The 130,805-nt window shown below is 37.8% G+C and overlaps 5 protein-coding genes across 10 annotated transcripts; 2 read left to right on the forward strand and 3 right to left on the reverse strand.

Annotated features, from left to right (window-relative positions):
• Positions 1-59,379: 59,379 nt before the first annotated feature.
• On the forward strand, positions 59,380-60,504 carry LOC142180147 (uncharacterized). The gene has a single exon (XM_075251081.1). The coding sequence runs from the start codon at positions 59,380-59,382 to the stop codon at positions 60,502-60,504; it is 1,125 nt and encodes a 374-aa protein (XP_075107182.1).
• Positions 60,505-60,691: 187 nt separating this feature from the next.
• On the forward strand, positions 60,692-62,773 carry LOC142180148 (uncharacterized). Its single transcript, XM_075251082.1, has 3 exons — positions 60,692-61,380; positions 61,697-61,843; positions 62,011-62,773. The coding sequence occupies exons 1-3, from the start codon at positions 60,692-60,694 to the stop codon at positions 62,771-62,773; spliced, it is 1,599 nt and encodes a 532-aa protein (XP_075107183.1).
• A 9,037-nt stretch (positions 62,774-71,810) lies between these two features.
• LOC142180375 (NAC domain-containing protein 41-like) lies at positions 71,811-93,362 on the reverse strand. 4 transcript variants are annotated; one of them, XR_012708975.1, is made up of 3 exons: positions 92,395-93,362; positions 89,958-90,149; positions 71,856-72,379 (listed from the first exon to the last, which is right to left on the reverse strand). XR_012708975.1 is itself a non-coding variant. In XM_075252542.1 (1 exon), the coding sequence occupies exon 1, from the start codon at positions 93,230-93,232 to the stop codon at positions 92,432-92,434; it is 801 nt and encodes a 266-aa protein (XP_075108643.1). In that variant the 5' UTR covers positions 93,233-93,361; the 3' UTR covers positions 92,108-92,431. The 4 variants fall into 4 exon arrangements, 1 of the variants encoding a protein (XP_075108643.1); XR_012708974.1 differs by having other exon boundaries at positions 89,958-90,153; XR_012708976.1 differs by lacking the exons at positions 89,958-90,149; positions 92,395-93,362 and adding an exon at positions 73,712-81,276 and having other exon boundaries at positions 71,811-72,379.
• Positions 93,363-98,165: 4,803 nt separating this feature from the next.
• Positions 98,166-107,849, reverse strand: LOC107785283 (nuclear cap-binding protein subunit 2). Of its 3 annotated transcripts, none has more exons than XM_016606552.2 (9): positions 107,829-107,849; positions 107,444-107,516; positions 106,182-106,405; positions 101,941-102,079; positions 101,829-101,862; positions 99,954-100,067; positions 98,942-98,995; positions 98,721-98,827; positions 98,166-98,427 (listed from the first exon to the last, which is right to left on the reverse strand). In XM_016606552.2, the coding sequence occupies exons 2-9, from the start codon at positions 107,459-107,461 to the stop codon at positions 98,353-98,355; spliced, it is 765 nt and encodes a 254-aa protein (XP_016462038.1). In that variant the 5' UTR covers positions 107,462-107,516; positions 107,829-107,849; the 3' UTR covers positions 98,166-98,352. The 3 variants fall into 3 exon arrangements, with proteins under 3 accessions (XP_016462038.1, XP_016462035.1, XP_016462036.1); XM_016606549.2 differs by having other exon boundaries at positions 107,665-107,842; XM_016606550.2 differs by lacking the exon at positions 107,829-107,849 and adding an exon at positions 107,684-107,824.
• Positions 107,850-111,761: 3,912 nt separating this feature from the next.
• On the reverse strand, positions 111,762-115,956 carry LOC107785282 (uncharacterized). The gene is made up of 6 exons (XM_016606548.2): positions 115,574-115,956; positions 115,369-115,486; positions 114,425-114,636; positions 113,371-113,398; positions 112,632-112,740; positions 111,762-112,014 (listed from the first exon to the last, which is right to left on the reverse strand). Exons 1-6 carry the CDS (start codon positions 115,829-115,831, stop codon positions 111,933-111,935), a joined length of 807 nt encoding a protein of 268 aa, XP_016462034.1. The 5' UTR covers positions 115,832-115,956; the 3' UTR covers positions 111,762-111,932.
• Between the last annotated feature and the right edge of the window lie 14,849 nt (positions 115,957-130,805).

Consider the following 130,805-nt stretch of genomic DNA (forward strand, 5'->3'; position numbering starts at 1 on the left):
ATACCGAGTAATCTTGATGAACCAGATTCTTCACTGAGAATTCTCTTGTGTAAGTCTAAATTTGCCAAAATAGAGAAAATATCATTAGAGATTAATGAGTCATTTTAGCACATGGCACAAGAGTATACTATTGAAAGTATGATACTAAGAAAAATTAAATCTAATTATATACACAATTTACAGATTTTCTAACCAAAATTTTTTTTAATTTTTTTTTAATTTTTTTTTAATTGTGAATTTTTAATTGGTCCTTTTAGGTGATCTTAATCATCCCTAATTCTAACATGTTCCTTTCAAAGTGATCTCTACTTAGGGCTTTTGTGAAGATGTCAGCTAATTGCTTGTCAGTAGCACAAAATTCCACAGTTATCAAACCCTTTTCATAGTTATCCCTCAAAAAGTGATGCCTAACATCCATATGCTTAGTTCTCTTGTGATGAACCGGGTTCTTGGTCATACTAATTGCACTCGTGTTATCACAAAAAATGGGGATACAACCAACATCAATTCCAAAGTCCATTAATTATTATTTGATCCATAACAATTGAGCACAACATGAAACAGCAGCAACATACTCAGCTTCAGCAGTAGATAATGCCACTGAATTTTGCTTTTTGGTAGCCCAAGACACAAGACATGAGCCAAGAAAGTGTGCCATACCTGAGATGCTCTTTCTATCCACAAGAAAACCTTCATAATCAGTATCAACATATCCCAGTAGAATGAAATTACTACCTTTTGGATACCATAGACAAAGATTAGTAGTGCCTTTTAGATATCTCAAAATTCTCTTGACAGCAGTCAAGTGAGACTCCTTTGGATTTGCCTGAAATCTTGCATAAAGGCCTACACTGAAAACAATGTCTGGTCTACTAGCAGTGAGATACAACAATGAGCCAATCATTCCCCTATACAACTTTTGATCAATAGATGAACCAGGTTCATCTATATCCAACTTTGTAGCTGTTGCAACATGAGTGTCAATTTCTTTGGACTCTTCCATTTTAAACCTTTTAAGCAACTCTTTTACATACTTCTGTTAATGGATCATAGTTCCATTTGAATTTTGTTTAATTTGTAAGCCTAAAAAGAAATTAAGCTCACCCATCATGCTCATTTCAAATTCACTCCCCATTAGTTTAGCAAATTCTTTACTTAACTAATCAGTAGTTGCTCCAAAGATTATATCATCAATATATATCTGAACTACCAAGAGATCTTTACTTTTTTCTTTCAAGAATAAAGTATTGACAATTTTACCTCTCTTGTAGTCATGCTCAAGCAAAAACTTTGATAATCTTTCATACCATGCTCTTGGAGCCTGCTTGAGCCCATAAAGTGCTTTGTCAAGTTTGTACACATGATCAGGACTCTCCTTGCTTTCAAACCCCGGATGTTGCTTGACAAACACTTCTTCCTTTAGATAGCCATTGAGGAAGGCACTCTTGACACCCATCTGGTGAAGGGTGAATTCCATGTAAGCAGCAAAGGCTATGAGGAGTCTTATTGCTTCCAACCTTGCAACTGAAGCAAAGGTTTCACCATAGTCTATGCCTTCCTCTTGGCTATATCCTTGAACCACCAATCTTGCCTTATTCCTTGTAACTGTTCCATCTTCATCAAGTTTGTTTCTGAAGACCCATTTTGTGCCAATTACTGATCTGTCCTTGGGTCTTGGTACGAGATACAAAACTTGACTCCTTTCAAATTGGTTGAGTTCATCTTGCATTGTATTTACCCAGTCTGCATCCCGCAAAGCCTCAACAATATTTTTAGGTTCAATAAGAGATAAGAAGGCATCAAAAGCACAAAGATTTTTTAATGAAGATCTGGTTTTGATTCCAGAGGTTGGATAAGTGATTATGTTCTCAATGGGATGAGAACTTTGATACTTGTAAGATTATACAACCAACTGGTTTCCCCTTGATGTTCCTCCAATGCTTTGTTGTTATGGAACAGGTTCATGGACAGGTTCCCATGAGGTTTGAGAATCGTTTCCTCTTTGTTCTATTCCCCCTGTCATGTTGCCCTGGGTGGAATAACCTGTTCCATCACCTGTTCCTTCCTCTAGTGCAGCTTCAGTCTGGGTTGTGGTTTCATTTGAGTTTCTTACCAGCCCAATTGCATCATTATCATGTTCCTGCCTCTCAGAAAGAATGTTAGTTTCATCAAAAACCACATGAACACTTTCTTCTACACACATAGTTCTTTTGTTATAGACCTTATAAGCTTTGCTATGTGAAGAATATCCCAAGAATACTCCCTCATAACTTCTGGGATCAAACTTACCTAGGGAGTCTTTACCATTATTATGCACAAAGCACTTGCATCCAAATGCCCTAAGATGGGCTATGTTTGGGTTTCTCCCTTTACGTAACTCATAGGGAGTCTTCTCTACAAGAGATCTAGTCATGCACCTATTTATGATATAGTATACAGTATTTACAGCTTCTGCCCAGAAGTTATGGGAGAGTTTACTAGAAAGAAGCATAGTCCTAGCCATATCTTCAAGTGTCCTATTCTTTCTTTCAACTACTCCATTTTGTTGTGGAGTCCTAGGAGCAGAAAAATTATGATCTATGCCATCCTCATCACAAAATTCAGCAAATTTAGCATTTTCAAATTCAGTGCCATGATCAGACCTAATTGATGCAAGTTGATTACCTAGTTATTTCTGAGTTTTTCTAACAAAAGAAGTGAACATGTCAAATGCTTCATCTTTAGATGTTAAAAACAATGTTCAAGTAAACCTAGAGTAATCATCAACAAGCACCATCACATATCTTTTACCACCTCTGCTTAATGTTCTCATTGCACCACAGAGATCCATATGGACCAGTTCCATCATCCTGGTGGTGCTTACCACTTTCTTGCATTTAAAAGAGGATCTTACCTGCTTCCCCCTTGAACAAGCCTCACAAACTTTGTCTTCCTTGAACTTGATGTTAGGCAACCCTATCCCCAGGTCCTAATAGACTAATTTGTTGAGTTGACTCAGACTTGCATGTCCAAGTCTCTTGTGCTAAAGGAGGGGATCATTGTCCAACACACTTAAGCAAGTGAGTTCATTTTCTGAAAGTGTGGACAAATCAACAATGTATGTATCGTTTATATATATTGTTCACTCTTTTTCCCTGCAAAATAATCTTGTTAGTGGTAAGATTAATCACAAAACATTTGGTAGAGGTGAATGCTACCAAGTTGCCTCAATCACACAGTTGTGATACACTGATTAGACTGTATTTTAGGCCATCTATCAAGTAGACATTCTCAATAGAGTGAGAATCAGTCTTACCTACCTTTCCAACCCCAATGATCTCACCTTTTTTCCCATTTCCAAAGGAGACATTACCTCCTTTGAGGTCCTCAAGTGAAAGGAACTGGTTCTTGCTTCCTGTCATGTGCTTTGAGCAGCCACTATCCATGTACCATATTTGGCTGCTCCCCTTCACTTGGACCTACAAAAGAAAATCAGGGGTTAGTCTTAGGAACCCAAACTAGTTTTGGTCCCTTTCTATAGGTAAAAGGATGAATCAGATTCTTTTTAGCCCAACTTGGTAGCCTATTCTTCCCTTGAATAAATTCTTTGTTCTTTTGGCTTGCCTTTTCTTTTGCATTGCATTCACTTTTTTAGTGACCTTATTTACCACTGTGAGTACAAATCTTGTTCTCAGGAAGTGTAAGGTATGTGCTTTTGGGATCCCATTTAGGTGGCACATTCCCAAAGCCAGGTCCTCTTCTATTGCTACCATGATATTCCTGTAGCCATGAAAGTGCATCGGAGGACCTGTTCCATTTACAAGTTTTGTCTAGTTCATGCTTGACCTTGCCTAGATCCTCCTTCAAAATTCTAACCTGCTCATCCTTCTTATACAACTCATCTTTTAGTTTACCTACATTTTCTTCTAGAGTGAGTTGTGTACAATCAACTGTCTTCTTACTTGTTCCTAATTTCAGTTTTAGGTTTTCAGATCTAAGATCTAGGACATTTGATTCAAATGCATGAACATGGTTCTTTAATGCAGTATTTTCACTTATAGTCTCACTAACCCTAAGTTCCAGGTTCTTACACTTTACTTTCAAAATCACACATTCCTTAGACAGTTGTACCTTTTCATTGTTTACATCCTCAGATTCATCAATGAAATCTAGAGGTAATTCAGATAGCCTTTCTTTGGACAAAAATTTAATATTGTCTTTGAGATGAATTACACTTACCTCAGATTCCTCATCAGATTCTCCAATGGCCATAAGTGCTTGTTCATCTCCATCTTCATCATCTGAACTTTCATCTGAGCTTTCTCCCCAAGCAGCAACCATAGCCTTTGTTGATCCTTTGTTCTTATTGGGTTGAACCTATTCCTTCTTCCTGTTTCTTCGTTCAACTCTTTCCTTCTTCCATTCAATTTCCCATTGAGGGCAGTTCTTGATGTGGTGATCAGTCTTACCACACTTGTAGCATCCCTCATTGGTTTGCCTTTCAGGAACCTTTGGTTTGTTGTTGCTTCCACTTCTTGAAGGACCATTTCCTCTCTTTAGGTACTTCTTGAAGTCCTTTGTGATCATAGCCATTTCATCATCTTCTAGATCAGAACCTTCAGTGATTCTGAGTGCCAGGCTCCTTTCCTTCTTGGGTACATCCATCTTCATGGTTTTCCTTCTAAGTTCATAAGCAGTGAGATTTCCAATTAGCTCATCCAACTTAAGAGTGGCAATGTTCTTTGATTCTTGAATGGCAGTGATTATTCTCTCCCATGTAACTGGCAGAACCCTTGTCAAAATCTTCTTAACTCTGTCTTCTTCAGGAATAATCCTTCCAAGAGACTTAAGTTCATTTATCAGTGTGGTGAACCTTGTATACATCTCTTGGATGGTTTCCCCTTCCTTCATGGTGAAATTCTCATATTGAGAATATAGTAGTGTTTCTCTGGACCTCTTCACTTGAGGTGTTCCTTCATGGGCCACTTGCAAAGTGTCTCAAATTTCCTTAGCAGTGGTACAACTTTAAATTCTGTTGTACTCGTCTGGACCAAGTCCACACACAAGCCATTTCTTGGCCATAGCATTCTTCTCCCATTTCCTCAAGTCCTCAGCAGTGCAGTTAGCTCTTGTTTTTGACACATCTACTCCTTCAGCATTTTTCTTCATGGTAGCTAGGGGACCATCAGTGACAATATCCCATAACTCATAGTCCTCTCCTAGGATGTGGTCTCTCATTCTATTTTTCCACCAAGAGAAGTACTGGCCGTTGAAGAGTGGTGGCCTAACAGTGGATTGTCCTTCCCAGTTTCCAGGTGGTGCACTCATCTTGATCTTTTCCTAAGGTGTTAGCCTCTTCAAGGATAACCAGCTCTGATACCAATTGATGTTTTAACTTCAATACCACACAAGAGGGGGGTGATTTGTGTGGTACCCAATTTTTAGCTTAAACTGATTATAGAAGAAACAGGTTCTTCTATGTGTTCCTTAACTACTATTGCTTAAATAGTAAATGAGAAAAGTAAAGAACACAAATATTTTACGTCAAAAAACACCTGGCTCAAAAGGTAAAAAAACCACGACCTACTTCTCAGTAGGATTTTCCCAAACTCTCCACTAAATCACTGAGCCAAAAACTACATTTACAAAACACTTTTGTAAACCTAGGGTTAACTCTAATCCTGTTGTGGCAACCAGCCTCTAACTGTTGCGACACCTTCAAATTAACTCTAACTTGAATACTCTGAGTACCTATTACAATTGCCTCTAGATAAAGCTGAAAGGTACAATATGAAAACACCTACTACAATTGAACTAGAATAAAAGACAGACACTTGGAACTGGTTCTTCTATCTGGTTCATGTAGTTTCAGGTTTGCACACTTTAATCACATACGAATTGCTTGCAAAATGCCTTGCTAATTTGCTCTCAATTCACGTTTAACTTTCGCTTTTGTGCATACCTGTAGAATGAGAACATCCTGCAATATATAGAGTTAGTAGATGAAGAAATAACTAGAGTTCTAATGCTACTCTTCCTTGGTGGAAGAGTTCTAGTTGATCTCAACTTCTAACTCCTCCCTTATCTTGGATAGTGTTCTCTTTGATTAAGGAGTCCTTCTCCTTATCAATTATGCAACCTTTTCAATCAGGAGATATCAATTATACCAAGTTAAGCTTATCTCCTTCACGTGCATCCCACATGCTCGAATCTGCCCGTGTCTATGCACACAAGGGATGGACCTGGTTCATGCCTGAGCTTCCTTTGTCAATCTTCAAAACAAACCTTCACTTGGGCCAACAACCACTACTTGTAATGGTTCAACAACACTGTTATTCATCACCATTGATTCTTGAAAAGCCATTATTTCAGAGTGTTCCAAATTCTTGCACATATTATAATAATTCTTGCAATTGTTAGTAGCCAACAAGCCATTAACAGAACTCGTTACCTCATCAGTTCCATCGGAAACATTATTCAACGTCGTGATTGTGGAAGTTACCTCCCAGTCACTCAGCACTCGGCACTCGGCACTCGCACTCAGTAGGTACATGCGCTCACTGGGGGTGTGTACAGACTCCGGAGGGGCTCCTTAAGCCCAAGCGCCATAATCTGCACGGACAACTCACGTGCGATAATAATAAAGTATGCTGCAGGCAGGCAGTCCCGATCCACACTCATCCTCACCAATCAGGCCCTCGGCCTCACTCAGTCACAAGTATGTTGCAGGCGGGCAGCCCCGATCCACACTCATCCTCACAAATCAAGCCCTCGGGCATTCCAGTAAAATAGGGCATTCGGCCCAAAATATTTATATGCATCAAAATAGAGTCATAAAACTGAGTTATCCGGTAAACAAATATAAACATGACTGAGTTTTGTTGACCAAGTCACAAATCCCCAACAATTCATGCCCACACGCCCATCACCTAGTATGTGCGTCACCTTAAAATAATAGAATGATACGAAATTCGGGGTTTCATACCCTCAGGACTAGATTTACAATCGTTACTTACCTCAAACCGGTCAAATCTCTACCCCGCAATGCTCTTACCTCTGGACTCTGCCTCCAAATGCTCCAAATCTATTCACAATCAGTATAATACCATCAATATACGCTAATAGAAATGAATTCCACAAGAAAAGCTTCAAAATTAGACCAAAACCCGAAATTGGCTAAAATATTGCCTGTGGGGCCCATGTTTTGGAACCCGACAAAAGTTAAAAAATCCGAAATCCCATTCAACCACGAGTCTACCCATACCAATTTTATCAAAATTCGACCTCAACTCGACCCTCAAATCTACAAATCTAATTTCCAAATTTCTAAGTTTCAATCTCTGATTTACACCTCAAAATCATGTAATCTAGTCGGATTACTCGATGATAATTCAATATTATGGAGTAGAAATGATCACAAGGGACTTACCTCAAGTTTTCCTTGAAAATATATCAAAAATCGCCTCTCCCCAAGCTCCAATTTGTCAAAAATGGCAAATGGGACGAAGTCCCTGTTTTTATAATTCTACCCAGACATCCTCGGTTCTGCCTCGATCTTAGCCTTCGATCGAGGTCCTCGATCCTGGTCCTCGGTCTTGTCCCTCGATCCTGGTTCTCGATCCTGGGCTCGATCATGGCTTCGATTGTGCCCCTCGACCATGAGCTCGATCTGGGCTTCGATCGTGGCCCTCGGCCCTGAGCTCGATCATGCCTTCGATCGTGGCCCTCGACTCTGGGCTCAATCATGGCTTCGATCGTGGCCCTCGACCCTGTGCTTGATCTAGGCTTCGATCGTGGCCCTCGACCCTGAGCTCGATCTGGGCTCGATTTCTGGGCAGAAGCAATTTCCAACAGAAGGAAATTGCAGCAGCTGTTCTAGTTTAATTTTTGATCTGTTAACCATCCGAGACTCACCCGAGGCCCTCGGGACCTCAACCAAATATACCAACAAGTCCTAAAATATCATACAAACTTATTCACATCCTGTTGTGGCAACCGGCCTCTAACTGTTGCGACACCTTCAAATTAACTCTAACTTGAATACTCTGAGTACCTATTACAATTGCCTCTAGATAAAGCTGAAAGGTACAATATGAAAACACCTACTACAATTGAACTAGAATAAAAGACAGACACTTGGAACTGGTTCTTCTATCTGGTTCATGTAGCTTCAGGTTTGCACATTTTAATCACATACGAATTGCTTGCAAAATGCCTTGCTATTTTGGTCTCAATTCACGTTTAACTTCCGCTTTGTGCATATCTGTAGAATGAGAACATCCTGCAATATATAGAGTTAGTAGATGAAGAAATAACTAGAGTTCTAATGCTACTCTTCCTTGGTGGAAGAGTTCTAGTTGATCTCAACTTCTAACTCCTCCCTTATCTTGGATAGTGTTCTCTTTGATTAAGGAGTCCTTCTCCTTATCAATTATGCAACATTTTCAATCAGGAGATATCAATTATACCAAGTTAAGCTTATCTCCTTCACGTGCATCCCACATGCTCGAATATGCCCGTGTCTATGCACACAAGGGATGGACCTGGTTCATGCCTGAGCTTCCTTTGTCAATCTTCAAAACAAACCTTCACTTGGGCCAACAACCACTACTTGTAATGGTTCAACAACACTGTTATTCATCACCATTGATTCTTGAAAAGCCATCATTTCAGAGTGTTCCAAATTCTTGCACATATTATAATAATTCTTGCAATTGTTAGTAGCCAACAAGCCATCAACAGAACTCGTTACCTCATCAGTTCCATCGGAAACATTATTCAACGTCGTGATTGTGGAAGTTTCGGATGAACTGTTAACGTGCTTCAGCTTCTTGATGGCACAGAGAACATAATCTCTACAGTCTTGGTCGAACTTGTGAAGAATAACCTTAGAAAGCTCGTACTCCTTCATGAGCCAATGTCCATCTTTCTGATCTTCAGGGTAAAACTCTTTATTCTTGTAAGACAAATTTGTCTTGGATCCAATATTAACCATTGGTTTGCCCTTGGCGTCCTGTTTCCAACTTCCCTTGTTTCCTACAGCACGATGATACCTCGCGTTGCTTTTCTTCTTCAGCTTTGTGATAAAGTGGGGATAACTACTGCTGTCCTCATCATCACCACAGGGTACTCCATGTTCATATATTTCCCAGGGTTCTTGTTTGCCATAGACATCAACGTTAGTGGTAATAAATCCAGCATCATACATCTCTTGTCCAACAACGAATCTCAACAAGAACGTAAGTCCTTCTGAATCTTTTGGGCGGAAACGGAAACCCTCTTCTAGCTCTAAGTGCCCCATGAATAACAATGAATATCTCAACAAGAACGCAACCTTTGAATGACAATGAAACAGAACTAGAAAGAACAAGAATAGTACTATGAAAGAAGCAGAGAGCGAAGGAGGGTTGAGAGTAGTCCAGTGAATTTATAGATATCTACCTCCGTTTAGGAAATTATTACTTAGGCAATAATTAAGTAGGGCTTAAGTTGGTTAATTATTTCTTCTACCCAAAGTAAGAACTTAAGGAAACTTTTCTTTTCCCAATCATATATGGACAACTTTTGTTTTTCATATTCATATTCGTATCCCCTATTTGGCCATAGTTCTTTTCTATGATTTAAGGAAGTTATTACTATAATTTTCAACATTTAAATGTACTTACTTTTGTAATATAAAGAGACAATGCTAAATCATCGATCATGCGCTAATTGGATTAATTTTTTGAATGTTGAGAAATTTAAAGCTTTAATAAGGAAATAGTGGAAAAGAAAATTCCACTTAATTCCAATTTTATTTTTTTATACTATAAGCTAACTTTAAGTATTTGGTGTTTGTGACTTTTTTCCCACCCAAATAAGCTATCCCTAGCCCCCGGCGCGTATGCAAGATTTTTATGCAAACGGTGTCGATATTTAAAGAAGTGAACAAATGAATCAATGTAGAAGATCATATTAAAAAAAATACACAATTCAAATCATATTAATAAATTCAAATTCAAGTTACTGTAACTCTAATGGACGAGTTTTTAATTTTTCAAAAATATATTATATATATAAGGAACCAAACAACCTTTTAAAAACTCATCATTCCACTTAATTCCGACTCTATCTTTCCCAAGTTTGATGGGTTAAGGTGGAATATTAAGGATTAAATCTGGGATTAAATCTATACTATATTTGGTTGACACTATAAATTTATCCCAGGATAAATTATACCGTCAACCAAATACAGTATAAATTTAATCTCACACATTATCCCCGTACCAAACAACCCCTAATAAGTTAATTTTAAGTAATTGGTGTTTATGACTCTTTTTAACCCAAATAAACTATCCATGGCCCTATCCGACCCTATTTAATTTTTAATAATTGGTTACAGGAGAAAAAAGAGTTAAGCTAAGCACCTGCTTTCTTTTCTTGCGTTCTATCTGGGTATTTTCGCATATGGAGAAAGCTCTGGCTCTTTCTATGACTCGGTGAGGAAAATAATCACATATACTTCTTGATGTAAATTTTGCGCTGCACTTTTATAAAGGATTTCAATGTCTCCACCAAGAGTTATGGGCATGACAGAGTAACCACAACGACCGGAACATATACCAATAACACCGTCTAAAACAAACTATAGGTAAGATATTAATATATCACAGATTTACACCTGAGAACATCAAACTTTAACTCATTATAAATTTTACCTACCTAACTAAAATTATTAGTTCAATTGCAGGTTCACATGCTATGCTATCTAATCATATGTCATTTGACAATCAAACCACTCGAATAGGCCAACCGTTCATCAATTTCAGCCAGTGTTTTAAAAGGTTTTCGGGGCGAGGCGCACCAAAAATGCCCCGAGGCGATGGTGTGAGGCGAAAGTCTCAAGAGGCATACGTCCGGGCGTTTGAGGCACATTTTTGTAGTGAGGCGTAAGCCCTAGAGAATGTTTTAAATTAAAACAAAATTTGTTGAATAAGTCATTCATATAATACCCAAATTCTCAAAAGTCAGCTTGTAATTACTCAAAAAATTTAAAAAGGAACTGAAATGTATTAAATTTAAAAGTCAAGACCTTTTTTATTGATTGAAACCCTAATATTTATGGTCTTTTCTAATTCTTTATCTTGTCCGCTAGTATGCTAATATCTCCCAAAAGCAATAAATATTCAATTTTTTTTACAAATACAAAGAGAACTCCATTCTCCTTCATAGCAGCAAGATCAAAGTTCAAATTGCAGGTTAGTCATCCTTTTAGTTCCTCCATATAGAAAACATTATTCTTTCGACTCAAGTTATTTGTGCTTGTAAGTAGCGTATAATATATATATATATATATATATATATATATATATATATATATATATAGTTTTCTTTAATTTTTATGTGATTTTACTTGTTTATAAATATTTAATGTAATTATATTATTTTATAAAATATTATGGGGATTACGCCCCGTGCCTCGGGGCTTACGTCTCGCGAAGGCATGTGTAAAACACCTCGCCTTATGCCCATACATTTTAAAACATTGATTTCAGCTTGTACTTTTTCCTTCAAATTTACTTTTACTCCTTACATTATTGTTTTCATATAATTTATACTGTTTGTACTACTTAACATGGGACACATGTGCAACGCACGTAATCAGAGACTAAGCTAGCTATTAATATATGTCTCAAAACTCTTTGTATAGTTAAATGAATGTAAAAGGTTAAAGTTTGCGAATGCACGAAATAAAATTATAAATAGAATTGTGTTAGTGTTTTGAAGGAATCTTAAAAGTTGAAACATGTTATATTTGATGGAAAAACACCTATGAACAGCGGAAACAAATAGTCAGGTTTACTTGCATTTAATATAGACAACACACAATCACAGATTTAATCAAACGTAAAATCGATATTAATTGGTGAAGGATTATAATAAGCAGGGGAAGTAATCCCAGTATCAAAATCACATGTAATCTAGACAACTAGCATAAACGGAATTTCACGGGTTACCTCTTGAAGCGTGAACAAAGCTCCTCTATCACGTGAGCCTCCAATTCCACAACAACTCAATGAATTCTCCATCATCAGCATGATAAATATTCGCGAACGTTCCACGGCCTTCTGCTGTGTTACCCAAATAATATTCGGTAATAGTAATTTCGTGTGGGCGAAATTTTCTAGGAAAAAGGCTAAACAATTTCGGCCACCTTGTTCTACCTCCTCTAGGTGGAAAACCTTATGTATTTATAGCATAAGTTTTAAGGGTTAAAACCCTTTTCCAAAACCTGTTGGGTTTTCTTTTCCACCAGAAAAAGGATTTCTTTATTTCATATTATTTAGGCACAGCAGGGACCACAGAATTTAATTAACAAGGCTTCCAATTATGGAATTAATTTCTAATTTTTGAAATTAATATCCACCATAATTAATTACGAATTATTCCACTAAAAATTCGTAATTGCACTCCTTATTCAATTTCGAAATCCATCCATTAAATCTTATTTAACTCCCCATGTTAAGATTCAGATACGAATCAATTAAATTAAATTACTGACGATTTAATTTATTGATTATTTCCTTTAGATTTTCGCTTAACTTATTTCATGTGTCGGATACAAAATCCACCGGCCGGGTTTACACATGAAAACTTATAAGCTTTCATAAAGGTGTATCATCAATCTCTAAACCGAGACATGGATTCCATCAACTAACTGTTACTTCGCCAATGTACATTATTATTATCCAATTTACCAGTCATATTGACCCGCGAAAGAATCTCGCCTTTTAATAAATTAAAACAATAATAAATATACATAACTAATAATAATTATATCAAGATTAAGAGTATAAGTACATCTAATGGCTAGAGAGTTTATTTAATTAAGTGAGTATAAAATACTTATTTCTACTTGGTCCGTTCAATACATACAAAATGTACTAGCACAAGAAGTTGGAATTAAACCATTCCCACAATCAAGATAAATTATATTTAATCTTGTGCTACAATCATCCATGATGGTTTGTCCAATTCCATTATTAGATTGTGAACTCAAACTTTATACTTATAAGAACCGATGATCTAATCTTCCGTGTATAAGCTAAACTCTATACAATAAATCATCTACTATATAAGCAAAGGACACATACTAATAAATGATCTATTTAAAACTTTATTAAAATTGAATAAATAATTATTCCATAATAAATATTATATCCAAACCAAACCCATGGTTAATAGTATATATCCCAACAATCTCCCACTTAGACTTTTAACCATGACAATTATTAGAATATACTATATCTAAACGCATGGTTGATAGTATATGCCCCAATAATCTTCCACTTAGACTTGTAACCATGCATCTACAACTTTCTCAAGCATTCTTTTTACATGAATATTAAAAGTCTCCACAAAATAAGATTTTGTTAAAGAATCTTGCCAAGTTATTTTTAATGCAATCTTTGTCTAGTAGTGCTTTGTCGTAACTATCTAGTTTGGTATTAAACTCTTCAGGGATCTGTTACCGAAACTATCCCAAGAGTGTACACCAAACTATGATTTTTCTTTGTATTCTCAAACTACGACGAAGTACTACTAATATTACCTTTATTATCTTATGGCATTGAAATATTAGCGACTTCTTACTATAGTGTTCACTGTTCAAACATCACTTCCACTCGATAAAGGCATGTCTATTAACGTTCTCCCACTACTTAAATACAATGGAACATCAATTCGAACATGTGGGTTTTGATGTTCTTGAACATCTAGTTATTTCTTTGCCCAGTTCCTGTAAAGATAGTTTACTTCTAGGAACATGGTTTATTAAACAGTCCTTATCTAGAAAAATACATCTGTTTTAACAATTGCCTTGTTTTCTTTAGGACAATAAAATAATACTCCATTCGTTTTCTTGGATATTAAATAAACATGCACCTGTCCATTCTTAGTTCCAACTTACATATCCACTTTCCCTTTCAGCACATATGCGGGACAATCCCATATCTGAACATGCCATAGACTGAGCTTACATTCAGTCCACAGTTCTATAGATGTCTCAGGTACTAACTTTGAAGGAACTAAATTCAGAATGTAATTTGCAGTTTCTAGGAAATATTCCAAAAACAAATAAGGCAAATCTGAATAACAAGTCATTAATCTATCCATGTCCAAAAGAGACTTATTTCTTCTTTCTACTACACCACTCTATTATGGAGTTTACGGTGTAATCAATTGAGATGCAATCCCTTATTCTTGATAAGTAACAAAAGAACTCTTTAGAGAGGTGCTCGCCACTACAATCAAATTGTAGTAACTTAATATATTTCCTTGGTGCTTCTCCGTTTCAAGTCTTAAAAATCTTGAATTACTTAATTCATTAAGACTTACGGTGCATCAAATAAATATATTAATATTTTGAGTAATCATTTATGAACGTCACAAAAATACTTAAAACTATCTCTTACCAGTATGTTCATTTAACCATACAAATCAGAAGGGATTCATCCTAGGTTATCATTAGCTTTATTTCCTTTTGAAGGGAAACAAACTTTAGTCAGATTTCCTTCCAAACAGGATCTACAAGTTAGTTGTGCCTCTACTTTTAATGAACCTAAAGGTCCATCCTTGACCAACTTGAAATCCTATTCAGATTAATATGACTTAGACAAAAGTGTACAGATAAGTTTTTCTTAATTTTTGAAGAACATATTCTCTTATGAGGTAGACTAATATTGTTCTGTTCAGGAGAGACATTAATATACAATAACAAGGTCATGCATTCATGTACCACAAGTGATAAAATATTTATCAAGCTCAATAACTCAAGAGTTATTCGAAAAAGAAAATAAATATTCATCTCTTATTTTGCCCAGAAACCGGAATTAAATTCCTTCTAACAAAAGGTACATATATCGCATCCTTTAAATTAATGTCTTATCACTAAAAGAAAATTTTAACAAGTAATACAACAAATTGCATGAAGTCATTGTGGAGTTGAGATAAAAATATTAAATAGATCATAATAAGTCAAAACACCGAATAGTAAAATTCAGACTACATTCAATATTTATATACATACATGCATCTCGAATAATAAATTTCAACGGAAAAATAACCATTCATGCAAAGTATATTATATAATGCAAGAATTATACAATCCAAAAATAAATAGAACCAACTCAGATGGAGAGTATACTATTATTTTCAGTCAATTGTATATAACCTTTTAATACGAAAATTTTAAACACACTACACATATATGTCATGCATCTTGAATAGCAATTTCTATAGGAAAAGAACTACTCATACAACATACATATATAATGCCAGATTATTCACTCCAGTAATTAAAACAGACCCAACTCAGATGGAGAGTATACTGTTAATTTAAGTCAAGTGAACATCATTATTAATAGCTCTAGTTCCATTGATCCAACATGTATACTCAGATGGAGAGTAAGTACACGATATCAATTACTAGTATTACACTTAGTGAGCTTACAATAAATTTATCCGGTATGGAGGAAGACCTAAAGTCAACGCGTAAATTTATTACTCACTTGAAATTAATAGTGGAAGACCATAAAAATATATTTTTATCACCACTTAATCATGATTGTATTTTAGTTACAAAATTGATTCAACCATTAAACTCAGATAGAGAGTTAATACAGGTTATCAATAACTAGTAACTATACCCAGTGAGTTCATAATAAATTTATCCGATATGGAGGAACACCTAATGTCAACGCGTAAATTTATTATCTCACTATAAATAAAAAATGGAGACCATAGGGATTAATTCCTATCACCACTTTATCACAACCACGAACTTTTCTATGAGGATTAAGTTCCAGAATTTAAAAAATACTCAAAACCCCATTTAAACAGTCTTAAAACACTAACATTAATGTTTTTCACTGCATAGCAGTGGGAATTGATCACTGGGCTATTTCTGATAAACCTACCAAATTTCAGATCAATCGAAGATCATTAAAATCACAATCTCCAAAAATTGCGACCAAATTTGGAAAATTACCATTTTAAGCATTTTTTAAGAATTTAAAATATGACCTACGTTCTTATCATACACCAATTCATGTCAAATCAACACGTGTTATCATGTTCCAGATTAAACATAAATAAAATAATAGAAAGAATGACTTTTCTTATGTAAATCACATTTTAATCCGCCAAACCTCCAAAAAACGCATCTAAACGATCTCGAATCGTCAAAATATGATGTGATTCACTGCTTTGCAGTGAGTTCTTCTTAACTGATCATTTTCAATGATCATACTGAATTTCAGGTCATTCGGAGATCGTGAAATTCACGATCGCCAAAAATTAGACCAAATTCGAATAAATTATTTTTGGTGTATTTAGGATTAAATCCATGTGATTTGCATTCTTGCTATATATCATATCTAGTTAAATCATCATGTTTCAGATTTAACACAAATATAGCCGATATATAAAGAATAATTTTTCATATTTATAACAAATTCAATTTAATAAACTGTTTGAAAACTCATCTAAACGACCTCAAAATGCCGAAAAACAGCATGATTCACTGTATTACAGTGAGTTTTTCTCACTAGATCGTTTTCGATGAACCTACCAAGTTTCAGGTCAATCGGAGTTCGTCAAATTCATGACCACCAGCTTGTAATCAAACTCGGAGAATAACCGTTTAGGCAGTTTCATGAATTAAAATAAATATGATATTGATTTCTATTCTCCTTATAATTATACTATGAGCTCAAGGCATATATTATGTTCTTCCTATTTCTAGGATACATAATATCTCCTTTTACAATAAATTATCCTTTTATTAAATACACAAGAACCTAAGATATTATATTTTCTCTCATTCAGCGAAAAACCTAATATCTCTTCTCATGGGTGGAGTTGGTATCACTAGTATCCAAAGATAAAACTCTTTTCTAGTTAAGAACCTCCACCACTAATGTAGATTTATCAAGGATAATTTTCACATGGTACATTAAGCAGATTTTAATGACTCAAATAAATAGACCATTTTGTGAATCCTACTTATTAATCATAATGCCCAATCCATGAATAGATATAATTTCACATGTACAAATTTATTAAGAATTTTTCATGAGTTCAAACAAACAAACCACTTTAGTGGTAACTATTTATTACTCACAAAATTCTCAATTTACGAGTGAAGATACATGTAGCTCATAAATTTATTTTATGGCAGAATATTGACTATAGCTTAAAAGCCATACCAATAATATAAAACTCATACAAAATACCGTCATATTTCACTTAATTACAACCTCCAACCAGAGAACATTATTTTTTTCATCGAAAATCCAAGACTAGTAATCACGTAGGGTATGAAAATATAAACTAAAATTTGAGAAATTTTTTATGCACAAATATGCCAAACTCACCAATCATTAATCATCCAGGATATCAAACAGAGGATTTCACTTTCTTAAAAAATAATTATATCATCATACAATATCAAGTATACCTTGTAAGACCTGGTCAATAAAATCCTACACTTCTATTATTGAATTTAAAACAACAACACGACTATTTACTAATAGCTAATGTGTAAACCCATCGTATCACCGGTATTTAATCATGGAGACCATGGGGAGTCACCCCACTACCATTAAATTAAAAATGAATTAAAATTATTAAGAAATAATTTTCAGAAAATATAAAAACGTCCAAAACACAGTCCAAACGACCTCAAAACGCCGAAAGAAACTGTCAAGACCCAATTTCACCTATAGGTCGTGATGGCACCCAACACTACGGCTAGGCAAGCCAACTTAATAAATTAATCATTCATTAACAAAATTTAAACCAAGAGAAATAACAAAACCCAAATTCAACCAATATGTGTGCCAAGACCTGGTGTCACAAGTGTATGAGCATCTAGTAGATTATATAAAACCTCAAATACTGTCTGAAATAAAAATAGACAGAATAAAAAATACAAAGAGAGACATTAGTAGCTGCAGAACGGATCAGAGAAACAGCTCACCACTAAGCCCCTGGATAACGTGGGTGTAAGACGATAGGTCCCCCACTAGTACTTGCCTCAGTTCCTACACAAAAAGTGCAGCAAGTGTAGTATGAGTATGTAAACAAGGTGTACCCAGTAAGTATCAAGCCTAATCTCGAAGTGGTAGAGACGAGATGGCCGACTTTGACACTCACTATGGGTCAATAATAATAATTGAATTACAATTAGGATATTTAAATCAGCATAATTTATAAAATTTAAAATAATTTATTAAATCAGCGAAAATAATCAAATTCCTTCAATTCAAATAATTTCCAATTTATCAATTAAATATCATTTATAGGAACAACAATTAATTCTTTAACAAGCAAGAATAATAATTCATTAAATTCCAAGGATTTTTCAATTTATCAATGAGCAGCTTCGCAAGCTGAAATAAATTATTAAAGTATCGTATAATTATTATTATTAAATATGATTTCTGCCGAGGACGTACGGCCCGATCTAGAGTATCGTGTACACTGCCGAGGGACGTGCGGCGCGATCCATAAATGCATCTATCCTGCCGAGGCGTTCGGCCCGCTCCACAAGAAAGGAGGACATTTTCTTATGTACCTCCGGAAGGAGAGTATATTTATTATAAGATAAATTCAGGAGGAAGAACAATTTCTCTTAACAATTAATTAATTTAAATAGAAAATCAAGTATATGAAATTTTCATCCTTTTATATTTTTATCTAACAATTCACAATATATTTATATATCAAATAATATTAATTAAACAAAGAATACAATTTACACAAGTAATTCATGCTTTGAGTCCTAAACTACCCGGACTTTAGCATTAATAGTAGCTACGCGCGAACTCTCGTCACCTCGTACGTATGTAGCCCCCACAATTAGCAATAATTATTTAATTTAAATAACCTATGAGGTAATTTCCCCCTCACAAGATTAGACAAGAGACTTACCTCGTCTTGCTTCAATTTAATCCACTATAAGGCCTTTTCCACGATTATCCAACTCTGTCTGGCTCGAATCTAGCCAAGAATAATCGATACAATAACTAAAAATTATAGGAATCAATTCTATAAGAAAATACTATATTTTCAATAAAAATTCTGAAATTAATAAAAAATTCGTCCATGGGACCCACGTCTCGAAATCCGGTGAAAGTTACGAAATATGAACACCCACTCAACCATGAGTCTACCCATACCAAAATCACTAAATTCCGACAACAATTCGGCCCTCAAATCCTCAAATCTATCCAAGAGCGTTTTTAAATTTTTTTCCAATTCAATTCACCAATTAAATGATAAAAATAGTGATGGATTCGGATAATTTAACCAATATTGAGTTAAGAACACTTACCCCGTTGTTTTCTTTGAAAATCTTCCAAAAATCGCCTAAATCCGAGCTCCAAATCGTTAAAAATCCTATTTTCAGAACTTAAACTCTCTGCCCAGTGATTTCTTCTACGCGATCGCGAACTTCCTCACGCGATCGCGTAGCACAAATTTTCTGCCCAAACATTAACCCTACGCGATCGCATCAAGTCCCACACGATCGCGATGCACCAGGTTCTGACTCTACGCGATCGCATCCCTCTTCACGAGATCGCGTAGCACAAATGCGTGGCCCAGCTTCCTCTCAAATTTCCCCCTACGTGATCGCAAACAATGACACACGATCGCGATACACACACTGGCCAATCCTACGCGATCGCGGACGTAACCACGCGATCGCAGTGAACAAATTTCCAGCTGCCTAAATTAACCCTACGCAATCGCAACCCCAGTCACGCGATCATGTAGAACAAATCCACCTCTGTCTAAATTACTCTACGCGATCGCAGTCCAACTTACGCGATCGCGTATAAGGATACCAGAAGCAGCTATCAGCAGTGTTCCAAAGGCCAAAAGTGATCCGCTAGTCGTAGGAAATTCACCTGAGCTCCTCGGGAACTCAACCAATTATACCAACGAATCCCAAAACATCATACGAACTTAGTCGGACCCTCAAATCACACCAAACAACGCTAAAACCACGAATCATCCCTCAATTCAAGCTTAATGAAACTTAAGATTTCCAACTTCTACATTATGTACCGAAACCTATCAATTCAAGTCTGATTGACCTCAAATTTTGCACACAAGTCATAAATGACATAACAGAGCTATGAAAATTTTCAGAACTGGATTCTGACTCCGATATCAAAAAGTCAACTCCCGGTCAAACTTCCAAACTTAAATTCATATTTTAGCCATTTCAAGCCTAATTTAACTACGGACTTCCAAATAAAATTCCGAACACGCTCCTAAGTCCAAAATCACCATACGGAACTGTTGGAATTGTCAAAATTCTATTCCGGGGTCATTTTCTAAAAATATTGACCGACGTCAAATTTAGCACTTTAAGGCCAACTTAAGGAACCAAGTGTTCCGGTTTCAACCCAAACACTTCCAAATCCCGAACCAACCATCCCCGCAAGTCATAAATCATTAAAAGCACATACGAAAAATTTTATTTTAGGGAACGGGGTTCTAAAAGTTAAAATGACCGGTTGGATCATTACATTCTCCACCTCTTAAACAAATGTTCGTCCTCGAACGGGTTTAAAATTGTACCTGGAGTACTGAATAAGTGTGGATATCTGCACCGCATGTCTTCCTCGGCCTCCCAAGTCACTTCCTCAACTGGTTGGCCCCTCCACTGGACCTTTACTGCAAAAATCCTCTTGGACCTCAACTGGCGAACTTGTTTATCAACAATAGCAAATGGCTCTTCTTCATAACCCAAACTCTGATCTAGCTGAACCGTGCTGAAGTCCAACACATGTGATAGGTCAGCATGATACTTCCGGAGCATAGATACATGGATAACCGGATGAACTCCCGATAGAATGGGAGGCAATGCAAGCTCATAAGCAACCTCCCCAACTCGTCTCAACACCTCAAATGGGCCTATAAACCTTGGGCTCAACTTGCCCTTCTTTCCGAATCTCATAATCCCCTTCATCGGCGAAACCTTCAAGAGAACTTTTTCACCTACCATAAAGAATAAATCACGCACTTTCTGATCCGCGTAACTCTTCTGTCTGGACTGTGCTGTACGAAGTCGCTCCTGAATCAACTTTACCTTTTCCAAGGAATTCTTTACCAAATTAGTACCATATAACTTAGCCTCACCGGGCTCAAACCACCCGATGGGCGAATGACATCGCCGACCATACAAAGCCTCAAATGGAGCAATCTCGATGCTGGATTGGTAGCTGTTATTATAAGCAAACTCGACCAAAGGCAAGAAACGATCCCACTGACCTTCAAATTCAATCACACATGCCCTGAGCATATCCTCCAAAATCTGAACTGTCCGCTCTGACTGCCTATCGGTCTGCGGATGAAAGGCTGTGCTGAGCTCTACATGGGTCCCCAACTCACTCTATATTGCTCTCCAGAAATGTGAAGTAAACTTAGGGCCTCTATCTGATATAATAGAAATTGGCACACCGTGCAACCGAACTATCTCCTGAATATAAATCTGGGCCAACCTCTCTAAAGTATACGTAGTCACAACAGGAATAAAGTGTGCCGACTTGGTCAACCTGTCAACAATCACCCAAACTGTATCAAACTTCCTCAAGGTCCGTGGCAACCCAACTACAAAGTCCATGGTAATTCGTTCCCATTTTCACTTTGGTTTAGTCATCTGCTGAAGTAGGCCACCTGGCCTCTGGTGCTCATATTTAACTTGCTGACAATTTAGACACTTAGCTAGATATTCAACTATGTCCTTTTTCATTCGTCGCCACCAATAATGCTGCCTCAAGTCACGATACATCTTCGTAGCACTTGGATGAATAGAATACCGAGAACTGTGTGCCTCCTCCAGGATCGTTTTCCTCAGTTCATCTACATTAGGAACACACAGACGATCCTGGAGTCGTAAAACACCATCTGCACCAACAGTAACTTCCTTGGCACCACCTCGTAGTACCGTTTCTCGAAGAACCATTAAGTGTGGATCGTCATATTGACGAACCTTGATCTGCTTAAATAGTGAAGATTGAGCTACAACACATGCAAGAGCTCGGCTGGGCTCTGAAAATGTCCAACCTCACAAGTCGGTTAGCCAACGATTGAATATCCAAAGTTAATGGCCTCTCCTTTGCTGAAATGAAAGCCAAACTACCCATACTCTCTGCCTTCCTACTCAAGGCATCTGCGACCACATTTGCTTTGCCCGGATGATATAGGATAGTAATATCATAATCTTTTAGTAACTCAAGCCATCTACACTGCCTCAAATTTAGGTCCCTCTACTTGAACAAATGCTGCAAACTGTGATGGTCAGTATAAACTTCACAGGACACCCCATAAAGATAATGCCTCCAAATCTTAAGGGCGTGAACAATCGCAGCTAACTCCAAATCATGTACCGGATAATTCTGCTCATGGGGCTTCAACTGACGTGAAGCATATGCAATAACTCCCCCTTCCTGCATTAATACACAACCCAAACCAACGTGTGAAGCGTCGCAATACACTGTATATATTCCCGAACCGAAAGGTAACACTGGTGTTGTAGTCAATGTTGTCTTGAGCTTCTGAAAGCATGCCTCACAATCATCAGACCATCGGAACTAAACACCCTTCTGGGTTAATTTGGTCAAAGATGCTACAATAGATGAAAAACCTTCCACAAACCGACGATAATAACCTGCTAAACCCAGAAAACTCCTGATCTCAGTCGCCGAAGTGGGACGATGCCAATTCTGAACTGCCTCAATCTTTTTGGGATCAACTTTAATACCTTCGCCCGATACAATATGTCCCAAAAATGCTACATACTCTAGCCAAAACTCACATTTAGAGAACTTAGCATATAGCTTTTGTTCCCGCAATGTCTGAAGCACTACTCTCATATGCTGATCATGTTCCTCCTTGTTGCGCGAGTAGATCAAAATGTCACCAATGAAGACAATGACAAACGAATCAATATATGGCCTGAATACCCTGTTCATCAGATCCATAAATGCTGCCGGGGCATTAGTTAAACCGAAAGACATTACCAGAAACTCATAATGACCATATCTAGTAAGGAAAGCAGTTTTCGGAACATCCGAATCTCGAATCTTCAACTGATGATACCCCGACCTCAAGTCGATCTTAGAGAACACCCTAGCACCCTGCATCTGGTCAAATAGGTCATCAATACGTGGCAACAGGTACTTGTTCTTAATAGTGACTTTGTTAAATTGGCGATAATCAATACACAACCGCATTGTTCCATCCTTTTTTTTCACAAATAATACCGGTGCACCCTAAGGCGATACACTCGGTCTGACGAATCCTTTGGCTAGTAATTCTTCAAGCTGTTCTTTTAACTCTTTCAAAGCCATGCAATACGGTGGGATAGATATAAGCTAAGTATCTGGAGCCAGGTCAATACATAAATCAACATCACGATCAGGTGGCCTACCTGGAAGATCTAAAGGAGATATATCGGAGAACTCCCGAACTACTGGCACTGAATCAATAGCCGGAGTCTCTGCAGTAGTATCCCAAACATAGGCTAGATAAGCCAAACAACCCTTCTCAACCATGTGTTGAGCCTTTATAAAAGAAATAACCCGATTAAATGAACTAACCGACGAACCATTCTACTCCAGCCTAGGCAAAGATGGAATAGCCAAGGTAACAGTTTTGGCATGACAATCTAGAATAGCATGATATGGAGATAACCAGTCCATACCCAGAATAATTTCAAAATCGATCATCTCGAGCAATAAGAGATCTGCTCTAGTTTTATAACCACAGAATGTAATAATACAAGACCGGTAGATCCGGTTCACAATAACAGAATCGCCTACAGGAGTGGACACATAAACAGGAGTACTCAAGGACTCACAAGAAACACCCAGGAATGGAGCAAATAGAGATGACACATATGAATACATGGATCCTGGATCAAATAATAATGAGGCATCTTTGCCGAAAACAGAAATAATACCTGTAATCACAGCATCTGAGGCCTCTACATCTGGTCTAGCCGGAAAAACATAGAACCGAGCTGGAGCGCCAACTGGCTGGCCTCCACCAGGCTGGCCTCCACCTCTAGGACGACCCCTACCCACCTGTCCTCCACCTCTTGGTGGTCGGACTACTGGTGGAACAACTGGTCCGGTAAGCATAGGCTGCTGACCCTGCTGTATTGGTCTACCTCGAAGCCTGGGGCAAAACCTCCGCATGTGACTGGGATCCCCGCCCTCGTAACAACTCTTCGGTGCGATGGGCTGCTGACAAAATGTCTGGCCCTGGGGAACTAAATACCCACTAGGAGGACCCTGAATAGCTGGTGGGCGGTAGGAACTCTCTGGTATATCACTGAGATAAGGTCGCACTGGAGTACCTCGAGGAGGTGGTGGTGCTGGATATGGGGGTTTGCTGGACTGCCCCTCACAAACTGACCTCTTCCCCCAGACGGAGCACCCCTGAAATCTCCATGAGTACCTGAACCGCTTATCTCTCATAATATGCTCTCGGCTCCGCTGACACACACCCTCAATCCTTCGGGCTATCTCCACAACTCGCTCATAAGAAGTACCCATATCAACCTCTTGAGCCGTATTGGCCTGAATACTAGTATGTAAACCGGCTACAAACCTCTGCACTCTCTCCGCCTCAGTAGGGAGTATCATAAGTGCATGGCGAGATAATTCAGAAAACCTCACCTCATAATCAGTCACTGACATCTGACCCTGCTGGAGCTGCTCAAACTGAAACCGCAACTCTTCCCTCTGGGAAGGTGGAATATACCTGTCCAAGAAGATACGGGTGAACCTGTCCCAAGTCATGGGAGGAGAATTTGTTGGTCTGCCAAGAGCATAAGACTGCCACCATCTACGGGCTCTGCCCTCTAGCTGAAAAGTAGCAAAGTCAACCCCATGAGATTCCAATATCCTCATGTTGTGTAGTCTATCCCTGCAATGATCAATTAAGTCCTGTGGATCCTCACGACGCTCACCCCCAAAGACAAGAGGATGTAGTCTAGTCCATCTGTCCAATAGTTTCTGAGGATTGGCGGCTACAACTGGCCTGGGCTCAAGTGTAGCTGCTGCCACTGGCTGGGCTCCACCCACGGGTAGTGCACCCTGGGTCTGCTATACAGCAGCTGCCTGTCCAGGAGCCTGTGCGGTAGGGGTCTGTGCTCCCCCGCCCGCCTGAGATGTGGCTGGGTCTGCCGGAAATAAACCGGCCTGAGTCATATTATACATGAACCGCAGCATACGACCCATGACATCCTGAAATACCGGTGCAGATGTGAAATCCACCGGAGCTGGCTCTGCCACAAGCACCTCCCTATACTCCTCAATAATGGGATTCTCCGCTGGACCCACTGGCGGCATAACTAGAATAGTCCTCGTCCTCTCCCTCTACCACGGGCTGGAGCCCTCCCTCGGCCTCGGCCTCTGCCTCGGCCTCTAGCAACTGGGGGAGTAGCTCTTCCCTGGTCTGGAACTTCATTCGAGCGCGTTCTCACCATCTGTGAGAGAATAAGAGAAGGATATTTAGTACTACATTAATTGCACGATGGAATATGAAGAAAGGTAATTTCCTAACACCCTATAGCCTCTCGAAGATAAGTACAGACGTCTCCGTACCGATCCGCAAGACTTTATTAGGCTTGCTCATAACTTGTGAGACCTAAGTGAACCTAATGCTCTGATACCATGCTGTCAGGACCCAATTTCACCTATAGGTCATGATGGCGCCCAACACTACGGCTAGGCAAGCCAACTTAATAAATTAATCATTCATTAACAAAATTTAAAACCAAGAGAAATAACAAAACCCAAATTCTACCAATATGTGTGCCAAGACCTGGTGTTACAAGTGTATGAGCATCTAGTGGATTATACAAAACCTCAAATACTGTCTGAAATAAAAATAGACAGAATAAAAAATACAAAGAGAGGCATTAGTAGCTGCAGAACGGATCAGAGAAACAGCTCACCACTAAGCCCCTAGATAACGTGGGTGTAAGACGATAGGTCCCCCACTAGTACTTGCCTCAGTTCCTGCACAAAAAATGCAGTAAGTGTAGTATGAGTACGTAAACAACGCGTACCCAGTAAGTATCAAGCCTAATCTCGAAGTGGTAGAGACGAGATGGCCGACTTTGACACTCACTATGGGTCAATAATAATAATTGACTTACAATTAGGATATTTAAATTAGCATAATTTACAGAATTTAAAATAATTTATTAAATCAGCGAAAATAATCAAATTCCTTCAATTCAAATAATTTTCAATTTATCAATTAAATATCATTTATAGGAATAACAATAAATTCTTTAACAAGCAAGAATAATAATTCATTAAATTTCAAGGATTTTTTCAATTTATCAATTAGCTTCGCAAGCTGAAATAAATTATTAAAGTATCGTGTAATTATTATTATTAAGCACGATTTCTGCCGAGGACGTACGGCCCGATCTAGAGTGTCGTGTACACTGCCGAGGGACGTGCGGCGCGATCCATAGATGCATCTATCCTGCCGAGGCGTTCGACCCGCTCCACAAGAACGGAGGACATTTTCTTATGTAACTCCGGAAGGTGAGTATATTTATTATAAGATAAATTCAGGAGAAAGAATAATTTCTCTTAACAATTAATTAATTTAAACAGAAAATCAAGTATATGAGATTTTCATCCTTTAATATTTTTATCTAACAATTCACAATATATGTATATATCAAATAATATTAATTAAACAAAGAATACAATTTACACAAGTAATTCATGCTTTGAGTCCTAAACTACCCGGACTTTAGCATTAATAGTAGCTACGCACGGACTCTCGTCACCTCGTGCGTACGTAGCCCCCACAATTAGCAACAATTATTTAATTTAAATCACCTATGAGGTAATTTTCCCCTCACAAGATTAGATAAGAGACTTACCTCGTCTTGCTCCAATTTAATCCACTATAAGGCCTTTTCCACGATTATCCAACTATGTCTGGCTCGAATCTAGCCAAAAATAATCGATACAATCACTAAAAATTATAGGAATCAATTCTATAAGAAAATACTATATTTTCAATAAAAATTCTAAAATGAATAAAAATTTCGTCCGTGGGACCCATGTCTCGGAATCCGGCAAAAGTTATAAAATATGAACACCCACTCAACCACGAGTCTACCCATACCAAAATCACTAAATTCCGACAACAATTCGTCCCTCAAATCTATCCAAGAGGGTTTTCAAAAAAAATTTCAATTCAATTCACCAATTAAATGATAAAAATAATGATGGATAATTTAACCAATATTGAGTTAAGAACACTTACTCCGTGAACACTCTCCCAAAATTTGCCTAAATCCGAGCTCCAAATCGTTAAAAATGGAAAATGGGACGAAGTCCCATTTTCAAAACTTAAACTCTCTGCCCAGTGATTTGTTCTACGAGATCGCGAACTTCCTCACGCGATCGCGTAGCACAAATTTTCTGCCCAAACATTAACCCCATGCGATCGTATCAAGTTCCACGCGATCGCGATGCACCAGGTTCTGACTCTACGCGATCACATCCCTCTTCACGCAATCGTGTAGCACAAACGCGTGGCCCAGCTTCCTCTCAAATTTCCCCCCTACGCGATCGCAAACAATGACACAATATCGCAATATACACACTGGCCAATCCTACGCGATCGCGGACGTAACCACGCGATCGCAGTGAACAAATTTCCAGCTGCCTAAATTAACCCTACGCGATCGCAACCCCAGTCACGCGATCATGTAGAACAAATCCACCTCTGTCTAAAGTACTCTACGCGATCGCAGGCCAACTTACGCGATCGCGTATAAGGATACCAGAAGCAGCTATCAGCAGTGTTCCAAAGGCCAAAAGTGATCCGTTAGTCGTCCGAAATTCACCTGAGCCCCTCGGGACCTCAACCAATTATACCAACAAGTCCCAAAACATCATACGAACTTAATCGAACCCTCAAATCATACCAAACAACGCTAAAACCACAAATCATCGCTCAATTCAAGCTTAATGAAACTTAAGATTTCCAACTTCTGCATTATGTACCGAAACCTATCAATTCAAGTCCGATTGACCTCAAATTTTGCACACAAGTTATAAATGACATAACGGAGCTATGAAAATTTCCAAAACTTGATTGCGACTCCGATATCAAAAAGTAAACTCCCCGGTCAAACTTCCATACTTAAATTTTTATTTTAGCCATTTCAAGCCTAATTTAACTACGGACATCCAAATAAAATTCTGAACACGCTCCTAAGTCCAAAATCACCATTCGGAGCTGTTGGAATCGTCAAAATTCTATTCTGGGGTCGTTTATGTTGACCGAATTCAAATTTAGCACTTTAAGGCCAACTTAAGGAACCAAGTGTTCCGGTTTCAACCCAAACACTTTCAAATCCCGAACCAACCATCTCCGCAAGTCATAAATCATTAAAATCACATACGGGAAATTTTATTTTAGGGAATGGGGTTCTAAAAGTTAAAATGACCAGTTGGGTCATTATAGAAACCATGATTCACTGCTAAAGCAGTGAGTTTTTCTCATCACGTCGTTTCCTATGGATCCACCAGATTTCGACTCAATCAGAGTCCGTTAGGTTCACTGACCTCCGAAAAAACCGGCAATTCGGTCAAAATCAGGTTTTGCATTTTTCTCAGGTTTACCAAAAAAAATCAAGATCATCCCAATCAAATATTAATAAAAAACAGATATCTCATGATTACAAGAATAATCCAAATTTTTTGCACAGTTAATTCACAAAATATCAGTGCAGTTTTTCAGAAAACCACATATACATGTAATTCAAAAACGCGCATAAACACGATATTCTTGTTTCATGAAAAACTTAGTTATCTAATTAGATGTGAGTGGGCTCTGATACCAATTGAAGAATTATAATAAGCAGCGGAAGCAATCCTAGTATGAAACTCACATGTAATCTAGACAACTAGCATAAACGGGATTTCACGGGTTACCTCTTGAAGCGTGAACAAAGCTCCTCTATTACGTGAGCCTCCAATTCCACAGCAACTCAATGAATTCTCCATCATCAGCATGATAAATATTCGCGAACGTTCTACGGTCTTCAACTGTATTACCCAAATAATATCCGGAAATAATAATTTCATGTGGGCGAAATTTTCTAGGAAAAAGGCTGAAAATTTCGTCCACCTTGTTCTACCTCCTCTAGGTAGAAAACCTTATGTATTTATAGCAAAAGTTTTAAGGGTTAAAACCCTTTTCCAAAACCTGTTGGGTTTTCTTTTCCACCGAAAAAATGATTCCTTTATTTCCTATTATTTAGGCACAGCAGGGACCACAAAATTTAATTAACAAGGCTTCCAATTATGGAATTAATTTCTAATTTTCGAAATTAATATCCACCATAATTAATTACGAATTATTCTACTAAAAATTTGTAATTGCACTCCTTATTCAATTCCGAAATTCATCCATTAAATCTTATTTAACTCCCCATGTTAAGATTCAGATACTAATCAATTAAATTAAATTATTGACGATTTAATTTATTAATTATTTCCTTTAGACTTTCGCTTAACTTATTTCATGTGTCGGATACAAAATCCACCGGTCGGGTTTACACATGAAAACTTATAAGTTTTCATAAAGGTGTATCATCAATCTCTAAACCGAGACATGGATACCATCAACTAACTATTACTTCGCCGATGTACATTATTATTATCGAATTTATCAGGCATATTGACCCACGAAAAAATCTCGCCTTTTAATAAATCAAAACAATAATAATATACACTGCTAATAATAATTATATCAAGATTAAGAGTATAAGTACATTTAATGGCTAGAGAGTTTATTTTATTAAGTCAGTATAAAATACTTATCTCTACTTGGTCCGTTCAATACATACAAAATGTACTAGCACAAGAAGTTGGAATTAAACCATTCCCATAATCAAGATAAATTATATTTAATCTTATGCTACAATCATCCATGATGGTTTGTCCAATTCCATCATTAGATTGTGAACTCAAATTTTATACTTATAAGAACCGATGATCTAGTCTTCCGTGTATAAGCTAAACTTTGTACACTAAATCACCTACTATATAAGCAAATGACACAAACTAATATATGATCTATTTAAAACTTTATTAAAATTGAATAAACAATTGTTCCATAATAAATACTATATCCAAACCAAATCCATGGTTAATAGTATGTATCCCAACAATTGGAACAAAGAAAGCATTGTTTTGCTCATAAAACTGTGCAGGAGCTTCCTTGATAATGCTCCCGCTCTTCAGTTTTGCTCAGTTCATTCTATTTTTTTTTTTTTGCTATTTTATATACTCCACTATTTTTATGTTATCTTTGTCTGATTAAAATCCTATGCCTCGGCATTTGGTAAGGACTGCACTTTTAGTTTCCTCAGCTTTCACCTTTGTCATTGTTAAACTCGTTGATCTTACCCTCATGTTTAGCTGAATATATAATCAACTTACATTTGTCCGAATCTTGATCTAAATTCAACTATCTTCCAGCACCACTCATTAGCTAGTTTAGGAATAGAGAATTGAATCAACAATTGAGAAAAGAATGAAGGGACTTTCAGAAGTTGTTATATGTTGGAATAGCAACTTAAATGTATACTTGGAAGTGGAAAACATGAAAAAGGAGGAGTGCCTTAACTTTAGAGAAACCATTAATCTAGCATAGTACTCTCTCTGCCATCAATGGTTGCAATTTAGTTGTTTGTTAAGGTGTGATACATTAATATTTGTCTCGGACAACAGAATCCCAACCTTGTGGAACGATGATGTTTGACATCGAGCAGTTATAGAAAAACAACCATATAACACAGTCGTCTCGTCGTGGCCTCCCTAAGAAGGTTTGTCCAGTTACAAAAACGCCACAATTTTTGAACACGAAACCACTTCCATCATCACTGCTTAATCTTCCTTGTTATATATATGCCCGATCAACCCACCTAAGGCTCCTGCATTTACTGATATGGTACATCTCTGCATATATACAAGCAATTATTTCACTTACTAAATGTATATCCCTTTGGAAGAACATAAGAAACAAAAAAATACACTCTATGTTATTGGAGAAAATAATAAGGTTAATGTATATAATTGGACATTTGCTGGTGGAAATGTAAGCTTCTCTTGCAGAAAGGTCTGTTGTGCGAACGTACAGGGTTTTCTTCATTCGTGTTTGATTGTTTTCTTTCATTTTGCAAGGTACATTAAGGTGTATATCACTTCATTGCACTCAGCAGTGAGCTGACTGAGCAGATGTTCGCTTGCTTGCTATGTTTCCAAGGATTGATGCCATAAGATCAGCTTATGGTGTCTCAGTCTCCCAAAATCTAATGAAATTAGAAGTTTGTAGTGTTGGTCCGTTGTAATCAGTTTTTTTTTTTATGGAACAATTACTCTGCACATGCTATCTTTTTAGTGGCCTCATTATGTTTCCTATCTCATTAAACTCAGAAAAAATCTTGTTCATGAAATGGTTCATACAGATTCACTGGACACTCTTGGAAGGCTGCGCGCATACATTGTTTTTAATGTGATCACTTGAGGTACCTTATCCTTGTTATATATCAGCTCGGATTTCAGTTGTTTGGTGCAGAAGAAACCATTTAAAAGACTAAAAGAAGTTTCTTTCTGGATCTTTACTCGTACATTTCTTGTCGCGATTCAGGAATATGAAGATGCAATAGTACTCGAGACTCACAATGCAGGGAATATAGAAGCAAAATAAATTGCACTCCTACAATGCTGGCATAAAGTGGGTAAGACAATACATGAGGAAAGCATAGCTAATCAGCACTCTAAAGATAGAGGACTTAGTGTTGTATGAGTGACAACTTCGTTTTATGTATTTGATCTAGTCAACAGCAATAGAGCCTTTGATGGTTGTGACGTGTCGTGACGACTCCAAAAGGTCGAGGCCAAGGTTGAAGGATGAAGTGATGCTGAGGTCAAGCAGAGTTAGCAGCTGGCGAGGACGAGGACGAGCTCCCCTTCTGGGTACGAAGTGGCGACCAGTCGAGGTTTTATATTCCCGAAGGAATATTCTAAGGATATTCCTTCTTGTTGTACTTTCTAGGGTTTCGTGGCCCATGTTCCCATATAAATAGGGACAGATGAAGGTAAGATTCTCACTTTATTGAATAGAAACAAAGCTTGACTTTACATTTTCCTTCTTTTATCCTTCTTCTCCCAATCCAAGAAGGATCGGAATATACGGTTGTTTATCATCATCCATCATTATCAGAAAGACACCTGGGGTATTCATCCTTGTCGGGTTATCTTTGTCTCATTTACTATTTGAAAGTCATTTATTGCTCTTTTTTTACATCTTCTAAGTCATTATTGCTCCATTATTGTCCCAAGTTGTTTTACTTAATGTTATACATTAAATATTCATTGTAAAATACTAGATCTATTCTTGAATATTAATATTGACTATGATTAGCCCTATTTTTCAATAAATCTAATTGTAAAAAATCAAAATCTATTTTTTGGGTCATACAAGTGTCACTGAAGACCCCAAGACTCTTCTTGAAATCTCCTATACTCATGTCACTAATGTTCCCTTTCTATTATTTCTTTCACAAGTATCACCCATTTTGTTGCCAATGTTCTGGAAAAGCTGTATAATATTTTTGATAGATGTCAAACAGAATGTCTTCTTTTCCATTTGCTGTGCAATTATTTGGTTGAAAAAAGAGCATAACCCTGTACTAATGTACAAAGACAGCTAATGATCGAATCTTAGTGGTACTTTCCCTCAGATACTTTTTGGCCCACGTACTTTATCACATGTTGAATAGTGATTTTAATGGTTGAAACATGTCCGTTAGTAGTAATAGCTTCTTGTTTTGTACGGACCAGCTAGGAACACAATTAGAGGGTGAAGAAGGGGCTTAACAAACAACAATCAAAAAGTGGCCGACTTTGTAGCAAATGGTAGGTGGGACATAGAGGCTTTGCTACAACATGTTGGTACCTGGATATCCAATTAACCTAGGTATTTGGTTTCTAATGGAATCTGCTATGGTTCTCAACTCATCAACATGGGATCTGGTTAGAAGATATAAGCAGGAAAACTACACATATAAGATTAGCTTTTTTGCTATGAAAGGTATGGAATAGGAAGCCAACTCTAGATGACATTTTGCAGCAAAATGTGAAAGTACAAGGGGGGAGGGGGAGTTGTAGCCGATTTAAAAATCTTAGTTGACTGAGTGTAAGTTTAGCCGACTAGACTTTACACAATGAATGATTTCAGTAGAAATGAACTGAACAAACAGAAAGGTAAGGAAGACACAACAATGTTTATACTGGTTCAGTACCGGTGTGGTACCTACATCCAGTTTCCTTGGGTCACAAGGATTCTCTTAGATCTTTGATAAATATTTACAGTAGTGATGGTTTTAGTACGTTCACCATCAACGATATACATCAACAGTGATTTTTGCAGTGTTGACACAACTCTCGTTTTGTGTTCTAAACTCATCCTATCTTTTATGACACTTGTAGACTCAAAAATATAGTGTTTTTACTAAGAACTAGAAAGGCTTAGAAACAGATGATGTAGTTACGTAATCGTCTTCTTGAGTTTGCCAGTCTTCTTATAGGAGAGTTTGAGTAGCCGTTGCAGATTGATCTTTGATTGAGGCACAGAATCCCCTAAGAGATTTGACCCAAGGGGTGCCTCCAAATCCTGCCCAAGAGATGGACTGCATTCATTTACGTCCTTCCCTTTCATATCCATATTCAAGGGAGTGATTTGTGGCTTGATTTGGCTGATCAATCTTCAGTATCTTCAGATTCTAAATTATTCCTTGAAATACGGCATGATATTCTTTAGCAGTTGCACTTGATATGTTTCATTCTTGAAAGCCTCAATGTCATTTGATTTAGCCTTGACTTCCTTTAGCGCTTGGACTTGATTTTGTTTCCTTTTTTATGGCTTTGACTTCCTTTGATTTAGCATCGTTCTTGTTGCCTTGATCTCGTTTCTTTTCTGATGTCCTTACTAAAAGGACTTCCTTTGAAGTAGTGTTGCCTCCTAATTTCCAGCAATTAAATGGATACAATTAGATTTGCACTATTGTCATCATTAAAACTTAGGTGTAACCATTTCCCCCTTTTTGATGATGATAATGAAAAAGGAGTAAACAGAGTATACTTCCCTTTCATAGCTTAAGATGCCTGCTTCCCCTGAGTTGTTGATTGATTTACTCATCACTGCTCCCCCTGAGTTGTTGCTCTGGTTTACTCAATCATGTTTCTCCCCCTTTGACATCAATCAAAAAGAGAGAAAAAAAAACAAGTGCAGACATAACATACAAAATAAGGTAGATAATAGACAAAGTAGTTAGGGTAGCAGAGGTTATGCCTTCAGCAGAGGCACAAAGTAATGGTTCTTACAGACCAACACAAAAGTAGTTCACAAAATAAAAGCAAGTAATGACTAAAAAATTATTTTTAACACACACACACTGCCTTAGTTCCTCCCTAGAAAGTACATCAGGGTATTGATCACTTTGGTGCAGAAAGAGTCATAGGAGATTTCAACTTCTTTGGTGATTTTGTCCATCTTTTCGGTCATGGAGTTGAATGCCCTGATTCCTTGCCTCCTCGTAGCTCCCATGTCTATCCTGAGCTTGGCCGCATCTGTACTTGTTTCTTTGGTGACTTCCCTAATCTTGTCCACCTGTTCTTTCATTGCAATGAGCAGGATTTCTACCCCATCTAGACTTTGCTGAATCTGTTGTAGGTTGTTAGTGGCAATCGACTGAGGCTTTGTTGGTTCAGTAGGTGCTTCGACCTGCACTGGAGCAATTTCAACTTTGGCACGCCTGACCCATCCATCGTCACTTAAGGTGTAACCCATCATAGCAAAGGTTGTCTTATAATAGGTACTAGTAGTGTGCTTGGGCGAGAAAGGTGCAAAGTCAACCTTCATGACTTCAAGAATATGTGAGATGAGCAAACCATAGGGTAAACAAGCAGCAGAAGAGGATATATCCCTGATACTTTCAAGCATATACTAACGAATCCACACGAACCAGTCAAGCCTTTTATTGTTCACAAGACAGTAAAGAACAAAAATATCTCTATTAGTCAAAGTATTGAGGGATCCAGTTCTAGGAAGTAAGGTAGTGGCTATTATGTGGGTTAAAACGCAGTGTTCAAACTTGAGATTTTTAGGACCAATGTCAGGAGGGTTATCAGACAAAAGCTTTTGCCTCTTCTAAGGAAACTTCAAAGTCTTTAGGCCAGGAATTTTGCACGAAAACATCATAACCATGAAACTTAGCAGAAAATATCTTCTCAAATTGATAGGAATCAAGAACAATCTGAGTGCCTAAAACCATGGACTCCAAGTCATCTTTGTCATTAACAAACAGATTTGCATAAAACATCCTCACAGGCTCTTTATACACAGAATTTCCAATAGTATCAAATAAAGGAGAAAGACATTGAAAGTCAAAAATAGCAATCATATCACAGTGCAAATTTTTCATAAGAGAGAGACTTACATAGCATCCATAAGCCATAGATTTAGATTTATAGGACTCAAACCTTGATTTCTCACTTGGTCCATATAAGTTCAGTTTGTCCTCTGGCCTAAAATCTGTGCTTTCCACTTTTCCTTTCTTGCATGCAGGCTTTTTGGGGGTTTGCTCTATAGGCCTTTTTCCTACCTTTTTCTGGCTAATAGGAAGATCCTCCGATGATTCACTGCTTTCATTATCGGTTTTGAGGAAGTATGAATCGAGGGATGATTCAAGGTCAACTGTTTCTTCAGGGTTGTAGGTTTTTTGAAATTGTCTGCTTCCTCTTGTAGCATTGGAAGATGAGAGGTTTTTCTTTTCCATGGTAGAGGAATTTTGTGAGAAGAGCTGAAGAATGAGAAAGGAAGGTGATACTTATCTAGGCTTTTGGAAGGTTGAAGAGTTGCATTGGTTAAGGAAAAAGTCAGGTACAGAAGGAAGTGACACTTTTGAGGAGATGCTTCGGCGACACCAATGGAAGTGTGATAATGACACTCACATCAAAATTAATACACTCATCAATTAACCAAACTAAGAAAGGAAGTAAAATATTTTATGAAAGAATTTTTACATAATAGACGTAATACCAATCTTTTTGCGCAGTAGATAAAATCTTTCTTCCAAAAGAGGTTTTGTAAAAATTTCAGCAAGTTGAGACTCAGTATTAATGAATTCTAACATGATATCAACTTTTGCAACATGATCACAGATAAAATGATGCTTAATCTCTATATGTTTTGCCCTAGAGTGATGCACATAATTTTTTGACAAACATATAGCACTTGTATTATCACAGAATATAGGAATAGAGGTAAGGGATAAATCATAATCGAGAAGTTGATGCACGATCCAAATAACTTGTGTACAGCAACTTCCAACAGCTAAATATTCTGCCTCAGTAGTTGACAAGGCAACCCAATTTTATTTCTTACTATGCCATGAAATTAGTGCATTTCCCAACAATTGGTATATGCCACTAGTACTTTATCTGTCAATCCTATCACCTGCAAAATCTGCATCTGAAAAACTTTTTAAAACAAAATTATTAGAATGAGCATACCGTAATCCTAATTCAGTGGCTCCAATAAGATATCTAATAATGTGTTTAACTGCAGTAAGATGGGATTCTTTTGGAGCTGACTGAAACCTTGCACATTTACATACACTGAACATTGTATATAGTCGATTAGCAGTGAGATATAACAAAGATCCAATCATTACTCTATACATAGTTTCATCCATACTTTTTCCATTCTTGTCTTCTTCAAGCATAGTTGTTGGACTCATTGGAGTTCCCATGGACTTTGCATTCTCCATACCAAACTTCTTTATAAGTTCCTTGGTGTACTTGGTTTGGCTAATAAAAATACCATTGGGAGATTGTTTGATTTGCGGTCCAAGAAATAAAGTTAGCTCTCCCATCATGCTCATTTCGAATTCCCCTTCAATAATGTGAGCGAATTCTTCACATAACATAGATTTAGGGCTTCCAAAAATAATATCGTCAACATAAATTTGAGTAATAAGATTACCTGAATTTGAGTGCTTAATGAACAAGGTTGTGTCGATATTACCTCGTTTGAAACCATGATTTAGGAGGAAGAACTTAATCTTTCATACCAGGCTCGGGGGGCTTGCTTTAGTCCGTATAGAGATTTAGACAGCTTGAATACATGGGTTGGGAAGATGTCACTTACAATGACATGAGGTTATTCCACGTATACTTCTTCAGAGATGTATCCATTTAGGAAGGGACTTTTTACATCCATTCGAAATAGTTTGAATCCTTTATGAGAAGCAAAAGCAAGTAGTATTCTTATAGACTCTAATCTTGCTACATGTGCAAAAGTTTCATCGTAGTCGATTCCCTATTGATGAGAATAACCTTGAGCAACTAGCCGTGATTTGTTACGAACGACTTAACCAGACTCATTCAACTTATTTCTGAAGACCCATTTAGTTCCTACAATGGAAGCATTTGATAGTTTTAGAACCAAGTCCCACACTTTATTTCTTTCAAATTGATCAAGTTCACCTTTCATAGCTTTGATCCAGTAGTCATATTTAAGGGCTTTATCAACCTTCTTTGGCTCAAGTTGTTATATTAAGGCCATGTGAGAGTTGAACTTCTGAGATCTTCTGGTTGTGATACCCTCTTGTGGATTTCTAATGATGAACTTGTGAGGATATCCAGGTTCACTTTTCTATTCATTTGGAACATTCGTGATTAGCTCATTTTCTACAGTGGTTGACTGTTCCGTAGAAGATGATTCCTGGATTTCAATTTGTCCCTCAGTTAACTGATTTTGTTGACTGGTCGACAGATAGTGACTGTCTTCCTGCAACAATATACTTTGGGACAATAGAGATTTCCTCATCTTTAGGAAGTTTTTCATTCTTTGAGCGAGGGTTAGTATCCACAAAAACAACATGAATAGATTCTTCAATGCATAAAGTTATTTTATTGTAAATACTATATGCTCTACTTGAGGGAGAATATCCAAGAAATATACTTTCGTTGCTTTTTGGATCAAACTTACCCAAGTTGTCTTTTCCATTTTTGTGAATGAAGCATTTGTATCTAAATAGGTGGAAGTAACTGATGTTGGGTTTCTTACCATTCCATAGATCATATGGAGCCTTTTTAAGAATGTGTTGAATTAGACATCTGTTGATAATATGACATGCTGTGCTTACAGAATCTGCCCAGAAGTGGTGAGGTAGAGAGTTTTCCACAATCATGGTTCTTGCCATGTCCTGCAAAGTTCTGTTTTTACGTTCTACCACTCTATTTTGTTGAGGTGATCTTGGCGAAGAGAAGTTGTGAGAAATTCCTTGAACGTTGAAGAAGTTTTCAAATGCTCTGCTCTCGAACTCCCCTCCATGGTCACTTCTGATAGTGGAGATGTAGTATCCCTTTTCACGTTGTACCCTCTTATAGAAGACTTCAAAATTCCTTAGAGCTTCATCTTTATGACTCAGAAAAATAACCCAAGTGAAACGAGAAAAATCATCTACGATAACAAAAGCGTATTTTCTACCACCAATACTAGCAATTCTAGTTGGACCAAACAAATCCATATGCAAGAGTTGAAGAGGTTTAGTAGTAGAAACAATGTTTTTAAATTTGAAAGATGAACGAGTTTGTTTTCCTAGTTGGCATGCATCACAAATATGATCTTTTGAAAAATCTTGTTTTGGAAGACTAATGACAAGATCACGTTTAGAAAGTTTTTGAATAGTATGCATCCTAGCATGGCCAAGCTTCCTATGCCATACCCAAGGATCATCAATCATAGATGCTAGACAAATTTGATTACCAAGACTGTCTATATTACTGATAGTATAGACATTCATGTCTCTATTACCAGAAAGAATAACTTTACCTGATTCGTCTTCAATAAACCAACCATGTTTTTTTAAAATGAACCTCAAAGTCATTGTCACATAGTTGACTGATACTGAGAATATTGTAACCAAGTTCATTAACCAGGTATACTTCGTCTACATCACATGTTGAGATGAGAGGAACTCTTCCAACTCCAATTATATTTCCTTTTGATTTGTCTCCAAACTTGATAGTTCCTCCATCTAATTTGGTGACCGTCTTGAACAGTTGTTTGTCACCAGTCATATGTATGGAACATGCGCTATCAAGATACCATTTCCATTTTCTATTCTTCTTGCGTTATTCCTGCAGAAAAAGAGAATTACTTGTTTTTAGGTACCCAAGCTTGCTTGGGTCCTGAATGGTTAGTATTCTGAGTATTAGCTTGACTGGAGGGCTTGGGTCGCCAGACCCATCTCCTATTGTTCTTGAACCTGCAATGGTTAGAAGTATGACCAAGTTTTCCAAAGTAGAAACATGAGGGATTATTGGATTTTTAGAGATATTTTCTCCTATGATTCTAAACCTGCAATGGTCAGAGATTTGCCCATGTTTACCACAATAAGCACATAAAGAAGGATTTCTAGTTCTAGGTGGAGGATTGTGAGGAACAAATTGATTTGATCTAGTTGAGCTATGACTGGTGGATTTTCGTAATCCATTCAGTTGAATGTGAAGTTCATTAACTTCATCCTGAAGCATATCTCTTTCAATTTCACATACTTCTAACTTCAGAGCCCAATTTTTCTTTTCTATTTGGATTTTTCGAAGTTCATTCAGAACTTTTTCAAGATCTACAAGAGCAATGTCAATAAATTCTTGAAGTTCATGACAGTTAGGACATGTAGGAAGACGTACCTCACTTGTACCTTCGTATGCCATGAGACCAAGTTCACGTGAGTTTTCATCGCTATCTCCATTGATGGCCATAAAACACATGTTGGCAATTTCTTCATGGTCAGATTCTTCTTCATCACTCCAAGCTCCAAAGGATTTCTTATTTTGAAAGTTCGTGCTGAGTTTCTTTTTCAGTTCAGGGCATTCAGCTTGAATGTGTCCATGTTTTCCACATTCATAGCATCTTCCATCATTTTTATCATTATCATTGTTCATCCTTCCTTTTCTGAAGTTTGATTTACATCTACTACTATTTCAGTTTTTCCTCATCATTCTTGTTACAACTTGAGAGAGCATAGCTATATTTTTATCTTGTTCTCCTCCTTCCTCTTCCTCTTCATTTTCTTGTTCAGCCACAGTTGCTTTGAATGCATCTGTCTTCTTCTTTTCTTATTGAATTTGCCTATCTAAGTGTGTTTTCTCAAATACAATTAGATCACCTCTAAGTTCATCATAGGATATCTTGTCGAGATCTTGACATTCTAGAGCAATGACTTTAGGTTGCCAAATCATGGGAAGACTTCTTAGAATTTTTCTGACTTGTTCTCCGCTTTTGATTGGTCTACCAAAAGACTTTAAATATCCAAGGATTTTGCTGAACCTGGAGAACATTTCCTCTATTGATTCTCCATCCTTCATTTGAAATAATTTATAGTCTCGAACTAGGAGATTTATCCTTGTTTCTTTCACTTTGTTGGTTCCTTCATATGTGACCTCTAATTTATCCCACATTTCCCTTGTAGTTTCACAGCTTGATATCTTTTCATATTCTTCTACATTGATAGCAATGTACAACATATTTTTTGTTTTAGCATTCAATGTTATGACGGCTGATTGTTCTTTAGTGTAATCATCTAAATCAAGTGGATCAGTTGATACTATGACTGGACCATTTTCATCTTTCTTTGGCAAAATTGGAAGATTTCCCTTTTTGATCACGCGCCAAATTTAATGTCATATGACATAGTTTAGGTCTCCATACGTACTTTCCAATGAGAAAAATGCTGGCCGTTAAAATACGGGGGTTGTACTTGAGAATTTCCTTCTTGAAATAGCGCTCCAACGATTGTATTTGATCCCATGATCTTTTCCTCACTTGCTGTTAAGCAAAGTTTGTGAGCCTTGCTATGATACCAATTGAAAGTACAAGAGGGGGGGATTGTAGTCGATTTAAAAATCTTAATTGACTGAGTGTAAGTTTAGTCGACTAGACTTTGCACAGTAAGGAAGACACACCAATTTTTATACTGGTTCAGTATCGGTGTAGTACCTACGTCCACTTCCCTTGGGTCACAATAGTTCTGTTAGATCTGTGATAAATGTTTACAATAGTGATGGTTTTAGTACGTTCACCATCAACGATATACAGCAACAATGATTTTTGCAATGTTGACACAGCTCTTGTTTTGTGTTCTAAACTCTTCCTATCTTTTGTGACACTTGTAGACTCAAGAATACAGTATTTGTACTAAGAACTAGAAATGTTACGTAGACGTTGCAGATTGATCTTTGATTGAGGAACAAAATCCTCTAAGAGATTTGACCCAAGGGGTGCCTCCGAATCCTGCACAAGAGATGGACTGGATTTGTTTACGTCCTTCCCTTTCATATCCATATTCAAGGGAGTGATTTGTGGCTTGATTTGGTTGATCAATCTTCATTATCTTCAGATTCTAAATTGATGTTTTTAACTTTAATACCACACAAGAGGGAAGGTGATTTGTGTGGTACCAAATTTTTTGCGTAAACTGATTATAAAAGGACCAGGTTCTTCTATGTGTTCCTTAACCTACTATTGCTAAAATAGTAAATGCGGAAAGTAAAGAACACAAGTATTTTATGTGGAAAACAACTGGATCAAAAGGTGAAAAAACTACGACCTACTTCCCAGTAGGATTTTCCCAAACTCTTCCACTAAATCACTGAGCCAAAAACTGCATTTACAAAATACTTTTGTAAACTTAGGATTAACTCTAATCTCGTTGTGGCAAACAGCCTCTAACTGTTGCAACAACTTCAAGTTAACTCTAACTTGAATACTCTGAGTACCTATTACAATTGCCTCTAGATAAAGCTAAAAGGTACAATATGAAAATACCTACTACAATCGAACTAGAATAAAAGACAGACACTTGGAGCTGGTTCTTCAATCTGGTTCATGTAGCTTCGGGTTTGCACACTTGAATCACACACGAATTGTTTATGCCTTGCTATTTTGCTCTCAATTGACGTTTAACTTCTGCTTTTGTGCATGCCTGTAGAATGAGAACATCCTGTAATATATAGAGTTAGTAGATGAAGAAATAACTAGAGTTCTAATGCTACTCTTCCTTAGTGGAAGAGTTTTAGTTGATCTCAACTTCTAACTCCTCCCTTATCTTGGATAGTGTTCTCTTTGATTAAAGAGTCCTTCTCCTTATCAATTATGCAACCTTTTCGATCAGGAGATATGAATTATACCAAGTTAAGCTTATCTCCTTCACGTGCATCCCGCATGCTCAAATCTGCCCTTGTTTATGCACACAAGGGATGAACCTGGTTCATGCTTGAGCTTTCTTTGTCAATCTTCAAAACTAACCTTCACTTAGGCCAACAAATTCTCCCTTTTTGATGATGACAAACTCTGTGTTTTTCATAAGCTTAGGCCTTGTTACTTAGCTCAACATTAACACAATGTTAGAAACATTTTTCCTTTTTATCACTTATCATCAAGGACCAGGTTCATTAGGTTATAAACATCAATGTTCAAAGTGTAAAGCACAACCTTTTTCCCCCTTTTGGCATCATCGAAAAGTTTGCATAAAAAATGTACGATACCTAGATTTTAACACTTACTCATGGCCACTGGGGCTACTTCAAATGCAATCATGGGTTAATCATCATAGATCAAGCTAAAACTTTTAACCATCAAAGAAATACAAACAAACAGTTAGAGCAAAAGACAGTGAATTTCATTGATGATTGATAAGATTCTACCACAAAGCATAAGAAGAAATAAAAACACTAGAAAAATGAGAAAAAGAACCAAAAAAATCCCAAACTGGGTAACTGGTTGATCTACACTAGGCTAGGAGGCTTAAGGCTGGGAAGGACTAGGTACTTGGTTTTTGGCTTGGAGAAGTTTCAGCATATTCTAAAGAATGCCATCATTCTTCTACTTTTCTCTTGCCAGCTCAGTTCTGAGAGCATCTCTCTCAGTCTCCACTTGTAACGACCCAGCCGGTTATTTTAAAAGTAATAGCCCTGATCCCCTATTTACTGTTTCCCCCATACCTTTTCTACTTATGTGACTTGTCGGGAGGCTTTATTTTTGTTTTTGGAGTGTTTTGGGACACTTAGTCCCTAAAACGGGAGCTTAAGTCTTAGGATTTTGACTGTAGTCGGAACTATATGAAGATGACTCCAGAATGGAGTTTTGTCAGTTCTGTTAGCTCCATTGGGTGATTTGGGGCTTAGGGGCGTGTCCGGATTGTGTTTTGGGGGTTCGTAGCTTATTTAGATTGGAAATAGCGAAAGTCTAATTTTTGGAGATTTGGACCGGTAGTGGAAATTTTGATATCGGGGTCGGATTCCAATTCCGGAAGTTGCAGTAGGTCCGTAATGTCGAATAAGATGTGTGTGCAAAATTTGGGGTCAATCGGACATGGTTTGATTGGTTTCAGCATCGGTTGTCGAATTTGGAAGTTCCAAGTTCTTTAAGTTTAAATCGGCGGATGATTTGTGATTTTAGCATTGTTTGATGTGGTTTGAGAGCTCGACTAAGTTCGTATGGTATTTTATTATTAGTTGGTATGTTTGGTCGAGGTCCCGGAGGCCTCGGGTGAGTTTTGGGTGCTTAACGGAGTGAGTTTGGGACTTATGCAATTGCTGGAGCTGCTGCACCTGGTCTAATCGCACCTGCGCACTTTAGGCCGCAGGTGCGGCACCGCAAAAGCGGCCATGAAGCCGAAGAAATGGTTTTGACCCTGTCCAGCTGGGACCGCAGGTGCGGCCATAGATCCGCAGAAGCGGACGCACAGAAACGGAAGAGAAGCGCAGAAGCGGCCCTTGATCGCAGATGCGGACTCAGTCCCCCTTAAGTGATTTTCGCACCTGCGATGGAATTTCCGCAGGTGCGGTTGAAGGCTCGCAGAAGCGAGAATTTTGGGCAGAAAAGTGGAAGAATCGAGGGTTTTATTCATTTCTTCATTTTTGGACTTCGGAGCTTGGGAATTGGCGATTGTTCGAGGGATTTTCAGAGAGAGCTTTGGGGTAACGATTTCTAACTCGTTTTTGGATATATTTCATTAATCTATAGTTATTTTCTCCATTTAATTTTGGATTTGGATTGAAAAGTTGGGAGAATGGGGGAAAAGTTCCCTAACTGAATTTCTGAGTTTTGATTGGGATTTAGACATCGGATTTGGATAATTTTGGTACGAGTAAACTCGTGAGTGAATGAGTGTTCGTATTTTGTGACTTTTACTCGATTCCGAGATGTGGGCCCGGATCGACTTTTTAGGACGGATTTCGGAAATTTTATTAAAATCTTGATTTCATTAATTAGATTAGTTTATTATAGTTGTATTTATGATATGCAATTGTGTTTGGCTAGATTTGGGCCATTCGGAGTCGGATAATCGAGGAAAGGGCATTCTTACGGATTGATTGAGCTTGACTCGAGGTAAGTGGCTTGTCTAACTTTGTGTGGGGGAAATCCCCTTAAGATTTGGAACTATTGTGATATGTGAGCACCGTGTACGTAAGGTGACGAGTACGTACACAGGCTAGTTGTGGTAAAACCTGATTTTCTTACTAAGCAGCAACATGTTTTCCTTTTATTTTGAGTTATACCATTTTAATGAATATTAATCAATTTCATTCTTAATTGAGTTATTCAAATATGTGTAGCTATCCTGTTTAGTCTAATACAGCATGTCTATGTGTCTTAATTGTTTATGTGAACTCTGTGCAGCATGCTTAGTGAATTTCCTGCTTCTTCCTTGACTGGTACTTAGTCTAAATCGTAAGATTTCATGATGTAGTTGTATTTATATTGTTTGCGCTGCATTTTTACTTTGGGACTACAGAACGGTATTCCGGGAGATCCCCATGTACTGCATATTTACTTTGGGACTACGGAACGGTATTCTGGGAGATCCCTTTGTCTTGCATATTTACTTGGGGACTACGGAACGGTATTCCAGGAGATCCCCCTGTACTGCATATTTACTTTGGGACTACGGAACGGTATTCCGGGAGATCTCCCTGTCTTGCATATTTACTTTGGGACTATGGAACGGTATTCCGGGAGATCTCCCTGCACATTTACATTTGGGACTATGAGACGGTATCTCGGGAGATCCCCTATTGTGTTTCTGTGTACTCAGCTGTTACCTTCTATGATTTCATTATTGTTAAATTTCAGCCTTTATTTTATTGTGGTATTTTACTCTATATTATTTTATTATATATTTACCGGTAAGGCCCTGACCTGACCTCATCACTACTCGACCGAGGTTAGGCTTGGCATTTATTGGGTACCATTGTGGTGTACCCATGCTACTCTCTGCATATGTTTTTCGTGTGCAGATCCAGGTGCACCTTATCAGCCACACTATCAGTGAGCCGGGACAGCTTTGGAGACTTCAAGGTACATCTGCCATATCCGCAGACCTCGGAGTCCCCGTCCACTCTTTCTCATGTACATTATCTTATGTATTTTTCCTTGTTAGACTCTGATGTATAGAGACACTAGATATTTCCTTCTGCAGTTTGTAATTCACGATGTTCCGGGTTATGGGATTTGTTGTGTATTTCTGAATAGTTGGTTAAATTTTTATTTTTATTTTATTATTCCGAAAAATGTTAGGCATACCTAATTGTAGAGACTAGGTGCCGTCACGACATCACACAGAGGGAAAATTGGGTTGTGACACCACCTCTGCCAACCTCTTCTTCAGCCTCTCAATCTCAGCATCCTTAGCCCCACTTTCTTGCACCAAGGCTCACACCTTGCTATTCACTGGTACCTTCTTGGAAGAAAGGAAGGATTCCTGAGGCCTGCGAGGGATTCCTGTTCAGATGAAACAGGTTCATCTCTATTTTTCCCAAGTTGAACCAGCCCTTCAGCAGCTTCGATAGACCCACTTCCCCCTGTTTTCTTTACACTCTCCTCTACTTCAGCAAATTTTTCTCCCCAAACAACCATTGCACATGTGTCTTTGGTTAAACTAACAGTAGTGGGTGAAGAATCAGTCACTCTTTTACCCTTTCCCCTCACAACACTCCTAACTCCCTAGCTCTCTTTTTCTTTTCCCTTTTTATTTTTACCACCAACTTCTCCAGATTCAGCACTTTCACCGCCTGCCATAGACCCTACTAGTACAAACCTATTCTCCAAATTTGTACCTGTTCAATTTCAGAAGAAACAGTTTCTTCCCCCTCAGTAGCATATTTGAATGATTCTTCAGATTTCTGGGGTTCTTCTTCCTTACCCGCTTTCAATTTTTCATTTATTTTCTTGATTTGCTCTCTCCCCGCAACAACCTTGCGAGCAAGCATCTATACTATTTTCTTAGAGGTTGGGGTGGTGTAAGGGATGATAGTGGGTGTGAAAGTCTAATCAAACTGAATCTCAGTTTTGAAAAGACTTTGGAGTTTATCCCTAGAATCTAGGTACTTCAATTCAGTTGGGACTCTTTTGAAAGAAACTGGTTCACTTGTAACGGATAAGTCCAAAAGGAGTTTGAAATTAAGTAGGACTCTGCTCATGATCCAAATATTATTATTTCAAATTATGCAGAGTGTAGAAAATATACCGTGTTATCCTGATGAACCAGGTTTTTCACTGATAATTCTCGTGTGTAAGTCTAAATTTGCCAAAATAGAGAAATTATCATTAGAGATTAATGAGTCATTTTAACACATGGCACAAGAGTATACTATTGAAAGTATGAGTCTGAGCAAAAATTAATCTAATTATATACATATTTTCAAATTTTCTAACCAAAAACAATTTTTTAAAATTTTTTTTTCTCGTTGTGAATTCTGAATTGGTCCTTTTAGGTGATCTTAATCATCCCTAATTCTAACATGTTCCTTTCAAAGTGATCTCTACTTACGGCTTTTGTGAAGACGTCAGCTATTTGCTTGTCAATAGCACAAAATTCCACAGTGATCAACCCTTTTTCATAGTTATCCCTCAAAAAATGATGCCTAACATCTATGTGCTTAGTTCTCTTGTGATGAACTGGATTCTTGATCATACTAATAGAACTAGTGTTATCACAAAAAATGGGGATACAACCAACATCAATTCCAAAGTCCATTAATTATTATTTGATCCACAACAATTGAGCACAACATGAAGCAGCAGCAATATACTCAGCTTCAACAGTAGATAAGGCCACTGAATTTTGCTTTTTGGTATCCCAAGACACAAGACATGAGCCAAGAAAGTGTGTCATATCTAAGGTGCTCTTTCTATCCACTAGAAAACCTGCATAATCAGCATCAACATATCCCACTAGATTAAAATTACTACCTTTTTGGATACCATAGATAGAGATCAGTGGTGCCTTTTAGATATCTCAAAATTCTCTTGACAGCAGTCAAGTGAGACTCTTTTGGATTTGCCTGAAATCTTGCACAAAGCCCTACACTGAAAACAATGTCAGGTCTACTAGCAGTGAGATACAACAATGAGCCAATCATTCCCCTATACAACTTCTGATCAACAGATGAACCAGGTTCATCTATATCCAACTTTGTAGTTGTTGCAATAGGAGTGTCAATTTCTTTGGAATCTTCCATTTTAAACCTTTTAAGTAACTTTTTTACATACTTCTGCTGATGGATCATAGTTCCATTTGAATTTTGTTTAATTTGTAAGCCTATAAAGAAATTAAGCTCACCAACCATGCTCATTTCAAACTCACTCCCCATTAGTTTAGCAAATTCTTTAATTAACTTATCAGTAGTTGCTCCAAAACTTATATCATCAATATATATATATCTGAACTACAAAGAGATCTTTACCTTTTTTCTTTCAAGAACAAAGTATTGTCAATTTTACCTCTCTTGTAGTCATGCTCAAGCAAAAACTTTGATTATCTTTCATACCATGCTCTTGGAGCCTGCTTGAGCCCATAAAGTGCTTTGTCAAGTTTGTACACATGATCAGGACTTTCCTTGCTTTCAAACCCCGGAGGTTGCTTGACAAAAACTTCTTCCTTTAGATAACCATTGGGGAAGGCACTCTTGACATCCATCTGGTGAAGGGTGAATTCCATGTAAGCAGCAAAGGCTATGAGGAGTCTTATTGCTTCCAACCTTGCAACTGGAGCAAAGGTTTCATCATAGTCTATGCCCTCATCATGGCTATATCCTTGAACCACCAATCTTGCCTTGTTCCTTATAATTGTTCAATCTTTATCAAGTTTGTTTCTGAAGAACCATTTTGTGCCAATTATCGATCTGTCCTTGGGTCTTGGTACTAGATGCCAAACTTGACTCCTTTCAAATTGGTTGAGTTCATCTTGCATTGCATTTACCCAGTCTGCATCATGCAAAGCCTCAGCAATATTTTTAGGTTCAATAAGAGATAAGAAGGCATCAAAAGCACAAAGATTTTTTAATGAAGACCTGGTTTTGATTTCAGCGGTTGGATCAATGATTATGTTCTCAATGGGATGAGAACTTTGATACTTGTAAGATTTTACAACTAACTGGTTTCCCCTTGATGTTCCTTTAATGCTTTGTTGCTGTGGAATAGGTTCATGGACAGGTTCCCTTGAGGTTTGAGAATCCTTCCCTCTTTGTTCTATTCCCCCTATCATGTTGCCCTGGGTGGAAGAACCTGTTCCATCACCTGTTCCTTCCTCTATTGCAGCTTCAGTGTGGGCTGTCGTTTCATTTGAGTTTCTTACTAGCCCAATTGCTTCATCATCATGTTCCTGGATCTCAGAAAGAATGTTAGTTTCATCAAAAATCACATGAACACTTTATTCTACACACATAGTTCTTTTGTTATATACCTTATAAGCTTTGCTATGTGAAGAATATCCCTAGAGAGTCTTTACCATTATTGTGCTCAAAGCAATTGCATCCAAATGCCCTAAGATGGGATATGTTTGGTTTTCTCCCTTTAAGTAACTCATAGGGAGTCGTCTCTATAAGAGGTCTAGTCATGCACCTATTTATGATGTAGCATGCAGTATTTACAGCTTCTGCCCAGAAGCTATGGGGCAATTTACTAGAAACAAGCATAGTCCTAGCCATATCTTCAAGTGTCCTATTATTTCTTTCAACTACTCCATTTCGTTGTGGAGTCCTAGGAGCAGAAATATTATGATATATGTCATGCTCATCACAAAATTCAACAAATTTAGCATTTTTAAATTCAGTGCCATGATCAGACCTAATTGATGCAAGTTGATTACCTAGTTGTTTCTGAGTTTTTCTAACAAAAGAAGTGAACATGTCAAATGCTTCATCTTTAGATGTTAAAAACAATGTCCAAGTAAACCTAGATTAATCATCAACAAGCACTATCACATATCTTTTACCACATCTGCTTAATGTTCTCATTGGACCACAGAGATCCATATGGGCCAGTTCCATCGTCCTGGTGGTGCTTACCACTTTCTTGCATTTAAAAGAGGATCTTACCTGCTTCCCCATTGCACAAGCCTCACAAACTTTGTGTTCCTTGAACTTGATGTTAGGCAACCCTATCACCAGGTCCTTGAAAACTAATTTGTTGAGTTGACTCAGACTTGCATCTCCACATTTCTTGTGCCAAAGGAGGGGATCATTGTCCAATACACTTAAGCAAGTGAGTTCATTTTCTAAAAGTGTGGACAGATCTACAATATATATATTGTTTACTCTTTTTTCCTGCAAAACAATCTTGTCAGTGGTAAGATAAATCACAAAACATTTGGTAAAGGTGAATGCTACCAAGTTACCTCCATCACACAGTTGTGATACACTGATTAGACTATATTTTAAGCCATCTATCAAGTAGACATTCTCAATAGAGTGAGAATCAGTCTTACCTACCTTTCCAACCCCAATGATCTCACCTTTCGTCCCTTTTCCAAAGGAGACATTACCTCCTTTGAGGTCCTCAAGTGAAAGGAACTGGTTCTTACTTCCTGTCATGTGCTTTGAGCAGCCACTATCCATGTACCATATTTGGCTTCTTCCCTTCACTTGGACCTGCAAAAGGAAATCAGGGGTTAGTCTTAGGAACCCAAACTAGTTTGGGTCCCTTTCTATAGGCAAAAGGATGAATCAGATTCTTTTTAGCCCAACTTGGTAGCCTATTCTTCCCTTGAACAAATTATTTATTCTTTTGGCTTGCCTTTTCTTTTGCATTGCATTCACTTTTATAGTGACCTGTTTTACCATAGTGAGTACAAATCTTGTTCTCAGGAAGTGTAAGGTACTTGCTTTTGGGATTCCATTTAGGTGGCAGATTCCCAAAGCCAAGTCCTCTTCTATTGCTACTATGATGTTCCTGTAGCCATGAAAGTGCATCGGAGGACCTATTCCATTTACAAGTTTTGTCTAGTTCATGCTTGACTTTGCCTAGATCCTCTCTCAAAATTCTAACCTGCTTATCCTTCTTATACAACTTATCTTTTGATTTACCTACATTTTCTTCTAGAGTGAGTTGTGTGTAATCTGTTGTCTTCTTACTTGTTCCTAATTTCAGTTTTAGGTTTTCAGATCTAAGATCTAGGACATTTGATTCAAATGCATGAACCTGGATCTTTAATGCAGTATTTTCACTTATAGTCTCACTGACTCTAAGTTACAGGTTCTTACACTTTGCTTTCAAAATCACACATTCCTTAGACAGTTGTTCCTTTTCATTGTTTACATCCTCAAATTCATCAATAAAATCTAGAAGTAATTCAGATAGCCTTTCTTTAGACAAAATTTAAATGATGTCTTTGAGATGAATTACACTTACCTCAGATTCCTTATCAGATTCTCCAATGGCCATAGGTGCTTGTTCATCTCCATCTTCATCATCTGAGCTTTCTCCCCAAGCAGCAACCATAGCCTTTGTTGATCTTTTATTCTTCTTGGGTTGAACCTGTTCCTTCTTCCTGATTCTTCATTCAGCTCTTTCCTTCTTCCATTCAATTTCCTATTGAGGGCAGTTCTTGATGTGGTGATCAGTCTTACCACACTTGTAGCATCCCTCATTGGTTTGCCTTTCAGGAGCCTTTGGTTTGCTGTAGCTTCCACTTCTTGAAGGACCCTTTCCTCTCTTTAGGTACTTCTTGAAGTACTTTGTGATCATAGCCATTTCATCATCTTCTAGATCAAAACCTTCAGTGATTCTGAGTGCCAGGCTCCTTTCCTTCTTGGGTACATCCATCTTGATTCTGAGTGCCAGGCTCCTTTCCTTCTTGGGTACATCCATCTTGATGGTTTGCCTTCTAAGTTCATAAGCAGTGAGATTTCCAATTAGCTTATCCAACTTAAGAGTGGCAATGTTCTTTGATTCCTGAATGGTAGTGATTTTGCTCTCCCAAGTAACTGGCAGAACCCTTGTCAAAATCTTCTCAACTCTGTCTTCTTCAGAAATAATCCTTCCAAGAGGCTTAAGTTCATTTGTCAGTATAGTGAACCTTGTATACATATCTTGGATGGTTTCCCCTTCCTTCATGGTGAAATTCTCATATTGAGAATATAGTAGTGTTCCTCTGGACCTCTTCACTTGAAGTGTTCCTTCATGGGCCACTTGAAAAGTGTCCCAGATTTCCTTAGCAGTGTTACAGCTTTGGATTCTATTGTACTCATCTGGACTGAGTCCGCAAATAAGCCATTTCTTGGCTTTAGCCCATTTCCTCAAGTCGTCAGCAGTGCAGTCAGCTCTTGTCTTTGCCACCTCTTCTCCTTCGACATTTATCTTCATGGTAGCCAGTGGGCCATCTGTGACAATGTCCCATAGCTCATAGTCTTCTCCTATGATGTGATCTATCATCCTGTTTTTCCACCAAGAGTAATACTGGCCATTGAAAAATGGTAGCCTAGCAGTGGATTGCCCTTCCCACTTTCCAGGCAGTGCACTCATCTCGATCTTCTCCTAAGGTGTTAGCCTCTTCAAGGATAACCCGCTCTGATACCAATTGATGTTTTTAACTTCAATACCACACAAGAGGGGGGTGATTTGTGTGGTACCCAATTTTCTGCCTAAACTAATTATAGAAGGATCGAGTTTTTCTATGTGCTCCTTAACCTACTATTGCTGAAATAGTAAATGTGAAAAGTAAAGAATACAAGTATTTTACGTGGAAAACACCTGGCTCAAAAGGTGAAAAAACCACGACCTACTTCCCAGTAGGATTTTCCCAAACTCTTACTAAATCACTGAGCCAAAAACTTCATTTACAAAACACTTTTGTAAACCTAGGATTAACTCTAATCCCGTTGTGGCAAACAACCTCTAACTGTTGTGACAACTTCAAGTTAACTCTAACTTGAATACTCTAAGTACCTATTACAATTGCTTCTAGATAAAGCTGAAAGGTACAATATGAAAATACCTACTACAATTGAACTAGAATAAAAGACAGATACTTTGAGCTGTTTCTTCTATCTGGTTCATGAAGCTTCAGGTTTGCACACTTGAATCACACACGAATTGCTTGCAAAATGCCTTGCTATTTTGCTCTCAATTCACATTTAACTTCTGCTTTTGTGCATGCCTGTAGAATGAGAACATACTGCAATATATAGAGCTAGTAGATAAAGAAATAACTAGAGTTCTAATGATACTCTTCCTTGGTGGAAGAGTTCTAGTTGATCTCAACTTCTAACTCCTCTCTTATCTTGGATAGTGTTCTCTTTGATTAAGGAGACCTTCTCCTTATCAATTATGTAACCTTTTCGATCAGGAGATATCAATTTTACCAAGTTAAGCTTATCTCCTTCACGTGCATCCCACATGCTCGAATCTGCCCGTGTCTATGCACACAAGGGATGGATCCGGTTCATGCCTGAGCTTCCTTTGTCAATCTTCAAAACTAACCTTCACTTAGGCCAACATAAATCAGTCCTTGAAATACGGCCTGATATTCTTTAGCAGCTACACTTGATATGTTTCCTTCTTGAAAGCCTCAATGTCTTTTGATTTAGCCTTGACTTCCTTTAGCGCCTGGACTTGATTTTGTTTCCCTTTTGATGGCTTTGACTTCCTTTGATTTAGCATCGTTCTTGTTGCCTTGATCTCGTTTCTTTTCTGATGTCCTTACTAAAAGGACTTCCTTTGAAGTAGTATTGCCTCCTAATTTCCTACAATTAAATGGATATAATTAGATTTGCACTATTGTCATCATTGAAACTTAGGTGTAACAAAGTGGAGTCTTCGAGATGTTTGTGCTGCATGATGCTTCAAAGGGAGACAATACAAGGTATGGCACTATTTCACAAATGCTTGTTAGACAAGGATGAAAGATTTTTTTCATCTAAAGTTCGAACGTAAGGATGAAAGGTTTTTTTCATTTGCCTAAGCCTTGTTAGACAAGATATGATTATGCTAGTGGAACATACCTGATTGATTGAGGTACGCGCAAGATTATCTTAAATTACAATAGAAAATGCTCCATTTGGTTTTAAAATTGAACTTCATGCAAAATTTATAGAAACCTCCCTTATGTTAGCAGAGTGTGAGTGTGTTAGTCTGTTGTGGAGTTAATTGACCAAGTAGCATCTTATATCCATGTTATCCGTATTATCAATTACTCATGATTGATTTCTAGTTTTCGCTGTCTAACTCTCTAAATATATTTAGTGATTAGTGCAAGTGTTTTCAATAAATTGTATAAACAAAAACCATGAGATCATAAAAGCCCATAAATAATTTGGCGAAATGCCAGAGAGAGATATTGTCTCGAGGAACATAATGAATTCGGGTAATAGGAATTAACAAGAACCATAAAGATGTGGAACATAGAGGATTATAATATCCGTTTCCTGCCTCCTTTTGGAAGCAAAATTATTATGCAGTAACGTACTTGTCGGGTTAGGTGAGGTACGAGCAAGCTAATCTTAAATTACAATAGAGAATGCTCTCTTTGATTTTTAAATTGAAGTTCATGCAAAGCTTATATAAACCTCCCTTATTTTAGCAGAGTTTGAGTATGCTAGTCGATTAAGGAGTTAATTGACTAGAATGCCTGCTCGCGGCCTGCTGTTATTCACCTTCCTAGATATCCAAGTGATCGACCTCATTGTCCGAGCAGCCAATATACCTTCTCATTGTCCTAGCAGACTCCTAAATAAGCCTTGAGTAGGGACAAGAGAAAAAGATATAAGCATTTTTGATACTGAATGAACCTTATCAGTGAGGTTAATCAGAGTTGAACCTGGATCTCCAATTTCTAACAACCAACTTGCTTGCTCTGGAGTACTCATTTGCATCAAGTCCTTGTCCTTTATATAAATGTTATGAAGCCATTGAATCCACAGTTAATTTGTCCTTCTTTGCGACACTGCCCAAAGAAGCTTTGCATATTGCAGTTTTATTCCATCTGAAGAATGTCAATTATATTTAGTTCTCCTGCCAAGGTTAAGCTTATAACATCAAGAAATGACAACATTTTTTCTTATTCTCCCTTAACATTTGTCAATGTCCATGAAACACTTCAAAGCGGAACAGGATAAAAGAAAGCTAAGTAGCAGTTGGCCTTTCATTAAGAACGTCACATTATGAGTTATGACTGAACATCGCGAGAAAAAGAAAAATGGGGACAAAAAGAAATTTCATACAGATTGATCACTGGAATGGCAACAATTGGGAGCGTATTAAGAAAATTAATGTCATTCCACCAATGCGAATAAGCTATAATGTTACATTAAAAAATGCTCACTGTATTAGAAAAGATTTATACAGCTTGTCGAAAAATATCTATGTACAACACTCAGATATATACATCTTTTAATATCCGATTTAACTCATCCGAGCTCATTATATCCCATGGATCCAAGCCGAGCACATCTTCGGGCACCTTTTTCGAATTTATTTGAGACATATAAGTCATGTGATCAGCCACTTCAGAGTAATTGCTGCGCATATCAGGCAGCACCGACTGATCAAAATTGAGCATGGTCGTGGCTTCAACAGAATGTTGCCCACAAGTATAAGCAGCCTCTGTAGGTTCCGCTGCTGCTGCTAATGGCTCGACAATATCGACTGCTACATCAACCTCGGGTACACCATCCAATATCTGATTTAATTCGTTTAATTCCTTTCCACCCCATTGATACAAGTCATCAGGCGCATATGGTTCGGCCACTACTTGTAATGGTTCAACAACACTATTATTCATCACCATTGATTCTTGAAAAGCCATCGTTTCAGAATGTTCCAAATTCTTGCACATATTATAATAATTCTTGCAATTGTTAGTAGCCAACAAGCCATCAACAGAACTCGTTACCTCATCAGTTCCATCGGAAACATTATTCAACGTCGTGATTGTGGAAGTTTCGGATGAACTGTTAATGTGGTTCAGCTTCTTGATGGTACAGAGAACATAATCTCTACAGTCTTGGTCGAACTTGTGAAGAATAACCTTAGAAAGCTCGTACTCCTTCATGAGCCAATGCCCATCTTTCTGATCTTCAGGGTAAAACACTTTATTCTTGTAAGACAAATTTGTCTTGAATCCAATATTAACCACTGAAGATGCGTTTTCCATATTTTTGTAGTGAACTGGTTTGCCCTTGTTGTCCTGTTTCCAAGTGCCCTTGTTTCCGACAGAACGATGATACCTCGCGTTGCTTTTCTTCTTCAGCTTTGTGATGAAATAGCGATAACTGGTGCTGTCCTCATCATCACCACAGGGTACTCCGTTGTCGTAAATCTCCCAAGGTTCTTGTTTGCCATAGACAGCAACGTTAGTGGTAATAAATCCAGAATCATGCATCTCTTGTCCAGCAATGAATCTCAACAAGAACGTCAGCCCTTCTGAATCTGTGGGGCGAAAACGGAAACCGTCCTCGAGCTTTAAGTGCGGATCCATGGAATAAACTCAACAAGAACGTAAGTAACTTGCTTGTTCAGAATAACAATGAATGAAATAGAACAAGAATAGTATGAAAGAATGCAATAATTTGCATCTGAGAGGCAGGAAGGGAGAGTTTATGAGATTTTATAGGTTTTGTTTAGCAACTTAAGCAAGCAACAAGTATTTTCCGTTGGTTAGTTAATTATGTTTCTTCCACCCAAAGTAACAATATGGTAATTATTTTCATTTTTTACTAATAAATATGGAAAGTTTCCTAACTATTCATGTGAATTTTTAGATACGTTGCTCAGCCTCCGTTTAGAAATTAACTAGGCACAAAGTAAGGTTAGGTTAAGTTCATTTAGTTTCTTTCGCTCAAAGCAACACTTAAAAAGGCTGTTCTTTTCGAAGAAAAAAAGAAGAAAAGAAGCCCTTTATTTTCCAAACATATTTATATATGGAGACTTTTGACTTCAACGAGAATTAAATTAAACAACAAAATATTCTAGTAGTAAACATTTATTCATGTGATTCTTTGTACTAATAAACTTTCTTTTTTTTTCCTTTTCGATTCAGGAACTACGTAGCAATTATTAATTTTAAAAAAATAGAGAAGTGTTGAAACCAAGTGCGGACATAGCCTTTCGGTTAAGGGTTCATATGAACCTATAACTTTCGACACTGATTATAGATTTGTAAAATTTCAACAAATATTAGATTTGAACTCATAATTTTAATAGTATAATTAATTCAGTGTAAAAGTTGAACCATTAAATTTTAATCATGGATCCGCCTCTGATTCTCACTCCGTTTGACTCATAATTTCATGTATTATCTTCTTTGACAAAAGGAAGTTTTTGCCAATTAGGCCTAATTTTGCACCACTTAAATGTATCTTATAGTAAAAGGAGTGATGCTAAATCGTTATGCGCTACTTAAATTCTTTTTTCAATGTTGAGGAAAACTTTAATAAGGAAATAGTAAAAGAAAATTCCACTAATCGCTCTATTCTTACTGTATAGGAGTAATATATGCAGCTAATTCCGTGTTTTGTGACACAAATAAAATTATGGGTACTGCGACTTCTATAATAAAATCAGAACTTAAAAGTTTTCCTGATTAGATCTTAATTAATTACCATATTATGAGTAATTTGAAACACTACAAACTAGAGTATTGTTACCCTTAAATTTTTATTTTTTTGGATTCGTCTCTAATCACATTTATACATCTCCATTTCTTGTCAGGATTCAGGAATATGAAGATCCAATAGTGCTCGAGACTCACAACACATGAAATATAGAAGCAAAGTAAATTGCATTCTATATGTGGGCAAGACAATACAAGAGGAAAACATAGCTAATCAGCAAAATCTCTTCTATGCTTTAGCCTTTTAAATTACAAGATCTTTGACTTAATTGAAAACTATATAAACAACTCCATGCGCTTCTTGATGCACAGCATTTCCATGGTATCCTATTACAAAGTATCTACAATTCCATGTGCAATAACAAAGGAAAGCTAAGTAACAGTTGGCCTCTTATTAAAAAACACTACAAACGCCAAAATTCTTTTGGAAGCTAACATAAGGTGTTACTACATATACATTAATAAATGATCAATCATACATCTACTAGAATAAAGATTTATGGAGCTAGTTGAAATGCTTCGTTTGGCTCCAACATCTCGTAACATGTATCTTCCCCATCCTAGACAACCAATATAACTGCTCTTCATGTTCCTTCTCAAAAGTAGCCACTTCAGATACCGACTGATCAACAATATTGAACATGGCCGTGGCTTCAACAAAATAAGTGGCCTCTGTAGGTTCCACTGTTGCTGCTAATGGCTCGGCAATATTCATCGCTACATCAACCTCGGGCACATCATCTAATATCTGATTTGGTTCGTCGAATTCCTTTTCATCCCATTGATACAAGTCATCAGGCACTTGTAATTCGGGCGCCTCAAAAGTAGTCCCTGAAGCTGGTTCAACACTATTATTCATCACCATTGATTCCACAGCCTCATGTGATTCTTGAAATCCATCGTTGCAGAGTAGTGTTCCAAATTTATTTGAGAATATTCAATATGTGCTGAATTGCTGCTCATATCTGGCATCGAAGAATCCATTATATCCCATTCATTCAAGCCAAGCACATCTTCGGGCACTGACTGATCAAAGCTCATCAAATTCATTCGAGACATATAAGTAACTTCAGAATATTCAACATGCGCTGAATGGCTGCTCATATCTGGCGTCGAAGGATCCAAATTGAGCATGTCCGTGGCTTCAACAGAATCTTGCCCACAAGTATAAGCAGCCTCTGTAGGTTCAACTACTGCTGCTAATGGCTCAACAATATTCGCCTCTACATCTGTTATATCTAAGTTTCAATGATGACAAGTGTACAAAACTAATATCTATCTACTTTTGCCTGCAGAGAACAGGGCATCAGGCCCTTCGTTGTTGATCAAGTTATCAAAAAGGAGATAACTCAAATCTAACAAAGATCAAGAAGGAAGCACAAAAGAAATGGGAGACAAGTTGGGTGGTAAACACATCATAGTGGGAGATAATTGGAAGTGGTGCTTCTTGTCATCAAGCACTCCTTTATTATTTAATCCGCTCCACCAACTGGAAACCATTTGACATGCGCTCATCTCTTCGAAGTAAGTATGAAGCATCTCGGCATGGGAACGGCATGGAACAGAGCACTCCATGATTTAACAAATTTCAGCCCATCTCTCTCGAAGAAATCAGAGACACCCTGCTTTAATCCAACAATCATCTCTCTTGAAGAAATCAAAGATACTTGCTGGAATCAGACACAAACACACAACAATACTTGCCTATAAGGACACTAGTGAACTCAAGAGAGTGAAGTGCGCAACTACAAACACTGTCTTCTAAGTCTCTCTAAATCTAAGTACAAACACTGTATTCTTGAGTCTACAAAGGTCATAAAAGATAGAAGGAGTTAGAATACAAAAGAGAGTTGTGTCAACATCCAGAAATTATTATTGCTAAACATCGTTGGTGGTGAATGAGCCAAAACCATCACTTTTGTAATTCTTTATCAAAGATCTAAAAGAACCCTTGTGACCCAAGGGAAATTGGACGTAAGTACCACACCAGTACTGAACCAGTATAAAAACTGTTGTGTCTTGTGTTGCTTTCAAATTCACTGCATTCATCTGTCTTATCTGTGTACTGTACGAAAGCTAGTCGACTAAACTGAAACTTAATCAACTAAGTTTTAATAGTCCACAATTTATCCCCCCCCCCTTGTTCTTTCAATTGGTGTCAGAGCAAGGCTCACAAACTTTGCTTAACAGCTAGTGAGAAAAAGATCATGGGATCAAACACAGTTGTCGGTTCATTATTTCAAGAAGGAACCTCTCAGGTACGACCTCCATACTTCAACGAAAAATATTTTTCTCATTGGAAAGTTCGCATGGAAACATACACTATGTCATATGACATCAAAGTTTGGCGTGTTATAAAAAAGATAAATCTTCCGATTCCACCAAAGAAAGATGAAAATGATCAAATCATTGTATCAACTGATCCACTTGACTTGGATGATTACACTGATGAACAAGATGCTGTTATAACTGTGAATGCCAAAGCAAAAACTCTACTGTATAATGTTATCAGTGGAGAAGAGTATGAAAAGATTTCAAGCTGTGAAACTGCCAAGGAAATGTGGGATAAATTGGAAATCACATATGAGGGAACCAACAAGGTAAAAAAAACAAGGATCAATCTTCTAGTTCGTGATTATGAGCTATTTCAAATGAAGGATGGAGAATCAGTGGAAGAAATGTTCTCCAGATTCAGCAAAATCCTTGGAGATCTAAAACCCTTTGGTAGACCAATAAAAAACGGAGAACATGTCAAGAAAATCCTTAGAAGCCTACCCACAATCTGGCATCCCAAAGTTATTGCTCTGGAATGTCAAGACCTTGACAAAATATCCTATGATGAACTTAGAGGTAATTTAATTGCTTTTGAGAAAACTCATTTGGACAGGCAAATTCAACAAGAAAAGAAGAAAGCAGTAGCCTTTAAAGCAACTGTGGTTGAACCAGAAAATGAAGAAGAAGAGGAAGAAGGAGAACAGGATAAAAACATAGCCATGCTTTCTCAAGTTGTAGCTAGCATGATCAGGAAGTACAGATTCAACAAAAGAGGAAAATTAAACTTCAGAAGAGGAAGGACAAATAATAAAAATGATAAAAATAATGGAAGATGCTCTGAATGTGGAAAACATGGACACATTCAAGCTGATTGTCCCCTACTGAAGACAAAACTCAGCAGGATCTTTCAAAAGAAGAAGTCTTTTGGATCCTGGAGTGATGAAGAAAAATCTGACCTTGAAGAAATTGCAAATATGTGTTTCATGGCCATAAAAGAAGATAGCAATGAGGACTCAGGTAAACTCGGTCTTATGGCAGACGAGGGAACTAGTGAGGTACGTCTTCCTACTTATCCTAATTGTTGTGAACTTCAAGAATTTGTTAATATTGCTCTCGCAGATATTGAAAGAGTTCTAAATGAACTCAGAAAAATCCAAAGAGAAAAAAAGGACTAGGCCTTGAAGCTGGAAGTGTATGAAATTGAACGTGGCATGCTTCAAGAGGAAGTAAATGAACTTCAACTTAAATTGAATGGATTACAAAGACCCACTAGTCATAGTTCCATCAAATCAAACTCGGCCACTCCATTTAACTATTTTATTAACACTATAAACCTCCAGGCATGCTCTTATTATGGTAAAAATGGTCACAACACTAACCAATGCAGGAACAGAATCAGAGCAGAAAAGGGCTCTAAAAATCCCAATAAACCGTTGTGTTTTTATTGTGGAAAACGTGGTCACACTTCTAACCATTGCAGGTTTAAGGACAATAGGAGATAGGTCTGGCGGCCTAAATTCTCTAGTCAAGCTAACACTCAGAAATCTAACCTTTCAGGACCCAAGCAGGCTTGGGTACCTAAAAACAAGTAATCTTATTTTGCAGGAACACCGCAAGAAGAATCAAAAAGGAAAATGGTATCTTGACAGCGCGTGTTCCAGACATATGACTGGTGACAAACAATTATTCAAAACAGTCACCAAACTAGATGGAGGAACAGTTACCTTCGGAGATAAATCAAAAGGAAATATTATTGGAATTGGAAACGTTCCCCTTAGCTCAACATGTGAAGTGGATGAAGTATACCTGGTTGATGAACTCGGTTACAATCTTCTCAGTAGCAGTCAACTATGTGAAAATGACTATGAGGTTCGTTTTAAGAAATATAGCTGGTTTATAGAAGACAAATCAGGTAAAGTCATTCTTTCAGGTAACAGAGACAAAAATGTCTACACCATCAGTAATATAGATAGTCTTGAAAATCAAATTTGTCTTGCTTCTGTGATCGATAACCCTTGGGTTTGGCATAGAAAGCTTGGACATGCTAGCATGTATACTATCCAAAAACTTTCTAAACATGATCTTGTCATTGGTCTTCCAAAGCTATATTTTTCAAAATATCATATTTGTGATGCATGTTAACTAGAAAAACAAACTCGCTCATCCTTCAAAATCAAAAATTTTATTTCTACTACTAAACCACTTCAACTATTGCATATGGACTTGTTTGGTCCAACCAGAACTGCTAGTATAGGTGGTAGAAAATATGCTTTTGTCATTGTGGATGATTTTTTTCGATTTACGTGAGTTATTTTTCTAAGTCATAAAGATGAAGCCCTAAGAAATTTTAAAGTTTTCTGTAAGAAGGTCCAACGTGAAAAGGGATACTACATTTTTACTATCAGAAGTGATTACGGAGGAGAATTTGAAAGCAGAGCCTTTGAAAACTTTTGCAATGACCAAGGAATCTCTCACAATTTCTCTTCACCAAGATCGCCTCAACAGAATGGAGTGGTAGAACGTAAAAATAGAACTTTACAGGACATGGCTAGAACCATGATTGTGGAAAACTCTCTACCTCAGCACTTCTAGGCAGAAGCTGTAAGCACTGCATGTCATATTATCAACAGATATTTGATTCGGCCCATTCTTAAAAAGACTTCATATGTGCTATGAAATAGTAAGAAACCCAACATTGGTTATTTTCATCCTTTTGGATGCAAATGCTTCATTCACAATAATGGAAAGGACAATCTGGGTAAGTTTGATCCAAAAAGCGATGAAGGTATATTCCTTGGATATTCTCCCTCAAGTAGAGCATATAGAGTCTACAATAAAAGAACCTTATGTATTGAAGAATCAATTCATGTTATCTTTGTTGACACTAACCCTCACTTAGGAAATAAAAAACTTCCTGAAGATGAGGAAATTTCTATTGTTCCAAAATCTACTTTTACAGGAATAGATTGTCAAGAGGAGTCGACTGGTCAGCAAGATCAGTCAACTGAGGAACATAATGAAGTCCAAGAATCTTCTTCAACAGAACAGTTGACAACTGAGAAAAGGGAAACAACTACAACCATCCCAAATGAATGGAAAAGTGAAATTGGGTATCCTCACAAATTCATTATTGGAAATCCACACGAAGGAATCACTACCAGAAAGTCTCAAAAGCTCAATTCCCACATGGCTCTAATTTCTCAACTTGAGCCAAATAAAGTGAATGAAGCACTAAAAGACGTTCGTTGGGTCAAAGCAATGAAGGATGAACTTGATCAATTTGAAAGAAATAAAGTATGGAAACTGGTTCCAAAACCTTCAAATACTTCTATTGTAGGAACAAAATGGGTTTACAGAAATAAGTTAAACGAATCTGGACTAGTGATGCGAAATAAAACACGGCTTGTTGCGCAAGGTTATTCTCAGCAGGAGGGAATCGACTAAGATGAAACATTCGCGCCAGTAGCAAGACTGGAATCTATTCGAATATTACTTGTCTTTGCTACTCATAAAGGATTCAAACTATTTCAAATGGATGTAAAAAGTACTTTTCTAAATGGATACATCTCTGAAGAAGTCTATGTAAAACAACCTCCTGGTTTTGTAAATGATACTCTCCCAGATCATGTATATAAGCTAACAAAAGCTCTATACGGACTCAAGCAAGCTCCCCGAGCCTGGAACGAAAGATTAAGCTTGTTCCTTCTAAATCAAGGCTTCAAACGAGGTAATATCGATACAACTCTGTTTATTAAGCACTCAAATTCAGTTAATCTTATTACTCAAATTTATGTTGACGATATTATTTTTAGAAGTCCTAACTCTGTTTTATGTGAAGAATTTTCTCATTCTATGAAAGAAGAATTTTAATGAGCATGATGGGAGAGTTAACTTACTTTCTTGGACTACAAGTCAAACAGTCTCTCAAAGGGATCTTTATCAGTCAAACCAAGTACATCAAAGAACTTATAAAAAGGTTTGGCATGGAGAATGCTAAGCCCATTGGGACTCCAATGAGTCCAACAACTTTGCTTGACGAAGATTACCATGGAAAAAGTGTTGAAAAAATCATGTACAGAGGAATGATTGGATCCTTACTATATCTCACTGCTACTCGACCAGATATAATATTTAGTGTATGTAAATGTACAAGGTTTCAGTCGGCTCCAAAGGAATATCATCTTACTACTGTTAAACGCATTATAAGATATCTTATTGAGACCTCTGAATTAGGATTATGGTATGCTCACTCTAAAATTTTTGTCTTGAAAGGATTTTCAAATGCAGATTTTGCAGGTAATAAGATCGACAGGAAAAGTACTAGCGGCACATGCCAACTGTTGGGAAATGTACTAGTTTCCTGGCATAGCAAGAAACAAAATTGTGTTGCCTTATCAACAACTGAAGCAGAATATTTAGCTGTTGGAAGTTGTTGTACACAAGTTCTTTGGATCATGCATCAACTTCTCGACTATGATTTATATCTTACCACAACTTCTATATTCTGTGATAATACTAGTGCTATTTGTTTGGCAAAAAATTATGTGCATCACTCCAGAGTAAAACATATAGAAATCAAGCATCATTTTATTCGTGATCATGTTGCTAAAGGTGATATTGCATTAGAATTCATTAGTATTGAATCTTAACTTGCTGATATTTTTACAAAACCTCTTTTAGAAGAAAGATTTTGTCTACTGCGGAAAAAGATTGGCATCATGTGTGTTTTATAAAACAAATCTTTGATATACGATTAAAACTCTTTACTTTCCTCCTATAAGTGTTAAGTTTACTCTGATAAAAGTGTAATTATTACACCTCCATCAGTACCGCTGAAATATCCCCTCAGAAGTGTTACTCCTTTCTGAATATGTCCTCTCCTTCAACCAATGCAACTCTTCAACCCTCCAAAGTCTAGATAAGAATCCTCCTACTCCCTATCACTTCTCATTCTCTCTGAAGAAACCCTCACCATGGTGAAAAAAAACCTTCCATCTTCCACTGTGACCAGACGAAGCAGAAGGTTTCGGAAAACTCTCAACCCGGAAGAAACTGTAGATTTGAAATCATCCATCGACTCAGACACTATCAAAACCAAAAATGAAAGCAGTAAATCGTCTGAAGACCTTCCCATTAGCCAGAAAAAGGCAGGAAAGAGGCCCATAGAGCAAACCCCCAAAAAATCTGCATGCAAGAAAGGGAAAGTAGAGAGTACTAAATTTGGGCCAGAGGACAAATTAATATTCTATGGACCAAATGAGAAATCAAGGTTTGAGTCCTATAAATTGAAATCTATGGCTTATGGACGCACTATAAGTCTCTCTCTTATGAAAAATCTGCACTTTGATGTCATTGCTGCTTTCGATTTTCAACGTCCTTCCTCTCTATTCGATACTATTGAGAGCTCCGTATATGAAGAGCCTGTGAAAATGTTCTATGCAAATTTATTTGTGAATGATAAAGATGACTTGGAATCCATGGTTTTAGGCACTCGAATTGTTCTCGACTCTTATCAATTTGAGAAGATTTTTTCTGCTAAGTTTAATGGGTATGAGTTTTTTGTGCAAAATTCTTGGCCAAAAGACTTTGAAGTTTCCTTAGAAGAAGCAAAAGCCTTCCTGTCTGATAATCCCCCCGACATTGGTCCCAAAAATCTAAAGTTTGAACATCAGGTCTTGGCCCACATGATAGCTACCACTCTACTTCCTAGGACTGGGTCCCTTACCACCTTATCCACCAGAGATATCTTTGTTCTTTACTGTCTTGTGAACAACAAAATACTCAACTGGTTTGTATGGATTCAAGGCATCAGGCCCTTCGTTGTTGATCAAGCTATCAAAAAGGCGATAACTCAAATCTAACAAAGATCAAGAAGGAAAGACAAAAGAAATGGGAGACAAGTTGGGTGGTAAACACATCATAGTGGGAGACAATTAAAAGTTGTGCTTCTTGTCATCAAGCACTCCTTTATTATTTAATCCGCTCCACCAACTGGAAACCATTTGACATGCGCTCATCTCTTTGAAGTAAGTATGAAGCATCTCGGCATGGGAATGGCATGGAACAGAGCACTCTGTGATTTAATAAATTTCAGCCCATCTCTCTCGAAGAAATCAGAGACACCCTGCTCTAATCCAACAATCATCTCTCTTGAAGAAATCAAAGATACCTTGCTGGAATCAGACACAAACATACAACAATACTTGCCTATAAGGACACTGGTGAACTCAAGGGAGTGAAGTGCGCAACTAAAAATACTGTCTTCTAAGTCTCTCTAAATCTAAGTACAAATACTGTTCTTGAGTCTACAAGTGTCATAAAAGATAGAAGGAGTTAGAATACAAAAGAGAGTTGTGTCAACATCCAAAAATCATTATTGCTAAACATCGTTGGTGGTGAACGAGCCAAAATCATCACTGTTGTAATTCTTTATCAAAGATCTAAAAGAACTCTTGTGACCCAAGAAAACCTGGACGTAAGTACCACACCGGTACTGAACCAGTATAAAAACTGTTGTGTCTTGTGTTGCTTTCAAATTCACTGCATTCATCTGTCTTATCTGTGTACTGTACGAAAGCTAGTCGACTAAACTGAAACTTAGTCAACTAAGTTTTAATAGTCCATAATTCACCCCCCCTCCCCCCCCCCCCCGTTCTTTCAACATCAACCTCGGGCACATCATATAATATCTGATTTAATTTGTCTAATTACTTTCCATCCCATTGATACAAATCTTCAGTCACATCTAATTTAGGCGCCTCAAAAGTAGTCCCTTCAGCTGGTTCGTCCACTATTTGTAATGATTCATCAACACTATTATTCATCACTTGAAAAGCCATCGTTTCAGAGTGTTCCAAATTCTTGCACATATTATAATAATCCTTGCAATTATTAGTAGCCAACAAGTTATCAACAGAACTCGTTACCTCATCAGTTCCATCAGAATCATTATTCAACGTTGTGATTGTGGAAGTTTCAGATGAACGGTTAACATGCTTCAGCTTCTTGATGGTGCAGAAAACATAATCTCTACAGTCTTGGTGGAACTTGTGAAGAATAACCTTAAAAAGCTCGTACTCCTTCATGAGCCAATGTCCATCTTTCTGATCTTCAGGGTAAAACTCTTTATTCTTGTAAGACAAATTTGTCTTGGATCCAATATTAACCACTAGTTTGCCCTCGGCGTCCTGTTTCCAACTTCCCTTGTTTCCTACAGCACGATGATACCTCGCGTTGCTTTTCTTCTTCAGCTTTGTGATAAAGTAGCGATAACTACTGTTGTCCTCATCATCACCACAGGGTACTTTGATGATGACAATAAAGAGAGAGTAAACAAAGTATACTTCCCTTTAGAGTTGTACTCATTACTGCTCCCCCTGAGTTGTATACTTCCCCTTAGAGTTGTTGTACTCATTACTCATTACTGCCCCCCCTGAGTTGTTGATTTACTTTCTCCATACATGTTTTCCCTTTAGAGTTGTACTCATTACTGCTCCCCCTGAGTTGTATACTTCCCCTTAGAGTTGTTGTACTCATTACTCATTACTGCTCCCCTGAGTTGTTGATTTACTTTCTCCATACATGTTCTCCCCCTTTGACATCAATAAAAAAAAGAAAAGTGCAAGCCCAGTATATAACAATATGTATTCAGATACTACGCACACTAGATGAGAAAATAATATATAGATAATATGCATACTAGTTAGGGCAGTATAAGTAATGCCTTCAGCAGAGGCATAGAGTGATGGTTCATACATACAAATGCAAAAATAAGTTTTTCAAGCAAAAGCAAGCACAAGAGATTGTTTTTAACCACGCCTTAATTTCTTCTTAAGAAGTATTTGAGGGTATTGATCACTTTGGTGCAGAAGGATTCATAGGAGGTTTCAACATCTTTGACGAGCTTGTCTATGTTTTCTGACATGAAGTTGAATGCCCCGGTTCCTTGTCTCCGTGTTGCTCCCATATCCATCCTAAGCTTGGCCACATCTGTACCTGTTTCCTTGGCGACTTCTCTGATTTTGTTAACCTGCTCTTTCATCTCAACCAGCATAAGTCTTACACCGTCTAGATATTGCTGAATCTGCTGAAAATTTTGAGAGGCAGTTGACTAAGACTCTGGTGGTTTAGTGGGAGCTTCAACCTATACTGGGACACTCTCAACTTTGGCGCGCTTAACCCATCCATCATCATTTAAAGTGTAACCCATTATAGAGAAGGCTATCTTATCATAGGTACTGGTAATGTGCTTAGGTGTGAAAGGTGTCAAGTTAACCTTCATAACTCCAAGAATATGTGAAATAAGTAGGTCATAGAGTAGACAAGCAGCATAAGAGGATATATCCCTGATACTCTCAAGCATGTATTGATATATCTAAGTTTAAATGATGACAAGTGTACAAAACTAATATCTATCAACTTTTGACTGTAGAGAACGTCGTAAATCTCCCAAGGTTCTTGTTTGCCATAGACATCAACGTTAGTGGTAATAAATCCAGAATCATGCATCTCTTGTCCAACAATGAATCTCAACAAGAACATAAGTCTTTCTGAATCTGTGGGACGGAAACGGAAACGCTCTTGACCAAGTTGTTGTAACTGCTCCATGAATATCAACAAGAACGCAACTTTCTTCTGAATATTTTACCTTACAACCTTTATATGAAAAGAACGTAATGTAATAAGTTGAAGAGAGCGAATGAGGTTTGAGAGTATTTATAGATATCAGTCTGAAGTGCCTCCGTTTAGGAAATTATTACTTAGGCAACAATTAAGTAGGGCTTACGTTGGTTAATTATTTCTTCTACCCAAAGTAAGAACTTATGGAAACTTTTCTTTTCCCAATCATATATGGACAACTTTTGTATTTTCATATTCATATTCGTATCTCCTATTTGGCCATAGTTCCATATATGTTTTCTTTTCTATGATTAAAGGGAGGTATTACTATAATTTTCAACATTTAAATGAAGAGACAATGACAACTCATTATGCGCTAATTAGATTAATCTTTTGAATGTGGAGAAAATTTAAAACTTTAATAAGGAAATAGTAGTAAAGAAAATTCCACTTAATTCCAACTTTATGCTCTAAGCTAATTTTAAGTATTTGGTGTTTGTGACTTTTATCCACCCAAATAAACTATTGTTGGCCCCGGGGGAGACGCAGGATTTTATGCAAGCAATTTTGACATTTAAAAAAGTGGACGAATGAAAAAATCAATGTAAAAGATCATATTAAAAATACACAATTCAAATCATATTAATATGTTCATAATAGCTTTATCAAAAATAATACTAATTAAATACTTCATTTTTTATATAAGGCACCAAACAACCATTTAAAAACTCATCATTCCACTTAATTCCAACTCTATCTTTCTTTATACTATAAGCTAATTTTAAGCATTTGGTGTTTGTTACTTTTTTTCCCACCCAAAATAGCTATCCATAGCCCTACCCGACCCTACCTTTAAATTTCAGAGGTAAACGCAAATAAAAACTGCACGACAATCGATTAATTATAATAGGATTGAAAGCTCAATCACAATGAGAACATAATGAAAAAGGCAACCTATTCTTTGATGAAGCTTGAATGTAGCAAATGACTTGATCTTAGTCAATAATCAAGCTAAAAGGAACGTGAACATTTAAAGTTTGCACTTGATCTTGTATAATTAAGTGCATGTAAAAATTTAATGTTTAAGATCGCACAAACTAAAATTGTGAATAGAGTCCCGTTCTACATGTCAATACATGCAACACCGAAATTTATAGTAAGAAGAAAATACGTCGACTTTAAAGATCGTGAGGGTTGAACTCCCTCTATCCCCAAAACGACTATTTCATTCCCCAACTATTTATTCGACCCCCTTTCCTTAGTGATTCCAAATTCCTTATCTTTCTCATTCGCTCTATTCTTTTAGAAATGAATTTGAGCATAAATGACTTTCTCTTATCTCTAGTCCTGTAAAATATATATGATACAAATCGAAATGAACATCATTGAAAAAGGGATTCCTAGTTGAATGATTCTCGGTCCATACCCATACTGAAACTTACAAAGTCATCTTTTTGAAGGTCGAAGAAATTCCCCGGCTTTGATAAAATAATTGAATATACTTTTGTCCTTTTAAATGACATAGACCCAAGTTCTCTAGTAAAATGAGGGTACTACATTGGGAATAGCCAGGATAACTCAGTTGGTAGAGCGGAGGACTTAAAATCCTTGTGTCGCTAGTTACGTTCAAATCCGGTTTATGGCGCATAATTAATTTGTATGGGTCTCTCTTCCCTCGAATTAATTTCTAATTAATTGATGTGAATCAACATAATATTCCTTTAGAGTCTAGATTAGAATAATAGTTTTATCTAGTTTGGCGAGATATATCCCATAAATGTTCTAGATGGGTAGAGTTTCTTACATAAAGTATCTAAAAGAAATGGATTCTATCTCCTCTCTTTTTTTCTCCTTTCGTTCAAACGAATTTGAAATACATATTTGAAAGGTTAATTGGTTAATTTTTGAAAGGTTCAAAAGTAGAATCTGAATCTAGGGGGTTGAAATAGACAAGATTCACTCATATCCTAAGAAATAGAACCTGATATTCTCTCTTTTCTTTGTCTTTTCTTTTATATTCGATTTCTTCATTCCTTCCTATATGCCTTCTAAAACCCGTCTAAGTAATGTGCATTGGTCCACAGCCCTGCCCTATTGAATGAATAAAGAGAGGTTTATCGATGACCGAACCACGTACTCTTATACTACTCCTTACCTCACCCCCAGTTCTACTCGAGACGAAGTACTTGTCGTCCCCAAACCAAAAGAGATGAGGAAAAAAGTTAATGTTTTTCGAGTTACAAAAACGACAGGGTTGTTGAACACGAAACCACTTCCTTAATCTACCTTCTTATGTAATATGTCTATCAACCCATCTAAGGCTCCAGCATTTACTGATATGATACATCTCTGCATGTATACAAGCAAGACGATTGCTTTATTTCACTTACCAAAATGTATATCCCCTTGACAGAACATAATGTACCCTTTATCTTATTGGGGAAAATAATTAGGTTGATGTTTATAATTGCACATGTTCTGGTTGATATAAAGACAAACACTGAGTAAATGTAGTCAATCAAAGAAAAAATAAAAAATGTATACCCTTCTCCTGTTTTATTCTGATAGAGAAATTCTTATATTGACCGAGACTTGAGAATATCTCGCAGGCAACATACAGTGATGATTTTAGTCTTTGTTGGACTTTATGTTCGTTTGACTGATTCACAGAAAGTGGTGAATGATATAGAAGGAGTTCATGAAATGGTACATACATGCGAATGAAGCGTCCTACTAATTAACTATATAGTATGATCTTGTCTACATACAGCGGATGTTATCATAAAAACCTGCAAATGTCTTTGGTAAGGACAGGTTGATCACCTGGCCTTTTTATTTTCTGTCTGTATTTTCGGTGCATATCTAAATATAAGATGCATATGCACTAAATTGAACTGAGACATCTCAAGAATAGGAAATCGAGAGAGTTTGTTGCTCGATCTTTTACACATGTGCATTTCTTGTCAGGATTCAGGAATATGAAAATGCAATAGTGCTCGAGACTCACAATGCAGGGCTACAAATAGAGCCTTTCGTTCAGATTCTAAATGAATCCGATACATACATACATAGTTCGATAGTAAGCAAAGTAATGGTGGCATAAAGTGGGAAAGACAATACATGAGGAAAACATAGCTAATCAGCACTCTAAAGATGGAGGACTTTCTGTCATTGAAGACCCTAAGACTCATCTTTAATCCTCCTCCACTCATGGCTACAAATAGAACCTTTCGTTCAGATTCTAAATTAATCCGACTTTTTTTTTTGGCATATAAATTACTGGCAGTAATGCATTGCAGACCACCAACAAACAACATGAATTGTACCATAATGCTCGTCAAAAAGCAAAATCCTAGAAAAAACAAAATGAGCAGCAGTTTTGTCCCCCTTCTGATGTATTAGGCCAACCAACATATAGTTTTTCCAGTCAAATCTGGAAAGAAGAGTGAAGTAAAGACTAAATTAAAAACCAAAAATCAGAGAGCAAGCAACACCTATGTCATAATAACACTTGAACTGATCAAAGAGGCATCTCTGAATTACAAAAGCAATGAGATCAACATATCAGGCCTGTTTCTTTTACATTGAAACAAAAAAACATTTGGAACCAACATATCAGGCATTTCTGAATTACAGAAGCCACGAGATCAACTGAATGAGCTCTTACTACACAAGTTAGGAAAAAACCATCTATATCCAACAAAGTAAGCAACTCGGATTGTGTAATGAATTTCAAACTGATAATATGACACTAAATTGTGTTTCCCCTGTTGGAGATGAAATCATTGAACTGATTATAGAGCATGAATGTCAAGTATTAGAACAAAAAGAGAACCGTGGGATTATTTGAATACATCGGAAGCAATATAGAGCTAAGTTTAAATTAGCAACTTAGAATTGAGAACACTGTTTCTTATTCTCCCCCTTAACATATTTGTCAATGTCGATCAAACAATTCAAAGCGGAACAGGACAGAAGAAAACTAAGTGGCAGTTGGCCTTTCATCAAAACACTATAATGAATAAAATAAGTAGTGCTTCTTATTCGCAGCATTTAAACACAAGAACGTCAAAATTCTTCATGAGTTATGACTGAACATCAAGAGAAAAGGAAAAATGGGGAGAAAACAAAACGCTTCAGTTTCATTTCATACAGATTGATCACTGGAATTCCATCGTAGACAACCATCTACCCTCATCTTCTAATCCATCTACCCTTATCGTCCAATTCCATCTACCCTTATCTTCCAATTCCATCGTAGACAACCAGAAGTTGCTGGTCATCTTTTGCAGCATAACCTAGTTGTCGTGTGTTGTTGATCCTGCCATTACACATATGATAATAAATCTTCCAAACATGTCACGGTACTGAGTAATGCTCTTTCCCTGTTGCCATCACTCTATGCAATCCAGACGTAAAAGTAGAAGCTAGCTTCATAAAGAGTACAAAGGGGAGAGTAGTAATATTAGTGTGATAATCAAGTAAATCAATTTCAGTAAGAAAACATGTAAGCGTTGAATATTCACAAGGCAACCATCCTAGGAGGATTTGAATATGACTTTAGATATAGAAAAGGACTGAAAGTTCGCAATAGTTAGGTACGGCTTAGTATGTTGATTGGAAATTTCAGATGTAAAAACTGTCTGTTCCAAAAAGCATCAAGAATCTCATTTTTCTCTCTCAAAACTCCTTATTTAAGCACTCATTCCTTATGATCGCAATCAACACTTTGCAATCAACACCCTTTATTACAGACAGACGCATCACCATAGACAAACTATGTAATTGGAAGAACAAAGCAATTACATTCTAGTATATGATTACAAGAAGTCATATGATCCACGACCTAATTAAATTACTAGAGTCGGAAGAACAACAATTCTAGGAACAGATAAGAAGGTGAGAAAGACAAGACCAATATAATTAGTTTCAAAATAAATCAACTCTACGTGAATACAGAGAATTGATAAAAACAAATAAGCGTAAATCTTGTCGGAGAAACAGCTAGTATTTCGAGCTCCAACAAGCCGAGTATTCGTGTTGTATGAAAGCATATTCTAAATGTGTAGTACAACCTGAGAAAGATATTTACAACCTGCAAGTAATGAGCTATCCATGACTTTTAGCGATAAAGATATTTACAACCTGATACCTCCGGCAGCAAAAACCAAGCACCTGGAGGAGCTGTCCACTTATCTAGTGGCATGGAATGTCTCACCAACAGAGATTCAGATGTCTGTATGATATTCTGAAGTGCATTTACAACAATCTTAAGCTTGAAAATTAATTTTCTTTCCTAAACTTGTGGCAGACCTTCTTTGCTAAACGTTGATACTTGATTCAGGGAATTACAAGATCAACTCAAGAAGAGGTTCTCACACTCTTCTTGTATGCTAGATTCATTACCAGTTATTAGACGAGTGATGGAATTAGCCATTCCTTAACAGACACTGCTTTCTGTGAATTAAAAATTGCACTTTCTTAAATCCACACACATTTATGCTATTAAACTAAAAGAGTCACATCAAACAGTTGACAGACACTCTTTACTGTCGTAAGTATCTACCATCGCTCTGCTACTAAAGAAACAGACAATGACACATTTAATCCCAATCATTCAAGTCCCACAGATAACAACAAAATAGGGAAACAATTAATTCATATTGTAAGCCCTCCGAGAAACATTAAGTAATACCTAAAAGAGAACTTTCAAGTCAATAATCAGATAAGAGTGTCGATATAGGAAAAAAAAAAACAACATACCTTTTCTGAATTGCAAATCTATCTTCTCCTCCACTTTAAAATGCTAAGATTTCCACATCCCTTTTCTGCATTTGCATTTTCCAGGTTGTAAGTTATTCTCTTTCTGGTACCTAGAAGTCGACCACTTCGCGTTCTCCCTGATAAGGACCTGCTTCCACCCATTTAGAAAAATAGTCGGTCAAAATTAAAAGAAACCTTACCTTTCCGGGAGCTGGTGGCAGTGGTCCGACGATGTCCATCCCCCATTTCATGAACGGCCACGGGGACACAGAACCGAATGTAGGCATTCTGCTGGTTGATGTACAAGTGGTGCGTATCGTTGGCACTTATCACATTTTCGGATGAAGTCTTTGGCATCTTGTTCCATACGGGGCCAGTAATATCCTGCCCGGACTAATTTCAGCACCAAAGAATCTGCACCCGAATGGTTGCCGCATATCCTTTCATGGACTTCTCTCATGACATAGTTAGCTTTTGATGCTCCTAGGCACCGGGCCAACGAGCCTTGAAAGGACTTTCTGCACAATTGGCTTTTTTTGAAGCTATATCGTGCAGTTTTGGCGCATAATGCTCTTGATGCTTGTGGTTCTTCGGGCAACTTTCCATGCTCGAGATAATCGATTATTTCGTTTATCCAGTCCCAGACCAAACTAGTCGAATTTACCTCATAGTAATCTATGTCCAAGGCTGAGTTCATCAGTTGTACTACCGTCCCTGATTTCGATCCTTGGATTTCTGTTGATGAGCCCAAATTTGCCAATGCATCTACTTCTGCGTTATCTTCCCTCGGGATATGAGTTATTGACCATTCTCGGAATCGTGCCAATAAAGCTCGAACTTTTACCACATATTGTTGCATATGGTCCTCTTTGGTGTCAAAAATTCCATAGACCTGATTTACCACCAACTGCGAATCACATTTGATTTCAATGACTTCGGAGTCAAGTCCTCAGGCCAATTCGAGCCCTGCAATCAAAGCTTCGTACTCTGCTTCATTGTTAGTTAAAGGAATCGTTCTGATGGCTTGCCTTAAGGTTTCCCCCGAAGGCGTAATTAAGACTATTCCGAGCCCGGACCCTTTCACGTTTGAAGCTCCGTCCGTAAATAAGGTCCAAACTCCCGTTGTCGATTCTGACACCATTATTGCCTCCTTAGTTGCCAGAGGCAATAGTCCCGGACTGAAGTCAGCCACGAAGTCATCCAAGTCTTGCGACTTAATTGCAGTCCTCGGTTTATACTCTATATCGAATTCGCTCATTTCGATGACCCATTTGGCCAATCTACCCGAGAGCTCGGGTTTATGGAGGATATTCCTCAAAGGGAAAGTAGTTACCACAGCTATCGGGTGGCATTGGAAGTAGGGCCTTAGCTTCCGAGCGGCGACTGGCCAGCTTTTCTAGATGTGGGTAGCGAGTTTCTGCTCCCGTTATAATCTTGCTAACATAATAAATGGGAGATTACGCACCTTCGTCCTCTCGGACCAAAACTGCACTCACAGCAAATTCTGAAACCACGAGGTAGAGTAGCAACGTTTCACCTTCCTTTGGTTTTGAGAGCAACTGAGGGCTTGACAAATATTTCTTCAACTCCCTCAAGACTTGCTGACACTCTGGTGTCCACTCGAAATTGTTTTTCTTTTTGAGCAGTGCGAAGAAGCGATGACATTTTTTCGATGAACGGAAAATGAACCTGCTCAAAGCTGCCAATCTCCCCGTGAGCCTTTGGAATTCTTTTACGTTAGACAATTGATCCGGGATGTCCTCTATGGCCTTAATTTTGTCGGGATTTACCTCAATTCCCCTTTGTGATACTAGGAATCCTAGGAACTTACCCGAACTGACCCCGAACGCACACTTCTCGGGGTTAAGTTTCATATTATGCTCCCTCAGGATTTGTTTCTAGTAAATGCTTCAAGTGGTCACCTGCATTCAAAGACTTAACGAGCATATCGTCTATGTTTACTTTCATAGTCTTTCCTATTTGTTTTTCAAACATCTTATTCCTGATCTTCTGGGTTCATCTTGATTTGATTGTACCCAGAATAAACATCGAGGAAACTCATTAAGTCGTGCCCGGCCGTAGCATCAATCATCTTATCGATATTTGGCAATGGGAATGAGTCTTTCGGGCACGCCTTATTAAGATCCTTCTAATCTACGCACATGAGAAATTTATTATTTTTCTTAGGTACTACTACTACATTGGCTAGCCAATCCGGATATCTTACCTCTCGGATTGAATCAATCTTAAGTAAATAAGTTACCTCTTCTTTGATGAATTTATTCCTTGCTTCAGCAGTAGGGCGCTTCTTTTTCCTTACCAGAGGTATGTGGGATCCAAGTTTAACTTGTGTACGGCTATCTCCGTCGGGATGCCTGTCATATCTTCGTGCGACCATGCAAAACAATCGGCGTTAATTTTAAGGAATTCAATAAAAGCAGACTTGTGCTCCGGGTGCAGTCTTGTTCCCAAATGGAATTTCCTTTCTAGGAATTCTTCGAACAATGCAACCTGCTCCAGTTCTTCTGTCGTGGACTTCGTCGCGTCCGTCTCTTCCGGTACTTGAAAATACCTTGGTACCTGATATTGTTCCGACTCTTCTGTCCCCGGATTATGTTCCTCTGGCTCGGGGGCAGGTACCGGTTCCAGTAATTGTTATGCCGCACATTTCTTTCCTTTGCTACTGGAAACCGAAATTGCATTCATCTCCCTTGCTGCCGGTTGATCACCCCTTATCTGTTTGATCCCCTCGGGTGTCGGAAATTTTAACATTTGGTGATATGTTGAAGGCACGGCTTTCATCTCGTGCAGCCATGGCCTTCCCAAGATGATGCTATACCTCATGTCTCCATCTACCACTTTGAAGAGTGTTGTCTTCATTATTCCCTCAGCATTCGTGAGCAGCAAAATTTCTCCCCGCGTTGTCACGCTTGCGAAGTTGAACCCGACGAGCAGTTTCATTGTCGGGATAATGCTTCCGGTGAGTTTAGCTTGCTCCAGTACTCTCCATTGTATGATATTAGCTGAACTTCCTGGATCCACTAAAACACGTTTAATTTTAAAATCTAACACATTTAAAGAAATTACTAGTGCGGCAATAGTAATCCGTCTGCATCTTTGTCCGTGAACGTGATATCGTCGTCCCGGAGCCTCTTGCTATGAGTTATCGACACTTTTGTCTTCTTTTCTGCCGAAAAGGTGACCCCGTTAATTTCATTCCCTCCGAAGATCATGTTGATCGTTTGGCGTGAAGGTTCTTCTCCTGCTTTTGAGGTTTCAGCGTCGCCTCTGTTCCGACCATAATTGTTTTTAGCTCGGTCGCTCAAGAATTCTCTAAGGTGACCATTCTTTAACAGTGTTGCCACTTCTTCCCGGGGGTGTGGGCAGTCCCCAGTCCGGTGGCCGTTAGTGCCATGGTATTCACACCATAAATTAGGATCCCTCTAGCTGGGATCAGATTTCATAGGTCTTGGGAATCGTGCCTCTTTGATATTTCTCATGGCCGACACTAACTCTACTACACTGATATTGAAGTTATACTCTGATAACTTTGGGTTAGAAGAACCTCGCGACCCCCAGATTTCTTTATCCTGCAGCGATCTGTTGTTCCGGCCACGATCTGTCCTTCTATCAATGGTGAACTTATTTGTTGTCTGAAAACTCCTGCAGCTGCCTTCTGTCCGCTCGTAGGGCAAAAACCAGCCCCTCGAAGTCCATCTATCCGTGTCAATATCATATTTCGTTTTTTCTCTGTTCTTCTCCCGTCCTTTGGTCGACGATAGAAAGCCAACCTGATCGTCTTCTATCCTTATTTTCAACTCGTACCGGTTGTGGACATCCGCCCAAGTCGTCCCTTGGAACTCGAGCAGACTTTCCTTCAACTTCCTGGAAGCGTCCGAACTTCTCAGATTTAAATCTTTGGTGAATGTTTCAGCTGCCCATTCATCCGGGACCGCCGGTAGTAACATCATTTGCTTCTGGAACCGAGTGACGTACTCTCGTAATAACTCGGACTCTCCCTGCGCGGTCCTGAATATGTCGGCCTTTCGGTCCTGCACCTTTCTGGCACCGGCATGAGTCTTGATGAAAGAATTCGCGAGCATCTCAAAGGAATCTATGGAATACTCGGGTAATAGTGAATACCACGTTAGAGCTCGCCTCATGAGAGTCTCACCAAATTTCTTCAACAACACGGACTCAATTTCGTGAGGAACCAGGTCATTTCCTTTCACTGCTGTTGTGTAAGTGGTGATGTGCTCCTGTGGGTCTGAAGTTCTGTCATACTTCGGCACTTTGGGCATTTTGAACCGTTTCGGGATCAATTCGGGGGCTGCACTTAGCTTGTACGGTAATTGAATATATTTCTTCGAGTTTGGGCCTTCCAAAACTGGTGGCGCGCCCGGGATTTGATCCATGCGGGTGTTTACTTCCTTCATGAACCGCAAAAGTTCCTACTTGAACGGATCGTTATCGTTGTTGAGGCCGGATCTACTCCCCCGGCCCCATCGGAGCCAACTTCGCCCCTGGGAGTGTTGTTCCCTGGGAGTGTTATTGTCGACTCTCTGCGTCGTTTGGTTTGCGGGAACCTCGGGAGGAATTGGATCTCGCATGTTAGCATTATTTGAAGCACCTGATAGCGCCTCCTTTAGTTCCGTCATAACCTGATCATGCCGCGTGAGATGGCCTAGAATGATTGCATGTTGCTCTTGCAGGACCCTCACTGCACCCGCTACATGCTCCTCATCAGCATCATCAGGAGTCCTCTCCCGAACCTGTTAAGGGTATCGCCCGTCATGTGTCGGTGTGGCGTCGTTCTCCTCATTGTGAGTGTCACTGATTGTATCCTCGAAATGAGGTTGCTCCCCTTGAATTTCAGGGTTGCGTGTGCCGTTAATAGTGTTATCTGCCATTTCTTTTGTGATTTTTTCTAAGACAAAAATAATCAAACTTGTTAGTAAAAAAGGCAAAGATCAATTTAATTGCACGGATGTCTAGGCCCCACGGTGGGCGCCAAACTGTTTACCCGAAAAACAGTACAGTTGAATTTGTTCGTGATTTCTAGACAAGTGAATTAATTTGATCCAAAAAGTAATAAAATAACTGATGAAAAATAAAATACTTAGCCTTAGAATATAGATGAAATAGAAGAGCTAATGAGTCCGGGAACAAGGTTTCCGAGCACAACAATGATAAGATCAAAAGCGAGAGAATAAAATTGTATTAAGATGCTGTATAGAATGTAGCGTAAGTTAGCCAGAAAATTCCTCTCCTTACAATGATAACTGAGCTCCATATTTATAACTATGTCTAGGGAAGGAAGTCCTAGGATCGTGCCATTCTTTAACGTCAATTATGAGGGCCATTGATGAAGATATAACGTTGGACAAAAATGCTAAATTCTTTGTAACGGATCATCATCCTTAATGCTGCAAAATATTATGTATTAAATGTTACCGGGCGCAAAGTATTTAATACTCCATTTATGATTGTTATTCTTTCCGATGACAAGCAGAACAACTATGTTCGGTGGCCATTCCCATCTTGGGTTCCACGTGTCCCTCCTTTAAGCGGCCACGTGTTATGTCGTATTTTTCCCTATACAAGCTCACCCTCTTATTCGTTATATCACAAGCTAAAATCAGGGAACCTGCTTCTTTGATACCCATACAAACTTTGCTTCATTGTCCAATTTTACATTATTTCAGTTTAGATGGTGGCGAGCACAGAGTACATACGAAAAGATGGAACTAGTTGGGGGATGTCAACTACAAGTTGGGACAGATTCAGCAATGCTGTGTGACAGGCTTGTTTCAGTGGATGGTGGGACCAGTGCTCCACCAAAGGGCTAAGTGCTCCACAAAGAGGGCTGAGTGCTCCACAAAACAGAGCTAAGTGCTGAAGAGGGCCATTTCGTGGGTGAGTGCCCCATTAAATGGTTAAGTGCTTATTTAGTGCTTTGGCTAAGAAAAGCACTAGAATGAAATTGCCCCTTTGTAAGTTGCCCCTTCAAATATGCCAGTGACAGTCCCTATATCTATATATATGGGGCATTTCGTGATCAAGAGAGAAGAGAGAGGAGTCTTGAGATCTAAGACTAAGAGTAGTCTTAAGAGAGACCCAAAAACGTGTAAGAGTGCATGTTTAACTTAGGAAAGAATTCCTAAGTCTGTTTTCAAGAGTGAAAACACCTAAGGCTAAGAGTAGTCTTTGAGAGAAAACCTGAGGGTCAAGAGTGATCTTCTTTTGTACGCGGTTGCACTTTGAGTTTGAGTTTCTTTATATGCTCGAGTTAAATACAAAGTTGGGAAAAGAGTTTCCTGTAAATTGCGCCTTGTGTTCTTGTCAATTTACCGTTGCCTTACTTTTAATTCGTTGCCTAAATCAGTTCTAAGGCTTACTATGTTGAAGCTGCCCGAAAATATTCTAAGTCCAAAATTGCTGTAATTTTGGCCGAGTGTTGTAGACGGCTGAAGTCAAGTGCGGGACTTGGCTGCCGCACAGGCCGGTTTCGACGGACAGAAACCACGCCCGTGACAGTAGACATGGTGGAAATCATGGTCATGGAGGTTCTTATCGGCAAGGTAGAGGTACGTTTTTCAAAGCTTTTGATTCAGTTCTAATGCTCTACAACATTGTATTATTCGGTATATTGTTTCAGTATAGTAGATCTAACAAAACAACTCTTATCTTATGAGGAAAACAGACTATCATCGCAAGCGACACTTGGAAAATGACTACTACAAGCACTACACAGATATGGGTACAAGTTATTACAAAAAGGTAAACGCCCTCTACTTTGGCATGTGCACTGCATGTGCCATTTTCACTTGGTCAGTTGTTGCACGCCCAAGGCTGGCATTTCACCCAGCCTTGGCGCCTTTTGACATTGCTCCGCACCAATGCCTTGTCCGTAACCTGCTGCCCATTGTTAGTTTATAGATATGTATAGTGTAGTCTTGTCCCACATTGGAAGAGGAGTAATATCTCCTTGTAGTGTATAGCTATAAATAGGGACCTCTTGTATTGTATTTATCATCCAATATCAATAACATATTTTCTCCCGTGCCTTCTCACATGGTATCAGAGCATTAGTGAGAAAAGATCGTTGTGCGTCATTCCAGCGTTAACCGGGAAGAAAGAACTTAGTCATCGTGTAATTTTTCCGGTGACCTAAGGCTTGTCTAAGTGAAAGTCACTTTCTGTCGGTGTTGTGCTAAAACCAACACCACCACGAGGTAGATCACCCTCCGACTACCAACCCCTGAAATTTTATCCGGCAGAAAAGCCGCCACGCTCCTCCACGCGCCGGCAACAACTTTTCCGGCGAGGGTTCCGGCCACTTTCCGGCCATTTTTTCTCGAAGTTTCTTCAGGACAACTTGCTCGCAAAGGAATTCCGAGTCTATCCATCCTGGTTACAACAAATTCCGACAACTTTGGAATTTTCCGGCGAGCTACAGTGTTTCCGGCGTGAACAGTGTTCCGGCGCAGAACAGTGTTCTGTTTTCCTGCTGTAAACAGTGTTTTTCAAGCTATTTCTTCAGCTACTACTACAAATTGTAGCGACATGGGTCAAGTTAACCCTACTACAAATTGTAGCGACATGGGAACCGATGCTTTGAATAGTCGGATGGTTTCTTTAGCAGAGTATATTGAGTTCCTTCAGTATAAAGCATGTAAGCAGACATCTTCTGAGATAGCTTCTGTTGTTCAAACAGGTAATAGCGTGACTTGTTTCTCCCAATCTTCATCCTCTGAGTTTTGGGTCATTGATTCAGGTGCATCAGATCATATTTCTGGTAACAAATCTCTTTTCACTACTATTTCGTATTCTCAATCTCTTCCAAAAGTCACAATGGCCAATGGGTCTCAAACCATGGCAACTGCAATAGGTCAAGCAAGCCCACTTCCTTCCTTACCTTTAGATTCAGTCCTTTATGTTCCCAATAGTCCTTTTAATCTCATAGTTGTTAGTCGCTTAGCCAAATCACTTAAATGCGCTGTTTTATTTCTTGATGACCATGTTTTTATACAGGAACGCAGTACGGGGCGGATCATTGGTACCGGGCGTGAATCAAACGGACTTTATTACCTTATCCTTGCTAAATCACATGGACTCACATCTTGTCTTCCTTCTACAACTTGTCGTGTTACTTATTCACCAGATTTATTACATAAACGGTTGGGACATCCCAGTTTGTCAAAACTTCAGAAAATGGTATCTGGTTTATCTCACTTGTCAGCTCTAGAGTGTGAGTCATGTCAGCTCGGTAAGCATACCCGCTCCCATTTCCCTCGGCGTCTTGATAATCGAGCAGAGTCACCTTTTACTTTAGTCCATTCAGATATTTGGGGTCCTAGTCGGGTCAGTTCCACCTTAGGATTCCGCTACTTTGTCAGTTTCATTGATGATTATTCCAGGTGCACTTGGATATTTTTGATAAAAAATCGATCTGAGCTGTTTTCTATTTTCCAGACCTTCCACGCTGAAATTCAAAATCAATTTGGGGTTTCTATTCGCACATTTCGTAGTGATAATGCCCGAGAGTATTTGACTTCCCCATTTTAGCAGTTTATGAAATCTCATGGGATTATTCATCAAACATCTTGTCCGTACACATCTCAACAAAATGGGGTAGCTGAAAGAAAGAATAGGCATCTTATTGAAACTGCTCGTACCCTACTCATACAATCTCATGCTCCGTTGCGTTTTTGGGGGGATGTCGTTCTTACATCTTGCTATCTTATTAATCGTATGCCATCTTCAGCTATCCAGAACCAAGTTCCATTCTCTGTCATGTTTCCCCACTTACCTTTGTTCTCTCTTCCACCCCGTATCTTTGGAAGCACTTGTTTTGTCCATAACCTTACTCCAGGAACAGATAAGTTAGCTCCTCGTGCTCTTAAGTGCGTATTTCTGGGTTTCTCGAGAACACAAAAGGGGTATCGATGCTACTCTCCTGACCTCCAGCGGTACCTTATGTCCGCTGATGTTACCTTCTTTGAAACCCAATCATACTTCACAGGTTCAGGTCATCACTTAGATATTTCCGAGGTACTACCAGTTTCATCTTTTGGAGATTCAGTCACTCCAGCTCCACCACCTACAGCTCCAGTTGTAGCTCCACCACCTACAGCTCCAGTTGTACCTCCACCACCTATAGCTCCAGTTGTACCTCTACCACCTATAGCTCCAGTTCCACCACCTACAGCTCCGGTTGTAGCTCCACCACCTATAGCTCCAGTTCCTCCACATAATCCAGTTTAACCTTCTGCAGCTCCACCATTCTTGACTTATTATCGTCGTCCACATCCAGCATCAGGCCCAGGTGATGCGCGCCCCGCATCAGATTCTGCACCTACTGCGGACTTGTCTCCTCTTAGTCAACGAATTGCACTCCGCAAAGGTGTACGATCCACACTTAATCCTAATCCCCACTATGTCGGTTTAAGTTATCATCGTCTGTCGTCACCACATTATGCTTTTATATCTTCTTTGTCCACTGTTTCTATCCCTAAGTCTACAGGTGAGGCACTATCTCATCCAGGATGGCGACATGCTATGATTGACGAGATGTATGCTTTACATGCGAGTGACACTTGGGAGCTTGTTCCTCTTCCTGCAGGTAAGTCTACTGTTGGTTGTCGTTGGGTTTATGCAGTCAAAGTCGGCCCGGATGGCCAGATTGATCGGCTTAAGGCTCGTCTTGTTGCAAAAGGATATACTCAGATTTTTGGGCTTGATTATAGTGATACTTTCTCTCTCGTGGCTAAAGTAGCATTTGTTCGTCTCTTTTTGTCCATGGCTGTTGTACGTCATTGGCCTCTTTATCAGTTAGACATTAAGAATGCTTTTCTCCACGGTGATCTTGAGGAAGAAGTTTATATGGAGCAACCACCTGGTTTTGTTGCTCAGGGGGAGTTTAATGGTTGTGTGTGTAGATTGCGCAAGTCACTATATGGTTTGAAACAGTCCCCTCGAGCTTGGTTTGGTAAGTTCAGCACAATTATTCAGGAGTTCGGCATGACTCGTAGTGAGACTGATCACTCTGTGTTTTATCGGCATTCTGCTCCTAATCTGTGTATTTATCTAGTGGTTTATGTTGATGATATTGTTATTACTGGTAATGATCAGGATGGTATTACTAATCTGAAGGAACATCTCTTTCAGCACTTCCAGACTAAGGATCTGGGCAGATTGAAGTATTTTCTAGGTATTGAGGTCGCTCAGTCTAGCTCAGGTATTGTTATTTCACAGCGGAAGTATGCCTTAAACATTCTTGAGGAGACTGGAATGATAGGTTGCAAACCTATTGACTCTCCTATGGATCCGAATGCTAAGCTTCTGCCTGGACATGGGGAGCCTCTTAGAGACCCTACGAGATATAGGAGGTTGGTTGGCAAATTGAATTACCTCACAGTGACTAGACCTGATATTTCTTTTCCGGTGAGTGTTGTAAGTCAGTTTATGGATTCTCCATGTGATAGTCACTGAGATGCAGTTGTTCGCATTCTTCGGTATATAAAGTCAGCTCCAGGTAAAGGATTACTATTCGAGGATCGAGGCCACGAGCAGATTGTTGGGTACACAGATGCTGATTGGGCAGGATCACCTTTTGATAGACGTTCTACGTCTGGATATTATGTTCTAGTAGGAGGTAATTTGGTCTCGTGGAAGAGCAAGAAACAGAATGTAGTTGCTCGATCTAGCGCCGAAGCCGAATATCGGGCCATGGCTATGGCGACGTGTGAGTTAGTTTGGGTCAAGCAGTTGCTCAAGGAGTTAAAGTTCGGAGAAATCAGCAAGATGGAACTAGTGTGTGATAACCAAGCTGCTCTTCATATTGCGTCAAATCCGGTGTTCCATGAGAGGACTAAACACATTGAGATCGACTGTCACTTTGTCAGAGAAAAAATACTTTCAGGAGATATTGTTACAAAGTTTGTAAAGTCGAATGATCAACTAGCAGATATTTTCACTAAGTCTCTTACTGGTTCTCGTATTAGTTACATGTGTAACAAGCTCGGTACATATGATGTGTATGCACCGGCTTGAGCGGGAGTGTTAGTTTATAGATATGTATAGTGTAGTCTTGTCCCACATTGGAAGAGGAGTAATATCTCCTTGTAGTGTATAGCTATAAATAGGGACCTCTTGTATTGTATTTATCATCCAATATTAATAACATATTTTCTTCCGTGCCTTCTCACACCCATGATTTTGCCGCACACGCCGGACACTCTTGTCGCACGCACATTGCCTTAGCCGCGTTTCTGCCTTGTCTTTGTCAATACTTGTTTCCCCCGTGCCATTGCTTGTCTTTTGCCTCACATAGCCTTGCCTTAGCTATTGAGACCACTCGCTATCATTCCGCGCTATCTTGATTTAGCTTAGCCTGTACTTGGCGCTGCCTCAATCCGAATTGCCACCACCTTTGTCTTTGGCGCACATGCCGTGCCATGCCGCACCAATTTGCCCACACTGCCTTATCAAGCCCTTGCCAAGCTGCCTTGCCTCCCTCAAAGCCTTGGTCCTTAGCTTGCCCATTTCTCTTTTGCCTTGGTGCTATCTCGCGCACCTTAGCTTGGCAACACTCTTGCTGCCCTTGACAACGCTCTCACTGCCAAGTAAATCCCAAAGAGGCGGAGGGCTAACATCTACCATCTGCAGTTTTCTATGTATCAGTCAGTGCCATAGACACAGTAAAAGGTCTATATGTGTACTATTTTTATTAACATATCGTATTTGCAAAACCTAAGGCATAACCAAGTTTGAGCGTGGCAGATAAATCTCTTCCTTTCACTTTTTCCTTGTTAGAGAAATCTCAAGTTTTTCCTTGTTAAATCTGATTCTCAATAGATTAATGAAAGACAGCATTAATTGGAAAGAGAACAGTTTAATTTAGAACTGGAACAAAACCAAAATCGTTAAAATCCAGAAGTTGCCATTCTACAGTATTTCTCAACATAATAAACAAAGAATAAATAATTAAACAAAAAGAGAAAATTAAAAGAAATGCTGTCTTTGTTAATCAAAACCACCATTCCTCTGACAGCTTAGTTATAATCCATTAAATAAAAGGCACATCTATTCAAACTAGTGAGTGTCATGGAACAAATAATCAACGTTGACACAAGCAGATAATAACAACTCAGAAGAACTTCACCACCGAACCAACTACTAATAAACACTAGCTTAACTTATAGGAGTCAGTTAAGCTTTCTACTGCATTAAAGCACACACAAGTCCTGGTGTAGTAAAATCTAAATCTACAGTTAAGAGGCGCTTCAAGCTGACTCTTCAATCAAAGACACTACCATTGCTTTTTTGAAAAGAAAAAGAAAAAGAAAGAAGATGAAAAACAATTGCACTCTTTACATTTCACATTCCACATATTATCAAAATAAATATGAAAAGAATGAAGCTCTTTGCTAAGACGCAAGAAAGAGTCTATATTATCAAAGAAACAACTGATGACGAAATTAAGAGCCCTTAAACTTACAGTGAGGTAGCGGCATAACTGGTGGGTAAGCGCCCAATGATCCGGTACCATAATCCACTAGCTGCCTTTGTGCTTCCAATTCCTTTTGGACCAATTTTCCATAACCACCTCGGCGTACAACTAGTTAGGGGTCGTTTGGTTACAGGTTAAATTAAGTGGGATATCCCAGTATAAAAATTGGGATTACATTTATTCCATGTTTGGTTACTGGTATTAAATAATACTAGTATAATTTTATACCAAATATTGGTATAAACTTATCCCACATTGGAGGTGGAATAACAATACCGGTATTATAATCCCTTGGATAAAGATTTCGTGAAGGCCGGATTACCCCTCCAAAAGCCCTTTTCACTGCATCAGTATGTTTGTTTTGTCAGTTCTCCACAAACCCTTTTCTCTCTGACGATACAACTGAGCTTCACATCTCAACCATGGCTCCCTGATATCACGAGAGAAAATCTACTTCTCCTTCTCAGTAAGTTTTTATTTCTTTTCTTCCCCTTCTCACCTCATTCTCTATTATTACACAAAAGTCTTTCTCTAAAAAAACTTTTTTTTTTCTTTTTTTCTTCCCCTTTTTGTTACTTCTCTTTGTCCAAGGTATCTATTTTCTATTTGTTGAGTAACAACTGATGGGGTTTTGATGTTGATTTGTACTTGTTTTGTTTGCTAAAACCCAGAAATTTTCAGCATTCTTTTACATAGTAAATGTAGTTTTAGTGAAATATTAATGATTTTTACCATTCTCAACCTCATTGCGCCTAAGTCGCCCTATGCTGCAGTAATATAAGTGAATAAAACAAGTGATTTCAGGTGAAAAAATCGCAGTAGATTAGCATTTTAATTCCTTCCAGATTTAAAAACAAATCAGTAAACAAGGCTCGGTTGCTCTTATGAGATTTATATGCTGGTAGTTGATTGCATCTTCATTGTGTGGTAGTTACCAGTTGATTGCATCTTCATTGTGTGCTTTTATGAGATTTATATGCTGGAGTTTATCATTATAAAATTTTATTTTCTCTGTTTTTCTAGCTTCCTAAATGGATATGTTCTTACGGATGGGTGAACTTGAACGTCAGAATATGGTCTGGATGATCATCAATGATACATTTCCAAGTATATAAGATATAATTGTAAAGGTTGGGCATGGGTTTGATGGTTTTTGCTAAATTGACGACCTTCAAAATGTTCAATAGATGTATTATATTTTTGATGCCTCAGCTCCATAAACTTGATATGTGACTAGTATGAGCATGAGGATGCATATGTAAATGTAATGCATGAATGCTAATTGGTATGAGGATCATACCTTTTGTCTATTTATAGCTTTTTATGATCGTGTGATATTGTTTTTATATTTGCGACATGCTTGAACAATTTCGCGGTGATTTTATGGCACTATTGGTATTCCAGAGCAATGTGTATGTTTGCCGCTGCACTTTTTTAGTTTCAATTTCTGCAGATTTTGACTGCAGTTTCTACACTTTTTCTTATTGTAGTATCTGCACTTATTTTAGCTTTAGTTTCTGCACTTATTTTAGTTTCGATTTCTGCATATTTTAATTTCAGTTTGTAGTTTTTAAGTTTCAGTTTAGCAGATTTTAGTTTCAGTTTCTGCATAAGCTTCTGCACTCTTTTTGCTGGAGTTTTTGCACAATTCTTGTATTTTTTTGCACTGTATTTGAGTAATTTTTGCATAGTTCCTGCACTTTCTGCATTCTTGGTGCACAGTTTCTGCATGATTCCTGCGTTTTTTCTGCTATGTTTTTACATTATTCTGCATTTTTCTGCACTCTTTTTGCATAGTTTCTGCAGTTTTCTGCATAGTTTTTGCATTTTTCTACATTGATTCTGCACTCTTTTGCATAGTTTCTATATTTTTCTGTATGTTTCTACACTATTTTAGCTTCAGTTTGTGTACTTCTTTTGCAACAGTGCAGCAACAATATAATTTTGTATAAGTCATGAAATATCTAAGGTTAAAATAGGAAATAGAATTTTATCCAAGTTTATCCAACTTTAAACCAAACACATGTTTTGGATTATATATGGTATATCCCATTTTTAATCCAATGAACCAAACAAAGTAATAGCACTAAGTAACCCAAGGGATTATTAATCCCGGGATTATAATCCCAGGATAATTCTGTCCGCGAACCAAACGAGCCCTTAAGGTATTAAAAGACAGTCCAAAATTCTTAAATATAAATGGAGAAAGAAAGGAAAGAATGATTTCTTAAACCCTGTTGCTTCAACTATCATGCAAGAGTTTCAACCATTCGACAGATAAGGTGGTGAAAACTTACTCAATTGATTAACCATAAAGTATAGCATTTCTGTGCACATTCATGGGTTAGACCATAAGTCTTTCTTTGAACTAAACCGTAATTCTTAAAATGCATACATTAGAAAACCAAGTAAACAATATCAACCATCTTTCCTATCCTTGATTAACATATCTATGAGCCAATATTCACCTCCACAAAAGGATGGTCACTTGCTCTAAAAAGTGTACTGCTCTACCTCATAGAAGTTCTGATTCCTCATAAACAATTCATGACAAAAGAATAAGTGAAGATCTACTTCGAGGTATTTCCTTGTAACATAAACAACAAACAAAAGCTTGTTAAAACTATGCAATCATTCCATTGGCGACAAGATGAAATTTCCACGTCTTTCATCAAGTTGATTATCCTACAACAACAGGGGAAGGATGTAGAAAATTGAAGCTTTTGAGACCACTAGGTTCATTCCCTCAAAGCAAAACACAATTAAAGAAAAATCAAGGTTACTAAGTCCTTGAGAAAGAATGCTCTAGAATCTTTTGAACACAAGAGGTTAACAGCTTTTGTTTATGCACTACCTTATCTACTAACTAGATGCGGAGGGTTGTGGTTCTTGTAGATGGTGACATAGAGCCTAAAAAGACAATTTGATGCTGATGCACCAGCCTTCTGATGCCCCGCAGCTACTTCTAGGGTAAGTGCTTACTGAAACAAACACTATAGAAATATTTCCTAACAGGCACTTGAGTAACCTATGATGTTGCATCAACAAAGAATAACCGAAACTCAAGCATTATTGTGTATAGAGGAATAACTTATGCAATTACACATATTACCTTGTCAAGTACCACTTTAGTTAACTTTCCATATAGACAAGTTACACACATATCTACATAAAAATGTTTTTAATAAGTACGTATATACATAATATTAGAACATGTAAGCAATTAAACTATATCCTTTTCTCAATTTACTTACACCAAACTGGCATAGATCTTTCAAGATGAAAGCATACCAAGTTTTAACAGATTCTTTTTTTAATCAAAAGTATACCAAGTTTTAACAGATTTTTACACACACTTGCCTGCTTTTTTGCTGACAATCGTAGAGAGCATTTGCAGAAACTTCACTACTTAAAAGTACTTAGTTAGATATCCTTCTGCATACCATGAAGTAGCTTTGACTAACTTTGTCCCTAATAGTTCCATACCCTTTTTATTTGTAGAGTTCATCAATTTTGCCCATGATAGGAGCAGAATATCCCTCCCCCCCACCACAAAAAAAGCTAAAAGAATTGAAAGTAAACTGTTAAGGCATGCTTATCAATTGAAGAGAAGGATACCTGGATCAATAGTCTATACAATATTCGTCGCGCACCCGGGAAAAAAAGATGTAAATCAAATGAAATGCTGGCATGAATCTCAAGATGAAAGAATGAAATCACCGAGGAGATTACCTGTCACTACTCCTACCGCGGCCCCATTGTCTACCTTCATGAAATCCCCATTCAAAATCCACACGAATAGGGTGATCATCAAGAATTGTCCCACTGATCAAAATCAGTCTTCCAAACGTGTCACAATACTGAGTAATGCTCAATCTTGCCCTGTTGCCATCACTCTATGCAATGCAGACATAAAAGTAGAAGCTAGCTTCATAAAGAATACAAAGGGGAGAGTAGTATATTAGTGTGATAACCAAGTAAATCAACTTCAGTAAGAAAACATGTAAAAATTAGATGAACAAGTATGACTAGCGTTGAATATTGACAAGGCAACCATCCTAGGAGGATTTAAATATGACTTTAGATATAGAAAAGGACTGAAAAAGTTTGGATTACTGTTAAAAGAAATTTCCACCTCTCAATCATAATCTGATATATTATAACAAGAAGCCTATAAAACAATTAGCAAATCAACTTCAGCAGTTAAGAAGTGATGTCTACATGGAACCAAATATACAAGTGGATGGAAGACCATGAAGCATGTATACCTCCTTAGACAGCATAGTACAAACCAAGAAAAGCAAAAAATTAGAAAAGGAATTCAATGACTTTTTGGCAAGTCCCAAACAGATATTGCGTGAGCTAGCTCGATCCAGTTCTGCCAAACTAGTTTTGCAATAGTTAGATACGACTTACTATGTCGACTGGAAAATTCAGATGTAAAAACTCTCTCCAAAAAGCATCAAGAATCTCAACTCTACTTGAATACAGAGACAAGACCAATATGTAGAGTCGGAAGAACAACACTTCCAGGAACAGATAAGAAAGACAAGACCAATATAATCAGCTTCAAAATAAATCAACTCTACATGAATACAGAGAATTGATAAAAACAAACAACGCGTAAATCTTGTCAGAAAAACAGGTTGTATTTCGAACTCCAACAAGCTGAGTATTCATGTTGTATGAAAGCATATTCTAAATGTGTAGTACAACCTGACAAAGATATTTACAACCTGCAACTAATGAGCTATCTTGACTTCTAGTATAAACATACGCCACCGTACAACCTGATACCTACGGCAGTAAAAACCAAGCACCTGAGGAGCTGTCCGCTTATCTAGTTGCATGGAAAGTCTCACCTACAGAGATTCAGATGTCTGTATGATATTCTGAAATGCAATTACAACAATCTTAGGGTTGAATTTTTTCTTCTTTGCTAAACTTTAATTCTTGATTCAGGGAATTACAAGTTCTTGTATGCTAGATTCATTATCAGTTATTAGACGAGGAATGGACTGTAGCCACTCCTTAACTACACTGCTTTCTGTGAATTACAAATTGCACGTCTTTGTTATATTCACATACATTTATGCTACTAAACTAAAAGAGTCACATCAAACAGTTGACTGACACTATTTATTGTCGTAAGTATCTATCATGACTCTACTACTAAAGAAACAGACAATGACACATTTAATCCTAACCATCAAGTCCCACAGTTAACAACAAAAGAGGGAAATAAATAATTCATATTGTAAGCCCTCCGAGAAACATAAATTAATACCTAAAAGATGATTTCCAAGTCAGTAATTGGATACAGTGTTGATATAAGGTAAAAAAAAGCATCCCTTTTCTGAATCACAATTCTATTTTCTCCTCCACTTTAAAACTCTTAAGTTTCCACATCCCTTTTCTGAATTTGAATTTTCCAGGTTGTAAGTTATTCTCTTTCTGGTACCTACGCTAGGTCCCTATAGAAAAAGAAGATGAATTTGTTTCTAAATATAATGCTAGAAGTTGGAGAAAGTGGTCGAATAAGTAAGGATATCGAACTTGAGGAAGTATTACTTTCAGATGCCAAAAAATGCACAGCTTAACATCAATGGTCAATGCATTCTGTTTTCACTCCTTAATTTTAAAATCTCCTACACTGATAGCTACAAATGGAACTTTTTGTTAAGGTACTAAATTAATCCGACTTCTCTTATTTGCTGCTGTTGTCTTAATTTTAGCAGCTTGATATTACAGATCATAAGAAGAGTGATCCTATACCAACAACCGAACAATAGTGAAGCAACAAAATTCTTTAAACAGCAAAACATAAAACAGAACATCAAGAGAAAATGTCAAACATATCAAAGAAACAGGACATCGACAAATGAGCAAAAGCAAAATAAAAAAGAGCGTCTTTCATAATTGAACTTTTCATTATAAACAATAAGAATGAACTCTAAGAGTCACCGAGAAAATGACAACATCATCTACATTGCACAAAATCGATGATGAAAAAATGTGTTGGTTGTTATTCTAACACCAACATAATCTAAATATCCAATAAGTCAATGTCAGAATCATGCTTCTACGATTTCACAGATATCCCCAGTTAAAAGTACCCTAATTTTAAAAAGTTATCTTGGATTTCAAAGAAACTCAAGAATAAAAATACCCTTTTCAAAAATCTACCAAGCTTCAATTTTCCAGAATTAGTAAAGCAAGTCATTCTGCACTGAACCATGATCCCCAAAATCCAATATAGATTCCCAATCAACTTCCTCCTCATCACCTTTCTGATAATAGAATTCTTGATTTTCCACGTTCACCATTCCAAAGAATTCATCAGAATCAGTCTGATTTATAATAACCAACATTCCATCTTTTGATTCTAGTTGTCCCATAGAGAAAACATCAGACGAGGTACTCTCCAACTTAGACAAAATCATAGTACTCTGTTCTGAAGGGGTTTGGAGATGAACCCCTTCTTGCAAGACACGATCAATGAACCTCTTATACTCTACAATAGTAGCAATACCGTTTCCTCTGATTTCTGATCTGGGGTTCTTCTTAATCGCACAGATTACAAACTCTTTAGCTTCGTCAGATTTCAACTCCTGAAGAAGATAGTCAGCCAAGAAATACTCCATCATCAACCAGCGGCCATTCAAAGAGGAGTCTTTCTTGTGCTTGTAAGTCAAGCTTCTTTTATACCCAATAATCAGACTATCATCTTCATCAAGAATTTGCTTGCCTTTATTCTGCTGTGTCCAAGTCCCATTACCAGTAGTTCTGTTGAATCGGGCATCAGTGGGCTTCTTCTTCTTCAATTGGGTGAGAAAGTAATGGGTTTTCTTGGAATTCATGTCTCCAATTAATTGCCATGGCTCTTTGCTGTAAACATCTGCAAAGACAATCAATTCTTCAGTTGGTAAGCATTTTCCAGCCACAAATTTCAACAATTGCATTATCAGATCAGAGTCAGAGGGACGAAATTTAGCATTCTTCTCCATGGGTTCCCTTCTTTCTTGAAGACAGAAGAAAAATGGCACAAAGTCACTTTTTAGAATGTGAATGACAGAAAACTAGGAAGAACAAACAACAATAAGAAATAGCGTATCTTAAGTTTCAGGAGTCCAAGGTGGGTGTCGGAATATATATAGAATTCTTTCACTTTTGGAAACAAAAATTTAGGACACCGAAAAATCACAGCTGTAACTCCGCCGTTTAAGAAACTAAAAATCCTATTAACATTAGTCAGTCTGTTAGCTTCATTCCTTTTAATGACCAAAGCAACTTTTTATAATTTGGAAATTTTGAACTAATCTTTTTTCAAATCGCTGGAATCTCCATTATTTTATTTTATTCAAGAACTTAATTGATTTGATTAAAGAAGTTATTATTATTAGGCCAATCATAAATCATCTAATGAAAATTAAATCATCTAAATACTTTTTACAAAGACAAACAATTACACTTCGTACATGCACATATTCATGTTAATGTACCATTGTTTTAGTGATGAATTGTCGCAACTCAATTAACCACGTACAAGTGATAAAAGTTATGCAAAAAATACATGGCATACAGCCATACACTTCTTGATTTAATAAATGCAAGAGTGCGAGTAATTGTGTCTTTTTATTAAGTATTTGAGTTGAGATAAAGAAAATTCATTTGCTTATGGCAAATAATGCACAAATAGCAATTATTAAGAATATCAGTAGATTTATGATAAAATAGTAAAATTACTTATATGTTTATATTTTGAAAAATTTCAAAATTTACAATTTGATTCATGTATGATAGTATTTCGATTATATGTAAAATTCAAAATGAAGAAAACTATTTATAATATTAAAGTAGAAAAAATGTACATAGATGAAAATAGAGATAACATGAGGATATTTTAACTTGAATTAATTTTAAAAATAAAATAAATTAAGTAAATAATACACAAAGATATTATTGATAAATTTAGAAAATTGAAGAATTGTCAACAATAAATAAAATTTTAAAAATAATATTTTGAGAAGTAAAGAAATATTTTTGTGCTATGTTAAAAGGAGTAGTGGACAATGATATTAAGTCAAGTGAGAAGCAAAATAATTTTTTATATCTATAAATAAAAAGAGAAGTAAAATAATTATATCATTGCCAAGTGGCATAACCATAAGATGACATGTATAGATATTTAGGACAAAGCTCCAACAAAGTTGGAGTTTTAAAATTATTTTAAAATAAAAAACTTGCAATATTGTCTTGATAAAGAAAGTTATTTTGAATTCGAATTTAAAGATAAAAATATTATTTTGAATTTGTATATAGGAATATTTGAGTTGAGATTTTAAAAAAAGTTTATTTTCTTATGGTGAATAGTGCAAAAATATCAATTATTAAGAATATTAGTAGATTTAGGACAAAATAGTAAAATTTCTTATCTATTTATATTTTGATAAAATTCAAAAATTACTATTCAATTTTAATATGATAGTATTTCAATTATATGTAAAATTCAAATAAAAGAAAACTAATTATAATATTACAGTAGAAAAAATGTACAAAGATGAAAATAAAGATAATATGAAGATCTTTTAACTTTGAATTAATCTAGAAAATAAAATAATTTAAGTGAACAATAGACAAATATATTATTAAATTTATAAAATTGAAGAATTGTAAACAATAAAATAAAATTTAAAAATACTTTTTTTGAGAAGTAAGAAATACAATTGTGCTAAGTTAAAAGGAACAGTGAATATTGATATTAAGCCAAGTGACACGCTAATAAAATATCATATTAATAATGTAATAATACTAAATAAAAAAAAAAAGAGAAACAAAAATATTATACGATGATTATATAGTTCGTTTTTCTTTAATTTCATATAGTTTAGTTAATGAAGTATTGTATTGCGAAGTAAAATGCCAGTTGAGTTTCTATTAACGCAACATAGACACCAGTTCTCTAATAAAATGAGGATACTACATTAGGAATAGCCGGGAAAGCTCAGTTGGTAGAGCGGAGGATTGAAAATCCTCGTGTCACCAGTTCAAATCTTGTTCCTGGCACATGATTAATTTGCATGGATCTCTTCCCTCCAATTAATTTCTAATTAATTAATATGGATCAACATTCATATTCTTTTAGAGTCTACATTAGAATAATAGCTTTATCTAGTTTGGCGAAATATACCCCATCTATATTCTGTCTCCTCGCTCTCTTTTTTCCCCTCTCTTTCAAACGAATTTGAATATGCAATACATATTCGAAAGGTTAAATAGGTTAATTGTTGAACGGCTCAAAAGTGAATTCTGAATCTAGGGGGTTGAAATATACAAGATTCAACTCAGGTCAAAGAAATAGGAGCTGATATTCTCTCATTTCTTTGTCTTTTCTTTCACATTTGATTTCTTCATTCTAAATTTGTCCATTCCTTCCTATATGCCTTTCTAGAACCCGTCTAAGTAATGTGTGCTGGATTGTTGGTCCACAACCCCGTTCTATAGAAAGAATAAGGAGAGGCTTATCGATGACCAAATCACTTTTCTATTGCTCCTTATCTCATCCCCAAGTCCTACTCGAGACGAAGTACTTGTCGTCCCCAAACCAAAAGGGATGAGGGAAAAATGAAGGTTTGTCCAGTTATAAAAAATCCACAGTTGTTGAACACGAAACCAGTTCCTTAATATGATGCATGTGCACTAAATTGAACTGAGAGAACTCAAGAATAGGAAATTGAAGGAGTTAGTCAGTTTTTCTTGGTAATGCTTCTGTAGGGAAGTGGTGGAATCAATGAGTTGGGAGTGGCTTAAGGATGGAGAATTGAATCAACTATTGAGAAGAGAAGAAAGGGACTTTTGAAACCTGATTTGGGCCTTTAAGTTCTCCATTGAGTTGTTATTTGTTGAAATAGCAGCTCAAGAGGAACATTCACATTTCCAGCAGAATACTAGATTTGAAATACAACGAGTATATACTATGTTGAGCTGTATACACTGTGCTATGAATTGTTATTTTTTTCATGCAAAGAGTCGTTTCGCAAGTCTACTATCAAGCAAAGGAGGATCCCAAAGAAACTACAGAGCTTGAAAGTTGCAAGCATCCAAAAGCTAGTTAATCAGAGAGTAACAGTAATTGTCACTTTAGCTAATATTGGATGTTGTTTGTCATTGGGATGGCAAATGAGGTACCTTATCCTTGTTCTATGATAGCTCGGATTTCAGTTGTTTGGTGCAGAAGAAACCATTTAAAAGACTAAAGAAGTTTCTTGCTGGACTTTATATCCACTTAACCCACGTATTTGGATGCAAATGGAATCTGCTCTGGTTCTCAAGTCATCAGCATGGGAAAACTACACATATAAGATTAGCTTTTTTGCTATTGATGTTTGGCTATAAATATATATTTTTAGTGTATTGTTTACCTTACATTGCAATGTTTTAATGATTAAATGTGTGACGTTTGAGCTTAATTGTGTCGTTTGTATGTGTAGGATTGTTGAGGAACGAAAATGCATGAAGGTTGTACACATGGACGTCAAAGATACACAAAAAGAGCACGATAAGACAAAAAATTGGACTAGGCGCTAGACCAGGCGACGTCTGGTCCTGGGCGAGATCAACTGGGCGTTACACTGGGCGTCGCCCACTCTGCAGTGCGCCTCACACCAGGTCTCGCGAGCTTTGAGGCCTGGTCCCTTCCCAATCCGTGCTTTAAACGATTTCTACTTGGATTTGGACTTGGGGAATCCGACCCTAACCTATAAATAACCCCTAAACGTGATTAGTGAGGGGTTGGTCAATTTTGGAGGAGAGAAAAGGCAAAGAAATACGAACTTACCACGGAATTCATCGATCTTACATCTTCCATCTAGTATTCATAGCTTTTATGTTTAAAAACAATATTTAGATTATTCTGGGGTTACGGGTCGTTATTGACTATTGTAGTTTGACGGTTGATTGTTTTGCTTGATTTTATAGATTGCATATAAGATTGAATAGAGTAAGTTCTTGAATTCGGGCATCGGAGAATAGATTCGCGATTAGAATAGACATATTTTAGTTGCCTTACTTGGTTATTTTTGCAGGAAATACACATGTGTTCTCGTTAATTCCAATTCTATAGACATATAGTCTTACGTTGGCTTAAATAGGAGAGAGAAGCATCGAAAGAACTTCGCGAGCATAAAAAACCCTACTAATCAACAAATCTTTGAGTATAAAACCCCAGTACTGCGACTTCTATGTTTGTTCCATGAGGGTATCTCATAAAGAAGATTGCGATCAAAAAAATCAGAACTTAAAACTTGAAAGTTTTCCCGATTAGATCTTAATTACCATATTATGAGTAATTTGAAACACTACAAACTAGAGTATTGTTACCGTCTTATTTTTTTTGGATTCGTCTCTAATCACAATGGATTTTTTTGGATTCGTCTCTAATCACAATGGATCGAAGCCCTCATTTTCCTTCCAATTAGTGAGATTCTACGAGCTCTCCCTTTATTACTCGGAATCGAGCGGGCAACAAGAATTAGAAGCAAATCATCCGAGTCACTTGCCTCCTTGTGTGAAAATGCTTTTCATGATCTCCGGCTCTTTCCACCAGCTCGTTCTTTACTAAGCATCTAGGCGAACCCGCCGGGTTAATTAACTCAATGTAAAGAAAGCCCATTAGGTCAAAACTAGGGGAATGCTTACTAATAGCAAAAGATTAACATCTCTCCGCCCTCGTCAGTCAGCTAGAGAGTATAAAAACAACATTAAATAACATACCCGTTTTTCATTTTTTTGGGGGTGTGGTCAAAAGTAAAGGGTTATTTAAGTTGAGCACGGATTTGATCGCTTTTAATAAAGCTAGACAAATTGATACTTTAGGGTACATTGAGGGATCAACTTCATCAACGACACCATCAGAAATACAAACAAAAGAAGGTAAAAATAAGAGAGTTGAAGAAGCAACGATTACTCCTTAAGTGAATACGTTTTAACATACTTTCTGACGTACAACATGTTAATTGGCATTTTAATTGTGTGAGCACAAGTTGCAAAGGAACTTGCTGAGAGCAGGTCTTACAACTCTTTTTAAGTAACACACTCTTCTCCTAGCAATCTACATCTGGAAATAAAACTAAGTACGCCGCTTCCTATCATCATCTTCCTCTTCATCAGAATCACCACTCTCACGGAAACGGGGATTCTTCTCCTGCAGCAAAAGAAAACGTCACATTGCAACAACAAATATCACTAAAACCGAAGAGGGGACAAACAACAGAGATAAAAGATTTGATGCTCACCCTCTTATTCGTTATATCACAAGCTAAAATCAGGGAACCTTCTCCTTTGATACCCATACAAACTTTGTTTCATTGTCCAATTTTACATTATTTCAGTTTAGATGGTGGCGAGCACAGAGTACATATGAAAAGATGGAACAGGACATGCTGGTGAAAAAGACCAAAACAATAAAAGATGTAGTTTAGGTATAAAAGAAAATACCGGTCTGGATTCATGATCAGAGGTTCTCCGAGATTCACGGTCATAAGTCCTCTTTGGATAATCAGACCGATGGTGGTCATCTTCCCTGTGTCGCTTGCGATGATAGTCTGTTTTCCTCATAAGATAAGAGTTGTTTGTTAAATCTACTATACTGAAACAGTAGACAGAAAATACAATGTTGTAGAGCATTAGAACTGAATCAAAAGCTTGGAAAAGCATACCTCTACCCTGCCGATAAGAACCGCCATGACCATGATTTCCACCATGTCTACCATCTGCAGTTTTAATTGCATCAGTCATCGCCATAGACACAGTAAAAGATCTATAGGTGTACCATATTTATTATCATATCATATTGCAAACCCAAGCATAACAAAGTTTGAACATGACAGATAAATTGTGATGATGTGAAGTTATTGGAAGTGCAAGAAAAACTCAGTTGAGCTTGAAGGTCCAGTGAATCAGCTATTTAAAGCTTAATTTGAAATCCTAAAGGGGTTGTTTCAATCTCGTCCTTTCAATTTTTCCTTGTTAGAGAAATCTCAAGTTTTTCCTTATTAAATCTGATTTTCAATAGATTAATGAAACACAGCATTAATTTGGAAAAAGAACAGTTTAAATATAGAGAAGAATACGGCTGGCTCAAAATTTAGAACTGGAACAAAACCAAAATCGTTAACATCCAGAAGTTGCCATTCAACCAGTGCTCAAACTAATACAATTCTTCTAGTCGTACTAATTCCTCTACAGCTTAGTTATATAACCCATTAAATAAAACGCACATATATTCAAACTAGTGAGGTGTCATGCAACAAATAGACAGGTTCTGGAATCAACATTGACACAAGCAGATAATAACAACTCAGAAGAACTTCACTGGCAATCCAAACCAACTACTAATGAACACTAGCTTTACTTATAGGAGTCAGTTGTACCCCCAGCTAAAATCAAAAGCTTTCTACTGCATTAAAGCACACACGAGTCCTGGAGTAGTAAAATCTAAATCTACAGTTAAGAGGCGCTTCAAGTTGAACCTTCAATTAAAGGCACTAACATTTCCTATTTTTAGGGACAAAAAAAAAAGATGATGAAAAATAATTGCACTCTTTACATTTCACATTCCACATATTATCAAATTAATTTGAGAGAATGAAGTTCTTTGCTAAGACGCAAGAAAGAGTCAATATTATCAAAGAAACAACTGATGACGAAGTTAAGAGCCCTTAAACTTACAGTGAGGTGGCGGCATAACTGGTGGGTAAGCGCCCAATGATCCTGTGCCATAATCCACTAGCTGTCTTTGTGCTTCCAATTCCTTTTGGACCAATTTTCCATAACCACCTCGACGTATAACTAGTTAAGGTATTAAAAGACAATCCAAAATTCTTAAATATAAATGGAGAAAGAAAGGAAAGAATGACTTTTTAAACCCTGTTGCTTGGACTATCATGCAAGAGTTTCAACCATTCGACAGATAAGGTGATGAAAACTTACTTAATTGATTAACCATAAAGTATAGCATTTCTGTGCACATTCATGGGTTAGACCATAAGTCTTTCTTTGAACTAAACCATAATTCTTAAAACGCATATATTAGAAAACCAAGTAAACAATATCAACCATCTTTCCTATCCTTGATTAACATATCTATGAGCCAATATTCACCTCCACAAAAGGATGGTCACTTGCTCTAAAAAGTGTACTGCTCTACCTCATAGAAGTTCTGATTCCTCGTAAACAATTCATGACAAAAGAATAAGTGAAGATCTACTTCGAGGTATTTCCTTGTAACATAAACAACAAACAAAAGCTTGTTAAAACTTTGCAATCATTCCATTGGCGACAAGATGAAATTTCCACGTCTTTCATCAAGTTGATTATCCTACAACCACAGGGGAAGGATGTAGCAAAAATATGGGATCGCGCGGAATTCTAGTTGTTTGGCCGAAAAACACAAAAAACAATTAAGCCAACTAAACATGGAAAAATTGGAAAACATTTTCCGTAAAATGTTTTCCTTCGTACCAAACACACCATAAGTCCTTGAGAGACATTGCTCTAGAATCTTATGATCACAAGAGGTTAAAAGCTTTTGTTTTATCCACTACCTTATTTACTAACTAGATCCAGAGGGTTGTGATTCTTGTAGATGGTGACAGAACCTAAAAGGACAACTGGATGCTGATGCGCCAGCCTTTTGATGCCCCACAGCTACTTCTAGGGTAAGTGCTTACTGAAACAAATACTATAGAAATACTTCCTAAGAGGCACTTGAGTAACCTATGATGCAGCATCCACAAACAACAACAACAACAACAACCACCCAGTATAATCCCACTAGTGGGGTCTGGGGAGGGTAATGTGTACGCAGACCTTACCCCTACCCTGGGGTAGAGAGGCTGTTTCCGATAAACCCTCGGCTCCCTCCCTCCAAGAATTCCCCACCTTGCTCTTGGGGTGACTCGAACTCACAACCTCTTGGTTGGAAGTGGAGAGTGCTCACCACTAGAGCAATCCCCTCTTGTCATGCAGCATCAACAAAGAATAACCAAAACTCAAGCATCATTGTGTATAGAGGAATAATTTACGCAATTACACATATTACCTTGTGAAGTACCACTTTAGTTACACTCGCCATATAGCCAAGTTACACACATATCTACATAATAATGTTTGTAACAAGTACATATATACATAATATTAGAACGTGTAAGAAATTAAGCTATAACCTATTTCTTAATTGGCATAAATCTTTTAAGATGAAAGCATACCAAGTTTTAACAGATTCTTCATTTTTTTAAAATCAAAAGTATACCAAGTTTTAACAGATTTTTACACACACTTGCCTGCTTATTTGCAGACAATCGTAGAAAGCATTTGCAGAAACTTCACTACTTAAAAGTACTTAGTTAGACATCCTTCTGCATAACATGAAGTATCTTTGACTAACTTTGCCCTAATAGTTCCATACTCTTTTTATTTGCAACGTTCATCAATTTTTGTCCATGATAGGACCAAAACATTTTTTTTCCTGAAATAGAAAAGAAATAGATAAAAGAATTGAAAGAAAATTGTTAACGCATGCTTATCAATTCAAGAGAAGGATATCTGGATCGTAGTCAGTACGATATTCGTCGCGCACCTGGGAAAAAAGATGTAAGTCAGATGAAATGCTGGCATGAATCTCAAGATAAAAGAATGAAACCACTGAGGAGATTACCTGTCCACCACTCCTACCGCGGCCCCATTGTCTACCTTCTTGAAATCCCCAATCAAAATCCACACGAATAGGGCGATCATCAAGAATTGTCCCACTGATATATTTGACAGAATCTTCAGTGTCGTCCCTAGAGTAGAACCTGAAAAAAGTTTTATAGTTGTTACAAACGCAAATGATATTCCCATGCCTTCATTTTTTGTTCTTCGCCTTTTTTCCCTTGAACGGGAAAAGGGTTGAACGGGAGATAAATGCAAACGTAACACGTAACAAACTACAATGCACACCTAATACCATCTTGGTGTTTATAATAGAATTTACTTCAGCTGTCAAAAAGAAATGAGCAAATAGGTGTTTGCATATAACTGCAAAAACAGTTACAGCACTAAAGAGACAAAAGCTCGTGATGCACTCCTTCCATTCCATTTCCATTGATCTACTATTTCCGTGTACACATTCCAAAATTCAGGTCTTTCCTAATGGCAATTTTTACCCCGGCATAGATATATACTACTTATTCATCTGACATCATTTCAACAATTTATCTCCTTTTTGCAGTTCAAAATATTATTTGAGTCGTTCAAACATTTGTTAATAAACTTTGCCAGTGTCAACCCAAGTCAACTAAAATGGGCAGAAAGGGAGTACATCAATACGAATTCTACTAGCAAAAGAAACAGACCTAAAAGTGGCAAAGTTTGACATGCTCGGAACAGGGCAACAAGACGGAGAATGCAAGAAACAAATATTACTTCCCAAATACAAATCACTGACCACCCACCTAAGTTGCTCGAACTCGGGTGTGGGGTCCGATACGGGTGCGGATCTAGAGGTCGGATCCTTCATGATCTAAATTTGAGATCTGATACGGATCCAGATACAGATACGGATGGGGGGATTCAGCTAAAAATAATTCAAATATTTTAAAATAGAGTTAAAAAATATGTCTAAATTATGAGACAATTTGGGAAAAACTAACAAGGTATTCCGAGAAGGAGAAAATATTGAACAAGAGGTGAATCCAAGAAGGAGATAAAACGAAAAGGACTGGGATAGAAATTTTTATATACAAGATATTCCGCTTTCTTCAATAACACCCTAGCTTTTGTTTTGTTTTCAAAAATCATTGTATTTGTCACGAATTTCCCCGTCAATTTTGGTCAAAGTACCCAAAATCGGTTGACCAAATTCGGTACGGATCCCACACCCACACCCACGTTGTGTCGACAATACCCCCTGCTAAGAATTTTTCTTTGAATGCAGGATCGACGGGATACAAGGAAACGCTGGAGCACACTGGGGCAATGACGGATCTGCCACTCTCTCACAACTATCATCTCCCCTTTATTATTTAAATTTTTCCTCCTATAGCTGAAAACTAACTCTCAAATCCTTTGCAGGAATTTCGGAACCGTCTGCTCAACCAAGCGGAGCATGTTGTATATAGCGGATCGCTAGCCCTGCCAACTGGAGCCATGTATATAGAAAATCGTCTGCTCAATCAAGCAGAGCATGTTGTATATAGCGAGCTGCTGGCCTCGCCAACCGGAGCCATGTATATAGCAAACCGTCAGCTCAACCAGTCGGAGCGCCCTGTACAAATCAAGTCGTCGGCTTTGCCAATCAAAGCACTGTATATAGCAAAATTGTTCGCTTCACCAACGGGAGCATTCTGCATCGCCACTCCGCCACATCGGAGTTTACAATTAGATAGTCGCAAACCTCATCACCAACGTTCTACCGATCAACGACCGCAATTTAGTTTTGCAGTCAAGGGTATCTCTTGGGCATGCTCCATACTTCTTTATTTTATCTTGAATGTTTTGACATTTTGCTCATGCAACTTACAGGCATGATTATATTTTTCAAGCCAGAAACTCCCATCGTACGGAGATACTTCATATTTCACTGCAACTACTCCCATCATGCGGAGATACATTCAACATTACAAGTGAACTACTCCCATCACGCGGAGATACATTCTACATTACAAGTCAACAACTCCCATCGTGCGAAGATACTCTCAATGTGAGAATACTTAATGCACTGACAGCTGCGGAACGGTACACATCCTGGCTAATAGTCGAGTCAAATTCAAGTATCACGTCGTCCCAATCCCAAATAACGACTAGCCGGCAATCTTGCATCATCATTCCTGCATCATTTACACCGCATCTTGACATATTTGCATTACGATATATGGGTATTTGTATATTTTGTTTTTACAGGAACAAACATCACGACGTGGAACTTTTTATAAGCAGCAAACCAAGCTACAACACTATGAGGGACAACAAACTCATACGCGGGCCAAAGATCCGAACTCACTCAAATACGATCAGTGGAACTATAATTCTTCAAATCTTTCAAGTCAAGCTGCAATTCAGAGCTATCATGGGTACCAAATCTTCCGTCTAGTAGTATCATCATAATACGATACTGGGCAATTTCTGCGAGCGTTGCCTCCTCCAAACCATCACTCCAGAACTACATGAGGCGTGATCCTTGTTATGCCCGAGGTATGCAAGCAATTCCAAGCCAGAATTCAGCCCCAACTCTTCAAAATTCTCCCGGAATATTCCTTAACTCCCTAATTCTATCACCCATAATCTTCCTTATAACCATATGCCATTCCTGCAATGTATGCCTGAAGTGAGGAAAGAATTGGCCGGCACCGAAAGTGAAGAGTCGGAGCAACTTAGCCACCCACTACCTACCATACAGGAATCCCAAAGAAATACAACCTAAACAAACACCACAATGGCACAACCTATAAAAAGTATTCGTGAAACATTGGTAAAAATGTTCGGAAAGTCATCAAAGAACCATATAGTAGCTTCTGGACAAATGGTGTGGCAGGAAGTTGCAAATACATAAATAGTACATAGGGCTTTTAAAGCAAGAAGTGAGATCTATTTTTTACGTTGAGAAATGTTCATTGGTCGATTCATTATTGTATGGAATCTATTTTATCTTTCTCTGACTTTCAGGCTAGAGACTCTCTTTCCCCATTAATGAACTTGTCTTCCATCATTAAGAAAACTGAGTGTAACATGAAATAGCATCAAAGACAGCACAGCCAAACTATTCCGATTTTTTGATATGACCTGTTAGACTAGGACAAAGATAAACCAACCCCGGATTTGAAAAAAGGGAGAAAAAGGATTAAGACAAAAATAGGAGGGAAATTTTCTTTTTCTTTTCTACCAAGAGGGAGATTTCCTTTTCAGTTAAATTAGAGGAAACATGGAGAACTGAGACCCCATTTAACTAAACGTTTTTTAATATCAACAAGGTCCTTCAAGATAACGAACAAAATAACTACATATCAGGCGATTAGTGTCGAATAACAGTCGCACCTTTCATTTTCTCCAAATAGATGCAGAAGTAATACTAGTAAATTCTCCCCTTCCTCTCCTCTCACTATTCTTTACTCCTGCATATCCCTTCCTTTTCTACGAGGACTCTTTAAAACCAAAAAATCCATAACAAAGTTTAACATTGATCATTATGTGAGAATTCGATAGATAATTGCATTAGGGTTGAATCCGTGAAAGAAGTGGAAATGCTTTCAAATTTTGGAAGTCCCTGCTTTATCCTACCTAGACTTCGGGGACATTTGACAGAATCAAATCAAATGATTGTGGTATAAGTCTCTCTAATAATCTTTACAATACTTCTTAAGTTAATAAGTTCCTTGTATTAATAGTCGGGACTGTAAAACGTGTCATCTAATTCTTAAGACACAGCGAATAAGAGTTGATTGATACTTGTAGGAGTAGAGATGGAGAACATGATTCTTATATTTACCAAGCAACAACAACAACAACAACAACCCAGTATAATCCCACTAGTCTAGTGGGGTCTGGGGAGGGTAGTGTGTACACAGACCTTACCCCTACCCTGGGGTAGAGAGGCTGTTTCCGATAGACCCTCGGCTCCCTCCCTCCAAGAACTCCCCACCCTGCTCTTGGGGTGACTCGAACTCACAACCTCTTGGTTGGAAGTGGAGGGTGCTCACCACTAGAGCAACCCGCTCTTGTCCTCATATTTACCAAGCGGTGTGAACAAATGCCAAATACATAATATCAATATCCTTTCTGAACAAGAAGACAAAACAGAACTAGAGGGAAATAATTAAAGCTGCAGCAGGTATACCGTAATTGGAGAAGAAATTATACAGTCGAAAGTTAGCAACACAAAAGGAAAGAAATTGGAGATTGGAAACAAGGTTCAGGCCATACATTACAAAGCAGAACCCACAAGGAGTTTTGGAATTCTTATCCAATCCCATCACTATCTTTTTAATCTCTCCAGCACGAGAGAACAGCTCATACACTTGTTCCTCTGTTGTGTAGAAGGACATGTTCCCCACATAAACAGTTGTCGACTTCAGCAAAGCATCTTCAAATTCTTCTTGTGTTCCCGGAAACCTTCTATCCCTATATGCTGAAATCTTGGCTAAATCCTAAAAGAAAAAGAAAAAAGATAAAATATTAAAAGATAAAAGCAAATAAAACCTAGATTAAGAAAGGACATAGGACACCTCGGACACCACAATCTCTCTATGTTAAAAATTTATGAAATGCCATTGGATATGCAGGAAACTGCACTTCAGTGTTGTTAAAGCCTAAAGGCTCGCTTAAAGCACGCCTAAGCCCTGAAGCTCAGTGAAGCCCAGGTTGTACTCACTTAATTGGCGCTTTAGTGTAGGCGTCAAGGTGTTAATCATGTGCACCTTCACCAATGGGCTTTGTCTTTAAGGGAAGAACATCATATATAGAGCTTAATTACAGTTTTCCATTCTTTTGTCCAAATTATTATTATTTGTGTTTATAGTTACATGCTTTTGCAATACATTTCGGGTTTTTTTTTAAACTCTTTAATTGCTCTTTGCGCTTAAATCTCCAACAGACTTTGGAGTTTTTGCACTTTTCACTTTTGACTACTCTGCTGCACTTAGCTAACATTATACTAAAATAAAGAAAGGCATAGATGTATCTTGCTTCCTAAACTACAAACTTTCGAGTTAAATCAGGAAACCATGACTGACAGACTGAGATGTTAGCTCCTCATAACACCAAGGTTTATCACGCGTTACTCGTCAAAGTATCCATGCAAAAGGTGTGTTTGATTCTCACTGCACCCTTCCCAAACCGCCCTCTATAACAGAGAAAGTCTAAGAAGAAAAAAGGTGTTACCTCCTTTGGATGAGAAGCTATACAAGGATTAAAGCATTAGTAACTAGTGCAGATAGTTATAACATGTCTTTTAAATGCTCCTTCAGAGGTTATTCTTTTCACGGGTGGGAGCAGCTCATAGCCCGCTAAACCCTCCCCCAACCCCCCAACCCCACCCCCACCGACCAGAATTAGTACAATCCACGAAAACGCAGAGAAAGATACAACATAAAAACATTAAATCAATGGACAAATTGCTTATTGAACAAACATCCCATGTATACAGCACATGTGAAAAGCCAAAGAACACTAGGCGTTCATATTACCTTGAACAGAGAAGCCATTCCGTTTTGCTCCCGACTATATCTCCCACTTTGGATCTTTTGCGCCGCCTAAAAACTGCAAAATTCTACTTTCGGTTAACAACCAGCATTATGATTAGACTGATTCAAAGTTAAACATTAGTTCAAAAAAAAAATATTACCAAATTATAAATGAAACTGGTAATAAGAATATACAGTAAAATGAGAGCAAATGAAAAAGTTACCCAAATCATAAATTCATACTTCGCCGATAAAGGACCATTGGAATACCAAACAAAAAGGTAAAATTTATGCACTGCCCATAAAACCTTGATATTTTTGTTTCATGAGAGAGAGAGAGAGAGAGAGAGAGAGAGAGAGAGAGAGATGGGAGAAGCGGAGAACTTACAAATTGATTTCGCCGGAGTCTCTCGGCCGAAGAAGAGAAAGTTAAAATATATTGGGGGCCCAGGCCCGAAACAAACTTAGAGTCCTGTCCACCTTCCACTTTAATTAGGCCGGCCCAATTATTGTTTTAGCTGGAGAGATTGACAGGAATAGCCCCTCAAGGGGCAGGTCTTAGCTGAATGTAGGTGATACTTAAAAAATGAGAAACTTTCAGAAATTACTATTGTTTAGTGGCTATTAATTTACTATAGCTATCATATACACAATTACTTCCTATAGCTACTATTCAGTTGTTACGGTAGTGTATTCGTTGTATTCGTGTTGTTGTATTCATGAATACAGTAGCAAAAGCGCTTAAAATCTGGGCAATCCAACTGTACGCGCATGTATTCGCGCCATGTATTCAAGAATACAATAACGGCAATCACCTTAAAAATAGGTATATCCAACTGTCTAATAATGAAAATAATATCAATTAGCGTGATACACTCCAAATATAACACAACAAAACCAATTCTAACATGCCTCGTTATCAACCCAATTAATTAGAATAATTTTTTAGTTGTATTTAACTTTTATATTTAGTGTATTTCAATATTTTTTTATTGTTGTATTCATTAGATTCAATGTTTGTATTTACTGTATTCGCTATTTTATATTCAGTGTATTCAAATATATTTGTATTAACAGTATTTTATTTATTCATAATACATGTTATTACTGCTGTATTAAGTATATTTCATTGTTTGTATTCATTATATTTATATTTGTATTCAGTGTATTTTACTGCATTTCACTATATTTTAAAATTAAATGTATTCACTGTTTATATTCTGTTCTATTTTAATGTTTGTATTCAGTGTATTTCAATGTTTATATCATGTATTCATGCATATTGTATGTACAGTATGCATGAATATAGGTGTATTCAACTGTATTAAAAAAATACAGATCTTTGAAATACATAAATAGATGCAAAAAAAAATTCATTTATATAAAAATACAATGTGTTTGAGTGAATTTGTATAGAATACAATGTATTTGTATCATTGTATGTGACTAAATAGCAAAGAAGAGAAGAAAGTTCGTCAGAGATGGTGTTTTCCGCCCAAGAAGAGAAGAAAGTTCGTCGGATCCGTACAACAAATTTATGATAAAAGTTCATCAGATTGCTCCTTTCTATTCGAAAAATTCACTTTTTTCTATTTCCTGGCTGCCTTCTACTCTATTCAAATATCTTGTCAGCCATCAATACTAGGGCGTGTATCTTGAGTTGCTCGAAGAGAGAGAGATTCTTCTTTCTCGTCGGCCATCAATACTAGGGCTTGAGTTGCTGGAAGAGAGAGAGAGGAAGAGAGAGAGAGAGAGAGAGAGAGAGAGAGAGAGAGAGAGAGAGAGAGAGAGAGAGAGAGAGAGAGAGAAATAAGAAAAATCTGAGAGAGAATCGAAGAGAGAGATTCTTTTTTCTTGTCGGTCATCAATACTAAGGCTTGAGTTGCTCGAAGAGATAGAAGGAAGAGAGAGAGAGAAAGAAGAAAAAATCTTAGAGAGAATCTTGTACTATTAATTAAAGAAAGAGAGAGGAAAAACGTAAAATAGCGTATTTCATGCCTCAATGGTAGTATATACCATAAATATCTATTTTGCTATAAAATATAAAAGGTAGCTATAGAAAATAATATTTTAAAATAATTTTGGCTTATAATAAATAGGATGTATACCTTTGCTATATGATGTAAAATTTCTTTAAAAATAGCTTTCGGATCCGCACACATCTTTTTAGGAGTTTCTCTACCGGACTAGATTGATCATCAAAGTCTACTCGATTGTCATATTTTTGCTCTTCAAGATTTCTCTACCGTATTGGTAGAGTTGATCTATATTATCTCTACCTATCTGTTAAGTTGTTCATCGAAATCTACCCGATTAGTATACTTTTTCTAGGTTGTTCTAATATAGTATTTTTTGAATTTGTAACTTCAATTTCGATCAAAGAACTCCAAAACTGATCTAATAAATCTCAATTTTGAAAGGGAAAAGGGTCAAATATACCCATGTACTTTCAAAAATTATTTAAATATATACTTTGTTATACTATGAGTCCAAATATACCCTTGTCGCTATACTTTGGGTTTAAATATACCCCTCATTTAAACGGAGTGACATGTGTCATCGTCCTATTGGGTAATGGGCATGCGTCTTATTAATTAATTAGGAGATATTTAGAATTGGCCAATAGGACGATGACACGTGTCATTCCGTTTAAATGAGGGGTATATTTAAACCCAAAGTATAGCGGCAAGGATATATTTGGGACTCATAGTATAACGAAGGGTATATTTAAATAATTTTTGAAAGTACAGAGGTATATTTGGCCATTTTTCCAATTTGAAATAAAGCTTCCAGATACCAACACAAACAATCCACAATCATCAATTTAGTCAAATAACACCAAACCAAAAAGATTTACTTTGTCTTCTTCAATACTTTCTAAGGTCCATTGATGGAGGTTTGAGATTTCTACAGTAAATCACCAAATTTTGCACTTGAACCGGAAATTTAAGCACAAATTATCAACATCCAAAGGATTAACTTCTATTTTCCAGTACGAAACAAGAATTTCAAACTTTAAAAGTTGAAAAACTATGGTGTTCAAGTTAAAAGTGAGTATATTTTGCTAAGACCAGTCAAAAGGGATATTCCGCCAAGACCAGTCCATTTGGAGGACATGCCATGCAAATTTTTGTTTTAGCTGTCGCAGAAATTAATCATATTTATAGTTTGATAAAATAGAAGTGTTTGAAATTGTTACTTCAAAAATGAAATTGAAATAATTAGTTTGGTAGAATCTCAAAATAAACTTTTTAAGTATTGTAAAGTATTACCGTACTTATTATTTTACATCTGTTTGCATTGTCGGAATAAGGTTATATTTAGAGCAAAAAAGAAAGGAGGTTGGGTTCATAAGAAGGAACTGATTATAGCTAAATTGTAAATTTTCTTCTTTTTCTTTTGTTAACAAGGAAGAGCAGCATTAAGTAATTATTTAATGTAACAGACTAGTAATATAACTATGACGAACTACAATGTATTTATTTTAGTAACTAGTAATATATTTTAAAATCATCAAATATATCTTGCAACTATGAAGAACTACCAGTATCCAAACACATGGACTTGAAAATATGAAAGTGATTTATTTAAGATTTTATAAGTTAGCTTCTAATGATTGCTCATTTCAAATTAAATTGGTTTCATGTAATGCTCCAAAATATTTCATGTATTTTCATCTTGGTTGATGCTAATTCATGTGCCAAAATGATGACAAAATGTTTTGCATAAAAATGAAAAATTCAGTAAAACATCATCAACTTGGTATCAAAAAAAATATTGCCTAAACTAGCAGATAAGATAAATTACAAAATAAGCACCGTGCAGCATCATCAAAAATACCATATTGAAGCCAGAAATTGATATGAAGCAAAGGGTAGGTAACAATTTGGGTGTTGTGAAAACCTATGGTATTTCAAATAAATATAGTTCAAGCCACTGATCAGCTAGTACATTGTGAAGTGGAACATATATAGAGATATATAAGGTAAATTCAGCACCACAATGGTGTATGATATCAGTGACCAAGCACTCACAAGGAACATGTGGAGGGATATAGGGAACATTTCTGATAGGAGATTTCAATTGTATTTGTATTCTAACATAGGGATAAACATCAATTGATGCAGGTCTGCTTCTTGTAAAAATTTATTTTTAGTTAATTAATAGCAACATGTATTGCCAAAACACGAATAAGAAATTTTTACCTCTTTATTTAAACTGATTTTTTTAAATCTAATTGGAAAGATCAAACTACAAAACATATCTAAGTCACCAGCCATTCAAATCATCCAATTGTAACCAAGTACGACAGAAGGTCGACTCAATAAAGTAAGACGATTTCAAATTGCACACTATATACAATATTCCAGCACAGAAATAAATTGGAAGACGAATAAGGTTGATTTGATTTACAAGACTGTACAAGAAGTTACTATTATTTACACGCTTTATTCACAACCAATTCTGTTGAAAGCACACAGAAAAAACGTCTTCAAAGAGCCTTTAGAACCATTTTGCTTGTATTGTGAACCCCTTTGGCAGCAAGTCTAACAACAGATCGGCTCTTGTACAACCTGCAGAAACAACAGGTTTACTCACTGCACCTTTTATGTCCTAACAAAAATGTCAATCCCTTCAAAGTATAGTTCATGTATGGCAAAGTCAGATGCATTGGATGTACGGAGATCAAAAGAACAAAATCTGCACTAAATTATCTCTCAAAAGATATAGTCTGATCATGTTTACAAATTGGTCTAGAATTTGAAGCCTCAACTGTGAAAGCTAAATAACAACAACAACAAGCCAGTAAAATCCCACCAGTGGGGTCTGGGGAGGGTAGAGTGTACGCAGACCTTACCCCTACCCCAGAGGGGGAAGAGAGGCTGTTTCCGGGGTGAAAGCTAAATAACAGATTACAAAATTCAACCAAAAGTTCTGTATTTTTACACAAGGACCTAAAATATCCAAGAAATTTCACAGATCACATTCACATATTTCAATTGAAGTTATGTGGAAGTCGACGATGTTCCAGTCCAAATACAAAAATTTCTAAAACATGCAAGACCAGAAATATGAAGAACTAGAATGGAAAACATGGTCAGTGAGTCCGCCCCAACTCATTTAGGGTTTTTTGTTGTAGTATGTAAGATTAGAAACACAGGGAAGCAAAAAATAATAAATGAGTACTCACCCCACTAGAGCAAGTCCCCAGGTGGAAAGGACGTAGAACGTTTGTGCTGCATGCCAAATGTTGAACAATTTTTCTACTTTACCTGTGCCTTCTAATGCTTTTGTCAAGGCTGTAAGTCAAGTTGAAGACCACATAATAAGATGATGCTCAAGTAAAGATCATAAACACACTATGGAAAATAAGAAGGAATGATCAATTAAGTAACCCAATCAACCAATCAATCTCCTCTAACAATCAATCAATCAACCAGTCTCTAACAATCACTCAACCAATGAATCTTCTCTCATCAAATCTATTTCTAATTCTAGCACTTAACCAAAAAGGTGCATTTTCTCCGCTCCCTCTCGAACATTTGAATGTAATTCTCTAACAAGACAGCATAAATCCCATAGATCTGGAGCTATTGTACACCACATAATCACCAAAAAAAAATGAAAATGGATGGCCAAACATTATCTAAAGGAAGACTATCAGAAGTAACCTATCACTTAAATATTTATTCCTAACAAGCATTTGGTTAGATCCAGCATTAAATCTTGAGAAGGCTCCCCATCTTAAAACATGTCCATGCCTATACATGTAAATCCATTATCCAAAAGAGAAAAAGTATGAAGAAGAAAATGTAGAAGCCATTGTAATGAAAATCTTTATCACCTAATCATCGAATTTTACGCCTGACTCTGGATGTTTTATGTTAAAAGAACGAAGAAAGAATAGGAGAGAACAAACAGCAACTTACTCTTTTGCAGTTCTTCAGGAGACATCTTCTGCAATTGCAATACACAGAAACAGTGAAAAGAATGACATGATCCCAACATAATTGAAAGGGAAGTATACTTTTAGTCCATGAGTTATTGAGTTATTGTTGTTTCAATCCCTGTGTTATTTGATGAAGCACATTTAAATTTTAGTTAACAAATGTGCAATTTTAATCAAATCATTGATGGAAGATAAAGGATAGTTATATAGCTCCGACTTTGATTTTCCTAATTGGTATTTAGGCACATATACCCAGCATTTCTTTACACCCATGCACATTCAACTACTTCTGCACTAGCTTGTTCTTGATTGAAGTCTATTACCAAATTATTTACATATTTTGGGAGTCCACATCAGCTATACAAAGTAGTTGTTCTGCAAAAAGGGTTCACCAATAGCAACCACACCAAAGCCTAACATGCAAGTGAAGAGACGTAATAACGAGGAAGGTGGATGACAGGAGTGCGATGAGGGTGTAATAAAGGGAAGTTGTGATAACGGTTGGTAGCAATGGTGAAATCTGATCCATTCTAGGAGGATCATCAGGAATTCTGCCGGATATCAAAGTTAGCACCTAGCCAATCAATTCGAAGGGTTTCTGTGGTTCAACAAAGTTCTTCTATGGCTGCATTACCTTTGACTACCCAAAAGCAGTGCTCTTCAACATTATCCATCAATTTAGAGTTGTACGAGTGGGGAATATAAAACCTGAAATTCCTTCCCACTAGTTTCAACATCTTGCTTCCCCTTATAATCACTAGCGTGAAACACCATCCAACACATCTACATCGAAGATAGAGGGGTGGTCCGTGTGGAAAGAAAGCTAATATACCAGAGAAGCAAAGACCAGAATGGAGCTATCTAACGTCTGTTATTTTACAATCAATGATGGGATTAAAATCACACAATTGTTTAAATTGAAGGTTAAATGTGCTTCATCAAATAACATAAAACAATAATCCAGGGACTAAAATTGCTATTTTCCCTAATTGAAATATGACAAACAAGCATAAATATATAAATTGCCTTGGTACCTGAGCCTTCGAATTGGATACTATGCATTTAGCCATAAAGTTGGCAACTGCATCTACAACATATTCCTCACTAACAATCACGTAATTTTCATTATCTATTCCACTTCTTTCTTCAAAATTGCTGGGGACCATTTCCTCAGTCACCCAAACCCACCAACTTGGGCCTTCAAGGCTCATGTTTACCAGAAGTTCTGCAGTCTCCACGTCAGAACCTAACAACATTTTGTTTCGGGTAAATCAGAACCTAACAATATATATATGTTTTCGATTTTTTTTTATTTTTTTATAAGGTAAGGTAACAGAATCTAACAACTTATTAAGAGTAAGATGTCAAGAAAAACACTCTTTTGAAAATGGAATACATTATGAGAGGGAAACACCAATTTCCATAATACTCATATCAACCAACTACTCAACTTTGGTAAACCTTTAGACTTCCAGCACATCTTACTTTTCTGCATTAAGTAGATGTCCTTTATTAACAAAGGGGGCAAGACATATAAAGATTAAGAGAACTTCAGAAAACGAATTAGTTAAATCCCTATGACTCGACCCACCTCCAACGAATGAATATATTCTGGGATTCATCCAATCTCACTCAATCCTACGTCCTACTCCACGACTAATCTCTTTTAATATACGAGAGTCAACAAATATTACTACAACTATTTTTTTATAAAGCGAAATTGTCCGGTTCAGCCTGTGCGTACTCGACTATTCCGCTGGGTACCTGCTACCTCCCACCAACACAGGTAGCAGAGTAACTCTGCCCACCAAAGTTTAGGTAGATGGTTAAATATCACCTAGTTTTTTGTCGGGGATTTGAACCAAAGTCTCCAAGGTTTACATCCACATCATTGACCATATAGACCACACTCTTGGGGCAAATATTACAACTATAACTGACAAAAACTAAATATCAAAGGACACAGAACAACACGAACCAGTAGGCTCCTTGAAAGGAAATTGACAGCCATCCCCATCAACGGAATTTCGATTGAGTGATTCCAGCTGTTTCAAAAAGCTTCCTGACTCCACAGCAGCTAACAGACGATCATGAAGCTACACAACATATTTAAAAAAAATATTAGAAAAATCAATTTTTTTAGCTATAGGGAGAAAAGGGAAGAGGAATAAAAGGAAACATACATCAGGGGGGCAATCTTGAAGTAATAAAGGAGATTGTGACATGCTCTGAAGAAGCACAAGATTTTGTTGAAGCAACCGTTTCAGCCGCTCGTTTTCAGACCTCAACGATTTTAATTCGTCATCTTGTTCAGACACATCATACGGCGTCGTTTCGGAGCGATTATGGGTATGGTGGTGACAGTGTTCCACTGCTGACCATGCCACGTCGGCTACCTCCAATACCGTCTTCGCCACCTCAATCGGATTGTGCCCCTTCATATCTGGATTGATTTTGCTTTGAAATTGTATGGATTTTTAGGGTTTGATGTTTTGGGGATTCAGTAGAAACCCTAAATTGAAAAATTGGAGGAAGAAGGTAAATTGAAAAATAGTTGGATGGAATATGCGTAATCCAATCTATATATATACATATAGGTAGTTTTGTGAAGGTACTCCTTTGTTGTTTTGTTAATTGCACTTCGGGCCCCATATGTTCTTGAAATTCCAAAAGATGGTTGAGTTGAAGGTACTGAAAAGAAATGACGACAAAATAATAGATTTTTGTACTTTCCAAGTTTCTGAGAACGACCTAGGAATGAAGTAGCTTTCGGAGAATAAAAGCGTTTAAAATGTGTAAATAACTTTTTTACCTAGGGGTAGAGTTCGGTCCTTTGCATTAGTCAGAAACTTGGCCGAGAGAAAAAAAGACTACCCTCTCTCTAACTTCCACTAACCCAACATAACCCAAAATGCCCACAGGCCCACTTCCGGCACTTCAAACCCCACCGGAACCCCTTATATTTCCCATGCCCCCTACCTAGGGTATATGGAGGAGGATATGCCCCAAAAGAATTCCTTCAAGGAAATCCTCCTAGATGCAAACCAATTTTCATCTAACATGTACTAGGGGTGCTTATCGGGCGGATAATTATGCTTAACGGTTTGACTTATCGATTATCGGATTTTAAATACAGTAATTCGCTAGTCATCCAATAAGACAACGGGCGGATTCGTATCAGATTAACGATTATCTGGCGGTTTATCGGCTAAATCAAATAGAATTTTTTTGAAAAATCATTCCATCAATACTAAACGGTTTCAAATCAATACTAAAATTTTAATACCATCTAAGATCTAGCAGTATTTTTGAATTGAAGAGTCTTCTTCCAAGTTCCAATCTAGTTCATATTCAAGACTACCCATACATGTATGAATCAATCAAACTTTTAGTAACATTCGTTCTTCACAAGAAATCCAGATTGTAAAACCAAAAATCCAGAAAATCAGACTTTAATTTATTAGATGCATGCAAAAAAGGACATAAAACCAGACAATCCAGCTATTGCGGATAAAACCAGCAGACAATTCAACAAATTACTTTCAATAGTACTTTACATACATTGGGGTAAAAGTGTAAATATAAAAATTCTTAACGGGTTAACGGTTTACCCGATAAGAAAATTGAGTAATCCGCCCCCAAGCCGTTAAGCCGTTAATTATAAAATCTCAATCTATTCACCATACATTACTCCGATAATCCGATACCAATAAGCCATCGGTTCGATTCGGTTAACGGTTTCGGTTCGATTTTGAACAGCCCTACCATGTACCAACTACCACACCAATCACCCTTCGTCCCCTTATTTGAACTAAATGCCTGGAACATCTCGATCCCGCTGACGAATGAAGACAAAACCAGACTCTACCAACCTTGAAAAAAATCCCTAATTATCAAAGTATTTGGGAGGAAAATTCCACACCAAGTGTTGCGAGCAAAGCTGGCACAAAACTAATAGAACCCCTTACCCTCATTGATTTGGGTCAAATTCAATCCCGAAGAGAGCATGAATCTTAACAGATGGTCCATAGTTTGTAGCGCAATATTTCTTATCGGTTTGCCGATAGGAACCAAATCTCGTCCTAGTATAATCTAAGATAGCCATAATAGCTGTGTGGATCAGGCTACCGCAATTGCCGAGAGAATTCTACGATAAGGCCATTCTTGAACAAGTCAGCAACAGAATCGGAAAACTTTTAAAGATCGACACATGTACCTCCTCCACCCTAAGGGGAAGGTACACAAGGATCTGTATTCAAGTACCATTGGAGATCCTAGTTACCACTACAGTTACTAGAGGTACCCACACCCAGCCTATATTGTATGAGGGGGAGGGGATCCTTTGCAAGGCCTGTGAGAGGATTAAGCATACAATTAGGTTTTGTTCGTTCAACGCTAAACCCTTAGACCAAAACCCACAACCAGATCCCTACACAAATAACCCCCCACCACCAGAGAAGAAGCATTGCAGAAAGGAGATGGTCAATGGACAACTGCCCCTTTTAGGGAAAACAAGCATCTACAACGGCATTAGAAGGGAACACTGGCGGAGGTTACCCAAACGCAAGTAAAGCGATTCAATCCGGCGTTAGGTACATTCCTTGCCCTAAATCACAGGCCTTCCATGGGCTCCACAAATTTGGGCCGCGTTGAAAATGACCCAGGGAGTCAGTTGGCCCAAAGTGGGCGATCTCTTCAACAAAAATGGCTAGATACCTCCCTAAGGGCTTCTGTGGCCCAGAAGCAAATTAGCCTAAATCAACAATTGGCCACGAGTAGCCTACGTGACCCATCACACGTCAAACTATCTGGCCATAAAAGGCACCTACCTAACACGCCAATAAAAGATGCCTATTTGGGCATAATATCTAACACCCACACTCATAAGTTTGATACCAATGAGAGGGAAGAAGATACCTTAAGTGGACTTCTATCTGTATCCCCTAAATCAGGTATTATTACACAAAATAAAAATACCCCAGTCTCTCAAAGAGATACTCTGACAGCCCAATCGCATTTGTTAGTGGGACAACCCACCCCAAGGAAACATCAATCTCGCTCCACTCACACGCACAACCCACTCCTCCCCTCTCTCTCCTCCGACTGTGTCACCTACTATACAGATAATCGAGTACTTACTTCACGTCAATCTCCTGTAGTTACCAGTGAGAAGACCTTGCTTGTCAATCCTCCAAGATTGACTGCTCAAGCAAGATCTCCAAACACACCTCCCAACGAATCAGACATGGCTTATAACCACAGTCCCAATAATATGATTCATTCTTCCCAGCCCCTCTCCTAGAGATTCCACGAGGCTGAGTTCAGTAATAGAGAACTCAAGCTCAAACACCAAAACCCTAATTACCTCCCCACTAACACTCCCATCCACCTCACTACCACCGGAACACACGCCAGATTCATGGCTGGAACTAGCATTGCAGGGGACCAATCAAAAATTTCAATTGATGGTGGGGTCAGTCCCCATGGAAATCACAGTCCAGGACCCTCGATGCTTAGTGAGACTAGCCATACAACTACTCCATCAGGGCCTGTCAAACTTTGGACACCAGTTGTAGATGTCCACCATGATTCAGGCATAATACATGAGGACAAAGCAACCATTGTCCATGAAGGAGATCAACAACCTAATGGCCCACATGTGCTAGTCTATGCTTTTATTTCCTCTAATGAACCTAGAGACTCCAACCCCATCACCCAACTACACCTTGTGGCCACCAATAGTTCCAGTACTCCCCCTCCCCATCCTCTTGTCCACTATCCCCCATCAACTATCTGAGAAGGGGACTCAACAACACACTGAGTTACCTCAGAGAATCCAATGTGGATCTGGAAAATCTCATAGAAAAGTTAGGCGCCTAAAAACAAAAGCATTCCTTATGCAAGAACCAATGAAAATAGAGTTCAAAGAGCCATTGGGAGAAATGTTTATTGCTCTATGCCCCAGAAAGCTAACAAGATGCTCAATAGATCTCTGAGTGCCCTTATCTCAAGGCTTAGGGAACTCAACAATATCCTTAAAACCCATGTTGGGTGTGATGAAGCCAACCCCTGTGGCCAAGGGGAATTGGAACCAAGAGGAAGGCCCTTTTAACAATCCTGCACTGTTGGTCCTTCTTGAAACTAGGATGGCAGACCACAAGCACCTCACTGCTGAGCTCCAGTTTGATGCTCAATTCCAAACTCCCTCTATTGGCCAATTTGGTGGTATTGTGCTAATGTGGAAGGAGGACTTGCTGAAGCTGAAAAATGTGTCCACCTCACCTCAAGGGATCCATGCCATGGTGCAGGTAATTCCATCTTCCTTAAAATGGCTATTATCTGCTATTTATGCTAGTAACTGCTTAGCTGATAGGACTGGACTTTTGGGAGCTCCTAGAAGACTTAGCTTCTGTATATAGGGGAAACTGGCTAGTTGGGGGTGACTTTAATGAAATTCTGAAAGCTAGAGATAAGTTAGGTGGTAATTCCTTAAATTTCAATAGGAGTAATGGATTCTGGTAGTGTCTCAATCAATGTAAGCTAGTGGACCTAGAATTCAAAGGCTCTAAATACACCTGGACCAATAAAAGATATACTAGGAGGCAAGACCTGATCCTGGAAAGACTTGATAGATGCCTTGCTACTAATATTTAGATATAACGTTTCCCTGAAACCACAGTGACCCACCTTCCTAGGACTCATTATGATCATTGCTCTTTACTCTTCAACAACCCGAGTAACCACCACATTAGATACAAAAAACCTTTTAGGTTTGAATCCATGTGGTGTAACCACCCTAAATTTTTGTCCATTGTGCAACAAAGTTTCTCCCCTGAGTATAACATCCATAAGGCTACTAAGATCTTAAAAAGTAGGGCAACCACTTGGAATAAACATGTGTTTGGCAATATATTCCCCCCCCCCAAAAAAAACATATCCTTGCTAGATTAAATGGCATACAAGGATCCAATAGTTACCCATTTAACACCTTTCTCTAGAGTCTAGAAGCTAATCTAGCCTGGCAAGCGCAGATGCGCAAATAAACTTTGGGACTTTGGTCAACATTTTGAGCAAACAGACTCGGATCAGTATTTTGACAGTTCCGGTAGGTCCGTATCGTAAATTGGGACTTGGGCGTATGCTCAGAATCAAATTTCGAGGTCCCTAACCCGAGATATAGAATTTTGATAAAAAATTAAAAGTTTAAGTTCAAATAGTGACCGACTGTCGAATTATGTGCAAACGACCCCATAATAGAATTTTGATGATTTCAAGAGCTCTGTATTATGATTTTGGACTTAGGAGCGTGATCGAAATTTTATTTGAAAGTTCGTAGTGAATTAGGCTTGAAATGCCGAAAGTTTAATTTTTGGAAAGTTTGACCGAGTGATTGACTTTTTGATATCGGGGTCGAAATCCGGTTCTAAAAATTTGAGTACCTTCGTTATGTCATTTATGACTTGTGCACAAAATTCGAGGTAAATCGGACGTGATTTGATAGGTTCCAGAGTCATTTGTAGAAATTAAAAATTTTAAAGTTCATTAGGCTTGAATCTATGTGTGATTCGTGTTTTAGTGTTGTTGGATATAATTTGAAGGCTCGACTAAGTTCGTATGATGTTTTAGGACTTGTTGGTACATTTGGTTGAGGTCCTAGGGGCCTCGGGTGTTTCGGATGGTTTACGGATCAAATTCGAACTTAGAAGAAATAGCTGAAGTTTTTGCCCTCTGCTGCATTCGCACCTGCGGAAATTCTATCGCATGTGCGAGCTCGCAGAAGTGAGTCTGGCAAGCGCAGATGTCCAAATAAACTTTGGGATTTTGGTCAACATTTTGAGCAAACAGACTCAGATCAGTGTTTTGACAGTTCCGATAGGTCCGTATCGTAAATTGGGACTTGGGCGTATGCTCGGAATCAAATTCCGAGGTCCCTAGCCCGAGATATGGAATTTTGATGAAAAATTAAAAGTTTAAGTTCAAATAGTGATCGATTGCCGAATTATGTACAAACGACCCCATAATAGAATTTTGATGATTTCAACAGCTCTGTATGGTGATTTTGGACTTAGGAGCGTGATCGGAATTTTATTTGGAAGTTCGTAGTGAATTAGGCTTGAAATGCCGAAAGTTTAATTTTTGGAAAGTTTGACCGAGTGGTTGAATTTTTGATATCGGGGTCGAAATCCGGTTCTAAAAATTTGAGTACCTTCGTTATGTCATTTATGACTTGTGTGCAAAATTCGAGGTAAATCGGACGTGATTTGATAGGTTCCAGAGTCATTTGTAGAAATTAAAAATTTCAAAGTTCATTAGGCTTGAATCTATGTGTGATTCATGTTTTAATATTGTTAGATGTGATTTGAAGGCTCGACTAAGTTCGTATGATGTTTTAGGACTTGTTGGTACATTTGGTTGAGGTCCCGGGGGCCTCGGGTGTTTCGGATGGTTAACGGATCAAATTCGGACTTAGAAGAAATAGCTGAAGTTTCTGCCCTCTGCTGCATTCGCACCTGCGGAAATTCTATCGCATGTGCGAGCTCGCAGAAGTGAGCCTGGCAAGCGCAGATGCGCAAATAAACTTTGGGGCAATGGTCGCAGGTGCGAGGGAAATTCCGCACCTGCGTGAGCGCAGATGCGGAGGGACGCGCGTAGAAGCGGCCTGCGCAGGAGCGCAAACAGGCGCGCAGATGCGGGCAAAGGCGCAAAAGCGGGTCTTTTTCCGCACATGCCGTTGGCGCAGAAGCGGCCAAGTTGCCGCAGATGCGAAAATCCCTGGACAGTACAAAAACAGAGGGGTTCCGAGCTTTTGCCATTTTTTGGGCATTTCAAGCTCGGGTTGGGTGATTTTGAGTAAGGTTTTCACGGGAAAACTTGAGGTAAGTCCCTTGTGATCATTTCTACTCCATAATATTGACAACAGGAGTTTAATGTTATCCTTAAGAATTAAGATGACTTCTGAAAGCTTAAATCTAGGATTAACTGGTTGTGTGAGGGGGATTCCAACACCAGGTCTTTCCACACCTCAACCCTTAACAGGAGAATGAGGAACAAAATCCTTTGTTTGAAAGATGAGGTAGGAAACTTAATCCAAGAACCCCCAGCACATCAAAGAAGCCATCATTAGTACTTCTCCAATATCTTCACCTCTGAACACATTCAATCCAGTAGGACTCCCCCTTCCCCCCCCCCCATAGTGAAGATAGACCCCATGTCCTTGATAACAGAGCCAAGCAAGCTTTGGATTCCCCTCCGAGGCTGTCTGAGATTAGTTGTGCCCTAAACTCCTTTAAACCTATAAAGGCTCCAAGTCCAGATGGCTTTCACCCTCTCTTCTACCAGAAGCATTGGCACATCCTCTCAAACCAGATAAATAACTACTACATGTCAGTGTTTTCATCTGGAATCATGCCCCATGAGGTTAACAGAACCTACCTCTGTCTAATCCCCAAATGTCCTAATGCTACTATGTTGAGAAACTTCAGACCTATAGGAGCAGCTAGGGGTGTTCAAAACCGAACCGAAATAGAAAACCGAACCGAAACCGAAGCTTAGTGGCTTATTGATATCGGTTTAACGGTTTAATGGACGGGGAACAGATTAAAATTTTTTTATTAATGGCTTATCGGTTTGGGGGCGGATTATTCAATTTTCTTAACGGATAATCCATTAACCCGTTAAGAATATATATATATATATATATATATATATATATATATATATATATATATATATATAAGAATATATATATATATATATATTAAATAATCAAAAACCCTTCTTCCACTTCCAGTACTCTATCTATTACTAATTTACTATTAGACATTTAGTTATAATTTACTATTCCAGTTAGTTACTATTAGATAATTTTGATGTCATGTGTTATACCCAGTGTTCTCTTCTATTTCTTCTGATAGTTATAAGTTGTTAATAGGCTCATCCCCAGAGATGATTCTACTGGGAAATACGCTGGAATGTAGCTCTATATTTCTTCTATTTAGCTCTCTTCTTAGGTGCCATATTCTATAGACTGGAATGTAGTCTGCTGAGCATATGAATTTTATTTTGAGTCACAACGGTCAGCAAACAATCCGATAAATCGCCCGATAAGAGCTAAACTGATACCAATCCGCCCGATATCTTATCGGGTGGTTGGCAGATTAATACATTTAAAAATCGATAACCGATAAGCCAAACCGTTAAGAGTAAATAACCGCCCAATCTGCCCGATAAGCAGCCCTAGGAGCAACACCATGTACAAGCTAATTACCAAAATCTTGTCAATAGAACAAACCTGTCCTTAACAATATCATTTGCCCCACTCACGTCAGCTTCCTCTCTAATAGAAGAGCTGCTGATAATGTCATTGTGGTTCAGGAATACATTAACCACTTTCAGAAGATGAAATGAAAAAATGCTAACATGATCTTAAAAGTAGACATTGAGAAAGCATTTGATAGGCTGGAATGGTCCTTCATCAGGGACTCCGTGCTCTTCTTCAATTTTCCTGATAGACTAATCACCTTGATTATGTCTTGCATCACTACCAGTTCTATCTCTGTCCTTGTTAATGGAGACAAAACCAACTTCTTCAACCCAACTAGGGTCATTAGACAGGGCCCCCCATTTCCCCTTACCTCTTCATCATTTACATGGAAAGGCTCTCTAGAAATTAGGGGTGTTCAAAATCGAACCGAAATCGAAACCGAAGCTTAATGGCTTATTAGTATCGGGTTAACGGTTTAACGGACGGGGAATGGATTGAAATTTTTTTATTAACGACTTATCGGTTTGGAGCGGATTATTCAATTTTCTTATATATATAATTTATTTTTATCCATATAACTGCTCTGGATAATTGTACGAAGTGCAAAGTGAATTGTACTGATTTATTTTTATCCATAAATATGAATTGATATTCTTGGATGTTGTTTCTTCTAAGTAGTGGGTTAATTAGTTATCTGGACAGAGGTATTGTCCAAACAGGTTTTTAATTATTACTCCCAACTTGTATGTATGACACTTTTAACTTTGACCCAACAAGCTTGTTCACTGGAACGAGTTTCATATATTGAAGAAAGGTCTCAATTGTGTTGCTGCTGCTGGAACTCGTGCAGATATGAAATGTTATCTTTCAGTGTCTTATATTTTTACTTCGGTTTATTACACGATTTTCTAATTAAAAAAGCACAATCTAAACCGATAACCGCCCGATAACCGCCCGATAATAGCTAAACCGATACCAACCCGCCCGATATCTTATCGGCTGGCTAGCGGATTAATATATTTAAAATCCGATAACCGATAAGCCGAACTGCTAAGAGTAAATAACCGCTCGATCTGCCCGATAAGCAGCCCTACTAGAAATATAGATGAGGCTGTTAGGAACAACTCCTGGTTCCCTATCAACATCAGCAGGAGTGGTCCCAAGATCTCTCACTTATTTTTTGCTGATGACCTCACTTTATTTGCTAGGGACAACAATAAGAATTGCCATACTATCTTAAGGGCACTAGGGGATTTCAATAATGCCTCTGGCCAGAAGGTCAACTTCTTAAAGTTCAAGGTTTTTTTCAGTGCCAATTGTAGGGAAGATTGGCTCAATCACTACAGCTCAATCCTGGGCATCAAGACTGGCTCATCTTTTGGCAAATACCTTGACTTTCTCATTTTTCACAAAAGACCCACAAACAGTGACTTTTAATTCATCATAGATAACCTTAACACCAAGTTGGCTGGCTGGAAAACAAGGTTCCTTAATATGGCTGGCCGTACTACTCTAGCTAAAGCTAGCATGAGTAGCATTCCCAGCCATGTTATGCAGTACATAAAGCTGCCCTCTAAAATAAGCAACTAGATTGATAAAATTCAAAGGAATTTTATCCGGGGCACTACTGTTGAAAAGAGAAAGCTCCTTATAGTTAATTGGGAAACCATTACAAAACCAAAGAACATGGGGGACCTGGGGATGCAACAAGCTCATATGAAGAATAAACCTTGCCATACTAGCTTAGCATGGAGAATGTAAAATAACACCAGCTCTATCTGGGCTAGAGTGCTCGTAACGCTTTTAGTGCCTGTATTGACTGGAAAATACGGCTCCCCTTTTTGTTTTTGGAGCATCTGGAAAACCAGAAACACAAATGTGTTTTAAAAGAGAAATAACCACATATCTACCCAACAAGCAATTGCTATGGCAGTTGAGTACTGCCATGTAGCTACTAGGCAGAATCCAATCCCTGAAAAAGTCACTCTTAACCTCAAATGGCAACCACCAGAGGCTAGGACCCTAAAGCTTAACATTGATGGAGCTGCTTGTGCTTCAACTGGAGATGTGGGTGATAGAAACTAAGGGTCCACCAAACTATATAGAGAACCAGATTCTTTATTAGTTCCCACAGAACACACGCACACTGCAGTAGGTAAAAGACACAAAGCAGTTTTACGTGAAAAACTCCCAGCTCACGGGATTAAAAACCACAACCTACCCTTGTAGAATTTCAACTTCACTACTCAGCAAACTTTAGATTACAACCTATTGTAACATAGGAATTAACCTCTTAATCCCTCACTAACTTGTAACAACTCTTATTACAAGCCATTTTGTAATAACTCTATTACAAAGACTTAACCTAGGAATTAACCTATTAATACCTCACTAACTCGTAACAACTCTATTACAAGCCACTTTGTAATAACTCTATTACATAGACTTACAACTCGACTAATTCTAGCCAAGACACAAACACAAGGGTTTATGATTTACAAAGATTTTCTGCACAATGCTTCTAACTAAGCTAAGTAGGAATTACAAGTAAAGTACTTTAACAAAGGTGCAACACAACTAGGGACATGTAATGACTCAATACATGAAACTGGTCCTTCGTTATGTTATTCTTTGTTCTTGATGCCCTTGAGAATCACTTGCAAGATTGACACAGACTTGAGAGAGTGCTTGATCGATTCTTGAATGTGCAAGTATTTTGTTTTACCTTTTCTTGATGTAAATAACTCATTTGTGACATCACTTGAATGATGCAAGCAAGTTAGGTAAAGGGCATTCCCCATAAAGTTGACTGATGCACTGTTTTTGTACTGTTGCGTGTGCAGGAAGCAACTTTACAGCTGGGTACGATCATCGGGGGAATGTATGTCTATCTGTTCCCCTTGTTGTTTCTTTGTCGTCTGAAGAGTTGATTTACATCTCCAGCTTGAGACTTGTTATTCTCACATACTTGAGGGTGTGTATCAGGTTTCTTATCTGGTTCTTGTCATTAAGTTTGTTAGATCATCAAAATATTACAAGGTACATATAACCTATCAATTTCCCCCCTTTTGATGATGACAAACTTATAATTGAAGTTCCCCCCTAAGAACCAGAATGACATACACATAACCTGTATTCCCATGAATATGTTGAATATGTTCATGTATTCCCCCTGAATCTGTTCCCAAACTTGTTCCCCCTCAATTATTTTCCCCCTTTTGGCATCTTAAAAAGATTAGTAGCAAGCAATAAGCAAGAAGAGGTCTAGCTTGGTTAACTCATGCCACATATGTGCACACAATCATGACTAAAACCAGAGTAGAAGAACAAGATATGCACAACAAAAGGACGAGAAATCCATTAATTTTGGAAATAAATAGGGAGCAGTTCCATTGATACACAATCACCACAAAATAAAAACAACAAAAAAGTACCAGTCATCAAAAATATCCAAACACATGAAACAAAAACAACTTGAACTGAAACTTGACACTGGGAAGGGAATGACTCTAAGGAGTAATGGAATGGAAAGCCTTAGATGAAGAGGCAAGGGTGTTAAGAAGGATGTCCATTCGAGCATTAGCTGACATCTGCTCATTGAGTAGTTTCTCCTTCAGGTCCTCAACCTGTTTCCTGAGGTCGGCATTTTCTTTGGCCAAACGGGCAACCTCTGTGCTGTGAGAGCTGCTGGAACCAGGTGCCTCCTGAAGCTGACTTAGCTGACCCTCAAGAATGGCATTCCTTGCCTTCAGCTTCCTTATCTCATCAGTGGCATTATTTTGGGCGTTGATCAACTGGGAGATAGTAGAAGTGCTGCCAACCCTTCCAACCTTATCAATACACTTACATTCCTCGAGGGTGGTTTTGGAGAAGGTTTGGTTACAAGTAAATACTTTAGCTTTTCCCAAAGGGACTTTGAAGAATTCAAAAACCTTAGTGAGGAGAAACCCGTACGGCAACCCATGATTACCTTCCTTGAACTCTGCTACTTTCTTCATGTGCTCTATCATAAAACCAGGCAAATTTATGGTGGTGTAGCCATCCAGCGCTTCCATGAGGAATAGGTTTGCTCGTGACGTAATGGAACGCCTTTCTATGCGTGGGAGCAAAATCTTGTTCACCATCTCGAACAATAATTGGTACACTGGTAGGAGGGCCTTCTTGTGTACCCGTTCCCTTGCTGTACTGCATCATCCTTCAAAATGGCATTTATGAAGTTTGTAGAGCAGACCCCACAATGGATGACATCCCATCAGTGGGCACGCCCAGAATGGCTCCCAGTACACTAGTGTCCATCACAAAATCAACACCGTTCACTTTCAGACAAATCTTATCATCATCAACTGTGAAGAAGTCAGCATAGAAGCTACGCACTTCTGCCTCATATACCTTGGGATTGTCAGCTGTGAACAGATGTGTCCACTGTTGGAATTCACAGATCTCCACTAATTGGCGTATTCCTGACATATCCAGAATATCAGGGGCAAATGTACGGCCCCACAGTACCTTTTGGATTCTCAGTTTTTCCCTTCCAGCATCCTGGGTTGCACCAACCTTGGTCCTCTTAGAGGAACCAGGTTCTTCACTAGCACTAGCCTTCCTTTTCACTGATTGTCTTGCCCTTTTTCTTTTCCCACCAGATTTTTTAGACACATTTTTCTCAGACACTTGTTCAACCAACTCTTTACCAGATTTCTCAGCTACTTTCTCACAATATTTTCACCCTCAAACTTGCTCAAGTCCATTTCACTCACATATGATTTCCTTTTGGACTTTGGAACAATAAGTTTCTTTGAGGACTTACGAACTAAGGAACCAGATTCCTCTTCTACCTCATCATCAACATCAACGACTAGTGCATGAGGCACTACCTTCTCATTCATAACCTTTCCATCTTTCACCAATCTCCTCTGCTTCTTTTCTTTTTTGCTTTTCCTTAAAACTGACTCAAGTTCTTCCTTCTTCTGCAACCTAGTGAGAGGTCTCTTGGAAGTTAACTCTTGGGGAGTTGCTTGACTATTCCTTGCCCTGATGAAGTTCGCAAGAGCCACATTGTCATAGTCATCTTTACTCCCTTGGTTTTCCTCCTTAGACAGAGATCGCATATCGGGAGAAACAATGGCCAATGGCTCAGCATAGAAATGAGGAGAGAGAGCGGGAGCGGGATCGGTACTGACCTGAGGTTCTTTAGAAGAACAGAGAGTTTCATCCCAAGTAGGAGCATAGTGCTCCTCTTGTGTGGAGGGATCAAGTCCCTTAGGAAGTTCCCCAATAGTACTGTCTGGTGCCAGATTTTTAACAGGCACCAGTTCCCTTCCCTTCCCTTCACCAGTAGACTATCACCTTCCCCCTTAGACCCATTTGTTTCAGACACGCCTTCATACTCATCAACTACACAGCCCTCAACAGTAATTGACAACATGTTCTATATGGTCTCTTGTTCTTGCAAACCCAAAGTAACTTCAGAAGGCATAAGAGGATCATTACCTGTAGGATCAAAGCCCGGGGCTGCCATTGTCGATTCATCACTGGTATGACCCACACCTTGTTCTTTAGCAGAACTTTCTTCCACTGGTAGACTAGAAATTTCTTAATTTTCTTCTCCATCCACTCTATCTTCGTCAACCATCTTTTCCGGCGAGGCAGAAGTAGAGGTCACAACCATAAATTTCTTGGGAGTCAGTGTTTTGCGACTCCGATGAGAACCAGAACTCGATTGGGTTGGAGAAGAAGCAGAAGGTGGTTGTGACTCTAGCTTAGGGTTTGGACTAGTCAGAACAGGGAGTGTGGGATCTGTCACTGGTGTTTCAACGAATGAGGACATAGTGGGGATGATGCTTGGAACATTTTGTGTTTCCTGATTGTCAGACATGGTTGAGTGTAATTAGTTGAAGAAGAGAGTTTGAAGAATGAAAAGGGGAATTTTGGATTCTTGATGTGAACAGTTCTGAAAGTGACTGTGAATGGATTTATTTAAGAGGGGTGAGAGACCACTTGGGTATCAATTTTGGGTAGTCGGGTTGCTTCATAAATGGTGAGATGTTTGGATTCAAGTAGCAACAAAGAGGAAACTGACAATTTAATGATGTGGCATCATTTCAGCCGTTTAAAAAATTATGCATGAGAGTATAGAGGAACTACTAACCTATGTCAAAGGAACCAAGTTCCCTGACAGAGTTCGAAAATGAAATCCTCATCCTTTGACCAACGTGCAATGCATTAGCTACTTGCCTCTCTGTAATCGTCATGCGTGTCTACTTGTAACGGTATAGAGGTGAGTTAGACTGCGCCAGAAAATACTTTTTAGCTATTTTACCTGTATATTTCTTTCATAGCCAATCATCGAGGGACCAGGTCCTGTGAAAAACGATTCTTCTCAAAGTGCTCTCTGCTCAGTGCTTTGGTAAAGATATTTGCAATTTGATCTTCTGTACATTATGCAGATAAGCCCTTTTTCAACATTATCTCTGAGGAAATGCTGTCGCACATCAATGTGCTTTGTTCTCTTATGTTGAACTGGATTCTTTGCCATGTTGAGAGCACTGGTGTTGTCACATAGTAAAGGCACACAATCAGAAAACACACCAAAAACTTCTAGTTGCTGCTTGATCCACAATAGTTGAGCATAGCAAGAGATAGCCGCCACATATTTAGCTTCTACCATTGAAAGATCCACTGAGTTTTGTTTTCTTGTACCCCATAAAATTAGACACGAATCCAGAAAGTGTGCCATTCCAGAAGTGCTTTTCCTATCCACTAGATAACCAGCATAATCCGCGTCAGCATACCCGATCAAGTCGAAATTGTCTCCTAATAGATAGTAGAGAACCAGGTCCTGTGATCCTTTGAGATACCTAAGTATTCTTTTAGCAACCTTCATATGAGATTCCTTTGGATTAGATTGAAACCTGGCACACAGTCCCACACTAAAAATGATATCTGGACTGCTTGCTATGAGATACAAGATTGATCCAATGATACCTATGTACATAGTCTCATTCATAGGGGAACCGGGTTCATCCATATCCAGACGAGTGACAGTGGCAATATGAGTATCAATAATTTTTGAGCTTTCCATTTCAAACCTCTTCAGAAGCTCTTTGATGTACTTCTGCTGACTTATCATTTTTCCCTTAGAAATTTGCTTGACT

Source organism: Nicotiana tabacum, chromosome 4 (genome assembly GCF_000715075.1).
Source record: "Nicotiana tabacum cultivar K326 chromosome 4, ASM71507v2, whole genome shotgun sequence".
NCBI classification, from domain to species: domain Eukaryota; kingdom Viridiplantae; phylum Streptophyta; class Magnoliopsida; order Solanales; family Solanaceae; genus Nicotiana; species Nicotiana tabacum.

Excerpts from the sequence above, each read along its gene's own strand:
- LOC107785282 (XM_016606548.2), bottom strand. The coding sequence starts at position 115,831 with ATGAAGGGGCACAATCCGATTGAGGTGGCGAAGACGGTATTGGAGGTA. Across the intron at positions 113,399-114,424 it reads TATCCAATTCGAAGGCTCAG|AAGATGTCTCCTGAAGAACT; the intron begins GTACCAAGGCAA and ends TTGCAATTGCAG. Across the intron at positions 112,741-113,370 it reads TCCTGAAGAACTGCAAAAGA|CCTTGACAAAAGCATTAGAA; the intron begins GTAAGTTGCTGT and ends CTTGACTTACAG.
- LOC142180147 (XM_075251081.1), top strand. The coding sequence starts at position 59,380 with ATGTCATATGACATCAAAGTTTGGCGTGTTATAAAAAAGATAAATCTT.
- LOC142180375 (XM_075252542.1), bottom strand. The coding sequence starts at position 93,232 with ATGGAGAAGAATGCTAAATTTCGTCCCTCTGACTCTGATCTGATAATG.
- LOC107785283 (XM_016606552.2), bottom strand. Across the intron at positions 101,863-101,940 it reads GCGGTAGGAGTGGTGGACAG|GTGCGCGACGAATATCGTAC; the intron begins GTAATCTCCTCA and ends CTTTTTTCCCAG. Across the intron at positions 100,068-101,828 it reads TCGTACTGACTACGATCCAG|GTCGAGGTGGTTATGGAAAA; the intron begins ATATCCTTCTCT and ends AACTAGTTATAC.
- LOC142180148 (XM_075251082.1), top strand. The coding sequence starts at position 60,692 with ATGGTCACAACACTAACCAATGCAGGAACAGAATCAGAGCAGAAAAGG. Across the intron at positions 61,381-61,696 it reads AAGCTTGGACATGCTAGCAT|GTCCAACGTGAAAAGGGATA; the intron begins GTATACTATCCA and ends TTCTGTAAGAAG. Across the intron at positions 61,844-62,010 it reads CGCCTCAACAGAATGGAGTG|TAAGAAACCCAACATTGGTT; the intron begins GTAGAACGTAAA and ends GCTATGAAATAG.